This window comes from Somniosus microcephalus, chromosome 3, assembly GCF_052327205.1.
Source record: "Somniosus microcephalus isolate GS21.2 chromosome 3, FLI_Smic_1.0, whole genome shotgun sequence".
Classification (NCBI taxonomy): domain Eukaryota; kingdom Metazoa; phylum Chordata; class Chondrichthyes; order Squaliformes; family Somniosidae; genus Somniosus; species Somniosus microcephalus.
The window spans coordinates 68,197,594-68,341,772 of NC_140989.1; the positions used below are offsets into that span (position 1 = coordinate 68,197,594).

At 47.5% G+C, this 144,179-nt stretch overlaps 1 protein-coding gene across 1 annotated transcript; it reads left to right on the forward strand.

The window, feature by feature from the left end:
* The first annotated feature begins 25,302 nt into the window (after positions 1 to 25,302).
* On the forward strand, positions 25,303 to 87,554 carry LOC147121127 (calcium/manganese antiporter SLC30A10-like). Its single transcript, XM_085981005.1, has 4 exons — positions 25,303 to 25,792; positions 26,228 to 26,302; positions 39,963 to 40,202; positions 86,145 to 87,554. The coding sequence occupies exons 1-4, from the start codon at positions 25,351 to 25,353 to the stop codon at positions 86,636 to 86,638; spliced, it is 1,251 nt and encodes a 416-aa protein (XP_085837131.1). The 5' UTR covers positions 25,303 to 25,350; the 3' UTR covers positions 86,639 to 87,554.
* The last annotated feature ends 56,625 nt before the right edge of the window (positions 87,555 to 144,179 follow it).

A 144,179-nucleotide genomic window follows, 5' to 3' on the forward strand; every position in this document is an offset into this window, starting at 1 on the left:
GAGAGCACGAGAGAGAGATTGGGGGAGAGAGAGAGAGACTGGAGGAGAGAGAGACAGAGAGAGAGAGGGAAGGAGAGAGAGAGAGAGAGAGAGAGGGAAGGAGAGAGAGAGAGGAGAGAGGGAAGGAGAGAGAGAGAGAGAGGGAAGGAGCGAGAGACAGAGAGAGGGAAGGAGAGAGAGACAGAGAGAGGGAAGGAGAGAGAGAGAGAGAGGGAAGGAGAGAGAGACAGACAGAGACAGAGAGGGAAGGAGAGAGAGAGACTGGGGGGAGAGAGAGAGAGATGGGAGAGAGAGAAAGAGTAGAGAGACTGGGGGGAGAGAGGGAGAGAGAGACGGGGAGATAGAGAGAGAGAGAGACTGGGGAGATAGAGAGAGAGACTGAGGGGGGAGAGAGAGAGCGACTGAGGGGGAGAGAGAGAGACTGGGGTAGAGAGAGACGGGGAGAGAGAGAGAGTAGAGAAACTGGGGAGAGAGATACTGGGGGAGAGAGAGAGAGACAGACCAGGGGGGAGAGAGGGAGAGAGACTGGGGGAGAGAGAGAGAGACGGGGAGAGAGAGAGAGGGAGAGACTGGGGGGGAGAGAGAGAGAGACTGGGGAGATAGAGAGAGACTGAGGGGGAGAGAGAGAGCGACTGAGGGGGAGAGAGAGAGACTGGGGGAGAGAGAGAGAGACGGGGAGAGAGAGAGAGAGCATCAGGGAGCTTCAGCATAGCAGTGAATGCACTAAAAGAAAAAGCCCGAAGAGCCCTATATGCAATAAAAAGAAAATTCTACAACATCCAAATCCCAATCAAAATCTGGCTCAAAATATTTGACAGCATAATCCTGCCCATTGCACTGTACGGTAGTGAAGTATGGGGCCCGCTAAATCACCAAAGCTACACTAAATGGGAAAAACACACAATAGAAGCCCTACATGCAGAATTCTGCCGAAGCATCCTTCGCACCCAAAGAAAAACGCCAACAAATGCATGCAGAGCCGAACTAGGCAGATACCCACTGATAATAAACATCCAAAAACGAGCACTAAACTTCCTAAATCACCTCAAATCTAGCTCCCCAGACACCCTTCATTTCAAAGCCTTTCAGACCCAAGAGCTAAACCCAGAAAAGAGTCCCCTGAGTCAGCTGCTACTGAAACTAAGTACTCAGCCGGACCCTGACCAGCCCCAGACCAACACAGCCGTCCAAACACCAATCCGAGTGAACCAAATCATTAAACAATGCAAAGAAACCTACCTGGAACATTGGAACAAAATAACCGAAAGCCAAAGCAGATTAGAATGTTACCGGGCCCTAAAAAGAGATTATAAACTGGCAGACTACCTCACGACCATCAGAGACACAAAACAGAGACAGACCCTCACCAGGTACAGACTAAGCGACCACCAACTGGAAATTGAAAAAGGCAGATACAAGAAATCCTGGCAGCCTAGAGAGAATAGAATATGCGATCAATGTCTGGCCGGCGAGGTTGAAACAGAAATGCATTTCCTCCTAAAATGCGAAAAATTCAACACATCAAGAAACATATTATTCAACAAGCTAAGCCAAACAACTCCAGATTTCAAGGAATTGGATGACCTGTCAAAATTGAGATTAGTCCTGGGAGAAGGAGACAGACCATACCTTGGGGCCAAATATGTAACAACATGTCACAACCTGAGGACTGTTTAAAAGTAAGACTGTTTAAAATTAATATTGTTTAAAAGTAATATTGTATGTACCCAACAAATGTCAAATCGATTGACACCTACAGAATGTTGGAAAACTGTACCTTTTTGCTATGTAAGCTTTGGCAATATGGTTCTCTGTAAATTTTCATGCCAATAAAGCATTTGAATTGAATTGAATTGAATTGAGTAGAGAGACTGGGGGGAGAGAGAAGAGCGTTGCCAAGGCTTTTTTGTAAAACGGCAGTTTACAGGGCCGCGCGGTTTACGGCCGGCCGCTGCTGCTCCCCCGCTCTGTGTCTCGGGCCGAGCGGTTGTGAGGCCCGGCCCAAGTGACCCCAACTCACCTCCCGCTCCGGCGGGCCGGGAGCGGGATACTGTGCCGGAGCCGCACTGTGGGGGTATGTTGTGCTGGTGCTGTCGCTGTTGGTATTTTTAAAATGGCGGCGACGTTTCGGGAGGCTGCAGGATTAGGCCCGCCCACACATGGAATGAAACGCCCCCCGTGATGCAAGAGAGAGCGAGAGAGACTGGGGGCAGATGAGAGAGAGAGGGAAGGAGAGAGAGAGGGAAGGAGAGAGAGAGGGAAGGAGAGAGGGAAGGAGGGAGAGATAGAGAGAGAGAGGGAAGGAGAGAGAGACAGAGAGAGAGAGGGAAGGAGAGAGAGAGAGAGGAGAGAGAGACAGACAGAGACAGAGAGGGAAGGAGAGAGAGAGAGAGGGAAGGAGAGAGAGAGAGAGGGAAGGAGAGAGAGAGACAGACAGAGACAGAGAGGGAAGGAGAGAGAGACAGAGAGAGAGGGAAGGAGAGAGAGAGAGAGGGAAGGAGAGAGAGACAGACAGAGACAGAGAGGGAAGGAGAGACAGAGAGAGAGGGAAGTAGAGAGAGAGAGGGAAGGAGAGAGAGACAGACAGAGACAGAGAGGGAAGGAGAGAGAGAGACTGGGGGGAGAGAGAGAGAGACGGGGAGAGAGAAAGAGTAGAGAGAATGGGGGAGAGAGAGAGAGACGAGGAGATAGAGAGAGAGAGAGACTGGGTGATGTGCCTCAATAAATCCGAGACTCGATGTTAGCGAAACAAAACAAGGCTTTTATTGACTTAGAAGGTAACACACAGGAGATAGGTATCTTCCATCCAGAGCTCTGCCGTACTGGATGTGCTGCAGGCTGGGCCAGCTTACATAGGGGCCAGGTATGGGCGGAGCCCTACACATAGTACAATACAACGGTGAGGAAACGGAACAGAGGTAAGGGAAGTGAAACTGAAACCAACCACAGTCACAGGCAGTGATGAATGGAATATTTCATCACATTCACCCCTTCTATAGATTTAGTCTGTTCGGGGGTTTGATAGTCCTCTGCGGCCGACGTGGCTGTTGTGGTGCCGCGGGTGTCGGCTGGGTGTCCCCGGTGGCCTCCTGGGTCTCTGCCGGGGGTGCCGCCAGGGTTGTTAAAGGGGTAGTTGGTGGGGGTGCCGTTGGTTGATGTTCATCCGGGGGTGATGAAAGAGTAGTGGGTGGGTAAGAGTTGCTGTGATCGTCGTTGCTGCTATTGCCGTGGTTGTTGTCGTTACCGGCTGGGGCGACGTCTTTTATGGTCACGGTGTCCTCCCTTCTGTCGGCGTGCCGGACATACGCGTATTGGGGGTTGGCGTGGAGTAGGTGCACTGGCTCCACGAGAGGGTCCGTCTTGTGGCCCCTCACATGCCTTCGCACGAATACCGGACCTGGGGTGGAGAGCCACGACGGCATGGATACGCCCGAGGTGGATTTCCGGGGAAAGACAAACATTCGTTCATGAGGCGTGGCATTAGTGGCAGTACACAATAGCGACCGTATCGAATGGAGCACATCTGGGAGGACTTCCTGCCAGCGGGAGATAGGGAGGCCCTTGGTCCTTAGAGCTAGAGTGACTGCTTTCCATACTGTCCCGTTCTCTCGCTCCACTTGGCCGTTACCCCGGGGGTTGTAGCTGGTGGTACGGCTCGTGGCGATCCCCCTGGACAGCATGTACTGGCGTAGCTCTTCACTCATGAAGGACGCCCCCCTAACCGTATGGATGTAGCTCGGCATACCGAACAGGCAGAACAGGCTGTTGAGGCATTTAATGACCGTGGCGCTGGTCATGTCTGGGCAGGGGAAGGCGAATGGGAACCGGGAGTATTCGTCCACAATGTTCAGGAAGTAAACATTGCGGTCGACGGACGGGAGGGGGCCCTTGAAATCTAAGCTGAGCCGCTCAAAGGGCCGTGTAGCTTTGATTAAGTGGGCTCTATCTGGGCGGTAGAACCGAGGCTTGCACTCAGCGCAAGTGCGGCAGTTCCTGGTCAGAGACCGAACTTCCTCAATCGAGTAGGGTAAGTTGCGGGACTTTATGAAGTGGAACAGCCGCGTGACCCCTGGGTGGCAGAGGTCGTTGTGGAGGGTCTGTAGCCGATCCCCGGTGGCGCTGGCACACATCCCTCGTGAGAGGGTGTCAGGGGATTCGTTAAGGGCCCCTGGCCGGTAAATGATGTCATACTCGAAGGTGGAGAGCTCGATCCGCCACCTAAGAATCGTATCATTTTTGATCTTCCCCCTCTGTTTATTATTGAACATAAACGCTACCGACCGCTGGTCGGTAAGTAGGGTGAAGCGTTTGCCGGCTAGGTAGTGGCGCCAGTGGCGCACTGCCTCCACGATGGCTTGGGCCTCCTTTTCCACGGAGGAGTGTCTGATCTCGGGCCCTTGGAGGGTCCTCGAGAAGAAAGCTACGGGCCGCCCCGCCTGGTTGAGGGTGGCCGCCAAGGCGAAGTCAGACGCATCACTTTCCACTTGAAATGGAGTGTTCTCGTCCACTGCCTGTAGCGTGGCCCGCTCAATATCCTGCTTAATGCTTTTGAAGGCGGCGTGGGCCTCAGCAGAGAGCGTAAAAGAGGATGCTTTCAAGAGGGGGCGGGCTTTGTCGGAGTAGTTGGGGACCCATTGGGCATAATAAGAAAATAACTCCAGGCACCTTTTCAGGGCTTTGGGAGTGTTGGGCAGGGGCAGCTCCCGTAGGGGGCGCAATCGGTCGGGGTCTGGTCCGATTTCCCCATTCTCCACCACGTTGCCTAGTATGCAGAGGTGCGTGGTGTTGAAAATGCACTTGTCCTCGTTGTAGGTGAGGTTGAGTTTTTGTGCAGTTTTCAGGAACCTCTCGAGGTTCGAGTCGTGATCCTGCTGGTTGTGACCGCAGATGGTGACGTTGTCGAGGTAGGGGAAGGTTGCCTGCAAGTGGTGGTCATCGACCATGCGGTCTATCTCCCTCTGGAAGACCGAGACCCCATTCGTCACCCCAAAGGGGACTCTGAGGAATTGGTAGAGGCGTCCGTTCGCCTCGAAGGCGGTGTACGGGCGGTCCTCTGGTCTGATAGGGAGCTGGTGGTACGCTGACTTGAGGTCGATGGTGGAGAACACCCGGTATTGGGCGATTTGGTTCACCATTTCTGATATGCGGGGTAGCGGGTAGGCGTCTAGTTGGGTGTACCTGTTGATCGTTTGGCTATAGTCGATCACCATCCATTTCTTCTCGCTACCCCTTACCACTACCACTTGGGCGCGCCATGGGCTGTTGCTGCGTTCAATAATGCGCTCTTTCAGGAGCCTGTCTACCTCGGTCGCGATAAACCGCCTGTCCTCCCAGCTGTACCTCCTGCTTTTGGTCGCTATTGGCCGGCAGTTAGGGGTAAGGTTCGCGAATAGCGAAGGCGGCTTTACCTTCAGGGTAGCCAGACCGCACACTGTGAGGGGCGGCTGGGACCCACCGTACTTGAGCGTGATGCTTTGGTGGTTGCACTGGAAATCCAGGCCCAAGGTCACGCTCGCACATAGATTCTTCATGATTAATACTTTAAAATTATCGTATACAGTTCCGTTAACGGACAATTGTACCGTGCAGTAACCCATAATGGTCGACGTCTGGGTTTTATCAGCCATAGAGATGGTACCCCGAGTAGGGACCACCTTTAGGGAGAGTTGTTGTGCCAGTTCCGGGTGGATAAAACTCTCCGTGCTTCCACTGTCAATTAAACATTTAACCCCGCACCCGTTTACCTCGGTGTCCACCATTGATTTGGATAGCGGGTGCGGCCTGGTCTGGTCCACTGTGACCGATGCCACTGTAGGGCCCTGATCGAGACAAGATGGCGTCCACGCTGTCTGCTCATAAGATGGCGGACCCCACGAGGTCGGGCAAGATGGCGTCCAAGATGGCCGCTCCCACGGCGCACACGCGGCGGTGGCGGGTTTTCCGGCGGGGTTCCCTCTGCACACCTTCCCGAAGTGCCCCTTCTTACCGCACTTAAAGCAGGTGGTGCCTTTCGCCGGGCACAGGTTTCTGGTGTGCTTCGGCTGCCCGCAGAAGTAGCAGTTGGGTCCCCGACGCGTCGCGGCTGTCGTAGGGCTTCTGGGGGGAGAGCGGGGCCCCGACGGTGTCGGGCTGCCGGGCGGGGAAGATGCCTGCCAAGATGGCGGCGCCCTTGGTGCGCATGTGGCGGCGTGGACGGCGCAGGCTGAAGAGTAGGCGTCCGAGTTTCTCTGGGCCACATCCAGGGATCGCGCTGTGTCCGCAGCCTGTTTCAGGTCCAATCCCGTTTTTTCCAGCAGTCTCTGCCGGATGTAAGTGGAGCTGAGGCCTGTGATAAAGGCATCGTGAACAAGCTCGACAGTGTACTGATGTGCCTCAATAATTCCGAGACTCGATGTTAGCGAAACAAAACAAGGCTTTTATTAACTTAGAAGGTAACACGTAGTGGAGAGAGGTATCTTCCATCCGGAGGGCTGCAGTACTGTATATGAGGCCAGACTGAGCTTGCTTACATAGGGGCCAGGTATGGGCGGAGCCCTACACACAACACATTCCAATATACAGTACAATGGTGAGGAAACAGAACTGGGGGAAGGGAAATGAAACTGAAACCGACCACAGTCACAGGCAGTGATGAATGGAATATTTCATCACATTCACCCCTTCTATAGATTTAGTCTGTTCGGGGGTTTGATAGTCCTCTGCGACCGACGTGGCTGTTGCGGTGCCGTGGGTGTCGGCTGGGTGTCCCCGGTAGCCTCCTGGGTCTCTGCCGGGGGTGTCGCCAGGGTTGTTGAAGGGGTAGTTGGTGGGGGTGCCGTTGGTCGTTGTTCTTCCGGGGGTGATGAAAGAGTAGTGGGTGGGTAAGAGTCGCTGCGATCATTGCTGCTGCTATCGCCGTGGTTGTTGTCGTTACCGGCTGGGGCGACGTCTTTTATGGACACGGTGTCCTCCCTTCCGTCGGCATGCCGGACATATGCATATTGGGGGTTGGCGTGGAGTAGGTACACTGGCTCCACGAGAGGGTCCGTCTTGTGGCCCCTCACATGCCTTCGCACGAATACCGGACCTGGGGTGGAGAGCCATGACGGCATGGATACGCCTGAGGTGGATTTCCGGGGAAAGACAAACATTCGTTCATGAGGCATGGCATTAGTGGCAGTACACAATAGCGACCGTATCGAATGGAACACATCCGAGAGGACTTCCTGCCAGCGGGAGATAGGGAGGCCCTTGGTCCTTAGAGCTAGAGTGACTGCTTTCCATACTGTCCTGTTCTCTCGCTCCACTTGGCCGTTACCCTGGGGGTTGTAGCTGGTGGTACGGCTCGTGGCGATCCCCCTGGACAGCATGTACTGGCGTAGCTCTTCACTCATGAAGGACGCCCCCCTATCCGTATGGATGTAGCTCGGCATACCGAACAGGCAGAACAGGCTGTTGAGGCATTTAATGACCGTGGCGCTGGTCATGTCTGGGCAGGGGAAGGCGAATGGGAACCGAGAGTATTCGTCCACAATGTTCAGGAAGTAAACATTGCGGTCGACGGACGGGAGGGGGCCCTTGAAATCTAAGCTGAGCCGCTCAAAGGGCCGTGTGGCTTTGATTAAGTGGGCTCTATCTGGGCAGTAGAACCGAGGCTTGCACTCAGCGCAAGTGCGGCAGTTCCTGGTCAGAGACCGAACTTCCTCAATCGAGTAGGGTAAGTTACGGGACTTTATGAAGTGGAACAGCCGCGTGACCCCTGGGTGGCAGAGGTCGTTGTGGAGGGTCTGTAGCCGATCCCCGGTGGCGCTGGCACACATCCCTCGTGAGAGGGCATCAGGGGATTCGTTAAGGGCCCCCGGCCGGTAAATGATGTCATACTCGAAGGTGGAGAGCTCGATCCGCCACCTAAGAATATTATCATTTTTAATCTTCCCCCTCTGTTTATTATTGAACATAAACGCTACCGACCGCTGGTCGGTAAGTAGGGTGAAGCGTTTGCCGGCTAGGTAGTGGCGCACTGCCTCCACGATGGCTTGGGCCTCCTTTTCCACGGAGGAGTGTCTGATCTCGGGCCCTTGGAGGGTCCTCGAGAAGAAAGCTACGGGCCGCCCCGCCTGGTTGAGGGTGGCCGCCAAGGCGAAGTCAGACGCATCACTTTCCACTTGAAATGGAGTGTTCTCGTCCACTGCCTGTAGCGTGGCCCGCTCAATATCCTGCTTAATGCTTTTGAAGGCGGCGTGGGCCTCAGCAGAGAGCGGAAAAGAGGATGCTTTCAAGAGGGGGCGGGCTTTGTCGGAGTAGTTGGGGAACCATTGCGAATAATAGGAAAATAACCCCAGGCACCTTTTCAGGGCTTTGGGAGTGTTGGGCAGGGGCAGCTCCCGTAGGGGGCGCAATCGGTCGGGGTCTGGTCCGATTTCCCCATTCTCCACCACGCTGCCTAGTATGCAGAGGCGCGTGGTGTTGAAAACGCACTTGTCCTCGTTGTAGGTGAGGTTGCGTTTTTGTGCGGTTTCCAGGAACCTCTCGAGGTTCGAGTCGTGATCCTGCTGGTTGTGACCGCAGATGGTGACGTTGTCGAGGTAGGGGAAGGTTGCCTGCAAGTGGTGGTCATCGACCATGCGGTCCATCTCCCTCTGGAAGACCGAGACCCCATTCGTCACCCCAAAGGGGACTCTGAGGAATTGGTAGAGGCGTCCGTTCGCCTCGAAGGCGGCGTACGGGCGGTCCTCTGGTCTGATAGGGAGCTGGTGGTACGCTGACTTAAGGTCGATGGTGGAGAACACCCGGTATTGGGCGATTTGGTTCACCATTTCTGATATGCGGGGTAGCGGGTAGGCGTCTAGTTGGGTGTACCTGTTGATCGTTTGGCTATAGTCGATCACCATCCGTTTCTTCTCGCTACCCCTTACCACTACCACTTGGGCGCGCCACGGGCTGTTGCTGCGTTCAATAATGCGCTCTTTCAGGAGCCTGTCTACCTCGGTCGCGATAAACCGCCTGTCCTCCCAGCTGTACCTCCTGCTTTTGGTCGCTATTGGCCGGCAGTTAGGGGTAAGGTTCGCGAATAGCGAAGGCGGCTTTACCTTCAGGGTAGCCAGACCGCACACTGTGAGGGGCGGCTGGGACCCACCGTACTTGAGCGTGATGCTTTGGTGGTTGCACTGGAAATCCAGGCCCAAGATCACGATCGCACATAGATTCTTCATGATTAATACTTTAAAATTATCATATACAGTTCCGTTAACGGACAATTGTACCGTGCAGTAACCCAGAATGGTCGATGTCTGGGTTTTATCAGCCATAGAGATGGTACCCTGAGTAGGGACCACCTTTAGGGAGAGTTGTTGTGCCAGTTCAGGGTGGATAAAACTCTCCGTGCTTCCACTGTCAATTAAACATTTAACCCTGCACCCGTTTACCTCGATGTCCACCATTGATTTGGATAGCGGGTGCGGCCTGGTCTGGTCCACTGTGACCGATGCCACTGTAGGGCCCTGATCGAGACAAGATGGCGTCCACGCTGTCTGCTCATAAGATGGCGGACCCCACGAGGTCGGGCAAGATGGCGTCCAAGATGGCCGCTCCCACGGCGCGCACGCGGCGGTGGCGGGTTTTCCGGCGGTTGGTTTTCCGGCGGGGTTCCCTCTGCACACCTTCCCGAAGTGCCCCTTCTTACCGCACTTAAAGCAGGTGGTGCCTTTCGCCGGGCACAGGTTTCTGGTGTGCTTTGGCTGCCCGCAGAAGTAGCAGTTGGGTCCCCGACGTGTCGCGGCTGTCGTAGGGCTTCTGGGGGGAGAGCGGGGCCCCGACGGTGTCGGGCTGCCGGGCGGGGAAGATGCCTTCCAAGATGGCGGTGCCCTTGGTGCACACATGGCGGCGTGGACGGCGCGGGCTGAAGAGTAGGCGTCCGAGTTTCTCTGGGCCACATCCAGGGATCGCGCGGTGTCCGCAGCCTGTTTCAGGTCCAATCCCGTTTTTTCCAGCAGTCTTTGCCGGATGTAAGTGGAGCTGAGGCCTGTGATAAAGGCATCGCGAACAAGCTCGTCAGTGTACACTGCGGCTTTTACATCTCGGCACTTGCATACTTTGCCAAGCATTTTCAGGGTGCCTAGGAACTCCTCCACCGATTCCCCAGGTCGCTGTGCGCGAGTAGCGAGCAGATGCCTCGCATACACCTCATTCGTAGGCTGCTGGTAATGCGCCTTTAAGATGTCGCAGGCGGCCAGGTACGTGTCGGCGTCTTGGATGAGGGGGTAAACCCTGTGGCTTACCCAATTCCGCAGAATTCCGAGTTTCATACTCGCAGCGTCCGTAGCGTCTTTGACGGCTGCGGAATTGTCCAGGAAGAATTCCATACACATAAACCAGTGTCCGAAGCGTGCCGATGCGTCCGAAGCATGCTGGTCCAAATCCAAACATTCGGGTTTCAAGAGTTGATCCATTGTGTTGAAAATTAAGTCAATAAAATTGATGTGCCTCAATAAATCCGAGACTCGATGTTAGCGAAACAAAACAAGGCTTTTATTGACTTAGAAGGTAACACACAGGAGAGAGGTATCTTCCATCCAGAGCTCTGCCGTACTGGATGTGCTGCAGGCTGGGCCAGCTTACATAGGGGCCAGGTATGGGCGGAGCCCTACACATAGTACAATACAATGGGCCAGGTATGGGCGGAGCCCTACACATAGTACAATACAATGGTGAGGAAACGGAACAGAGGTAAGGGAAGTGAAACTGAAACCAACCACAGTCACAGGCAGTGATGAATGGAATATTTCATCACACTGGGGAGATAGAGAGAGAGACTGAGGGGGGAGAGAGAGAGCGACTGAGGGGGAGAGAGAGAGACTGGGGTAGAGAGGGAGAGACAGGGGAGAGAGAGAGAGTAGAGAGACTGGGGGGAGAGAGAAGAGAGAGACTGGGGAGAGAGAGAGAATGGGAAGATAGAGAGAGAGAGACTGAGGGGGGAGAGAGAGTGACTGAGGGGGGAGAGAGGGAGAGACTGGGGGAGACAGAGAGACTGGGGAGATAGGGAGAGGGAGACTGAGGGGGGAGAGAGAGAGTGACTGAGGGGGAGAGAGAGAGAGAGGAGAGAGACTGGGGAGAGAGAGAGAGAGAGCCTGGCGATCGAAAAAGGCAGACACAGGCAGACCAGGCTGCCAAGAGAGGACAGGATATGCTCTCACTGCAGTCAGGGAGTGGTGGAGACAGAGATGCACTTCCTCACAGCTTGTGAAAAATATCAGGGCATCAGGGAGAATTTCTACCAAAAATTCTCACAAATATGCCCTGAATTCAGAAATTTGAATGACGACCAAAAACTCCCATACCTACTAGGGGAAGAGAGAAACTGTGTAACACTAGCGGCACACTATGTTACAGCTTGCCATAAACAGAGGGACAACCAGTGAACCTAAGAAAAGAGTATATACAAATTATACGAATGTATATTTATACACTCAGGGATATATCTGTTTATACACTGTACGAATAGATCTGCGTTTATGTGTTCAACCATAAATGTATTTCGATGCTTTGGCAACATAAGATGTACCTTATCATGCCAATAAAGCGATTTGAATTGAAATTGAATTGAATTGAGAGAGAGAGAGAGACTGGGGGAGAGAGAGAGAGAGACGGAGGGAGAGAGAGATGGGGGAGAGAGAGGAGAGAGACTGGGGAGAGAGAGAGACAATGGGGAGATAGAGAGAGAGCGAGAGAGAGACTGGGGGAGAGAGAGAGAGAGACGGAGGAAGGGAGAGAGAGACTGGGGAGAGAGAGAGAGACTGGGGAGATAGAGAGAGAGAGAGCGAGAGAGAGACTGAGGGGAGAGAGAGAGAGAGATGGGGAGAGAGAAAGAGAGAGAGAGAGAGACTTGGGGGGAGAGGGATAGAGTGGGGGAGAGAGAAAGAGAGACGGGGGGAGAGGGAGAGAGTGGGGGAGAGAGAGAGAGAGAGACTGGAGGGAGGGTGGGGGAGAGGGAGAGAGTGGGGGAGAGAGAGAGAGAGACTGGGGGGAGAGAGAGACTGGGGGAGAGAGAGAGAGATAGAGAGACTGGGAGACAGAGAGAGAGAGATAGCGAGACGGGCAGCGAGAGAGAGATTGGGGGGAGAGAGAGACTGGAGGAGGGAGAGACTGGAGGAGAGAGAGAGATGGAGAGAGAGAGAGACGGAGAGAGAGAGAGACTGGGAGAGAGAGACTGGAGGAGGGAGAGTCTGGAGGAGAGAGAGAGACTGGGGGAGAGAGAGAGACTGGGAGATAGAGAGATAGAGAGAGAGAGACTGAGGGGGGAGAGAGAGAGAGACGGGGAGAGAGAGAAACTGGGGGGGGGAGAGAGAGAGAGAGAGAGAGAGACTGGGAGACAGAGAGAGAGATAAAGAGACGGGGAGAGAGAGAGAGATTGGGGGGAGAGAGAGGGAGAGGGCTAGAAATTCGGTATCGCCCCGTTTGGAGAGGGAAGGAGAGAGAGAGAGAGAGAGAAGGAGAGAGGGAAGGAGAGAGAGAGAGAGAGCGGGAAGGAGAGAGAGAGAGAGAGAGAGGGAAGGAGAGAGAGGGAAGGAGAGAGAGGGGGAAGGAGAGAGAGAGAGAGGGAAGGAGAGAGAGAGACTGGGGGGAGAGAGAGAGAGACGGGGAGATAGAGAGAGAGAGAGACGGGGAGATAGAGAGAGAGAGAGAGACGGGGAGATAGAGAGAGAGAGACTGGGGAGATAGAGAGAGAGACTGAGGGGGGAGAGAGAGAGCGACTGAGGGGGAGAGAGAGAGCGACTGGGGTAGAGAGAGAGAGACAGGGGAGAGAGAGAGAGTAGAGAGACTGGGGGGTAGAGAGGAGAGAGACTGGGGGAGAGAGAGAGAGAGAGAGTCCAGGGGGGAGAGAGAGAGAGACCAGGGGGAGAGAGAGAGAGAGAGACCAGGGGGGAGAGAGAGAGAGAGAGACCAGGGGGGAGAGAGAGAGAGACCAGGGAGATAGAGAGAGAGAGACTGAGGGGGAGAGAGAGAGACTGGGGGGAGAGAGAGAGACTGGGGGAGAGAGAGAGTAGAGAGACTGGGGGGAGAGAGAGGAGAGAGATTGGGGAGAGAGAGAGAATGGGGAGAGAGAGAGAGAGAGAGGCTGGGGGAGAGAGAGCGACTGAGGGGGGGAGAGAGAGAGAAAGACGGGGAGAGAGAGAGAGGGAGAGACTGGGGGAGAGAGAGAGACTGGGGAGATAGAGAGAGAGAGACTGAGGGGGGAGAGAGAGAGCGACTGAGCGGGAGAGAGAGAGACTGGGGTAGAGAGAGAGAGACGGGGGAGAGAGAGAGAGTAGAGAGACTGGAGGGAGAGAGGAGAGAGACTGGGGAGAGAGAGAGAGAATGGGGAGATAGAGAAAGAGAGAGAGACTGAGGGGGAGAGAGAGAGAGACTGGGGGAGAGAGAGACGGGGAGAGAGAGAGAGACTGGGGGAGAGAGAGAGAGAGTAGAGAGACTGGAGGGAGAGAGGAGAGAGACTGGGGGAGAGAGAGAGAATGGGGAGAGAGAGAGAGAGAGAGAGACTGAGGGGGAGAGAGAGAGAGAGACTGGGGGAGAGAGACGGGGAGAGAGAGAGAGACTGGGGGAGAGAGAGAGAGAGAGAGATGGGGAAGGGAGAGAGAGACTGGGGAGAGAGAGAGAGAGACTGGGGAGATAGAGAGAGAGAGAGACTGGGGGGGAGAGAGAGAGACCGGGGAGGGGTGGGGGGGAGAGAGAGAGAGAGAGAGGGAGAGAGGAGAGGGAGAGAGTGGAGGGAGAGGGAGAGTCTGCGATATCAACGCATTCACTGTCAGGCAGCAATCCCCCCTCTCAGACCATAACCAAATAAATGTGTACCTTAAACTTTCTGCCCAAACTACAGACACAAAAAAGGAACCCAGTAAGTTACATAAAATAAACCAGACATACAGATGGGCCCCAGACAGTGGAGATAAATTCATCACAGCACTAAATTCACCTAATCTCACAAGTAAAATTTCAAAATTTAAAGAAAATCTATATGAGATCACCAGAGATGGTGTAAACATGGCCATAGAGGATATAAATATGATCTTCCATGAGGCAGCTGTAAAAGCCGACCTCGTGAAACAGAAGAGGAAGCGTCACAAAAGACAAAATAAAAATAAGAAATGGTTTGACCACGAATGCAAAAATGCCAGAAAAGACCTGAGAAAAATATCAAACCAAAAGCATCGGCAACCAAACAATCCGGACCTACGTACTAGATACAATGAAACCCTCAAAAGATATAAACACACCATTAGGAACAAAACACAAAACTATACCCACAAAATACTCGAAGAAATTGAAAACTCCACCAATCCAAAACAATTCTGGGAAATGTGGAATAACCTGAGTACAACACAATTGCAAGCATTACCAATCCAAGATGGCGACATCTGGAGAACACATTTTGAAAACCTCTACAAAGACATCCCAATAAACGAAACAAACCCAAGTCAACATCAGGTCACAGAAAAACTCCACACATTAGAAGCAACAATTAAAGACAACCAAAACCCTCTAGACTCCCCAATCACATGGAAAGAACTGGCCACAAAAACAAAATCTCTCCACCTAAAGAAAGCCTGTGGCCCAGACAACATCAAAAATGAAATGCTCAAGTTCAGCAATATGGAGATGCAGGGTGCGGTACTCAAATTATTCAACATCATATTACGTTCAGGCTGTTTTCCCGATATCTGGTGCCAAGGACTAATCTCCCCCATATATAAAAGCGGAAACAAATCAGACCCAAATAACTACCGCGGCATCTGTGTCAACAGTTGTCTAGGGAAGTTATTCTGCAGTATTCTAAATAGTAGATTACTTGATTTTCTTAACAAACATAATATCCTCAGAAAAAACCAAATAGGCTTTCTTCCAAAACACCGCACCGCCGACCATATCTATACCCTTCACACCCTCATTGAAAAACATATACACCAAACAAAAAATGGGAAAATATTCGCCTGTTTCATCGACTTCAAGAAAGCCTTTGACTCTATATGGCACGAAGGGCTCTATTATAAACTTCTTCAGTGTGGAATAGGGGGCAAAGTCTATGACCTTATTAAATCAATGTATCTGAAAAACAAATGCGGGGTCAAAATTGGAGACAAACGCACCGATTTCTTCACCCAGAGAAGAGGCGTCCGGCAGGGCTGCAATTTGAGCCCGACCCTGTTCAACATATACATAAATGAATTAGCAGACATGCTGGAGCAAAGCGAGTCACCAGGTCTCCGTCTCCTTGATGGAGAAGTGAAATCCCTGTTCTATGCGGACGACCTGGTTCTGCTGTCTCCCACAGAACAGGGATTACAGCAACAACTAGACCTACTCGACAAATACTGCCAAAATTGGGCTCTAACAGTAAATCTAAAGAAAACCAACATCATGATTTTTCAAAAAAGGCCCAGATGTCAGGAAAACAAATACCAGTTTACCCTCAGTGATACCACTATAGGACACATTATGAGCTATACCTACCTTGGTCTAACTATTACAGCATCAGGGAGCTTCAGCATAGCAGTGAATGCACTAAAAGAAAAAGCCCGAAGAGCCCTATATGCAATAAAAAGGAAATTCTACAACATCCAAATCCCAATCAAAATCTGGCTCAAAATATTTGACAGCATAATCCTGCCCATTGCACTGTACGGTAGTGAAGTATGGGGCCCGCTAAATCACCAAAGCTACACTAAATGGGAAAAACACACAATAGAAGCCCTACATGCAGAATTCTGCCGAAGCATCCTTCGCACCCAAAGAAAAACGCCAACAAATGCATGCAGAGCCGAACTAGGCAGATACCCACTGATAATAAACATCCAAAAACGAGCACTAAACTTCCTAAATCACCTCAAATCTAGCTCCCCAGACACCCTTCATTTCAAAGCCTTTCAGACCCAAGAGCTAAACCCAGAAAAGAGTCCCCTGAGTCAGCTGCTACTGAAACTAAGTACTCAGCCGGACCCTGACCAGCCCCAGACCAACACAGCCGTCCAAACACCAATCCGAGTGAACCAAATCGTTAAACAATGCAAAGAAACCTACCTGGAACATTGGAACAAAATAACCGAAAGCCAAAGCAGATTAGAATGTTACCGGGCCCTAAAAAGAGAATATAAACTGGCAGACTACCTCACGACCATCAGAGACACAAAACAGAGACAGACCCTCACCAGGTACAGACTAAGCGACCACCAACTGGAAATTGAAAAAGGCAGATACAAGAAATCCTGGCAGCCTAGAGAGAATGGAATATGCGATCAATGTCTGGCCAGCGAGGTTGAAACAGAAATGCATTTCCTCCTAAAATGCGAAAAATTCAACACATCAAGAAACATATTATTCAACAAGCTAAGCCAAACAACCCCAGATTTCAAGGAATTGGATGACCTGTCAAAATTGAGATTAGTCCTGGGAGAAGGAGACAGACCATACCTTGGGGCCAAATATGTAACAACATGTCACAACCTGAGGACTGTTTAAAAGTAAGACTGTTTAAAATTAATATTGAACGTACCAAATGAAGTAGAAAGACTGTTTAAAATTAATATTGTTTAAAAGTAATACTGTATGTACCCAACAAATGTCAAATCGATTGACACCTACAGAATGTTGGAAAACTGTACCTTTTTGATATGTAAGCTTTGGCAATATGGTTCTCTGTAAACTTTCATGCCAATAAAGCATTTGAATTGGAATTGGAATTGGAGTGTGGGGGAGAGAGAGAGAGACTGAGGGGAGAGAGAGAGACTGGGGGGAGAGAGAGAGCGACTGAGGGGGGAGAGAGAGAGACTGGGGAGATAGAGAGAGAGACTGGGGAGATAGAGAGAGAGCGACTCGGGGAGAGAGAGAGACTGGGGGAGAGAGAGAGAGACGGGAGAGAGTAGAGAGACTGGGGGGAGAGAGAGAGAGACTGGGGGGGAGAGAGAGAGAGAGACTGGGGAGAGAGAGAGAGAAAGACTGGGGGGAGAGAGAGAGAGACTGGGGGAGAGAGAGGAGAGAGACTGGGGAGAGAGAGAGACTGGGGAGAGAGAGGAGAGAGGCTGGGGAGAGAGAGACTGGGGGAGAGAGACTGGGGGAGAGAGAGGAGAGAGGCTGGGGAGAGAGAGACTGGGGGAGAGAGACTGGGGGAGAGAGAGAGAGACTGGGGGAGAGAGAGAGAGACTGGGGAGGGAGAGAGACGGGGGAATGGAGAGAGAGACTGGGGAGAGAGAGAGATTGGGAGACTGGAGGAGAGAGAGAGAGAGACAGAGAGAGAGAGAGACTGGGAGAGAGAGACTGGAGGAGGGAGAGTCTGGAGGAGAGAGAGAGACTGGGGGGGAGAGAGAGAGAGACAGGGAGATAGAGAGAGAGAGAGAGAGAGAGAGAGAGAGAGACTGAGGGGGGAGAGAGAGAAACTGGGGGAGAGAGAGAGAGAGACTGGGGGAAGAGAGAGAGAGAGAGAGAGAGAGACTGGGAGACAGAGAGAGAGAGACTGGGAGACAAGAGAGAGAGAGATAAAGAGACGGGGGAGAGAGAGAGAGATTGGGGGGGAGAGAGAGGGAGAGGGCTAGAAATTCGTTATCGCCCCGTTTGGAGAGGGAAGGAGAGAGAGAGACAGAGAGTGAGAGAGGGAAGGAGAGAGAGAGAGGGAGGGAAGGGGAAGGAGAGAGAGAGAGAGAGAGAGAGAGAGAGGGAGTGAAGGGGAAGGAGAGAGAGAGAGAGAGAGAGAGGGAGAGACCCGGCCCGAGTCACCCCAGCTGAGTAGGCTGGGCACAGTGAAAGCATTGATTTCTTTATGACAGCACAAAAACTGCACTGACATCATAGCAGCTCTTTGACATCATAGTCACTCAATGCTAATGAGCGGATAATGAGCGGAATTTTGAAAGTTTTTTGGATACCGTGGGCACGATTCTTTTCTGACGGAAAAGTAAATATGCTTATGACCGGTCCGTAATCGTAAGCTTTCTTTTGATGTGACGCGCGTGTAGGTACGCTCTATAACTTTCGAACGTATAGAGAACGGACAGACAGACAGACAGACAGAAGAGGTCTTTTATAGATATAGATAGATAACCAATCAGTAAATGTGCACCGGGGCGAAACCCAATCACATTGCTAAGATGGATCGTGCACGAGGCTAATCATGTACCTATATTTTGTATAAAAGACTGCTTAAAACTTTGTATCATCGGAGAGAAGCCTGGTTAGACAGATAGCAGGTTGTCTCCCCACCGGTGCGAATAAAAACTGCTTGAATCTTCGAACGCAGACCTGGTGTCGAGTGTTTATTACAAATACTCCACTTCACCCTGGTGATACAGTGCGGAGGAAACTCCATAGCCAGAGTGCTTCGAGTGCTGGAACATGCACAAGTGCGGTGGGTCCTAGAAGTTAGGTGTACAAGCTGGAGACTCATCATACCGCAGGAATCGGCATCAGTTAATTAATACTAATGAGCCAGCTGTAAGCAGAGCTCCTGAGATTGAGGAGTTTTCTGAAGCACAGGTCCCCAGCAGTTTTCTGAACTGTCCAGTCTCCAAAACGAGTAACAACAACTACAACACCCGAAACATCTGGTAGTCAGACTCTAATCACCGATCGCAGATCTGGAAGATAGTGTCAGCCTCCATCGCGATTGAAGGACTATTTGTTTTTATAGTGCCAACATCCTTTTCTGGCTCCCATGTTAGCTGACATTATTAATGATTCTCTCTCCTCAGGTACTGTCCCCCTCTTCCTCAAACTTGCAGTCTCCTCAAAAAACCAAACCTTTACCCCTCTGCCATTTGCAAACTAACGCCCCATCTCCAACCTCCCTTTCCTCTCTAAAGTCCTTGAACTGTCGTTGTCGCCTCCCAAATCCGTGCCCATCTTTTCCGTACCTCTATGTTTGAATCACTCCAATCAGGTCTCTGCCCCTGCCACAGTACCGAAACAGCTCTCATCAAAGTTACAAATGACATCCTTTGTGACTGTGACAAAGGTAAACTATCCCTCCTTGTCCTCTTGACTTGTCTGCAGCCTTTGACACAGTTGACCACTCCTTCTTTCTCCAATGCCTTTCCACTGTTGTCCCGCTGGGTGGGACTGCACTCGCCTGGTTCCATTCTTATCTATTTATTCGTAGCCAGAGAATCACCTGCAAAGACTTCTCTTCCTGCTCCCGCATCATTACGTCTGGTGTCCCCCAAGGATCTATCCTTGGCCTCCTCCTATTTCTCATCTACATGCTATCCATCGGCGACATCATCTGAAAACACAGCGTCAGTTTTCACATGTATGCTGACGACACCCAGCTCTATCTCACCACCACTTCTCTCGACCCCCATCCACGGTCTCTAAATTGTCAGACTGCTTGTCCGACATCCAGTTCTGGATGAGCAGAAATTTTTTCCAATTAAATATTGGGAAAACCAAAGCCATTGTTTTCGGTCCCCACCACAAACCCCGTCCCCTCGCCACTGACTCCATCCCTCTCCCTAACATCTGTCTGAGGCTAAACCACACTGTTTGCAAACTTGGTGTCATATTTGACCCTGAAATGAGCTTCCGACCACATATCTGTGGCATAACTAAGACCGCCTACTTCCACCTCCGTAACATCACCAGTCTCTGCCCTTGCCTCAGCTCATCCGCTGCAGAAACCCTCATCCATGCCTTTGTTACCTCTAGACTTGACGATTCCAACGTACCCCTGGCTGGTCTCCCATGTTCTACTATACGTAAACTTGAGGTAATCCAAAACTCGGCTGCCCGTGTCCTAACTCGGACCAAGTCCCGTTCACTCATCACCCCTGTGCTCACTGACCTACATTGGTTCCCGGTTAAGCACACCTTGATTTCAGAATTCTCATCCTTATTTCCAAATCCCTCCATGGCCTCGCCCCTCTCTATCTCTGTAATTTCTTCCAGCCCTACAACCCCCCTGAGATATCTGCGCTCCTCTAATTCTGCCCTCTTGAGCATCCCTGATTATAATCGCTCAACTATTGGTGGCCGAGCCTTCTGTTGCCTAGGCCCTAAGCTCTGGAATTCCCTGTCTAAACCTCTCCACCTCTCTACCACTCTTTCCTCCTTTAAGACACTCCTTGAAACCTACCTCTTTGACCAAGTTTTTGGTCACCTGCCCTAATTTCTCCTTATGTGGCTCAGTGTCAAATTTTTTGTCTCATAATACTCCTGTGAAGAACCTTGGGATGTTTTACTACGTTAACAGGGGGAGGGTTTAAACTAAAATGGCAGGGGGTTGGGAACCTGAGCAGATAGACAGAGGAAAGGGAAACAAGGATAAAAGCAAAATATAGGAAGGAGAAAAACAAAAGTGGCAGTCAGAGAAATCAACGGTTTAAATCAAACGTGGCCACAGTAAATAATAATTCTAATAGGTCTAAGAGCATTAAAAAAACAAGCCTGAAGGCTTTGTGTCTTAATGCGAGGAGCATTTGTAATAAGGTGGATGAATTGGCTGCGCAAATAGAGGTAAACGAACACGATTTGGTTGGGATTACGGAAACGTGGCTCAAGGATGGCCAAGACTGGGAACTCAACATCCAGGGGTATTCGATATTCAGGAAAGATAGGCAAAAACGAAAGGGAGGTGGGGTAGCATTACTGGTTAAAGAAGGGATTAACACAATTGTAATGAAGGATATTAGCTCTGATGATGTGGAATCTGTATGGGTAGAATTGAGAAATACTAAGGGGAAAAAAACATTAGTGGGAGTGGTATATAGACCTCCAAACAGTAAGGCGGGTGTTGGGGATGGCATTAAAAGGGAAATTAAAGAAGCGTGCAATAAGGGCACAGCAGTCATCATGGGTGACTTTAATCTACATATAGATTGGGCCAACCAAATTAGTGTGGAGGAGGAATTCCTGGAGTGTTTACGGGATGGTTTCCTGGACCAATATGTCGAGGAACCAACCAGAGATCAGGCCATCTTAGACTGGGTATTATGTAATGAGAAAGGATTAATTAGCAATCTTGTTGTATGAGGCCCCTTGGGTCAGAGCGATCATAATATGATCGAATTCTTCATTAAGATGGAGAATGAAGTAGTTGACCCAGAGACTAGGGTCCTCAATTTAAATAAAGGAAACTACGATGGTCTGAGGAGCGAGTTGGGTAGGATTGATTGGGGAATGGCACTCAAAGGGTTGACGGTGGATAGGCAATGGCAAACATTCAAAGACAGAATGGATGAGCTACAGAATTTGTTCATCCCAGTTTGGCATAAAAATAAAACAAAAAAGGTGACTCAACCGTGGCTAACAAGGGAAATTAGGGATAGCATAAGATCTAAGGAGAGAACATATAAATTGGCCAGAAAAAGCAATAATCCTGAGGATTGGGAGCAGTTTAGGATTCAACAAAGGAGGACAAAGGGATTAATTAAGAAAGGGAAAATAGAATATGAGAGTAAGCTATCAGGGAACATAAAAACTGACTGTAAAAGCTTTTATAGATATGTGAAGAGAAAAAGATTGGTGAACTCAAGCGTAGGTCCCTTGCAGTCAGAATCAGGGGAATTTATAATGGGGAACAAAGAAATGGCAGACCAACTAAATACATATTTTGGTTCTGTCTGCACAAAGAAGGACACAAATAACCTCCCAGAGATGCCGGGGAACATAGGGTCTGATGAAAGGGTGGAACTGAAAGAAATCAGTATTTGTAGGGAAATGGTGTTAGGAAAATTGATGGGACTGAAGGCCGATAAATCCCCAGGGCCTGATAATCTACATCCCAGGGTACTTAAGGAAGTGGCCCTAGAAATAGTAGATGCATTACTGGTCATCTTCCAGAACTCGATAGACTCTGGAACGGTACCCATGGATTGGCGGGTAGCTAATGTTACCCCACTATTCAAAAAAGGTGGTAGGGAAAAAGCCGGGAATTATAGACCGGTAAGCCTGACATCGGTAGTGGGGAAAATGCTAGAGTCCATTATAAAAGATATAATAGCAGAGCACTTGGAAAGCAGTGACAGGATCGGACAAAGTCAACATGGATTTACAAAAGGTAAATCATGCTTGACTAATCTACTGGAATTTTTTGAGGATGTAACTGGTAAAATAGATAAGGGAGAACCAGTGGATTTGGTGTATTTGGACTTTCAGAAGGCTTTCGATAAGGTCCCACATAAGAGATTAGCGTGCAAAATTAAGGCACATGGGATTGGGGGCAAGGTATTGACTTGGATAGAGAACTGGTTGGCGGACAGAAAGCAAAGAGTTGGAATAAATGGGTCGTTTTCCGAGTGGCAGGCAGTGACTAGTGGGGTACCGCAAGGATCGGTCCTAGGACCCCAGCTGTTCACAATATATATTAATGATCTGGATGAGGGAATTGGATGTAATGTCTCCAAATCTGCAGACGACACAAAGCTGGGTGGGAGGGTATGCTGTGAGGAGGATGTCGTGAAACTCCAGTACGATTTGGACAGGTTGGGTGATTGGGCAGAAACATGACAAATGCACTATAATGTGGATAAATGTGAGGTTATCCACTTTGGTGGCAAAAACAGGAAGGCAGATTATTATTTGAATGGCAATAGATTGGGAGATGGGGAAGTGCAAAGAGACCTGGGTGTTCTTGTGCACCAGTCGCTGAAGGTAAGCATGCAGGTGCAGCAGGCAGTTAAGAAGGCAAATGGTATGTTGGCCTTCGTAGCAAGAGGGTTCGAATACAGAAACAAGGATGTCTTGCTACAGTTGTACAGGGCCTTGGTGAGACCGCACCTTGAGTATTGTGTGCAGTTTTGGTCGCCTTACCTGAGGAAGGACGTTCTTGCCATGGAAGGAGTGCAGCGAAGATTCACCAGGCTGATACCTGGGATGGCAGGAATGACGTATGAGGAGAGATTGTGTCGATTGGGCTTATACTCACTGGAGTTTAGAAGATTGAGAGGGGATCTCGTCGAAACCTATAAAATTCTGTCAGGCCTGGACAAACTAGATGCAGGAAGGATGTTTCTAATGGCTGGGGAGTCCAGAACCAGGAGTCATAGTCTAAGGATAAGGGGTAAGCCATTTAGGACTGAAATGAGGAGGAATTTCTTCACCCAGAGAGTGGTGAACCTGTGGAATTCTCTGCCACAGAGGGCGGTGGAGGCCAGTTCATTAAATATATTCAAGAGTTGGATATATTTCTTGAGGCTAAAGGGATCAAGGGATATGGGGAGAAGGCAGGGACAGGGTACTGAATTTGGATGATCAGCCATGATCTCATTGAATGGCGGAGCAGGCTCAAAGGGCCGAATGGCCTACTCCTGCTCCTATCCTATGTTTCTATGTTAAAGGTGCTATATAAATACAAGTTGCTGTTGTTGTTGTGATTGTGTGTTTGGTTTCAATTAAATTTCAGAGTTCTTCTATGTGTGTTTTTTTAACTCTGAAATAGTTAGATAGTATGGCCTAGAAATTAGGTATCGCCCCGCCAGGTCTTTAGCGCCCGAAATTTAGCGCTCGGCCGGATTCCCGTAGCGCCCGCCTGAAATTCAGTTGCACCGCCCCAACACGGAGGCGGGCGCTATTGGAGGGTTTGGCCGCCTCGTTTGGGGTGAAGAATGTCAGTTTCAGGCGTCCAGCTGCCGCTGCGGCACCCGATGCGGTGCGGCAGGCTGGGGTACTGCAGGCCTCCTCCTTCTCTTAAGGAGGAGCTGCCTGCAGCTGTGTGATCGCCGCTGGATTCCCCCGGCAAATGAGCCCGGCACCACGGAGAAGTGCCGGGCTCGCGGGAGTGACACACCAATGCCGCGGGGGGGTGGTGCAGGAGTCCGGGGAGGGAGGTGCGGCCAGGCAGCCGCCGGGAAAGCGGCCGGCCGCCCCTCCACCTTTATGCGCCGGCCTCTCAGAGCTGCAAGGCACCGTTTTGCAAACGCTGTTTGCGGCCGCCACGGGAGAGGCGGCCGCAACTGAATTTGGCGGTCGGACCGGAATTGCATTGGAACCGGGGCGCTGCGCACACCGATGACGTCATCGGTGCCGGCGCAGCGCTACCGGCTAACGTCGATGTTACGGACCAACTGAATTTCGGGTGCGAAAAAACTTCCGGCGCAAACCACTCTATAGCCCATAAGTGGGCGCAAACGCGACTGAATTTCTAGGCCTATATCTTTTTCTCTTTTTGAGGGGAAAAATGTGACACGGGGCGCACGTTTGCTATATGTGCATGACATCTGAGTCATGTGATTCATCAGGTGATTCCTTTATTTTCTCTCTCCTCTTAGTGTGGGCTGGTAAAGCAGCAAGCTCTGCAGCTCCTGAAACTACTGTAATTTATGTGCTTAAATAAAACATTGGTACTCTTTATATCAACTCAGGCTACGCCTAATACTGACAAAAGATCATCGACCTGAAACGTTAACTCTGTTTCTCTCTCCACAGATGCTGCCTGGCCTGCTGAGTATTTCCAGCATTTTCTGTTTTTATTTCACGGCTATGCCTACTATTTAAAGAGGCATCAACACAGTGGGCATCTCATGTAATCTCCAGTGGGTAATAGTATAATTAGGTCGATAGGGCTTATACTCGCTGGAGTTTAGAAGAATGAGAGGGGATCTCATTGAAACTTATAAAATTCTAACAGGACTAGACAGACTAGATGCAGGAAGGATGTTCCCGATGGCGGGGGAGTCCAGAGCCAGGGGTCACAGTCTAAGGATAAGGGGTGAGCCATTTAGGACCGAGATGAGGAGGAATTACTTCACCCAGACAGTGGTGAACCTGTGGAATTCTCTACCACAGAGGGCGGTGGAGGCCAATTCATTAAATATATTCAAGAAGGAGTTAGATATATTTCTTAAGGCTAAAGGGATATGGGGAGAAGGCAGGGACAGGGTACTGAGTTTGGATGATCAGCCATGATCTCATTGAATGGCGGAGCAGGCTCGAGGGGCCGAATGGCCTACTCCTGCTCCTATCTTCTATGTTTCTATGTGTCTAATTAGGTGTTATTCATTAATACTGGGCATGTTATTCCATTTATGGCATCTATAAGAGTGCAGGTTGATAGAAGATTCGGTTTTCTGATAGTCTTTTTTGCCAAAAAAGTTTGGGTAGAAAGCACAACTATAACTTGACAAATACAAAAAAATCACCGAAAGATTTGTTTTTTAACGAAAGAGCATTATGGCCTTGAGGAATGCTGTTTGAGGTAGATTTCCCCATACTCTGCACTATTTCAACCATGTATGAGATATGTTGCTCGACTGGATCAAGGCAGGGTGTCGATGAAATGCAAAATCCTAAACAGATACAAACACAATCAATAACCGAGTAACACTTGACTTGCCGTACAAGGGTGATGTTTGTTTTGGCTGCACAAGACGCCACATATCGCCGCCACTTGCAACCACCACCATGGGGAGATGCCTAGGCAAGAACTGCCGCTTGATCTTCATGTTGGTGATAACCGCCGGCTTCTTCGTGGTGGAACTGGTGTCGGGACACATGGGCAACTCCATTGCTCTGGTCTCTGATTCCTTCAACATGCTGTCTGATCTGATCTCCCTGGTCATCGGGCTGACGGCGGCCAACGTGTCGAAAATCCAGAGGCATCGCCGGAACACCTACGGCTTTGCCCGGGCTGAGGTGGTCGGCGCCCTGGCCAACGCCGTCTTCCTCGCAGCCCTGACTTTCACCATTTTCGCGGAGGCGATCATAAGGCTGATCAGACCGCAGAAAATCGACGATGTCGGGCTGGTGCTGATGGTGGGAGCTCTGGGACTGGCGGTGAACATCGTCGGTCTGATCCTCTTCCAGGACTGTTGCTTCAGGAGAAAAATCGGCAGCAGTCCGACAGGTGACTGTGGATTCTGGTTCAAATTAACGTCGCCTTATGTTTAGTGTCGAATTTAACATGTGTTTGTTGTGGTATCGTCAGTGTTTGGATCACGGTACAGTTAGCACTTCGCCCACGGTACAAATCACAGGCTCTAGGAACAATGACTGCGAAATAAAATACACTAGGAGGGAAAAGCCACCAATATCGACCGAAGTATAAGCATTTAATACCACCGACATTTCTAACATATACTTTGTATAGACATATATTGTATCGCTGTAATTTTGCAGTCATTTTGCAATATGTTTTTGCATAATTACGACCGGAGCACGTTATTTTATTTAGCGTGAGTAATGTTCAGTGTAATCGACCAGTCTGTCTGGAGAGCTGCCCTGCGTTCACCGAATTGCCTTCGAGGATGTCTGCTCATCGATTCTTGTGATTTTCTTTTAGGTAGCTTGGCAACCGGCACAAGAGAACAAAGAGAAAACATAGAGTCTGGAACTGCATCGGCTTTAAATATTCGAGGTAATACAATGGGATGGAAACGTGTTGCAATGTGCTGGTCGCAGTGAGGATGGCTGGAGGTCGTGCAGTCAACACGCCATCGCACATCTTTATTATTCCAATATTTAGTCTGTTCGTAGTTTACCTAAACTCAATGAGAATGCAGCTTCATATTTGGATATCCAGTTTGCTACCAATCCTCACGTGGCAATGTTTAGTTGACGAATAGTGTGAATTAAGAACAATGCCATGATTTCCCCACATTCTCCTAATCCTCTTTTAGGATATTTAATATTAGACATCTAGAACACAGCACCGTACATCTTTCAAAGTACAATACTGGCAGGGCATTCAGTATTATAAACAGGAGGGTTTGGATAGGAGACTCAGCCTTAGCAAAGTAAACAGCTTTTAAACAGTTTTACATGCCCGGTATTAAAAACAAAGGGCTCGATTTTCATTGGGCCGTTGAGGCGGGATTGGAGGCGTGTGGGGGGTTAAAATTGCAAAAACTGGCGGGCGGGCCCAACCCCGCCTCCAAGCAATTTTCGTTAAACTGTGTCTACTGCTCCCGTCTCCGTCCTGCCTCCAAGAGGCGGGATAGGCCGTTAAGGCCCTTAACAAGCACTAAATTGCCTCTATAATGCCATTTTGATAGGCCTTGGCGATAGTAACCCTTTTCCGACGTGAAGCACGCCTGTTCTGAAACACGACGGTGAAATCTGGCGGGAGCACAATTGGATTGCTGACTATTAGCTGCAGCTCCACCATTAAACAGGATATTTGATCAGCCATCATTTGCAGGTGGTAGGACTTTGTTGTCTCAGGTCTGGGGGAACTTTTAGAAGGCATAACCACAGCTGTGGAAGTTTGGAGCCTGACACCCATCTCCAGTGTGACCTCCTGGGAAACCCCTCTCGCCACCTTCACTGAGCGCTTCCTCAACTGAGGCATATACCAAGTATTCCTAAGCCCTCAATGTGGAAGTCCCATTCGTGAAATGACACACGCCATAACTACAGCAGTAGCCATCAGATTTTTTATTTACAGTAATCATCTGATGGCTTTTTAACATAAATCATCAAATTCACCCAAGTGACTACCCTTATGACTATTTGTGCAGTATCTTTCTCTTACACGTGATCCTACGTGGTGCTTCCTCTGTGGCTTCAGCAGATGTGGAGGCCCCTTGCTCACTTTCTTGCTGCTCCTGTCTCGACACCTTTGGTGGGCATCCTCTGGGGTTGCGAACCTGTGAGGGCTCATCAACAGTCTGCTGCTCCTGCGGCTGTGCAGGGGTTGAGACGGCGATCTCAGATGGGTGTGGACTCTGGTGGGGCTCTGACCGAGGGCTCTGCAGTGGCATGGAAGTGTGAGCGCTTGGAGAGGAGCCCCCACTTGATGTCTGCCACCAACTTCCCTCTCATGGGTCAGGTCCTCCTCAGCGCTTGCAAGTGGCTTGAGAGCACCTTGCTGCACATCAGGGGGGCCATGGGGATCCGCATCTGCACTGGCAGTCCTACTCAGAAGGACTTCCATGAAGGTCTGGTTTCTCTGTTCAATAGATGACCATCGCTCCTCCAGAGATGTCATTCTATTCAGAACACTCACCATGTTTTCTGCACTCTGGCGACTTATCACCTCCGTGGAGGTTGCCATCCTTTCCATGGTGACGCGTTCATGCGCCAATGACTCCACAAAGGCTCTGCTCATGTTCGCAATGGACTCCTCCATTTGCTCCACATTCGCAGCGACCCTGGAGACAAAACCTGCCAGGGACTCCTGCATCTGTTCCTGGAGTTCCAGCACCGCTGATCTTATGGATGGACCCAGAGGCAGAGGGTCGACGTGCAGCTGAGCCGAGCTGGCAGAGTCCTGCGCCCTCTGACTAGGACTCTCCACTGCTGTCCCTGTCTCCACAATCTGCTGATGCTCACTTGTAAGCTGTGATACACCAGGTGACAACACTACTCTATCTCGCGATGGTCCCACCGAGGTGTGAGTGTCTGCGCTGGTGCTGGGTGCGCTGAATTCTGCTGGTGCTGCGCCCTCAGAGGTTGCAGCTTCCTCTGAGGAGTCTGGATGCTCAGGCTCTTCCTCCTGGCTAGTGGGGATGGGTGCTTGTGATGGTCCTGTGGGGGAGTAAAGGAAAGAGTCAGAGATGTGATGCCAAGGTTACACGCACATTGCATATTGCAGATGATCATAAGTCCATCTGTTAGAGCTTCAGAATCATTATCAGCGACTCATGCAATGTCATTGAGAGAGATGGAAAACTATTCTTTCTCCAGCTTGCTGTGATGCACCCATCTGTCCGTCCCTCACTTGCGCGTCGTCCTCCACTCCCACGATCTCCAGGACTGCATCCTCTCAGGGGGTGAGGTGGGCTACTGAGGGTGGCCCTCCTCCTGTCCTCGCTCTTTCTCTCTTATTGTGAGGTCTTTTTTCCTGCTATGAGGGAGACAAGTGGAGGTTGAGTGAGAATGAAGGAGTGAGTGTAGAGAATCCATAGCATAGATGCTTAGAAGGAGACAAAGATGGAGTGTGTTGTCAGTTGCTTTCATAGCATCACAGTGATAGGGAGTGTGAGGGCTGCATATTTGAATAGTTAGGTGAATGTGACCATAGAGAGAGAGGAAATGGGTAAGGGTGCATGGATGTCAGTGTCAAGTGGAATGTGGAGGAAGAGATTGCTAAAGCTGAGTGCTGGTGAGGAAAGGCAATGGGGATCAGATTGAGGGTGATGGGAAATTCATACTCACTTTTCCAGTGTGCAGAAGGTCATGAAATCTCTTTCTGCACTGAAGCCAGGTTCTGCGGGTTACTGACAATGAGTTAATCTCCTCTGCCACCTGGATTCGCACAGCCTTGGTTTGCTGGGAGGCTTCTTCCTCCCTGAAGAAGGGAAGAGCACCTCTTTATGTGCTCTTGCTCCCTGCACTAAAGCCTGCAGGGCAACGTCATTGAAGCGGGGTGCAGACCTAGGTCTCTGGCTGGCCATTCTTCCTGCAGGTGTCTCTCACTGCAAAGGCCAAAAAGTTGGCAGTCTGCAGAAGAAGCAAGGCTTGTTGCAGACCTTAAATGCAGCAGCAATGATGACATCATCGGAGGCAACTTTCAGACTGGAAAAACTCATTGGCCATGGGTTCCCACACGTTGGAACTCAATTGGCCAATTAAGTTAAAATCGCATCATTGTCCCACATCGATTTAGAATCGGGTGGCTAACATGAAATGCGGATTACACGACCCCAGCCCGCCCCAGTATCAAAATCCAGCCCAAAGCCTCCAATTTCGCACCGCTTTTTACACAGCATTTAAAAATACTAGTGAATCTCCTGTGGCATTGCTCACAGTGAGTGGGATAATACACTGTTTTATAGCACTAGGAGCTTTAGCGCATATAACAATTTATTCTACTGCTAAAATGCAGTTTTAACTGGCCACAAAGTTTAATTATTATAAGTCCTGAGGTCAGTTAGAGCTTAAGGACAGGATTTTCATTGGGCCGTGGAGGCAGGATTGGAGGCGTGTGGGGGGTTAAATCCCGAAATCGGGGGGCATGAACTGATCCCGCCCCCAACCCGCCTCCATACCAGTTTCAAAGGAAGTGGGTACCCGACCCGCATTGGGACCCGCCTCCCCGAGGCGGGAAGGGGATTAGTGCCAATTAACTGCCTGTTAACAGGTAGTTAACAGGCAGTTTTTAGCCTAATCCCTATTTTCATTGGTGAAATGTGGGATTCTTGACGACTCCAAACCACGCCAAGATAGCAAGGCGGGCCGTCGGGCTTGGAGGGGTCGAGATGTCCGGTGCTCAGGTGAGTGATGGGTGCATGAGTTGTAGTCCCGCCTCCTACCTGCCTCCTCAATGAAAATCCAGCCCTTCTTCTTCTTAGGCAGTCCCTCGGAACCGAGGATGACTTGCTTCCACACTAAAAATGAGTTTGCAGGTGACTGATGAGTCCAGTGAGGGACCTACAGTCTCTGTCATAGGTGGGGCAGACGGTGGTTGAAGGGGCGGGTGGGTGGGATGCTTGGGTTGATGTGCGCTCCTTGCGCTGCCTGCGCTTGGCTTCCGCTTGCTCCCGGCGAAGAGACTCGAGGTGTTCGGCGCCTTCCCGGATGCTTCTCCTCCACTTTGTGCGGTCTTGGGCCAGGGATTACCAGGTGTCGGTGGGGATGTTACACTTTTTCAAGGAGGCTTTGAGGGTGTCCTTGAAGCGTTTCCTCTGCCCACCTGGGGCTCTCTTGCCGTGCCAGAGCTCCGAGTAGAGCGCTTGTTTTGGGAGTCTCGTATCGGGCATGCGGACAATGTGACCCGTCCATCGGAGCTGATTGAGCGTGGTCAAAGCTTCGATGCTGGGGATATTGGTCTGAGCAAGAACACTGACATTGGTGCGCCTATCCTGCCAATGGATTTGCAGGATCTTGCAGAAGCAGCGTTGGTGGTACCTCTCCAGTGCTTTGAGGTGCCTGCTGTACATGGTCCATGTCTCTGAGGCATACAACAGGGCGGGTATCACTGCTGCTCTGTAGACCATGAGCTTAGTGCCAGGTTTGAGGTCCTGGTCTTCAAACACTCTCTTCCTCAGGCGACCGAAGGCTGCACTGGCACACTGAAGGTGGTGTTGGACTTCGTCGTCGACGTCTGCCCTTGTTGACAGTAGGCTCCCGAGGTATGGAAAGTGGTCCACGTTGTCCAAGGCCTTGTCATGGATTTTGATAATCGGGGGGCAGTACTGTGTGGCGGGGGCAGGTTGGTAGAGGACCTTTGTCTTACGGATGTTTAGTGTAAGGCCCATGCTCTTGTACGCTGCGGTGAAGGTGTTGACGATGGTTTGGAGTTCGACCTCCGAGTGAGCGCAGACGCAAGCGTTGTCTGCATACTGTAATTCGACAGCCCTAATTGTCTAACAGCTGGCTCACTGTGAACCACACCATGGGGAATTTGCTAGTAAGTTCTTAAGTATACTAAACCAAATTAATTTCTTACAGAGTTCTACCATTACATGGTTACACATTTGATACTGTACAAATTCCTGATGCTGTATTAGCAAAGCTTAATTTCGGTCCCAATTTGTATCCAATTTGATAATAATTTTGTGATTATTCATTATCTATGCAAGGGTACTTTTAATGAATTCATTCATACAATTATAGAACATTTACTAATATTGTATAATTAATCTGTGCAGTCAGATATGATAGTGTTAAAGAATACATTTTTACCCAGTTTGCAACCAATGACATTCCATAGTTAAGTTTGATACGCACCTATTGCAATACTGGTTTGCCTACAGTAATCCAGAAATGTAGCTCAGCCACATTCTCAGTAAACTAACAGCTGCACTGCCAGTATTACAATGAAATCACTGAGTTTCCATAAATATAAAACAATTTCATTTTTAATACATTTCACAAGTTTTGTGCTCAATTTTGAGCTGTCAGTGTAAGGAGTGACCATGTTTGGATGTTTTTCTCTATGTGCTCACTGTAAGCATCAAGAAGCTCCTAGATTAGATGTAGAGCAGATGTCTCACTGCCAAATAATGTGCCTCAACCCAATCTTGGAGAAGACCCCCTTACTGCAAAACAACTACATTTCCATTTCTCTCAAAATATTGGGGTACAATCATTCAATTGTGGATTCTGTCCAACTTTTCTTTTTATCTAAGCATTATATTTTATTGATTTCTCTGCTAATGTTTCTCCCCTTCCAACCTCTCTTGAAGTCAGTAACTTCTCACTGGAATATGTTTCTACAAGTATCAGTTAGTTTCCAATACCTCATCCAGGCGGCCTTTATTCATATCTGAACATTGACAGTGAGTATCAGTCGGTTAATTTACCATAGGGCCCTATGATAGGGGCATCACAGTTGAGCCTGATTCTGTCTCTAGCGGATAGCCATGTTTTCCAGCAGGAATCACTGGATAACAATCAGGAGTTAGAATCCTGGGTAGTTTTTTCAGGGGCAGAGACCAATTGTAGCACCTCTACCACTGTCCCAGGTGAGATCAGCTAACTTAGCACAGACTAAGGATTGTATCCTGGATCCTCCTGGTCTGTAAGGGTCAGCTACTCACTGGATTAAACTCACGGAGCAATGGGGGTGCATTTATTGCTTTTCTCTGCAATGTTACAGAGAAGTATTTGTTTTAAGTTTGGAGAACAAGAAGAACCAGAAAAGCAATTATCAGTTTCATCATGATCATACAACGTGTATTTCTTGCATGATGGTTTCAATACATCTCACATTATTGTGTTAGATGTTCGTAAAGAAGCAAGTAAAGATTTTTCAAATTCCTTTCAAAGACGTGATGACACTTTAAGATTAAAATAACAAGAAATCTTAGCATTTTTGGCTTAAGAAAACAAAGAAAAAGTTAACTGGCAGACTGAACTATTGAACTTCCCAACGAGGTTGCCATTGTGCTTCCTTGTAAGCTCTCATTTTAAAAGTGAGCTGTGAAACTCTGAGGGGAGTTTTCATATGGGCTCCCTTGTGTACTATCAATTTAATTCATTTGTCTTAGACTGAATGGAGGTACTTCCGGTGTCTCCATGTGTCTTCACCAGTGACACTAGTGAGATAAATAAGGTCAAGTGAAAGTGAGTTGATGATAGTGTTAAAAGAAAAGAATCAGAGAAAGTCTGTTGATATTGTTGTAATAATGTGCTGAGAGAGGGCAGTTTTTCTTCCAGACTGCTAAGGTACTAAAAGTTAAACAGTTTTTATAGAGTACAGGAAACTTTGGTTTATCTGGAGGTTGTATGGCCAGAAACCTCGATCTAACGGCAGAAATCAGCAGCCATTTTGTTAGTTTTTTTTTCTTCTCCTAGCATTTTTTTAAACAGTCAGTCTCTGGAAAGCCTCTCTGAAGCTGTTGCTAAGCTGCAGAGACACTTCCAAGGTACGGGCCGACTGTTTACAAGCTGTTGCTAAGCAACAGTGTTTGTTGTCAGATATGGAGATGAAAACCTCCGTATCCTTCAACATTAGCGCTGATCTGTCCGGAAGTTTTCATAGATCGGCATCACGCTGGTCCCGTCGGTGCCGGATATCGCGAAGTTTCCTGTATTATGATGTTATGCAACTTTAAGCCATGTTCAGCTGATACTAATGAACAAGTTGATGTTTTGAAATAGCTATTTGAAACATTTATTATTTGTGAAATGTAACTTGCACTATATTTTATTATAAATGGAGAAGGGGAAAATTAGTAGGTTTGGATTTCATATACTAATTTAAGGTATATGAAATCCAAACCTACTTATTTTCTCCTTCTCCATTTTTTCTCAGTATCGTTAAATCATAAAACATACAGCACAGAAGGAGGCCATTCAGCTTATTGTGCCTGTGCCGGCTCTTTGAAAGAGTTATCCGATTAGTCCCACTCCCCTGCTCTTTCCCCATTGCCCTGTGCATGTTTCTTTTCAAGTATTTATCCAATTCCCTTTTGAAAGTTACTGTTGAATCTGTTTCAACCACCCTTTCAGGTAGTGCATTTCAGACCATAACAACTCTGCGTAAAAAAATTCTCATCTCCCCTCTGGTTCTTTTGCCAATTATCTTAAATCTGTGTCTTCTGGTTACCGACCCTCCTGCCACTGGAAACAGTTTCTCCCTATTTACTATATCAAACCCTTCATAATTTTGAACACCTCTATTTAATCTCTCATTAACCCTCTCAGCTCTAAGGAGAAAAACCCCAGCTTCTCTAGTCTCTCTGCACAACTGAAGTCCCTCATCCCCGAGACCTTTCCAATGTCACCCTTATATACATAAAAAATGAATCCCTTTAGAGAGGAAACTGGCAAAGGTAAAACACACACTTACTGCTACCACTTTGCTGGGTAGTTCAATTGATTGAGCATTTGGCAGGTGGTAGAAAGTTCTAGGTTAAAATCCCAGGATCAATTAATGTGATATTTTAGCCTTTTGAGTGATTAAGATTAATACCACATCTGAAGATGTGTACCTACTGTAGCATTTGGGTGCAATGCTTTCTCTGCTATCTTCAGTTCTTCCTAAATGTCAGTAATAGTTACAATCTGGTGGGAATGAGAAAACAGCCTCTCTTCTCTATATTTCCATCTATGTGGAATTTGTATTGTTTTTATTGCGCATTTCATATTTATTAGGGTAAGGGATAACATTGATGGGAGGATTTCTTCTTTGCAGGAAAAAAAAGTACATGTGTTCCCCGTCAATATAATACTCCAGAGACTTGAGCACATAATCTAGGCTAACACTTCAGTGTAATACTGAGGGAGTGCTGCACTGCTGGTGGTGCCATTTTTCAGATATTACGTTAAACCAAAGCTTCGTCTGCTGCTTACAGATGGGCATAAAAATCCCATGGCACTGTTTGAAGAAGAGCAGGAGAATTTTCCCTGTGTCATGGCCAACTTTTATCCCTTAACCAACATCACTACAACAAATTATTTGATGATTGATCTCATTGCTGTTTGTGGGACCTTGTGTGCAAATTAGCTGCCGCATTATAGTACAACAGTGATTACACTTCAAAAGTACTTCATTGGCTATAAAGCACTTTGGGATTTCCTGAGCTTATGAGAGGCACCAGATAAATGCAAGTTCTTTTCTTTTAAAATTGCAACCCTAGAATAACACCCCCTGTTGAGCCAGTGTGATATTTCCATTTCATGATTTGTTCTTGTGATGTCTCATTGAGAGCACTAGGTAACCTCAAAAGAGACATACATGCATGGAAGAGGGCACAGAGAAGAGCAACAAGAATGATCCCAAGTATAAAAGAGGGTCAACTATAAGATGTTGGCTATGTTTGAGCTCTATTGTCCAGAGAGCAGTTGTTTAAGAGAAGACCTCATTGAGGTTTATAAAATATTTAATGGCCTAGAGGTGTGGATCCATAATATTATTTCAAGGCAAGATAGGCAATAGAACAAGAGAACATAAATTTAAATGAGTGAAAGGTAACTTTAAAACTTAACTTAAAAAAAACTTTACTCAAGAATGAGAGGGGATCTCATTGAAACTTATAAAATTCTAACAGGACTAGACAGACTAGATGCAGGAAGGATGTTCCTGATGGCCGGGGAGTCCAGAACCAGGGGTCACAGTCTAAGGATAAGGGGTAAGCCATTTAGGACAGAGATGAGGAGGAATTTCTTCACCCAGACAGTGGTGAACCTGTGGAATTCTCTACCACAGAAGGCAGTAGAGGCCAATTCATTCTTAAACATATTCAAGAAGGAGTTAGATATATTTCTTAAGGCTAAAGGGATCAAGGGATATGGAGAGAAGGCAGGGACAGGCTCCTGAATTTGGATGATCAGCCATGATCTCATTGAATGGCGGAGCAGGCTTGAGGGGCCGAATGGCCTACTCCTGCTCCTATCTTCTATGTTTCTATGTTTCTATGTTTCAAAGGGTGAATAATCTGCCAGGTGAAGTATTGGAGTCATATGACTTTGGGCTGGATTTTAAATTCAGGACGTGCTGGGAGCGGGGGTGGGTGCAGAGTCCGGTAGCGCACAGGAAACCCAGGAGTCCCTGCAGCGCGTCTGTCAATTAGTGTTAGCAGGCGTGAAGTGTAATCGCTGTTGTACTATAATGCGGGCGTGTGATCACCCTCAGTATTTAAAGGGACACTCTAAACATGCGATTTGAAGGAGTTTGTAGTTAGGAGCCAAAGAGAAAGAAGTGGGAGAATGGAGTCCAGAAAGTCAAAGGCTGCGCCTCGGTTCAATGACGCCTCCCTTGATGTGCTGCTGGGGTTGCGAGGACCCGGAGGGATGGACTGTTCTCTAGAGATAGGTGGAAGAAGCCAGCTGGGGACACCAAGAAGGTGTGGTTGGGGGCGACACAAGAGGTCAGCTGCAGGAGTGTGGTGCCACGCTTATGGATACAGTGTAGGAAGCGGTTCAATGACACAAGAAGGGCTGGAAAGATAAAAGAAATCGTACATTCACCTACATCCTGATGTGTGTATCACCCCAACCCACTCACTCTGCCTTCTCAAGCCTACTCCAGCACATCAATGCTCACATCAACTTACCTTGCAGGTGCACCCATCCCTCTCTGTCTATGCACTTCCTCACATCCCTATCTATCCATCCACCACTGACACCCTCATCCTTAGGCAGTGCCACCCCTCTCCCTCATATTCACCCTCAACAAATGCTTTCCATCCATCCATTCAATGCATGCCATAACTCTCACTCATAGGTCCTTTCTTTCCCTCCTTACAGAGAAAGAGAGTACAGAACACCAGGGAGAGGTAGAGGACCAGCGGTGGCCCTCCACAGATCTCAGCTAACAAGCGCAGAGGAGGATGTGCTGGAGATCAGTGGAGTCTCGGCGTACCTGGTCATCGGAGATGGGAGCCTCCCAGCTACCTGGTGACAGAACTAAATATCAGACAGCCACAAGGCATACAACACTCACTTATGTTAAGTTGATGTCAACAGCGAGTGAAATGTGATCATGTGCATAATGATAACGTCAAACTTTCTTATCTTGACAGTACTCATTCATGTCTTTTATCTCCCACAGGGCCTTGCATGTCCCACAGGAGGTGGTCTAGATGGTCGATGATTATGACGACTCCTCAGAGAAGCTCACTCCCTCTGAGGGTGCACCGTCACAGGACTCATGCTTACCATGCACCAGCTCAGATACTCACACTTCGGTGGGACCAATAAGGCAGATAGTTGGGTTTTCACCTGGTGACTCACACATCACAAGTGAGCAAGACCAGATGGTGGGGACAGGGACAGCAGTGGAGAGTCCGCGTTGGAGGGCGCAGGGCGCTCCAAGCTCTGCTCAGCTGGATGCAGGTGCTGTACCTCAGGGCCCGTCAACGAACAGGATACTTCTGGAGCAGGTGTTCCAGCCACACTGTGCGTGCTTGCAGAGAGATTGGAGGAGTCCATCTCAAGCATGAGTGGCATGATGTTGCAGGCCTTTGCAGTGATGTCTTCGTCCATAGAAAGAGTGGCCACCTGCTCGGAGCAACAAACGCAGCAATAATACGAGCGCATGCAGACATTCACCAATGCACACTGCGAATGCCACCTCAAATTGGATGACTTGATACCCTAGCCTTGGCCGTTCACCGCCCCACTGATCTGCAGCAAAGTGATCTCCAGCTCATTGCTCGCAGGGAAGTGCAGCTGGGCCATGAGAGGGATGATGATGAAAGGGGACATGGATGTGGGGACTCGGCTCAAAGCGTTTCCACTTCTCACCTGTTGCCCACCATTCCTCCACCCCCGGTCAGGACCCGACATGCTGCCTCGATGGCCGAGCCTGCCCCTGCACAGGTACAGGTGGAGCAGCCTTTGGCGGGGCCCTCATGGGCTCCAGGACGTTAGCCAAGCGCATCTCAGCTGGCAGGGCAGGGATCTGAGCAGCGTGCCTCTACCTCAACTGAAGCGACAGGGGTTGCATCTTGTGGTAGGAAAAGGAAGAGTAAAAATTTGTAGTTGCACAAGAGTATGCACATGGGTGTGTTTTCTATGTGATCCACATAAATCTTATTGTTCAGTACCACTTTCACGTCTTGCCTATTCTTGGTTGCTGACTGGCAAGTGGCCTTTTCAGCTGTGTGATGATGAATGGGAAGACATGAGTTGATGCCAAGCAATGGGGTCTGTGAAAGGGAGGCTAGGTTGTTTGCAGGACTATTTTGTTGGGGGTTGGAGGGGGGTGCAAAAGTGGCTTTTGCATGTGGTTGTTAGATGGATGCACTGGTGGAACCTAAGTGAACCTTGCAATAATGTGCACCGCTGGTGGTGCATTGCCCACATCACCTTCTGCCTCCTCCTCCTCCTCCTCCTCCTCCTCGGAATCATCTGATGAGGCTCTGTGCTCTGCGCCTTGTTCCTCCTGCAGGTCCAAACCTCGCTGCTGCGCAGTGTTGTGCAGAGTGCAGCACACCACGACCATTCTGGACACCCTGGCTGGTACGCACTGAAGGGCGCCTCCAGATCTGTCCAGGCACCTGAAGCGTGTCTTCAGCATGCCAATGGCTTGTTCGATGATACATCTGGTAGTCATATGACATTCATTATATCGCTCCTGTGCCGCATTCCTTGGGTTTCTGAGAGGTTATCAGCCACGTTTCAAATGGGTATCCCTTGTCTCTGAGCAGCCAGCCAGTAACTCTGCTTACAGGTGCAAATTCAACTGGGATGGTGGACTGGCGCAGGATGAAAGCATCATGGCAGCTGTCCAGGAATCTTGCGCACACTTGCATAAAGATCTTTTTGTGGTTGCACACCAGCTGCACATTGATGGAGTGGAAGCCCTTGCGGTTGACAAACATTCCTGGGTGATCAATGGGTGCCTTAATTGCCACGTGTGCAGTCGATGACGCCCTGCACCTGTGGGAAGCCAGCCAGAGCCACAAACCCGAGAGCCCGCTCACTCTGACTGGCATCATCGCAGGCAAAGTTGACATGCGTGGCGACCCTGGCAAACAAGCCATCAGTCACCTGTCTTATGCATTTGTGTGCCGCTGACTGAGATCCTGAAAATGTTTCTGGTAGAGCCCTGGAAGGATCCAGAGGCAGAAAAGTTGAGGGTGGTGGTGACTTTGACTGCCACTGGTAAAGCATGGCCACCAGGTCCGGTTGGCAGCAGATCTTGTTCCAGCAGGCTGCAATTGTCTGCCACCAACTGACTCGACAGCCTGAGCCTCCTGAGACACTGATATTCCGACATGTCAAGGAAGTTTATCCTCTGCCTGTAGACCCTGTGTGCCGGGTATGGCCTCCTGCGAGCGGCACCTTTCTGCTGATCACCTTTCTCCTGTGGAGTTGCAGGTCTGTGAGTAGCAGGCTGTTGCTGGTGCAGCTCCTGCTGCTCCTCCTGGGCCATCTTGGCCCTCATCTGAAATCCAAAGTAACACAGCATAAGCGGCACCCTTGCTGATATGATAGATCAGAGCTCCAAAGTGCAGATCAGACTTCCGAACCTCCAAAGTATGTAAAGTAGCCTCCAAAGTGTGTAAAGTAATCTCCCAGCAGAAATACTGTGAACAAACCCTTTCACACAAGCAGGTAAGAAAGCAGCTGTGAGTACTCACTACTTATTGCCATATTTCCCTGTCATGGCTTCAGTCCCCTCAATTGCCACTTTCTTCTCACCTTGCTTTCACTGGTGAGTTCCAGGAAGCCCGGGAAACCTGTGGAGCCAAAGTTAAACTCCAAAACCCATGTTAATATCACTGTAATTGAGCGATTAACATATTGAAATTGTCAACCCGCCTCTCCCAAAGGGGTTGCCCGCACGCAGCCTGACATGCTGCAGTTAAATATGGAAGTCGGCGGGTTGGAGCCTGCTCCCCGATGCGCTCGCATTTTTCCGGGATTACACCCCCACCCAAACCCACGCGCTCACCCACGTTAAAACTTCCTCCTTTTAGTGAGTTCAACATGAAATTGGATGCTGGACTGGGTGATTTGGTGTATTAGAGGGACAAGCTTCAATGAGTCAAATAGCCTTTCCTTATCCTTGACTTTTTCTTATGTACAGTATTAGTGCGAAACTGTTCCAGACCACAGTTACATTACTTATAAGGGGAGGGAGCCAGTTTAGATTCACAGTGGTCACTGGCTAGTATTGTACACTGACTTTTTTTTGCATTTTATAAGAGTTAAATCACTAATAAATATTTATTTTCTAGGTGTCCTTCTACATGTAATGGGCGATGCATTGGGATCTGTGGTGGTGGTAGCTTCTGCTACTATATTCTACGTATTTCCACTTGATAAAGATGAAATCTGTAACTGGGAATGCTATGTTGATCCAGGCCTGACAATCATCATGGTTATAATAGTTCTAACGTCTGCTTTCCCACTCGTAAAAGAAACAGCAATTATTCTGCTCCAGATGGTACCCAAAGGGATCAAACTGCATGATTTGGGTAAGCTAATTTGTTTACTGAGTAAGATTAATTAACGTGTGCCATGGACTAGAGCTCTTGTTAAAATTGGAAATCCATATCCCAAACATGAGGAAAAAATTGAAATTCCCCTTTGTGTGCCTAGGGTTTAATATTTCATGCCATATTTAGCCTGCTGCAAGTTGCCTGACATTAAACCAGCTCAAAAAACATTAAGAAAATATTCTGCCAGTATTCTGAGTAAAATGCAGCATTGATTGAAAACTATTTGGGCTAAAAATTCAAGAATGCTGGAAACCAGCCGGTTAACAGTGCCGGCCAAAGCTTATGGCCGCCCGCCGAGAGAGCACAGGTAGCACCGGTATTTTGGTGCTGCCTGCTAATTAACATCAGCGGTGCATTGATTTTGTGGTGTAACGAGCTCTTTCCAGCGCTTAGCTCAGCAGGAGGCCGAAGGTCGCTTCTGTCTCTTACCTGCAGTGAAGGGGAATGGGGAAGAAAGGAGCGAACCTGTAGGTCATGTACGGAACAGTTGCCGTACTTGCCTGATGTTTGTTGATTTTTTAATATATCATGAAATGAATGCATCTGCGTTCTCTATAACACTAATCTTTCTCCAATGTTTACTCTTGAAAGTGTATATAAATATGTAGTAATCGTGCCAACTTTTAGTGGGTCTTGCATATGCGACACAAAATAATTATTTGATAAATAATTAGTTATGGAATTTTGAATAAATTAATTATAATTCCTTAAAATCTTAAGCAGTTGAGTCCAGATTTGCTGCCGGGGGTGGCGGGGTGGGGGTGGCGTGGTGACGTTCTGGTGACCCCATCATAAAGATCAAAGAGATCTTATCAGAGATGATCTTCAAACATTGCAATGGAGTTCCAGGAAATCTGATGTTCTTTAGGAATTCAGTTTTTTTATTTGCTGGGAATCCGCTGAGGGATTTGCAGTTTTGTGCAGGTGTTCAGTTCTGAACTAAAAGCTTGTTCCACAAGGTTTCACTCATTGATTTACTGACTCACAAACACTGTAGGCCTCCTGGAAAGCTGCCAGAAAATGCCTCCCCCCCCCCCCCCGCCCCCCCTGCCATTGATGGGCAAAAAATGTAAGTATAAAAGAAGAACCTTAGCAAAGGAGGTGTTTGAAGTTCCGGCAACCATCTGAGGTGTTTTCCACTTGTCAGCCTCCATCCTCGTATACAATCTGCTAAGTCCTGCCAGACTCCTCATGGCCCTTAATGCCACTGAAGCACTTTCACTGGCTGCACACACGTGCGTGTTTTGGAGAGAGCAGCAATAGTAACGGCGAACTCCAAAATGGATGAGCGGGCATCAACTCGATGTTGCACGCCGATTGACTTCACGCTCCGACTCATTACAATACTTTCGGCGAGCACAGGCAACAGCAGCACTGCTGACCTGCCGAAAATGGCGGCTGCTGCGGGACCCGCCGACAGCGGGCAATAGTGTGGCAGCTGCCATTTTTTCCCCCCCGAATCTGGCGGTAATGGGTGGCGCTAAACCCCTGAATTTTTTGCCCTTTGATTCTTGTCTCACCAGAGATGAATAAATGAACAGGAACATAAAGCCGTATGCCTAACAGCTTTATTTTCCTAATTCTCTGCATGCAAAACTAACATGGTTATCAAAGTGATCACCATAAATAGTACAATAATTTTGTTTCTGAATTACAAGAATACAGCCTAACTGGATTCACATTAATGTAACATGTTTCAGTTCATCAGTCGCTTTAGAGGAGTACATTATATCTAGTCTTTTGTGGTCTGCATAACAGCATAATCAATTGCAATTATATTGTCTCCATTTAAATCCAAACTATTAATAAATAGGCATCCTACATCTGCATTTCAGAAGTGGTCGTGCTGTTGGGTCAAAATTGAATTCTCCATTGCAGTGAGCTGGTTTAGCCTCTTTCTGCAGCGTGCTTGTTGTGGCATCTAGGTTATCACAATTGCTAATGTAACCCCTTCACTGTTCTCTAGATATATGTGAGATGTGGTCTCTGTTGTAGACAGTATTCTATAGTCCAGTAAGGAGATCACTACTACAATGGCTTAATTCTAATTATCTTACTTTATAGTTTTAACGTCAGACAGTATAAGAAGATTATGGGTCAATGACCTAAATTAGACATTTGCATACATTAGAATGAATCTAGACATAATAAACATACATTCTCCACTTATATGGATTCAAAGGAGAATCTGTCCCTGTGTCCAAATTCGAGTGCACTCTTTCGTTGGCGCGCTTAAGTTGGAGCTCATGGTATGTATAATGTCTGCAAGACTTACGACTCTGAACCCCTTCGTTGAATTCTCTTCACGATCACTGAATCCCACTTTGAGTTCTGGATGCAGAGCTACTAATACGAAGGGCGGCGGCCGAGTTTGGAAACCCGGGACGGGATGCGGCAGCCATTTGCCTCCTGAGCCCTCTTTTCAGAGCTCCTGCCCTCTTTTCTTCCAGTCGCTCCTTTCTTCCCGCTCGAAAAACCCGACTCCACCCCTTCCTCCTGGGGTTTCTGCCTGGAGACTGCGCAGCCTCACTGTCTGCAACAGTTGATACTGGTGCAGAATTATGGAAAGTCTGCTCTTAGGCACATTGTGTCCTTAAAAGTTCTTGCCGTACCTTCACATGGGCAACTTTAACCCAGGGATTTATAACAATGATAATACAGTGTCTAAGTTAAAGATTGATAACCATACTTAGCGTACATAACATTTCCAGTGGGTATTACACTCCCCCCTACCAAATATAGGCATGTCCCCATGACTAATGAACTTTACACATAAGGGGTTGCATGCTTCCCAACCATGTATAAAGGGAGGTAACATATCGAACCGTAGGGGCTATCATTACACTTGGCACTCCTAGTGTACTGTATGTCAATCTTTCAGGAACCTTCTTAACTCGCTGTGAGCTCCTTATTTCGGATACCCGGTCTTCAATTCCTTCAACTACGTTGTTATCATGCTTTTCAGTCTCTTTTATCTCCTTCTCGGAAGCATCTGGTTCTTCCCAGACCATGTCCAAGTCTGAGCTAAATGGTTCAGACAATTCATCCAGATTCTGTCTTATGTGTCTTTCTGGGAGGTCGTACCATAGATCCCATCCTTCATCTTCCGACTCATCAGGTTCCTCATGATCCACACACTGTGTCATGGGTTTTCTGTCTTCTGGAACAAAGTTTTCCTGGTTTCTCGTTTTTTTCCTTCTTCTTCTCTGCAGGGTTCTCCTACTAGGTGTCGGCTCATTATCCGCTGGCGGATCCAGACGCACTTGCTGTCCCAATGGCAGGATATGATTCTGGTGCAGTATTTTTATGGGTCCATTCCCACCTGCAGGTTTTAGCCGAAACACAGGTAGTTGTGACATTTGGCTTTCAACAATGTAAGGTGTAGAAGCCCAGCGGTCTGCTAACTTATGTTTCCCTTGAAGTCCTAGGTTCCGTATGAGAACTCGGTCACCAGGCATGAGTTGGGAAAAACGGATCTTCTGTTCATACCTCTGCTTATTTCCTTTATTCTGTTTGGCAGAAACAGACTCAGCAAGTTCATAAGCAGCTTGCAATTCCTTTCTCATGTCAGATACATACTTGAGGTAAGTTCTCTGTGATGTGCCATCACTGGATACTCCGAAACACAAATCCACCGGCATCCTCGCTTCACGCCCAAACATGAGGTAGTACGGTGAAAAACCAGTAGCGTCATTTCGGGTACAATTATAAGAATGAACAAGATGTCCAATGTGCCGACTCCACTTGTTCTTTCGCTTTGAATCCAGCGTTCCAAGCATGTCTAACAAAGTACGGTTAAACCGCTCAGGTTGAGGATCTCCCTGAGGATGGTATGGAGTTGTTCTTGACTTCTCAATCCCGAGCATGGACAACAACTCATGTATAAGTCTACTTTCAAAGTCTCTACCTTGATCACTGTGTATTCGCTTTGGCAGTCCATAGTGGATGAAGTATTTCTCCCACAACACTTTGGCAACGGTGGATGCTTTCTGATCCTTTGTGGGAAAAGCTTGGGCGTAGCGAGTATAATGATCTGTAATGACCAAGACATTTGCGGTATTGCTGGAATCGGGTTCGATGGACAGAAAATCCATACAGACAAGGTCTAAAGGTCCATCACTTTGCATGTGAAACAGAGGAGCAACTCTTTTAGGTAAAGTCTTTCTCTGGACACAACGTGCACAGGACTTGCAGAACTCCTCAACCGCAGACTTCATACGCGGCCAATAGAATCTGTCCTTGACCAACCCATAGGTCTTATCTACTCCCAGATGACCTGCGTCATCATGCAAAGACTTCATCACTATTTCCCTGTACTTTTCAGGCAGGGCCAACTGTGAATGACATGGTTTAGTGGGTGGGTGAGTGATTCTACACAACACTCCCTCTTTAATTTCCAAGTGGTCCCATTCTTCTAGGAGCAGACGACAGTCAGGATGTTTTGATTTGTCGATCTGTGTAATATCACCCAGACGGAGAGCTGAAAACACCTCATGAATACAGGGATCCTCCTGTTGTGCTTTGGATATTTCAGATGAACACAACATGGGTAAGTTTTGTACATCCAAACTGGAAAGGTTGCAAAATGCCTGGGGAACAGCATGCATTGACACTCCCAAGTGGTCAATCTCTCGGGCATGAAATGAATTCTTTGGTCCAGATACCACGGACATCTGACACATTACTTTCACATCTGCTGAAGCAACATCTTTCCACTCTGGTTTCTGGTAGTGTGGGCGACGAGACAGAGCATCTGCGTCAATGTTCTGGTTCCCAGGTCTGTACCTGAGACTAAAGTTGTAAGCAGATAGTGCAGCAAGCCAGCGGTGGCCGGTGGCATCGAGTTTTGCCGAAGTCAACACATAGGTTAATGGATTATTGTCTGTCCTCACTTCAAACTTCGCTCCATACAGATAATCCTGCAGCTTATCCACCACCCCCCACTTCAACGCCAAGAATTCTAGCTTATGAGCTGGGTAGTTACGCTCTGATGGCGTAAGACTGCGACTGATGAACGCTACAGGTCTCAGTCTTGCTCCTTGGTCCTGATACAACACACCACCCAACCCTTCTTGACTGGCATCCACGTGTAGCACATATGGCAGCTGTGGGTTTGCAAAAGCCAACACGGGGGCTTGAGTAAGACTCTGCTTTAAGGTGTGGAAGGCCTCTTCGCATTTCTCATCCCATCTAACACCAAAAGGCTCAGTGGGTTTGAAGTAGTCCTTGTTCTCTTTACCTTTAGCCTTTTTCTTCCTCTTGGCTGGTGGGAGGTAACCAGCCAGCAGCTGATTCAGAGGATGGGCCACTTTGGAGTAATCCTGCACAAAGCACCTGTAATATCCGCAGAACCCAAGAAATGACCGCAAGGCAGTCACTGTGTTCGGTTTGGGCCATGTGGTAACAGCTTCGATCTTGGATGGATCTGTGGCTACTCCATCCTGTGATACAATATGCCCCACATAGGACACGGATGTTTGGCAAAACTGACACTTGTCCAATGATAGCTTGAGACCTTCATCCTCCAGGCGACCAAGCACTTTCAGCAACCGAGCTTCGTGTTCTTCAAGGGTTGCCCCAAACACAATGATATCATCCAAGTACACCAATACTTCGAGCAAGTTCATGTCCCCAACTGTTTGTTCCATTATTCTTTGAAAAGTTGCTGGAGTGCCTGAAACTCCCTGTGGCATCCTTTCAAATTGATAGAACCCAACTGGACATATAAAGGCTGTCTTTTCTTTGTCCGATTCACTCATCGGTATTTGGTAGTATCCACTTCTGAGATCCAACACACTGAACCACTTGCTTCCATTAAGACAAGTCAGTGCATCCTCAATTCTTGGAATGGTGTATTGGTCGGGAATAGTACGTCTGTTAAGCATCCTAAAGTCCACACACATCCGAATCTTTCCGTTCTCTTTCCTCACCACCACTATAGGAGATGCATAAGGACTCCTGGACTCGGTAATGATCTCAGCTTCTTTTAACTGCGACAGGTGCTGTCTCACTGCTTCGATGTCAGCTGGTGCCAGCCGTCGAGACCTCTCCCGAAAGGGTTTATCCTCGGTAATTCTGATAGAATGGCGAGTACTCTTACTACAACCAACATCAAACTCATGAGTAGAGAAAACTCCTCTCCACTCCATCATCTTCCTGACTAATCGGTCCTTCCATTCTTTAGGAACGAATGAATCTCCAAAGTTGAAGGAGGAGGGTGTCAGATCTCCGGTTGAGTTAACTTTGGACTCTTCCTTCACATGTGACGACAGTACATTTACAGGAAACAGATGCGCAATCGGCATTCCTTTCCTCAATGTGATTCCTTTGCCTGACATATTCCTCATGGTCACTGTAACTCTCCTTGACATCACAGCTGTCGGGGTCTGCAACTCTGGTCTCACCAGAAGCTCATTTGGAAACCGTGACTCTTCTGCAGGATCATCAGGTGACTCTATCAGAATGGCTTCAGTACCTGGCGTTCCAGGGAATTTTGGTATCCCAGGGATTCTAGCCACTCCTCCAGGACACAGGGTGATAGGTTTGGCTCGAACGTACCACACAGTTCCTCTTTTGCTATCATCTACGTCGGAAGAAAGTTCAGGCAGTTTCTCAACAGCCTTTTTGAAAACAGGGTGAATGTGTCTGGTGCTCAAGAAGTTTTCACCTCCCTGCTCTTTGCAGCTTGTCAGGAGTCGTCTCACTATGGGTGTATTACTGCCAACCAGTATGGAAACCTCACCTTTCACCATGGGGTCAGGGCAAACCAACACAAGTGCATCAATGGTCTCAGTGGTCCCTACATCAGCTTCCAAGAACTCCAACCTCAGCGACAAATAGCCATCATATGGGTAATCAGCAGGACTAAGGCCCCAGATCTGCAGAAGACTGATTGGGGTTAACGGCAAATGCGTCAGGTATCGGTCATAGAAGGATCTGTACAGTATGGTAACCTGAGAACCCGTGTCGAGGATAGCTTTAGTATAAATGCCTTCAATCTGTATTGATACAGCAGAACTCGGCCCTACTAAACCTTCAGGTATGATGTCTTTCATATCCCCTCATCTATTATTGCACTTAGCGGAACGTGGCTTAACTACAGGGACAGCAGGCCATTCCGTTACTGTGCCCCTTTGTAGTTTCCCGACTTCTTGGTAAGTTTTATGAGACGGTCATTTACTTTTTTTTAGATTTTCCTCACCTCTACATTCTCGCTTGAAATGTCCATCCTTTCCACAGTTATAACAAAAGACTCCAGGTCTATCTCCTTCATGGGGATATCCTTTAGAGGAATCATTCATTTTGCTGTTAGACTTCGCAGGGTGTTCAACCTTTTTCACCCATGCGTCATCCCTTTCTGTGTTGGGCTTAGACCGAAAATATGCCATCTCGGCTCTCATGACATTTATTTCCTTCTTCAGCTGTTCCATCTCAGGGTTGACATCACCCTTAGGAGTAGGAACTGTAACAGGAGTCACAAGCTTGGACATCACAGCACTCTTTGCTACATTCCGGGCCTGAAGCATATCATCCTCCTCTCTGACTTCCCTTAGCAGCTCAGTGAAGGTAGGTGGATCTCGCAACTTATGGGTCATGCGTATGCGAAGAGCAGTCACGTCTTCGAGCAATGCACCTCGCACAACCTGTTCAATGCGGAACTGATTCATTTCAGGCAACTCAATCCCTCTTTTCCGTAACATACAATGCAGCAGTTTGTCTATTCTCAGCAGATAACTGGACAGCTTCTCTCCCTCACACTGGAATGTGCTTCTGAATCTGACCATCAAATCTGAAATGGTTTCAGTAGTTCCAAAGGCAGTTTCTAGAGCCTGCGTGTAGTCAAAGGAAGTAGCAGAGGTGTTCTGCGCCTTTAAGAATCTTACAATGTCAGCAGCAGGACCCTTAAGGCTTTAGTGGTTAGCACTGTTGCCTCACAGCGCCAGGGACCCGGGTTCAAATCCGGCCTCGGGTGACTGTGCAAACTCCACACAGACATTCTCCCCGTGTTTGCGTGGGTTTCCTCCAGGTGCTCCAGTTTCCTCCCACAGTCCAAAGATGTGCGGGTTAGGTTGATTGGCCATGATAAAAAAAAAAATTTAAAAAAATTGACCCTTAGTGTTAGGGGGGATTAAATACGTGGGGTTACGGGGTTACTGGGATAGGGCTTGGGTGGGATGGCTGTCGGTGTAGGGACCGGGTGCTAGGGTTTGGATGATCAGCCATGATCTCGTTGAATGGCGGAGCAGGCTCGAAGGGCCGAATGGCCTACTCCTGCTCCTATCTTCTATGTTTCTACTATTCTCTGCCTCTTCACATTGTCACTGCACTGCCATTCCTCTAGCAGAGGCAGGGTCTGCTCAGCCCAGGCGTCGTACTCCTCTTCCCCACTGGGAGTTGGTCTCACTCCTGAGAACATACGGAGCTTATGGTATCCCTGAGCCTCGAAGGGCAGATTGGTGCATTTATCCACCAGAGAACTAATGGCACTGACCAACTGAGTGTTCATATCCAGGGCCGAAGGACCTATCAAACCTTTGACATCAGCAACAGTCTTTCCTTCTTGTCTCAAGAATGACAACAACTTGGTCTGAAACCCTTCTTCTTCCTTAGTAGTAATAGGGACAAACTGAACTGGCCAGGGACCAGCCTCTTCAGAAAGCCCAACTGCCTCAGGTAAACCATGACCTCTCAGGTTCTCTGATGTCTGGATCAACACAAACTGCTTCTTGGTAGCTGTATCCAAGCAGCACTCAACTATCCTAACCTTTCCAAAGGCTTTGACACAATTCAGAGCCCTTAGCAAGACATCATCAGGGTCATCGTTAGCAACACCATTCAGCACAATGGCATGGGTAGTAGCTATCTGCTTCCGTTTGCACCAAGCTTCAACCTCAATAACATCCATCTTTTATGCTCAAACAGCCCAGTAGAAACCACAAACCACTCTCTTAGCAATGAGCATTCAATACTGTTAGTTTACTGACATAAATAGACCACAATCCCGGACGAGCCCCCAAAATGTAACCCCTTCACGGTTCTCTAGATATATGTGAGATGTGGTCTCTGTTGTAGACAGTATTCTATAGTCCAGTAAGGAGATCACTACTACAATGGCTTAATTCTAATTATCTTACTTTATACTTTTAACGTCAGACAGTATAAGAAGATTACGGGTCAATGACCTAAATTAGACATTTGCATACATTAGAATGAATCTAGACATAATAAACATACATTCTCCATTTATATGGATTCAAAGGAGAATCTGTCCCTGTGTCCAAATTCGAGTGCACTCTTTCGTTGGCGCGCTTAAGTTGGAGCTCATGGTATGTATAATGTCTGCAAGACTTACGACTCCGAACCCCTTCGTTGAATTCTCTTCACGATCACTGAATCCCACTTTGAGTTCTGGATGCAGAGCTACTAATACGAAGGGCGGCAGCCGAGTTTGGAAGCCCGGGACGGGATGCGGCAGCCATTTGCCTCCTGAGCCCTCTTTTCAGAGCTCCTGCCCTCTTCTTCCAGTCGCTCCTTTCTTCCCGCTCGAAAAACCCGACTCCACCCCTTCCTCCTGGGGTTTCTGCCTGGAGACTGCGCAGCCTCACTGTCTGCAACAGTTGATACTGGTGCAGAATTATGGAAAGTCTGCTCTTAGGCACATTGTGTCCTTAAAAGTTCTTGCCGTACCTTCACATGGGCAACTTTAACCCAGGGATTTATAACAATGATAATACAGTGTTTAAGTTAAAGATTGATAACCATACTTAGCGTACATAACATTTCCAGTGGGTATTACACTAAATTTCTTTCTGAGCCAACTTGACTTCGTCTAGCATCTTTTTCTCCTGCTTTTTATTAGTCTTTCTTAGTCTTCCAGTCTGTTTCTTGACTTATTCTCTACTTGGTCTATCTTTTTCCTCCAATCCCTCTATCTGGGAAAACTGGGCTAAGGCTGTTTTCTTTCATACCTGAACATCAAAGCAAGCCAAAGAAAAGTGGTTTATCTTGTAGCTCTGCTTCAACATCTGGGCTTTACTTTTTAATCTTCACTTGGTAAAACTCTTTTAGGTCTTCGACATGATATTGATCATTTTCATGGTATCAAACATCTGGACCAGTGTTGACTATGCACAAATTACAGTTGGGTGGTTCCATCCTGAAAATGTGTCAATCCTAAGGGCTTTTGGAGCCTAAACGTTTGTCTCATGCTTTGATTATCAGCTGTCAAAAGGTTTTATTAGGAACTGACATCAAAATTAGATGCTATAATGGCATAAAGAGTCGTAAACGCAGGAAATGTGATGTACTGCCACAGCCTCTCTGGTTTAAGCCAACTGGCTTTTCATCATTAGCATTTTAAATATAGAAACAATATTCTGCTCATCAAATCCAAAGCACTATGTTATCTTGTTGGATATGGTCCTATTTTACCTATAACTGTTTCAGTATAATAATGCCTTTTATCCCTTTTTTTGCTGGCGAACCTTGCTAGCATGCATGACTTAATATCACAGTGAACCATGTATTTATCTGATTAAGGTATCAAGAGCATCAATGATCCATTGAAAGTACTCCTTATTCACCATCAAAAATCACTCTAGGGGGGAAAAATTCGGTTGATTTGCGGGAGGTTATCGGCGTGCGCAGCGCCCCGGCCGCGATCTTCGGTAGCGTCCCCTGACTTACCGCCGGACGCTATGTCTGACTGGGTCAAGGGGGCCTACCAGCGGCCGGGGCGGCACAAATTAAAGGGGAGGTGCCGGGCGGCCATTTTTGTTGCTGGCCACCTGCCAGCACCTGCCCCCGTTGCTGTCCCCGGCCTCCTGTGAAGCCCCCCCGCGGGGTGCTGGCTGCGCTCCGTGAGCCTGGCACTTCTCTTGAGGGCTGGGCACTTTTGCTGGCACACCGATCCCTGGTGGCCCAGCTGGGCACCGGGTCATGCTGCGCTAGGCCCCTCCCCTTTAATCAGGTGAGGAAGGCCTGCAGTACCGCGGCGTGATGTGCCGGCGCGTGTGGCGCTGCGGCACATAGTGTTGCGAAAATCACTCGCAGCGCCCCAAGAGGGAGGCGGGGCGCTTCCAGCAGTACCCACCTCCCTCTTGGGGTGCTACTAGTGAATTTTGGACACGGGGGTGCTAATCATTTTGGGGCGCTAAAAGTAGCGCCCCGGCAAAGTTAGTACCCCAACGGCTGTGCGACCCAATTTTGCCCCCTAGGTGTTCTGTGGTTGGTCTTACTATGCAGATGATGAATTACATGCAGATTTCACTCTCCAAGATGAGGTCAGAACATAAGAACATAAGAAATAGGAGCAGGAGTAGGCCATTCGGCCCTTCGAGCCTGCTCCGCCATTCAATGAGATCATGGCTGATCTTCTGCCTCAACTCCATTCAACCGCCCTATAGCCATATCCCTTGATGCCTTTACTAGTCAGAAATCTATTGACTTCTGTTTTGAATATACCCAATGACTGAGCCTCCACAGCCCTCTGGGGTAGAGAATTCCAAAGATTCACCACCATCTGTGTGAAGAAATTTCTTCTAATTTCTGTCCTGAATGGCCTACCCTTTATCCTGAAGCTGTGGCCCCTGGTTCTAGACTCCCCCGCCAAGGGAAACATTCTCCCAGCATCCATCATATCAAGCCCTGTAATAATTTTGTATGCTTCAATGAGATCCCCTCTCATTCTTCTGAATTCAAGAGAATACAGGCCTAGTTTACTCAATCTCTTCTCATATGACAGTCCCGCCATCCCAGGAATCAATCTCGTGAACCTTCGTTGCACTCCCTCTATGGCAAGTATATCCTTCCTTAGGTAAGGAGACCAAAATTGTACACAGTACTCCAGGCGTGGTCTCACCAAGGCCCTATATAATTGGAGTAAGACTTCTTTACTCCTGTACTCAAATTCTCTTGTAATGAAGGCCAGCATACCATTTGCCTTCCTAATGGCTTGCTGTACCTGCACATTCACTTTCATTGACTCCTGTACAAGGACACCCTAAGTGTGGTCTTAAGTGTGACAGCAAGGGTGATGATATTAGCATTTCCTGTAAGAACTACATGTAGGCATTTCAGGGGTGATACTTCTCTTTTAACAAATAATGCCTATTTTTCTATAATTGACAAAATTATGGGAGCATAGAGCTTTAAGGTGAATGATTTCTCAGAACACAATTTTGTTAGTGTTCTGTTTAGTACAGAGAAAAACAGTCATTCATTTTTTTTTATAGAAAAAAGGAATTTCGCTCCTTTGTTCAGAAGTTTAATAACATTTTAAGCCACCAGCATGCCTGAGAAAGGTTGTTAAAGTGTTGGCATGAAATGTCACAGGGAGGTTTATACATAATTCCTATGGGGATTAAAAACTCTTGAAAATGTACCATTGAGCAGCAGTCTATTTGAGTGAGACTAAACAGGGAAATTCACCATTGGCTTATTAATAGCTGTAAGAGTTGGATGTGTGAGAAGTGGTAAAGTGCTTTTCTTCTTTCCGATCTTCCAGTGTCAATTTGACTCAGTTGGTAGCACTTTTGCCTCCGAGTGAAAAGCTTGTGTTTTAAGGCCCACCCTAGGAGTTGAACACGTAAACTTGGGTGGCACTTTAGTGCAGGACTGAAGGAGTGCCACATCCTTGAAGGTGCCGTTTTTTGGATGAGACATTAAATGGAGACCTCGCCTGTCCTTCTAGGTGGATATACGTGATTTCATGCTACTATTTGAAGAGCAGGAAAGTCTTCAGATGGCCTAACTGATATTCTTCCCCAACCAACCATAATAGATTAACTGGTCATTCATCTCATTTGCTCTATGTAGTACTTTGGTGTACACAAATGGACTGGCATGTTTGCCTAGATATTGGCCTGCAATTTGCAGTTGTAATGATGGCAAAACTGTCAGCTTTCGTTGTCATTACTGCGCAAAACTGACCGCATCTTCTGGTGTCCGCACAGGCGCAGTTAAAGGTGGAAATCCGGAAGTTGCTGTCAGTCATTCCCTGCTCTTCTACAGGGTGCGCTGTTGTAGTCTTCGCAGATGCAATCAACACAGAATCAGTGATTTGACGTGAACTTCAACTTTTTACCCACTATTCTCGCTGTAAAAACCATTGAAAAAGTTAAACCTTGTTGAATGAGGTGTAACTGAGCTTTTAACGGCATACTAAGTCATAATTACTGCCGAACAACCTCTCTGGCCCTGAAAAACTAATTTTATAAGTGTGGAGTGTCATTCCCTCCATTCCATGATAAAAATTCTATAGATTTTTAAAATAATAAAAATTATTATTTTAGTTTGTTTATGATATTTCAGCTTCTACCTTATTCCCTGTGTATGTCCCAATCTTTATTTCTCTCTCTGTAAAGTGACTAAAAAGTGAATGATAATCAGTGATTTTTACTTCCTCGTTTGCTATCTGTGAGAATTCTTCAGTCTGATTGGCTGCTCAGCCTGCTTGATGACCTCACTATTCCTGGATGCTACGGATCCCCTATAGATGGCGCCAGATTTAATGTGACATTGGAATAGGGGAAATCAATGCCACTGAGCCCGCTAAATCTTTGTGGGCAGCTTTCTTCGAGGTCAGCGGTGAGCGCCGTCCATTCGCCGCTGACTGCAAAATCCGGGCCAATAAGAGTGATTGGACTTGAAAAGTAATTCATTGCCTGTAACGTGATTTAGGACATCCTGAAGATGTGATGTAAGACTGGGTTAATCCCCTGTATTATTAATGTGAATTTTGTTTAGAATGTTCTTGTTTACATTTTAGCAGGACATTGTATTAATGTTAGAATTTCAAGCTGTTAAGGCAGGAGCAGTGTGTTCCCTAACGTGTTGGATTGTTTTGAAACAATATTATTTGCTGTGCATAGGAAGGCTAGTAAACTGGTTCCAGTTGTAACTTCTGTTGACTGGTGGGCATCTCAGGACATCCACTGCCTAATTAACCCTAATTGGAAAATTGTGATATAAAATTGGTTATATAAGCTTTAGATTTCAAAAGCCGTCTATTAGTGGTACCCTCCCAAATTTAGGAGGGTGCTTCTGAATGTCCTGATGGGATTTGACATGCCTTTGCCGCCAGACGGCCTAAACAAAATAGGATTCCAGCTGCAACCAGCTCCATGGTTAGGGCAGTAGAATTGCTCCATCGACTTAGACTGGCAGTGAGGGAGGGATATGCTGAGCTCTCCCTTGTAGCTGGAGCGACTGCTGACAGGGATGGGGCAAAAGGGTATTAAAAACCCCTTCCATAAATTTTTAGGTGGGAAAATCCATACTGTGTTTGTCATGCACACTGAAGCAAGTCTGTGAGACAGCTTAATAATTGGACTTGTTGAAGGAGAAGCCTCCCTCTCCTCTCCCCGCCCTCAGTTATGCGACTGAGTTGCATTCTTGCCTATACAGTTAATTGAACTATTTTAGGGAGAATGCTGCTTATGTAGTTGTTCAATTTTTTTTAATATATCAACATCTTAGTGTTGCTGTTTGCTTTGCATCATTTTAATTCAGCACCTTGGGAGAATCTGGCCCTAACAGTATTCTTTATCAATAGACATCTTGCCCCTGCATTAAAGTGCTATATAAATTTAAGACTTAATTACTTTTTCTTCTCTTTCTTTCCTTTCCATATCATCTGAAGACTCTGACTCATACTGGGGTACTGATTCACTGACTTGTCCTTCATCATTTTTCATCTTAAAAAAAAATCCATGGCAGCAGGTTACAAAGTCAACATGTTCTGTGTCCCTGGTGAGTGTGGGAATGCTGTGGCTGACACACACCTGCAGCCGTCACATCATTATCCTACAATAAACATTAGAATTATTCCACAAGGACATCTGAGTTCTTTTGCAGTCTGTGCTGTGATGACCTAAATTGACTCCTGTCTTCAGTACCAATTAACTTACATTAATAAGGTAATTAGATCTAGCTGAGGATCTGCCTGAAGTTTTGTCTAAGGAGTCACCGCTTGTATCCGCAAAACAATAAAAGTACATAAATATTGTCAAATCCTTTTTAAGAATAAGTACAATTTTTCAACAGAAAATTTCTTCTTAACTGAAATTGCTCCCATTAGATATTTAATATTGTATTATTAATGTATTCCCACATGGATACTTTGTGTGACATTTAATGATATTAAGTACTTGTTTTTTTCATAGTCAACCATTTACAATGTGGTAGTAAAGGTAAGAATATAGAAATAGGAGCAGGAGTAGGCCGTTCAGCTCCTCGAGCCTGTTCCGCCATTCAATTAGATGATGGCTAATCTGTACCTTAACTCCATTTACCCACCTTGGTTGCATATCTCTTAATACCCTTGCCTAATCAAAATCTATCAATCTCAGTTTTTAAATTTTCATTTGAGATCGATAGATTTTTGGGCACTAAGGAAATATGGGCATAAGGTGGGAAAGTAGAGTTGATTTAAAAGTTCAGCCATGATCTCACTGAATGGCAGAGCAGACTTGAGGGGCCATATGGCCCAATCCTGCTCCTAGTTCTTTTGTTCTTATTACTGACCTACACATTTATGCAGGTGGGTCTTCTCAGCACCTACTGACGACATGTCATGTGTCAGCTGCTTTACCATATATTATTCCATCAGGACATAACTGAAACTTTGGCCGGAATTTTTTGGGGGTCAGGCGGGTTGGCTGGGAAAATGTTTTTTTTTGACAGCGGGTAGGGAACCCGCTGTCAACCTGCCTCCACGCTAGTCTCCCAGATATTGGGTCTGTCACTGCAGAACAGATCTGACACCAAGCAGCGGGGGAGGCAATTTACATCATTAGAGAGATTGTTAAGAGGCAAGTAAATAGTATTTTAAGCTCACCTTTAGATTTTTAGAGTTCGCCAATGACTTCCCCGCTGCTCGGGGATCACGTCAGGTAAGGGGGTCGGGTGGTGTGTCAGCATGGGATGATTTCTTTACTTGACAGCTGTAAATGGTCCATAAAAACTCCCATTTCATAGATCTTCACTTTGCAAGGTTAGAAGCTGTTGCTTACTGCATTTGGAAGACAGATTGAGCTTTATGCAGCTTGCAAGTGTTTGGAACAAACTCACTATCCAGTGTCACCTCATTGGAACAACCTCTCTCACCATTGACAGATCGCTTCTGTCATCGCAACCTCACCTCTCATCTATTCCATTAGCATCGTTGCCCTTGAAAAAAATCACACCTTGGTCCTCAAAATCCTTCCACGAACAGCCCCAACACCACCAGCACCAAGCACACCAGCAGCACCAACAACAACACCAACCTTCTCCGCAATCAACTGGTGCTGCACAGGACACAGGGCATCAGCACCCGAGCACATTGCTGCCCAGGAGGCCAGGGATGGCCTCACCATAGCCAGATTTACTTCACTTGACAGTATACACCCTGGCTGCCACATGATGCATCAGGTTGGCACCACCCCACACCAACACCATAAAGCATCCCTACACCCAAGCCATTCCTTTCACACTCATCAGCATTGCGGGTGGGGGGGGGGGGATCGTTATGTCTCTCCATTCACTGCAACTCACTAAGCCACTTCCAAAGGTGCACACAAACCTGTCCAAGAACACAAAGTGCTGAAAATAAAGATTTCAATGTTTGACAGCACATTAACAGAAACATTACATGAACATTGCATAAAACACCCAAGTGTCTACCCTTGTGTGTTGTTAGTTGGTATGATTGGACTAGGATGAGGGTGAGTGTGAGGGGTGGCTAGTGAGATGGGGAAGTGATAATGTAGATAGAGAGGGATGGGTGGAGGTGCAAGGTAAGTTGGTGTGAGTAAGGATGTGCAGGAGTAGGGTGGGGATGGCAGGGTGATGGGGATATGATGAGTGGCACAGCAGGATGTGGTTGAGTGTGGCTTTGCATTAATGTTTTGTGATCTACTAAGATCATTGAAAGGTTTGCGTCACTGGGACTCCTGACAACATTCCTGCTTGTGTGCTCCTGTGCAATGTGCAACCAGGCTGTGTTGATCTCCTGGGGAGGTCTCTTCTGCCCATGGGAAGGGAAGAGAACCTCCCTGCGTGCTGTGAGTCTCTCCATAAGCATGTGGAGGGAGTCATGGGAGAGCCTGGGTGCAGCCGTGCACCTCTGTGCAGTGATTGTCAGTGTTTGGAGCACCTCAATGCTGTAGAACACTGACCGCAGAACTGTCAAACTAAATTTGGGCATGGTCCCTTTAAGGAAACCGGCTGATGACGCCTCATCAAGTGACATCATCAGACCCGCTTCCTTCAATTGGCTGGGAATCATGCTGGGCGGGCTTAACAAGTCCAATCAGTGTAAAATTCTTTTCAGAGTGGGGTGGAGCCAGCAGTGGGGTCGGGAGCCGCCACCGACTCCGTTCGCCCTGGACGCACGTCGGTAGGCGAAATCGCGACCTTTGTTACACCATACACCTCATCAAGAAACATCAGCAGACCAACTGCTGCAGGCAGGGAGTCATGTGCACCAGGGCCTCATTTCCCAGTTCTTCAAGTGAGCTCTGCAAAAGGTATTATTTTCTTTTGGACTTACAATCACAGAATTACTATTTCCTATCTGTCTATTATTTTATTATTGCCTTCTGCATGTGTTTGGCTTTGGAAAGCTGATACTTTATTTTCTGCACTGTGGGGAAAAAAATGACTGATTGAAAAATATGTTCTTTTGATAATCGCATTCAAGTGATAGATTTAACACTGAAAAGCATGTCATCGCCACTTCACACTAGTTAACCTTACTATGTCTGTACTGCTGTTACGTGTTAGTTTGGATCAGCTAGTAGCACTCTTGCCTTTGGGTCAGAAGATTATAGGTTTGAGCTCATATTTTAGACTGACACTTCTGTGCAGTGCTAAGAGAGTGCTGACTTGTTGGAACTGTCATACTTTGGATGGGATGGTACCCAATGATTTGGTTGATTTTCATGATCCTGTGGCACAATTTTAAAAGCGGAGCAGGGGGTTCTCCCACTGCGCTGACCAACATTTCTCCCTCAACCAGTGAAACTAAAAAAAATCAATGAGCTAATCATTCATCTTGTTTGTGAGATGCGCAAGCAAATGGTTGCTGTGTTTGTCTGTATATCAAGTCCAAGAGTAATTAATTGCATTGTGCTTTGAGGCACTTCAACATGATAAGGTGCAGTATAAACACAAGTATTAGTGAATTCATTTTAAGTTGTGTATTGCTAATGATGTACATGTTAAATGTACTTTTCTGCCATGTTTTCCCCTTGTGTGTTGTGAGCTTCTCCATGATTTGCCCTACACGTGGATGACTACAAAGCTTACCACAGAGCTATGGCAGATACAGAAGACTTGCTACCTGTATTTATGATTAACCCTGAAGGATCTGCATCAGTAACGGGGGGAGGGGGGGGTGGAATTTTCAACTTCAGTGAGGGTGTAAAATGGGCAATATTGGATCAGATGCCTGTTATACGTCCTGTCCGATTTTCCTTTCCATTGCCTTGCCCTTTCCGCTACTCGGCCTCCCCAAATATTCACTTTCCGTGCTGCTAATGGCACTTCCTTGCTGCAATCTTTAGAGAATTATTAAAAATAGGAATAGTGCCTAAAAGTTGGAAAGTAGCTAGCATAACACCAATCTTTAAAAAGGGGCATAGGGATGACCCAGGACACTATGGGCCAATGAGCCTAAGATCCATTGTAGGTAAAGTATTAGAAAGCATCCTGAATGAGGGGATAATGGAATACCTAGGTAGGAATGGTATAGTAAGAGGGAGTCAGCATAGATTTGTGGAAAGAGCATTGTTGACAAAGGAACTTCTGTGGATGTGATATATTTAGATTTCATAAAGGCGTTAATACTGTGCCACACAAGTGATTAGTCCACAAGCTAAGAAGGCATGTAATAGAAGGCAAGCTTCTGAAGTGTATTGAAAATTGGCTAAACAGTGAAAATGAAGGTGGTTGCAAATAGAGCTGCATTGAAATTGCAAGGGGTGACAAACTGGATGCTACAGGGATCAGTGCTGAGGCATTTGCTGTTTGAGAATATAAGAAATAAGAGGAGTCTAAGATCATGGCTGATTTTCTACCTCAACTCCACTTTCCTGTCCTATCCCTATATCCCTTGATTCCAAAAATCTATCGATCTCAGTCTTGAATATACTCTGTCATCGAATTACAGTATGCAGACAATGCTTGCGTCTGCGCACACTCTGAGGCTGAACTCCAAACCATCGTCAACACCTTCACCGAAGCATACGAGAGCATGGGCCTTACACTAAACATCCGTAAGACAAAGGTCTTCTACCAACCTGCCCCCGCCACACAGTACTGCCCCCCGATTATCAAAATCCACGACAAGGCCTTGGACAACGTGGACCACTTTCCATACCTCGGGAGCCTACTGTCAACAAGGGCAGACGTCGATGACGAAGTCCAACACCGCCTTCAGTGTGCCAGTGCAGCCTTCGGTCACCTGAGGAAGAGAGTGTTTGAAGACCAGGACCTCAAACCCAGCACCAATCTCATGGTCTACAGAGCAGTAGTAATACCCGCCCTCCTGTATGAACCTGTGGAATTCTCTACTACACAAGGCAGTTGAGGCCAATTCATTAAATATATTCAAGAAGGAGTTAGATATATTTCTTAAGGCTAAAGGGATCAAGGGATATGGGGAGAAAACAGGGACAGGGTACTGAATTTGGATGATCAGCTATGATCTCATTAAATGGCGGAACAGGCTCGAGGGGCCGAATGGTCTACTCCTGCTCCTATCTTCTATGTTTCTATGTATGCTTCAGACACATGGACCATGTACAGCAGGCACCTCAAAGCACTGGAGAGGTACCACCAACGCTGCCTCCGCAAGATCCTGCAAATTCAATGACAGGATAGGCGCACCAACGTCAGTGTTCTCGCTCAGGCCAACATCCCCAGCATCGAAGCTTTGACCACGCTCGATCAGCTCCGATGGACGGGTCACATTGTCCGCATGCCCGATACGAGACTCCCAAAACAAGCACTCTACTCGGAGCTCCGACACGGCAAGAGAGCCCCAGGTGGGCAGAGGAAATGCTTCAAGGACACCCTCAAAGCCTCCTTGAAAAAGTGCAACATCCCTGACGTAATAAAACTCACTACGCACTTGGTTTGAGTATAAAGCAAGGCTTTAATCAACTTGTTTCAGAACATGGAAGTCTAGTTGTACTTCACTAGTTCCTTGTCTTACAATATATCCCTGGAAAGCTGGGCCCACGCCCGAGTATTTATACTCCATGGACGGCGCCACCAGCTGGCCGTCCAGCATTATTTCATGAGTAGTTTCTTGATGAATGATGAGATTTATAACATTCTTCCTGCCTAAAAGATTTGGAAGTCCGACGACTTCCTCTTAATGGATTAGGCGGACCACGAATAGCCGCAGTCTTTTAGATTTTTGTTTATGGCTAGAAGGCACGTCTCCCCGGACCGTGTCTTGGTCCCTGGGCCGCTTGATCCGTACCGGTGGATCGACAGGGCCCGTGTTGCTCTGATCGACCCGAGGGAGGCTGGGGAGATTGTGACTCTGGGTGCGGGTCCCCACAGGCGCAGAACTGGCTTCATCCTGTTGGATAGCCGGGGATTGACCGGTGTCCTGGCTTCGGGTGGCCATCCCACGGGGAGCGCTCGGCTCCCCGAGTGGATCCGGTGGGGCAGCTGGCAGATCTCTCGATGTCCCAGGTAGGGCGTCATCTTCGGGGGAGCGCAGAGTGTTGGCATCATCCCCGTGGGTCCCTCTATCGGTTGGGTCCGTGGAACCGGCTGGACAGGGAGCCAGGTCCTGGAGCGACACGGTGGACTCCTGGCCATCAGGGTACCGCACGTGCACGTACGTGGGGTTGACGTCCGTGAGTTCTACCTCGTCAACGAGAGGATCGTTTTTAGATGATCGGACGAATCTTCGGAGCAGCACGGGGCCGGGAGCTGCCAACCATGATGGTAGAGACGTCCCATGGGTGGAGCGACGCTGGAAGCTGAAGAATCGCTCGTGAGGTGTGACATTGGTAGACGTAGAAAGGAGAGACCCGATGGAATGCAACATGTCGGGGAGCATAGTTTCCCACTGCTGGTCTGGTAGGTTGTGTGACCTCAGCGCAAGACGAACAGTGTTCCAAATGATAGCGTTGTATCTCTCAACCTGTCCGTTACCGATGGGATGGGATGGTGTCGTTTTACTTGTGGTGATTCCCCGTTAGGAGAGAGAACGTTTGAGTTCGCTTGACAATGGGAAAAGACTTGATCAAGGCATTTGATCACTGTGGAAGTAAGCATATTGGGACAGGGGAAAGCAAAGGGAAAGCGTGAATATTCGTCCACCATAGTCAGTAAGTAGGTGTTTCGCGTTGAGGAAGGCAATGGCCCTTTAAAGTCAATGTTGAGTCGCTGCATAGGCTGCATAGCATGTATGAGCGAGCCATCCGATGGACGGAAGAATTGCGGTTTTAATTCCGCACAAATTCTACAGGAGACGCACGTTCTTTTCACATCTTCCGTAGAAAATGGGAGATTTTTAGATCGCACAAAGTGCAACATATGGGTAACGCCAGGATGGCATAAGTCAGTATGAAGATCCGCAAGAGTCGAAGTTGACATAGAAGAGCAGAATGCCCGCGTGAGGGTATCCGGGGCCACATTCTCTTTGCTGGGTCGATAATGTGTGGTGTATCCAAAGGTGGCCAATTCCATCCTCCAGAGCTGTATTTTGTTATTCTTGATCTTAGTGCATTTCCGGTTATCCAGCATAAAGGCCACGGAGCGCTGATCGGTTATAAGTGTGAAATGGCGACGAGCGAGAAAATGACTCCATTTACGTACTGCTTCGATGATGGCCGTAGCCTCCTTCTCGACAGGAGGATAATGGAGCTCGCTACCCTGCAAAGTTCTGGACAGAAATGCAACGGGTCGACCACCTTGATTCAAGGTAGCCGAGATCGCCACATCCGATGCATCGCACTCGACCACAAAAGGAAGATTTTCATCAATGGAACGAAGCGTGGCTTTTTCCAGTTGTCGCTTGAGGAGGTTGAAAGCTGAAATAGCCGTTGCCTCCAATGGAAATGACTTTGCGTGAAGCAGGGGCTGGATCTTGTCGGAGAAGTGGGGTATCCATTTCGCATAATAGGCGAACATGCCGAGTGCCCGACGAAGAGAGCCAAGATTCATAGGGGAGGGGGCTCCTGAAGTGGACGAATTCGCTCCGGATCCAGTTTGATGACACCGTTGCCTACCCAGTAGCCAAGGATGTTGACTGATGGTACTGATTTCACAGATTTGGACTCATTTAAGGTTAAGTTGCGACGACGGAGAACATCAAAAAACTTCTGGAGGTTGGCATCATGCTCCTTCTGGTCATGACCAGCAATGGTGATATTATCCAGATATGGAAAAGTGTCTGTTAAGTTCTCCTGTTTGACTAGGCTATCCATTGCCCGTTGAAAGACAGCCACCCCATTGGTGACCCCAAATGGAAGGCGACAAAACTGGTAAAGCTGACCATTGGCCTCAAAGGCCGTATACTTTTTGTCAGAGTCCTTTAATGGTACTTTGTGGTAAAACCACCGATGAACTCCTGTACAAATGAATAACTGTCTTTAAAGCAATGTTACAGCACCTATGTCCGTTTGCTGAGTGTAAACAAGCTTTCTGTAAAAACCCTGAAACAACACGATGACGTCATCACGTTGGTCACGTGGTGCCCCGAGTGGCGGGAAACGTGATGACGTCATGACATCAGAGGTGGGAGGTTCTGAGTTCAGACCTCGTGGAACAAGCTACTGTATAGACCTGTTTGCTGTTGCTCCTGCATGTTATTGTTTTGTTCACCAGTTTAATTAAATTCGGTTAATTTACTGAACTGACTCGACCTCAAATAGGAATCCGTTGATTCCTACATTGGTGACCCCGAAGCTTCGCGGACGATTTTCGCGGAGGCAAGCTCGAGAACAAGATGGATGTAAATGCAGCGAGTTCGAAGCTCCCTCAATTTTGGGAACAACAGGCAGCCTCCTGGTTCGTTCAAGCGGAGGCTCAGTTCCAACTGCGAAACATAGTGCTGAATCTGACCCGTTACCTTTATGTGGTCTCTGCACTGGACAGCTCGACGGCTTCCCGCATTATCAGCCTGCTGGAGACCCCGCCCATGGAGAACAAGTACGAAACGCTCAAGGCGCGCCTCATGCAAGTATTCGTTCTCACAAAGGCGGAGCGCGCACGACGCTTGCTCGCACTCCCCGGGTTAGGCGATGCTAAGCCTTCCGAGTTGATGAGCCACATGCTCACCCTCCTCGGGTCTGAGCCGCAGTGTTTTATATTTCGTGAACTGTTCCTGAGCCAGCTCCCTGAGCAGGTACAAGCAGCCCTGGCCATGTCGACGGCTACGGACGGTGTGGCGCTCGCGGCCGAAGCCGACACCATTTACGCGGTGATGCAACAGTATTGCGCCACCTCGACGCGCCCCGCCTCCAAGAACCCCGCCTCGGCACCTCCACAGACCGGCCTTTGCTACTACCACGCCCGTTTCGGTCAGAAAGCCAGATGCTGCCGACCCCCATGTAAATTTGTGCCGCCGGCACCGAGAAAGCAGCAACACCGATTGCGCGACCAGAAGGGAAGCCCAGGGTCGGTTTCGCCTCCACAATGACAGTTGGTGATTCCGGGAAATTGTTGTACATCACCGACTCCATTTCAGGCCGGCGTTTCTTATGCGACACGGGCGCTCAGTGTAGCATCCTCCCCGCTTCGGTTCTCGACGTCCGATCTGGGCGGCGCGGTCCTACGCTACAGGCCGCCAATGGCAGCGCCATCCGTACGTACGGGAAGCGGCGTATCCAATTGTGTCTCGGCGGCCAACTCTTCCACTGGGAGTTTATCACCGCCACGATACCACTGGCAATCCTCGGTGCCAATTTTTTCAGCACGCATGACCTACTGGTCGACGTACGTAATCGCCGCCTGATCCATGCCGCCTCACGAGCCCCCATCCCCTGTTTTCGGGGCTCCAGCACGACCCACGCGGTTGCCCGCACCGAGTCGCCGCCCGACGAGTTCGCCCGCCTGCTCAAGGAATTTCCGGAGCTCGCTCGACCCACTTTCTCTGCGACGACCGCCAAACACGGTGTTGAACACCACATCGCGACGACCGGCCCCCGGTTTACGCCCGGGCTCGGCGATTAGAGGCCAGTAAACTCGAGGCCGCGAAGGCGGAATTCGCCACTATGGAGCGGTTGGGCATCGTTCGCCGATCTGATAGTCCCTGGTCGTCTCCGCTACACATCGTGCCAAAGCCCGGCGGTGGGTGGCGGCCCTGTGGTGATTATCGGCGCCTCAACGAGGTCACAACTCCAGACCGGTACCCGATACCGTATATTCAAGATTTTTCCGCCCATTTGGCCGGCACGTCGTGGTTCTCCAAGATCGACCTCGTCCGTGGATACCACCAGGTGCCCGTCCACCCTCAGGACGTCCAGAAAACGGCGGTCATTACCCCATTTGGCCTTTTTGAATTTTTACGGATGCCTTTCGGGCTTAAAAATGCGGCGCAGGCGTTCCAACGCCTCATGGATTCGGTGCTCCGGGATCTCAAATTCCTTTTCGTATACCTCGATGACAGCCTCGTCGCCAGCGCGTCAAAGGAAGAACACCTACGTCACCTGCGCGTCCTTTTCCGCCGTCTCCAGGAGCATGGCCTTATAGTTAACCCAAACAAGTGCCAATTTGGACTGAGGCAGATCGATTTTCTGGGCTACCGCATCACCGCGGAAGGGGCACTGCCACTCAGGGCGAAAGTGGCAGCCGTCACGGCGTTCCCACGGCCGCAATCCGTCAAGGCGCTCCAGGAATTCCTTGGCATGGTAAACTTTTACCATCACTTTGTCCCCCGGGCCGCCCAGCTCATGCGGCTGCTCTACAAGGCACTCCGAGGGAAACCGGGAAAAGAACCGGTGATCTGGTCGTCGGTCATGGACCGCGCATTTGGGGACACGAAGGAGGCCCTCGCCAATGCGACGATGTTAGCGCACCCACTGCCCGGCGCCACCATCGTGCTCATGACAGATGCGTCGGACTACGCCGTCGGCGCCGTGCAAGAGCAATGGGTCGACGGGGCATGGCAACCGCTGGTGTTTTTTAGCCGCCAGTTACGTAGTAACGAACGTAGCTATAGCACATTTGACCGAGAGCCGTTGGCATTGTTCCTGGCCATCTGCCACTTTCGTTTTTTATTGGAAGGATGCCAATTCGTCGCTTTCATGGATCACAAGCCCCTGACATTTGCCATGGCCAAGACGACTGAGCCGTGGTCGGCCCGACAGCAACGGCAACTCACTTTCATCTCCGAGTTTACCACCGACATCCGTCATGTGGCCGGCAACGACAACGCGGTTGCTGACTGCCTTTCGCGTGCGGCCGTCCAGGCCGTCCAACTGGGTCTCGACTATTCACTAATGGCGGTCGACCAAGCGGCTGACCCGGAGACGCACGCTTTCTGTTCCGATTCGTCCGGCCTGCGGCCAGTGGACGTACTTTTACACTCAGACGGCACATCCTTGTTCTGCGATGTCTCCCTGGGAGACCCACGCCCGATCATTCCGTCATCCTGGCACAGGAAAGTCTTCGATATCATGCACAACCTCGCCCACCCGGGTGTGTGGGCTTCACAGAAGTTGTTAGCATCCAAGTTTGTCTGGAGGGGAATGCGAAAAGATGTGCACGACTGGGCCAACACCTGTGTCGTGTGCCAGAGAGCGAAGGTGCAGCACCACGTTAAAGCTCCTGTCGCCGTTTTCGAGGTACCGGAGCGGCGATTCGATGATGTTCATATCGACCTCGTGGGCCCACTACCACCATCACAAGAGTTCACGCATCTGCTGACGATCGTCGACCGTACCACCAGTTGGCCGGAGGCCATTCCATTGACGTCCACCACCTCCACGGACGTCGCCCGGGCTTTTCTTTCGTCCTGGGTTGCCCGTTTCGGCGTGCCATCAGACATTTCATCGGACCGTGGGCCGCAGTTCTCCTCTGCTTTGTGGAACGCCGTGGCTTCAGAATTGGGCACCAAGCTCCATCGCACCACGGCTTACCACCCGCAGGCCAATGGGTTATGCGAACGCTTCCATCGTTCTCTGAAGGCATCGCTGCGGGCTACCCTCCAAGGGACCGTGTGGATGGATAAGTTGCCATGGGTAATGCTTGGGTTGCGCACGGCGCCTAAAGAGGACCTGCAGGCGTCGGCCGCCGAACTGGTCTACGGCCAGCCGCTCAGGGTCCCCGGCGAGTTTCTCCCGTCGCCGATGCGTCCGTGGTCCGCCACTGAACAACTGGAGGCTCACCGAGCCGCGGCGCACGCTTTCCGGCCCATTCCGACTTCATAGCATGGACTGCCTGTGTCACATGTTCCGCCAACGCTCATGAGGGCTAAATTCACTTTTGTACGGCACGATGCCCACCGTAGTCCCCTAATGCCTCCATACACGGGCCCCTTCCGGGTACTGAAGGCGGGTGCCAAGAGTTTTCTGGTAGACGTCGGCGGGACGCCCAACTACATTTCCGTGGACCGCCTCAAGGCTGCACACCTGGACCTCAGCCAGCCAGTCGAAACAGCGCAGCCGCCGCGTCGTGTGCGACCACCCGCGGCCGCTATGCCTGGCCCATCGGCCCCGTGGCCCAGCTCCTCTCCTGCACCATCCATTCCTCTCCGGGAATATCGGAGTCGCTCCGACAGGATTGTCCGACCTCCTCTGCGATTGACTTTGATGATTAAAGACACTTCTGGGGGGGTGCATGTGGTAAAACCACCAATGAACTCCTGTACAAATGAATAACTGTCTTTAAAGCAATGTTACAGCACCTATGTCCGTTTGCTGAGTGTAAACAAGCTTTCTGTAAAAACCCTGAAACAACGCGATGACATCATCACGTTGGTCACGTGGTGCCCCGAGTGGCGGGAAACGTGATGACGTCAGAGGTGGGAGGTTCTAAGTTCAGACCTCGTGGAACAAGCTACTGTATCGACCTGTTTGCTGTTGCTCCTGCATGTTTTTGTTTTGTTCACCAGTTTAATTAAATTCGGTTAATTTAATGAACTGACTCGACCTCAGTGATTTAGATAGGAATCTGTTGATTCCTACAACTTGATGATATGCGCTCTTAAAATCAAAAGTTGAAAATACCTTGTAGTTGGCAAGGTTATTGACCATGTCATCGATGCGTGGTAGTGGGTAGGCATCCAGGTCGGTATACTGGTTAATAGTTTGCGAGTAATCGATGCAAAGACATTTCTTGTGTTGCTTCAGAGGATTTTTAACAATGAATACTTGAGCCCGCCAGGAAGATGAACATGGCTCAATGATACCGTCTGCTAGAAGGCGAGAGATTTCTGCCGAGATAAAGGATCGATCATCTTGGCTGAAACGTCGTGATTTAGTGACTATGGGCTTACATCGGGGGGAAAGATTGGCAAACAAGAAGGGCTCGTCGAGCGAAGCCGGCGAAAGCGCACAAAACGGTACTTTGGAAATAGTAAGTTCCGGCTTTGACCCTCCAAACTCAAAAGTGAGTCTTTTGTGTTGTTTCTGGAAATCCTGTCCCAGGAGCACATCACTGCATAGGTTCTTGAGCACCCCGAGCCGGGTGGAGAAATAAGTGCGGCCATTGAGAATAAGGTCGACAAGACAAAAGCCGGAAGAATTGGTGGTCAGTGTCGTCAGAGCCATTGCAATTTCCCTGTCCGAGGGGTAAGTACACAGTTTTAACTTACTGACAGCCTGCTCACTAATGAAGCTGTCAGAGCTGCATGAGTCGATTAGTGCACTCAAAATGTGTCCATTTACTGAAACCTTCGTGGCTGCATGGGACAGACTTTGGGGAAATACAGCTGTGATGGGAGGAGGGGCAGTTTTACCCTTGACAGCTGTAACCTTAGTAGTGGTTCTTGGGGGAGGGGCAGTTTTATAGATTGCAGCTGTAACCTTAGTAGTGGCTCTTGGGGGAGGAGCAGTTTTATAGATAGTAGCTGCAAAACTATCAGGAGCTCTCGACCGGTATACCTTAGAAAAGTGTCCTTTTTCACTAACAGCGGCTCTTGATTGGCATACCTTAGAAAAGTGACCTTGCTGCAATGATTGCAGGTTGCGTTACGAGCAGGACAGAATTTCCTATAATGGAACGCACCTCCACAGAAGAAACACTTCCTTCCTGATTGCCAATTTGCCGCTAGGGCGGGGTTGTCATCAGTGAAGGCTTCTAGGATAGGGTTGTCATCCGCTAAGTTAGAGTCATCATCGGTGAGGGCTTCTGCCCGAGACCTATCGAAGGAGTCATTAAAAGTGATAGCAGCAGCCCGTGCACGAGGTAAAAGATAGGTATCTGCATTCCTCTTTGCTAAGTCCAGGGAATACGCCTGGTCATAGGCAGCCTGTAACTCGAGGGTTTTATTCTCCAACAGACGCTGGTGTATGAAGGGAGACGTAATTCCATTAATAAAGGAATCGCGAATTAGCTCCTTCTGGTACTGCTCAGCTGTGACAGCTTTAAGGTTACAATCCATGCTGAGCCTGCGAAGCTTTTGAAGGAATTTGTCAAGTGATTCCCTGGGTTGTTGTCGAGTTGTGGCCAATAGATGCCGAGCAAAAATTTCGTTTGGGGCCTTAACATACAGTCGCTGTAATATTAGGATAGCGGAGTCATAGGGCTAGATTTTCCTGGAGCCGTCAGGCGGGGTTTCAGGCGTGTGGGGGGGGGGGAAATCCCGAATTCGGGGGTCCCGACACCATCCTGCCCAAAACCCCGCCCCACGCAACTTTCAGGGGCGGCGGGTGCCCGCCCCGCACTGGGACCCGCCGAAACCAGGCGGGAAGGGATTAGTGCCAATTAACTGCCTGTTAACAGGTAATTAACAGGCAGTTTTTAGCCTAATCCCTATTTTGAGGGGTGTCGTGTGGGATTCCCGACGGCTCCAAACCACGCTAGGTTAGAGCAGGCGGGCCGTCGGGTTGAAGGAGTTGGAGGGGTCGCGATGTCGGTGCTCAGGTGAGTGATGGGTGCATGAGTGCAAAGGTAAGTGTGTTTGGTGTGTCTAAAGTGTATAAAGAACTTTTACTTACCTGTACTTACCTTTACAGCCTTTCTTCCTGTAGCCGTTGGGAGCTCATCACTCAGCCGGCACTTAAAGCTGAACGGCTGCGATCTGTGAAAAGTGACAGCCTTCAGCTTTGAGTGCTGCTGAGAGTTCTAACTGAGTCTGTGCAGAAGGACTCAGCTTAGAACTCAGACTGACAAACAGCTGTGAAACACTGATATTTCATCTGTCAAGAACTCTTGACAGATGAAATTGCAGTCTGTGACGTCACCTGTTGCCGGGTGGCCCTTAATTGGCCTGCTGAGCCCGCTGGGCGGGCTCAACAAGGTCAATCAAGGGAAAATCACGCGGTTTGGCCGGATGTTGATGTAGGTGGGTCAAAAACCCGAAAGTTGTAGTCCTGCCTTCTTCCCGACAGCTTCGGGAAAATCTACCCCATAGTCTACACAGTCTTCGATATAGTCAAACACATGAGGAGATACATAATTGGCAAGTATCTCTAATTTATCAGGAACATTCTCACCACACACCCTGAGGAAGTTGCTGAAGGTACGATACCAGTGTTTCCATACCTTAGCAGTTGTAGGTGAATTTGGGTCCAGGTCAAGACGGGCGGGTCTGAGTAGTTTATCCATGATGGATTGATTTCCATGCCGGAGTTCCCTTCTGCAGTTGAAGTCGAAGCTGGCTGTTCCCGAAATCACTCAGAGCATGGAGTCGATATCAAGTTGATTAAATTGATGTAATAAAACTCACTACGCACTTGGTTTGAGCATAAAGCAAGGCTTTAATCAACTTGTTTCAGAACATGGAGGTCTAGTTGTACTTCACTAGTTCCTTGTCTTACAAAATGTCCCTGGAAAGCTGGGCCCACGCCCGAGTATTTATACTCCTTGGACGGCGCCACCAGCTGGCCGTCCAGCGTTCTTTCATGAGTAGTTTCTTGATGAATGATGAGATTTTTAACAATCCCCACTGACACCTGGGAATCCCAGGCCCAGGACCGCACAAAGTGGAGGAGAAGCATCCGGGAAGGCGCCGAACACCTCAAGTCTCTTTGCCGAGAGCAAGCGGAAGCCAAACGCAAACAGCGGAAGGAGCGCACGTCAACCCAAGCACCCCACCCACCCGCCCCTTCAACCACCGTCTGTCCCACCTGTGACAGAGACTGTAAGTCCCGTATTGGACTCATCGGTCACCTGAGAACTCATTTTTAGTGTGGAAGCAAGTCATCCTTGGTTCCGAGGGATTGCTTAAGAAGACTGAGCATCCACAGCTCTCTGGGTAGAGAATACCAAAGCTTCACCACCGTTTGAGTGAAGAAATTTCTCCCCATCTCAGTCCTAAATGGCCGACCCCTTATCCTGAGAGTATAACCACTAGTTCTAGGCTCTCTAGCCAGGGGAAACAGCCTCTCAGCATCTATCTTGTCAAGCCCTCTCTAACTCTTATCAGCATAACCTTCTATTCCCTTCGCCCTCATTTGCTTATCTAGCTTCCCCTTAAATGCATCTATACTACTCACCTCAACTATTTCCTGTGGTAGCGAGTTCCACATTCTCACCACTCTCTGGATAATGAAGTTTCTTCTGAATTCCCTATTTGATTTCTTGCCAGACTGATAGAGGATAAATCTTTTTCTCATGGTCAGTGATAGCTTTTTCTCATCATTGCCTTTTACTTATATTATGTAGTTTAATTTGTGTAGACTCAATTGCTTTCAGACACTCCCGGCCAAAGGAATTAATTTTTTTCTCATATGGTGTGAGTGTTTTCAGGTGTGGGAGACACACCTGTTGCACACTGCATCCTCTTACAATGTGACAGTTCTGACATTAAATACAAAAGAAGCAATGTTTGAGATTTGGTCCATGGACATACCTTGCTGCAGCCCATTAATTCTCCCATTGTGGCATGTATAATGTATTTTGCATAACCCTGCTATTTTCACTTCCATTCCATTATGTGCTGCATTCTTACTAACGTTCTGTGTGCCAGTACAATGTTTTTGTGTACTATATATCTTTGGACATAATGGGCTGAATCTTGGGGCTGCATAGGTGGGGGGTCGGAGTTTCTGTCAGGAAACCCGGAAGTTCGGGTTTCCCCACATGCTGCTGAGTTTTGACTCCATCGAGTGTGTAGTTTTGCTTTGACAGATTTCCTGCTCGGAAGTCCCTTAAAGGGGAACTGCCTTCTAAAATTAAAAAAATTAAAATCATTTTAAAATAGGCAGTTTTTAGCCCTTAGAACTCAACTGCCTTCTGAAAAAAAATAAACATAAAACAAAATTCCCAAATGGCAGCTCTTGAAGCTGAACTGCCTTCTGCACCAAAAAAAGGGTAAAAATGCTTCAGCACTAACACAGATGGCTTAACAAGGCAGGGAAAGGGCACCCAGGGTCTCGCATGCAGCACTCCAGCTTTGTGCAGGGGTCAACACTGCAAGAGAGGTCCTCTGCCCACAGGGGCCAGGAGGCCCTCCAGAAAGAAGGATGCGAGACCAGATCGCCGAGGCCGTCACTGCCAGCAGTGTCAACCCCATGACCTGGCTCCAGTGCCCAAAGAAATTTCATGACCTCAGACCACTGGTCAAGGTCACTGAATGCAGCTTCAAAAGTTGTCTCCTACCAACTGCACCACTAGCCTCACACACTGCTCATTGCATGACCCCCATCATTCACCTACCAACAATCATTACCAAACACGAAGCATACCTCCCATTCCTAGCGTCTCCTCACCCCCTTAGAGGAGACGGTGCTGGACATTTTTGGCAGGGGCATGGCTGAGCCCTTGGCCAGTGGCAGGGCAGAAAGGATACAAGATGCTGGTATCCTCATACATTATCCTCCTTTTCACACCCCACTTCCACCTCATCCCACAATATCTTCTGATTTACAACGCGCGTATGGTGTAAGCATGCAGCTCTTGCTTTCCTGCCCTCCCCTCACTACAACTCTACCCTTGTGCCTTCTTTTTTTCACACACCCAAGAAATCCAGCCTGCCAAGCCAGTGGTTGACCAAGAAGAGGGAGAGGAGAGTGAAGAAGAAGAAGAAGAAGAAACACTATCACTCGATTTCACATTCCCAGCCACCAGCTCCTCAAGGTCGTCCTGCAAGGTCATCTGCAGTGTCCCCCACTGAAAGTCAGTAGCCTTCCACCAGCCATGCTGGATCCATTGGGTAGCACTGTGCGACATCAGTAGGATAGGCAATGGCACATACAAGACAGTCACTAAGGGAATGCACGAGGGCGATGAGTTGATTTCTTGATGTCATATTGGATGGATAGATGTATAAAGTTGGATTGGAAAGTTTGCTTTGTAGTGGCTTTTATTTCAGCATCATGGCCAAGAGGACACTGTGATGGTCAGTAACAGAGGGAAGGTAAGGTGTGGGACTAATGTTGAAAGGGGAATTGGGGTTGTGGTCACTGGTACTGCAGGCGGATGATTCCATCCCGGATATCCCGGCCAGAAAGGGACTGTCTAGGTTGCATGCTTTAGAAATTCACGTATCTCTGGTAAACAGGATCAAGTGCAAACCAATATGGTGGGTATATTGGGGGAAAAATTCAGTTGCTTGCGCCACCCGTTAGCGCCTTAAGAGGGCGCCAATTGGGGCGCAAAGCAACTAGAGGCCGAGCGCGGCGATGCTTGTGCCGCTCGCGAAATTAACTAGACATTTTGCGGCGGCACTAAACACTTGCGCCACGATCTCCTGCGCCGGCAAATTGTGACGTCATTTGAGTGCGCAACGCCCCGTTAGCGCCCCGGACCGGATATTGAGTGGCGCCCCCTGCCTTACCGCCTGCCGCTAGCAACGACGGGTTGAGGGGCGCGTTATGCTGTCAGAAAGGGACTAGGGGAGTGCTATGTAAAGGCGACCACTTCCTGCCTTTTTTTGTCAGTGACATTTTTGCACCACGCAGTCTGAGAGAGAGAGAGAGAGAGAGACTTCTGGAGTGATTCAACGCTGTGTGAAGGAGTTTTGAGTACTGAGCAGCACTTTGCAGGTTTATTTTGATTTGCCTTTCCTTGCTTCGCCAGCACTCTGAGGTAGCGCCTCACTCCTCAGTGTTTGCGCCTTAAGACAGGTGTGAAGCGCCTGATTTAGCTCTCCAATCACCTCCAGGGGTGATAAAAGCCAAGTTTGCTGTTGGAGGCGATAATTAGCGCCAGACGCTAAACTTTGCGCACGGCCGACAACGGCGCCCCAAATGGGGCGATACCGAATTTTTCCCCCATTGTGTTTAATCAGAGTTTAGGACGGAATATAACACACTAGTAATACAGCAAAAACATACAACCGTGACAAGCAGCTTGTACCAGACCCAATCAGACAGACGGCTGGCATGCGTGAACAGTTCTCTGGCTTCTGGCCTCTCTCTCTCTCTCCCTCTCTCTAGGGCCTTCGATGTGAGCATGGGATCACTCTTAAAAGAGCATTCGACCAGCTGTTCGGCTCTCCCTTCCACCGTCTGTGTGCAAGCCCTTGGGATGTCACTTTTTATTCTCTTTTTAGGGGTGGGCCTGAGGCCAAGTTATTGACAAGACCATTTAATCTATAGAGGTTCCTCCATAACTTCATCAACCAATGACAGCTTAAGTTCTTTGTCTTGGTGCTTGGATGAAAGCCCTCCCTAAAAGCGGGTCTCATTACTTCATCCTTGTTTTTACATTTTGAAGGTTCCTCCATTGGAATCCATCTTATCTCTTTTTACTCTCTCCCCCTTTTTCCCAGCAAGTACAAGACCCCAGTCAGAGCGGTCACACATTAACCAGTCGCTATCTCCCCATTCTGACCTTCACAAGTAAGGTCTATGATTTACTCTCTTTTTCAGCTGTGAACTTTTCTCTCAGAACTTTTACATTCCCATGAATTATGGTTTCGTGCTGCTTTCAGGGTTCAATAGCTGTTGCTTTATAGTTTTTTTTCCCTTTCAAAAATACATAGCAACTTGCAGCTGCTTGGGCTATCTCACCTTCATCTAACAAATCTGTGGAGATTATAATATGGTTATTAGTAATAATGGAAGAAACATAGGTTGGGCCTTTACTGGCCAAATTAAAGATACATTAACAAAGTCAAAACCCTAACTTACAAGCAACAGATAACTAGCCTGGCAGGACCATCCTACAGGCCCCCGTGTGGAATGTTTATGTTTCACCTAATCTAACTGATTAAAAATAACAACAGAAAATGCTTGAAAAACTCAGCAGGCCAGGCAACATCCGTGGAGAGAAATTAGAGTTGACGTTTCGGGTCGAAACCCTTTTTCAAAACTGGAAAGGAAATAAAATAGATCGAAGGCAGGGCTGCAATAGAACAAAAGAAGTAAAAGAGACATTAAGAGGTATTCAAAACCAGACGAGATGGTAATAGGACAGTGGAGACAAAAGACGGCTGAGATTAGATGTGAAGTGTATTGGCAGGATGAGAAACAGCTGCCATGTGGGAGAGAGAAATAAAAAAGGTGGGGGGGGGGTGAAGGGAAGACCCAAAACAAAGGGGTGGAAAAAAATATAAGTAAAAATGTAATAGGGGCCGAGGTTATGATCTGAAATTGTTGAACTCGATATTGAGTCCGGAAGGCTGCAAAGTGCCTAATCGGAAGATGAGGTGCTGTTCCTCGAGTTTACGTTGAGCTTCCGTGGAACAATGCAAGAGGCCAAGGACGGTGAGGTCCGAGTGGGAATGGAGCGGTGAATTAAAATGACAGGCGACCGGAAGCTTGGGGTCACCCTTACGGACTGAACGGAGGTGTTCCGCAAAGCGGTCACCCAATCTGCGTTTGGTCTCCCCAACTGATTAAAAAGACTGTCTCAAATTCTAATGCAAGCTTTCCAGGAAAACAAAACTTATCATTTAAAAACAGTATTATTCATGTAGCCCTATACATTTTTAGGCACCCCTAGTTTCTAACAATACTTCCTTCCACTTCCTCCTCTTCTGCGTCTTCCTCTTCTGTGTCTTCCTCTTCTGCATCTTCCTGCTTTTCCCTTTGTGAGCGGATGCTGGAAATCTGAAATAAAAGCAGAAAATGCTGGAAATACTCAGCAGGTCAGGCAGTATCTTAACCTGAGATGTGTACTCTGTTTCTCCATGGATGCTGCCTGACCTGCTGAGTATTTCCAGTATTTTCTGTCTTCTCAGAGGCCTTCCTTTACCATCCAAAGCCTTGCAAGCATTAAGCTGCACTCCCTGCACACTTTAAAAACTTTTAACATCTATTGCACCAAGCCACTACTTCAATAAAATATTTTTTTAAAGTTCAAAAGCTTAAATCCAAACTTACCTGAAAGATGTGTCTGTCCCTTTAAGAAGCACTGACAACGCCTCTGCAGGTTGATTCATGCATGCTTGTCTGAGCATGCTTAGGACCCTGGCAGCGCTATGGCCCTTACTAAAATGCCGGCCGCGAGTCCTGCGCTGGAGGTGGCCGGAAGTGAGGCGGCCGCCATTTTTTATCCAAAACGGGCCTTAATGGCCAGCGCAAACTGTGCGAATTTCTAGGCCAAGGTCTTTTAAAGTGCTAGTAGTGTATAACCAGTTGTCAAAGTCAGCTTGGAATATACAATTATCTCAAACCAGTTCGAAATGGTTATCCAAGTTGGTTGAGTTCCTTCGAATTGCTTTTCACACATTTCGGCCGCGATTTCTCCATCGGAGGTGGGACAGCGGTGGGAGAGGTTGTTGGCATGTCCCAGTCCTGGTCCCGTTCCAGCCGCTCTGTGAAAAGAATTTTCCCCTGATTGGGCTTGTTAAGCCCACCCTGCAAGGTTCCCGGCCAATTAAAAGGAAGCAGGTCTGATGACATCATTTGATGACGCGTCATCAGCCGGTTTCCTTAAAGGGACCATGTCCACATTCATTTTGACAGTTGTTCTGTCAGTGTTCTGCAGGATTGAGGTGCTGCAAACACTGACAAGCACTGCAAAAAGGTGTGCGGCTGCACCCAGGCTCCCATATGCTTATGGAGGGAGTCACAGCATGCAGTGAGGTTCTCTTCCCTTCCAAGGGCAGAAGACCAACGCAAGAGACCAACGCAGCCTGGTTGCACATTGCACAGGAGGGCACAAGCAGGGATGTGGTCAGGAGGACCAGGCTGCAGTGGCGCAAACCTTTCATTGATCTCAGTAGATCATGAAACGTTATTGCAAATCCACACCCAACCATACCCTGCTGTGCCACTCATCACATCCCCATCACTCTGCCTTCCCTACCCTACTCCTGCACATCCTTACACCAACTTACCTTGCACCTCCACCCATCCCTCTCTATCTACATTAACACTTACCCATCTCAGTTGCCACCCCTCACACTCACCCTCATCCTAGTGCAAACATACCACTAACAACACACAAGGGTAAGCACTTGGGTGTTTTATGCAATGTTCATGTAAATTTTCTGTTAATGTGTTGTCGAACATTGAAATCTATATTTTCAACACTTTACCTTATTGGAAGGACCTGTGCTCACCTTTGGAAGTGTCTTAGTGAGTTCCAGTGAATGTTGAGACATAACTTCCCCCCACCCCCCACTTGTGAGGAGTGTGAAATGAATGGTTTGGACATTGTAGGGGTGCTTTATGGTGCTGGTGTTGGATGGTGTCAACCTGGCATATCATGTGGCAGCCAGGGTGTACAGTGTCAAGTGAAGTAAATCTGGCCATGGTGATGCCATCGCAGGCCTCCCGGGCAGCAATGTTGTCAGGTGCTGATACCCTCTGTCCTGTGCAGCATGAGGTGATTGCGGAGAAGGTAGGTGTTGTTGGTGATGCTGGTGTGCCTGGTGATGTTGGTGGAGGGATTCAGAGGACCAAGGTGAGATTTTTTCAAGGGCACTGATGTTGCTGGAATAGATGGCAGCTGAAGTTGAGATGACAGAAGCGGTCTGTCAATGGTGACAGAGTTTGCTCCAAGGAGGTGACAGTGGATAGAGAGTTTACTCCAAACACTTCCAAACTGCATACAGCTCAAAAGTGTCTTCCAAGTCCTGAAGGCTCAAGCTTCTAACATTGGAAAGTGAACAGCTGTGAAATGGTAGCTTTTATACCACTTTTGCAGCTGTCACCTATTCACAGCAATGGGGAGACATAGAGAACCCGACCTACTTACCTGACGTGATCTTCGAACTATGTGAACCTCGTTAAAAAAGTGGGAAAATAGACTGGCAAAGTAGTAGTTAACAAGCATTTAACAAGTATATAACTATCTTAAATGCCTCCCCCGCCGCTTGGTATCGGGTCTGTTCTGAAATCACAGACCCAACAATTTGGAAACTTACATGGAGACGGGTTTGGAGTGGGCTCCCAACCTGCTGTCAATTATTTCAATTTTGACAGCGAACCCGCCTCCAAACCCGCACTTTGAGCACCGGCAAAATTTAGCCGTTAAAGTAATAGAATGTGGGCTATCCGTGACTAGCTTTGTAACACCCTAATTCTAACCAGTTGTAATTGTATTCGGAAAAATATATGTGTTCCCACTTAATGGAGTTTGCATCATGTCTACGTGTCTGTTGTGGCTCAGTCAAAATTGTAATTAACTAGAAAATCTGAAATGCCCAAACCTTATACTTCTCGGACTATTTAAAATACAACCTTGCAGTGAGAAATCAATCTGCAAGACTAAGGGAATTACTTGAACAATGAATGGCTATCTACCTTAGCATATACACAAAGATCTTTCCAAGACATCTGTAATATTAATGCCAGTGACATTTTCTGCATGTGTTTGTGTGTATCCATCCAGTTCTAGTAAGTAATATTCCTGCCTTACCTTTGTCCAACTTCTTCTGGATTTCCTGCTAAATCTTTCAAGTGGAGAAGATGGCATTAGCGCTATTAATGACAATTGAGGTAAATTGCTGAGCAAATGGTATGAAGTAGAATCAAAGGGACATTAACCCTGAATTGCTCTTAAGCACATCGTAATGGCCTGCCTGCTGTCCCACTTTAGTGGAGATGATGTAGGATTATCATAGAAAGAGGAAGAAAAAGATCAAAATGTTTATTAGTTTTTCAACATTACTTTAAATGTCTGAAAAGTAATTCGAAGGAACTCAACCAACTTGGGTAACTATTAAATCTTATGAACTGATTTGAATGCTGCATTTGGCATCTTTCCACAATGGGGGACCATCCTTCCCCCTCCAAAAAAAAGTGTGATCCAATCTCTCGCCATAAAGTGTCCACCAACATTTGCAGATCCTCCTTGTTGAAACTGCATGATATGCATTAATTCTAGTATCTGTATATGATATACTATATGATAATCCTGCATTACACTTCATCTCCACTAAAGTGGGAGAGCAGGCAGGCCATTAGGATGTGTCTAAGAGTAACTCAGGGTTGATATACCTTTGATTGCACTTCACACCATTGGGGAATTGCTTGTCCTTTGTGCAGCAGTTTACCTCAATTGTCATTGTGGGGTTGATTTTAACCCGTCACCCCCCCCCCCCCAATCAGCGGGAACGGTGTGGTGGGTGGTGGGGGGGGTGGTTGAGATGGCAGTGGGTCGCACTACATTCCCAACATGGCTCTGCTTCTCTCCCACGCCTCCTCCTGCTATCGTAACTTACCTCAAAACAGGCACAGGGCCAACCCCGACAGCTACACCATGGCGGGATTCATTGAAGAGGCCAAGGTAAGTATAGATTACATTTACCACAAATTGCTTGTGTGCCAGAAGGAGGAGCAGTGTTTCCCTGGGCCCAGCATGGAGTCCTTGGTGCTCCCCAGCCAAGGCATTACCTCTCCCTCCCAGCACCGGCACCCGGGGTCACTCCTCCCCTCTCAGCATTAATTACGCCAGGGATTGTTCCTTTGGGTCTCCAATGTCCTTGAGCTCTTGACACGATTTGTGCTCCCACCCACCGGCCCTAATGTGAAACCTGTTGGTTTCGAGTGGGAGACAGTAATGGATTATTCAAATAAGGCCCGGGAGTTAAAATGGCCTGTGCTTCATGTTGAGCTCTCCATGGGTGTTTCCCTCTCGCCCCTAGTTAACATCGACCCATATAATTCGAAAGTGATTCCATCACAGGAGCCTGCTTACTCTTCAACTTAAGTCATTTGAGCTCTTCTTTAATTGCTGCTAGGATTATTTCATTGTAGTAAGTTATAGTATGCATGTATATATATATTCTAATATTAATAATCAATATTAGAGGGTGAGCATCAATGTTCCCTCTAATCTTTTTTTTGGCTTGCTCGGTCCCTTTAACGGGCTGCACGGTCCATTCAAAAATCTGCGCATGCGCGGTTTTTGCATTTAAAAGCCAGTGAGCCATCTGCGCTGGAGCTCCAGACCGCTTAAAGGGAACATTGGTGAGTAGAATATTGCTTAATCTCAGCGTTCAAGTTACATCAATAAACCATGCAAGCCTCTCCATCTCTGTGGGTACCCATATCTAGTCTTCCATATGAAGTATTGCCACTAGGGCAAGGTACTGGAGGGCTAACATAGAAACATAGAAGATAGGAGCAGCAGTAGGCCATTCGGCCCCTCGAGCCTGCTCCGCCATTGAATGAGATCATGGCTGATTGTCCAAATTCAGTACCCTGTTCCTGCCTTCTCTCCATATCCCTTGATCCCTTTAGTCTTACGAAATATATCTAACTCCTTCTTGAATATATTTAATGAATTGGCCTCCACTGCCTTCTGTGGTAGAGAATTCCACAGGTTCACCACTCTCTGGGTGAAGAGATTCCTCCTCATATCTGTCCTAAATGGCTTACCCCTTATCCTTAGACTGTGACCCCTGGTTCTTGACTCCCCGACCATCGGGAACATCCTTCCAGCATCTAGTCTGTCTAGTCCTGTTAGAATTTTATAAGTTTCGATGAGATCTCCTCTCAATCTTCTAAACTCCAGCGAGTATAAGCCCAGTCGACCCAATCTCTCCTCATACGTCATTCCTGCCATCCCAGGTATCAGCCTGGTGAATCTTCGCTGCACTCCTTCCATGGCAAGAACATCCTTCCTCAGATAAGGTGACCAAAACTGCGAGTTGGGTAGGATTGATTGGGGAATGACACGCAAAGGGTTGACGGTGGATAGGCAATGGCAAACATTCAAAGATCGCATGGATGAACTACAGAATTTGTTCATCCCAATTTGGCATAAAAATAAAACAAAAAGGGTGACTCAACCGTGGCTAACAAGGGAAATTAGGGATAGCATAAGATCCAAGGTGAGGACATATAAATTGGCCAGAAAAAGCACTAAACCTGAGGATTGGGAGCAGTTTAGGATTCAACAAAGGAGGACAAAGGGATTAATTAAGAAAGGGAAAATAGAGTATGAGAGTAAGCTTTCAGGGAACATAAAAACTGACTGTAAAGCTTTTATAGATATGTGAAGAGAAAAAGATTGGTGAAGTCAAGTGTATTTGTCGGGAAATGGTGTTAGGGAAATTGATGGGATTGAGGGCCGACAAATCCCCAGGGCCTGATAATCTACATCCTAGGGTACTTAAGGAAGTGGCCCTAGAAATAGTAGATGCATTGCGGGTCATCTTCCAAAATTCGATAGACTCTGGAACAGTACCCATGGATTGGCGGGAAGCTAATGTTACCCCACTGTTCAAAAAGGGTGGTAGAGAGAAAACGGGGAATTACAGACCTGACATCGGTAGTGGGGAAAATGCTAGAGTCCATTATAAAGGATGTAATAGCAGAGCACTTGGAAAAAAGTGACCGGATCGGACAAAGTCAACATGGATTTACAAAAGGTAAATCGTGCTTGACTAATCTACTGGAATTTTTTGAGGATGTAACTGGTAAAATAGATAAGGGAGAACCAGTGGATGTGGTGTATTTGGATTTTCAAAAGGCTTTCGATAAGGTCCCGCATAAGAGATTAGCGTGTAAAATTAAGGCACATGGGATTGGGGGCAAGGTATTGACTTGGATAGAGAACTGGTTGGCAGATAGAAAGCAAAGAGTTGGAATAAACGGCTCTTTTTCCGAGTGGGAAGCAGTGACTAGTGGGGTACCGCAGGGATCGGTCCTTGGACCCCAGCTATTTACAATATATATTAATGATCTGGATGAGGGAACTAGATGTAATATCTCCAAGTTTGCAGATGACACAAAGCTGAGTGGGCGTGTGTGTTGTGAGGAGGATACCGATAAACTCCAGTATGATCTGGACAGGTTGGATGATTGGGCAGAAGCATGGCAGATGCAATATAACGTGGATAAATGCGAGGTTATCCACTTTGGTGTCAAAATGAAGAAGACAGATTATTATCTGAACGGCAATAGATTGGGAGATGGGGAAGTGCAATGAGACCTGGGCGTCCTTGTGCACCAGTCGCTGAAAGTAAGCATGCAGGTGCAGCAGGCGGTTAAGAAGGCAAATGGTATGTTGGCCTTCATAGCGAGAGGGTTTGAGTACAGGAACAAGGATGTCTTGCTGCAGTTGTACAGGGCCTTGGTGAGACCACATCTTGAGTATTGTGTGCAGTTTTGGTCGCCTTATCTGAGGAAGGATATTCTTGCCATGGAAGGAGTTCAGAGAAGATTCACCAGGCTGATACCTGGGATGGCAGGAATGACGTATGAGGAGAGATTGGGTCGATTGTGCTAGTACTCGCTGGAGTTTAGAAGAATGAGAGGGGATTTCATTGAAACTTATAAAATACTGGCAGGACTGGACAGACTAGATGCAGGAAGGATGTTCCCGATGGTCGGGGAATCCAGAACCAGGGGTCACAGTCTAAGGATAAGGGGTAGGCCTTTTAGGACAGAAATGAGGAGGAATTTCTTCACCCAGAAAGTGGTGAACCTGTGGAATTCTCTACCACAGAAGGCAGTAGAGGCCAATTTATTAAATAATGTTTCTATGTTTTTATATTCAAGAAGGAGTTGGATATATTTCTTAAGGCTAAATTGATCAAGGGGTATGGGGAGAAAGCAGGGACCGGGTACTGAACTTGGATGATCAGCCACGGTCGCATTGAATGGCAGAGCAGGCTCGAGGGGCCGAATGGCCTACTCCTGCTCCTATCTTCTATGTTTCTATGTTTGCCCTCGCGCACAATCACATCCATTTCACCAAGGATCGAGCAAGTGTCACGGCGCGAGCGGTTGGATTAGCTCATTTGGCAGGCTTTCCAATGGTGCAGGGCATCGTTGACTGCACACATGTGGTCCTTAAGGCACCCCATTGCAATCCAGGTATTTTTGTCAACTGCAAGGGCTTCCACTCCCTTAACGTTCAGCTGGTGTGTGACCACAAGAAGGAAATTTTGCATGTTTGTGCCAAGTACCCTGGCAGTTGCCATGACTCCTTCATACTGCGCCAGTTTAGTGTGCCTCTGCTATTCAGTCCGCCAGACCAACTTAACGGATGGCTACTTGGAGACAAGGGCTATCCCCTGAGGACATGGCTGATGATGCCGTTGAGGAGACTATCCAATGAAGCTGAGGAGAGCTACAACTCCAGCCACATTTCCACCAGAGCCATAATCGAGCAAACCATCGGTATGCTGAAGATGTGCTTCAGATGCCTGGATAGACCAGGTGGAGCCCTGCAGTATTCAGCAGCCAGGGTCTCCAGAATCGTCGTGGTTTGCTGTGCACTTCACAACATGGCACAGCGTTGTGGCTTGCAGATTCCTGAGGACCAAGTGGCTCCTCACATATCCTCCTCAGATCAGGAGGAGGAGGGCGAAAACGAACATCCTGCAGAGGCCCATCAACCAGCGGCAGCATTACGTGAGAACATTGCTGCCCGGGATGCAAGGAACGCACTCATCTTGGCCAGATTTGCTTAGCCTAGTCAATCAAACACTTTTGCCTCACAGCTTCTTACCAGAGCATTGACAGTGGCCAAGAACCAGAGGATTCCTAGCACTCCGACCACCATACTGACAGTTGCAAGTATTCCTAAGGCCTCAATGTGGAAGTCCCAATAGCGAAATGACAGACACCACAACTGCAACATTTGCCATCAGAATTTTTATGTACAATTACGACGTGATGGCATTTTTACACTAAACACAAAATTCCACCCAAGTGACTACCCTTGTGACTACTTGTGCTTTATCTTCCTCTTATTCGTGCTCCTACGTAGTGCTTCCCCTGTGGCTTCAGCAGATGTGGCGGCCCCTTGCTCACTTTCCTGCTGCTCCTGTCTCAACACCTTTGGTGGGCGTCCTCTGGGGTTGCGAGCCTGTGAGGGCTCATCAGCAGTCTGCTGCTCCTGTGGCTGTGCAGGGGTTGAGACGTCTATCTCACTTGGGTGTGGACTCTGGTGGGGCTCTGACCGAGGGTTCTGCAGTGGCATGGAAGTGTGAGCGCTTGGAGCGGAGCCCCCACTTCCTTGAGGTATGCCACCAACCTCCCTCTCATGGGTCAGGTCCCCCTCAATGCCTGCAAGTGGCTGGAGAGCACCTTGCTGCACATCAGGGGGGGCCATGGGGACCCGTATCTGCAATGGCAGTCCTACTCAGAAGGACTTCCATGAAGGTCTGGTTTCTCTGTTCAATAGATGCCCATCACTCCTCAAGAGATGTCATTCTATTCTGAACAATGACCATGTTTTCCATACCCTGGCGACTAAGCTCCTCCATGGCCGTAGCCCTCCTCTCCTCTACCGTAGCCATCCTCTCCTGTACGATAGCCAGCCTTACCACGGAGGTAGCAATCGTTTCCACGGAGGTAGCCATCCTTTCCATGGTGATGCATTCATGTGCCAATGACTCCACAAAGGCTCTGCTCATGTTCGCTATGGACTCCTCCATTCGCTCCACACTCGCAGCGACCCTAGAGACAAAACCTGCCAGAGACTCCTGCATCTGTGCCTGGAGTTCCATCACCTCTGATCTTATGGATGGACCCAGAGGCAGAGGGTCGACATGCTGCTGAGCCGAGCTGGCAGAGACCTGCGCCCTCCGACTAGGACGCTCCACTGCTGTCCCTGTCTCCACAATCTGCTGATGCTCACTTGTGAGCTGTGATACACCAGGTGACAACACTACTCTATGTCCCGAAGGTCCCACCGAGGTGTGAGTGTCTGTGCTGGTACTGGGTGTGCTGAATTCTGCTGACGCTGCGCCCTCAGAGGTTGCAGCTTCCTCTGAGGAGTCTGGCTGCTCAGCCTCTTCTTCCTGGCTAGGGGGGACGGATGCTTGTCATGGTCCTGTGGGGGAGTAAAGGAAAGAGTCAGAGATGTGATGCAAAGGCTACATGCACATAGCTTTTTGCAGATGCTCATAAGTCCATCTGTTACAGCTTCACAATCATTATCAGCGACTCATGCAATGTCAAAGAGAGAGATGGGAAACTTTTCTGTCACCAGCTTGCTGTGTTGCACCCGTCTGTCCGTCCCCCACATGCAAATCGTCCTCAATGCCCATGATTTCCAGGACGGCCTCCTCCCAGGGGGTCAGGTGGGCTAATGAGGCTGTCCCTCCTTCTGTCCTGGCTCGCTCTCTTTTGTTGTGAGCTCTCTTTTCCTGCAATGAGGGAGACAAGTGGAGGTTGAGTGAGAATGAAGGAGTGTAGAGATTGCATAGCATAGATACTTAGAAGGAGACAAATATGGAGTGAGGTGACAAGACCAAGGGCCCTCCCTGTGTGTTGTCAGTTGTGTTCAAAGCATCAGAGTGATAGGGAGTGTGAGGGCTGCATGGTGGAATAGTTATGTGAATGTGAGCATAGAGAGAGAGAGGGAATGGGTAAGGGTGCATGTATGTCAGTGTCAAGTGGGATGTGGAGGAAGAGATTGCTAAAGCTGAGTGCTGGTGAGGAAAGGCAATGGGGATCAGATTGAGGGTGATGGGAAATTCATACTCACTTTTCCAGTGCGCAGAAAGTCATGAAATCTTTTCCTGCACTGTATCCCGGTTCTGCGGGTGACTCCCAAGGAGTTGACCTCCTCAGCCACCTGCATCCACACAGCCTTGGTCTGAGTGGGAGGCCTCTTCCTCCCTGATGAAGGGAACAGGACCTCCCTGTTGGCCCTAGCCCCATCGACTAATGCCTGCAGTGCCGCCTCGTCAAAGTGAGGAGCTGATATTGCCCTCCCGCTTGTCATCTTTCCTGCAGGTCCCTCTGACACCAAATGGAGAAAGCTTGGAAGCCTGCAGAAGAAGCAAGGCTTGCTGTGGACCTTAAATGCAGCAGCAATGATGACGTCATCGGAGGGGACTTTCAGTCACGAAAAACCCATTTGCAAAGGCTTCCCACACGTTAGAAATCAATTGGCCAATTGAGTTAAAATTGCATCAATCTCCCACATCCATTTAGATTCTTGTGGGAAACACAAAATTCAGATAACACGACAACAGCCCGCACCTGAGTTAAAATCCAGCCCAATATGTTTATTACAATGAATCTTTTCATAATACAGGATCCCATGAGCTAATTTCCACTTGCATGTTTCAGGCCCTCCACTCACTGCTTTTCTCCGTGTACACATTCCTTCCATCAGGAGGGTACACAGTCTGAGCTTTACCATTGCCGTTAATGATGTCCCTCCAGGTTGACCCAACAGGATATGCCCAACTAGTTTTATTCCTTTCTAAGAGACTCAGATGTTCTTTTGAGCAAACTGGTGAAAACGTAACTCACCCAGTGCAGACAGGTGAATTGAAATATCTGTCATGAATATTAAAATTGGAGCTTGCTTCTCCCTCTTCTTCTGGATATCCAGGATTCTGGCACTATAACTACCAGGCCAGCCAATAACCAGGCACAATATATCTCTAAACATTAAGTTCAGAAGTGTAAAGTTCCAATAATCTTATTTTGAATGATATGCTATTTTTGTTAATTGAACAAATTCTCAAGTGCCATTTCCTATGCTCCACAGAGGAAAAATTGTGCAGAATTGACGGAGTGCACGGGATTCATGAACTCCATATATGGGAGCTGGCCGGAGGGAAGAATATTGCTTCACTTCATGTGAAATGCCTGGATCCTTCCACCTACAAAACAGCAGCTTTACAAATACGCGAGATCTTCCACCATGCAGGAGTTCACTCTGTCACCATTCAGGCCGAGTTTTTTGATAGAGTGACTGACTCCGTTTCAATGTGCAACTCCCCCTGTATTTTAAGGGAATGCGAGAATAAAATGTGCTGCATCCCACAAAAAGATCATGACCTTGACGTAGAGGGTTACATAGAGATGAGTAACAATCCTCCAGGGACCTCGTGTAACGGCCATACGAGTAGCAGGGTAGAGGAAGATAATGCAGAAGTTTCCACTCTTCCATCTTACAATCTGCCAACAACAAAGGACATGAGTGAAGGAAAGCAGGAAGACACAAATGGACTATTGAGTTTGCACAGTACATCACTATAATAAGTTTATTTTATTTTATATGCAAAAAAACCAGATTTCACACTGAAGTTGAATGTAGGACTGGTAATCCTTGTTATAAAAAGCAAAAGCCTGCTACAGAAGAGTACAGATCAATAAGGTCCCCCTCCGTTAATGTGTTTGAGATGTGCTTAGCTAAAGTTCAACTTCCTCATTATAACCAGTCTGAAATGAGCTTGCAGAACTAACTACAGTTCACAGAAAGTGATGTTATTTGTGTTCTTGTAAGATTAAGTGGCAAATTGCCATTTGAATGCTAAATTGACTAAAGATGATGAGCTAAGTTTTATCTCTTGCAAAATATCTAAATTGTACATCAAACCTGAAGGAAATCCTCAATTTCAATTGCATGAAGCATCTAGCTTAGACACTTGTGTCAGATGTCCTGCAATTGACCGTTGCTTTCAAAAACAGGGAAAAAATCATTTGCATTGTTCCAGGTTGATCAAACCACAGTAATTTAATTAATTTTTTTTTACGTAATACTGTATCGTGGGATGATCAAGTACAAGGTTATTGCTTTTTGGCACAATTGTTCAACAGCGTTATTTTTATATGAGCCACTGGTTCAAATGCATTTGTCTGGAGTGCAACAATCTGTGTTCTTCATTATTTTAAAAAAAGTGTAGTGCAAAATTGCACTTTTCGTTGCAGAATATGTTTCATTATTTACAATCTGTTACAGTGGTGTCATTGAATGGTGGGACTCGGGTTCGTACATTACCATGATTCTTATCCAGTGAATTCCTGACATTGAGCTGGTATCGATTAGGTACTGAGTAGACCCTAAGGGATCAAAATCCCTGGGTTGCGGGAGGGCAGGAAAGGAGTTTCCATCTGGAGGCATGGAACACAGGTCCACCAGGTTTCTACTCTGACCAAAGTATGCCTTTAAATTCCAGTGGTGGTTGTGGGAGTTGTGGTGGTGGTGGTGGGGGGTGGGGCGGTAATGAGGGGAAGGGGACAAATTATTCATCCATGTCAAGGGGGCATGTCTTGAGAGTCGAGGTCAACCAGGGAATTCTGCCTAGTACATTCTTATATAGCCTGAAGGTAACTCTTGCTAGCTGAGGGCTGATGTGAGTCCCACAAAAGGGCTTACAAATCTCCAGAGAGGCCTGCTTCCTCGATTGATGCCACTCTGACATTCCTGCCAGTGGTTCGAGGCAGGCACTGTTGAAGTGTCCTTACAGATGCGGGCAGCCTGCCCCAATCATTTAAATGACTCTACCCTTGAGATTTGGGTATGGGTCAGCGACCATGGATTTGTGTGGATGGGGATTCCATACTGACAGATTTGTGGTGGCAAAACAGAATCCCCGGAATTTCAGGAAGCAAGTGTTTTATATAACATAAAGGGAGCAGAAAATCAGTAGATTACCATAGGCTGCTCTCGTCCTTGTGTTCATGGCCAACTGAAGAATACTATCAACAGAGCCCTACACAGTTTGTCTGCCTGCCCTCTCAGATTGTATATAGGAAAGTGGTTTGATGGTTTTAGCATCATTTACTTATATCTTAATCATGTGGTTTCAAGGTTGTAAATTGATAAAGGACTTTTGATGTGTGAAGGTATTTCAGTTATTTAAGTTTGAGTTTGGACCAAAGAGGGAGATTGCAAATGTGTGGCCTAGAAATTCGGTAGGCTTAGCGCCGCTTTTGAGGCGCTAGAGGGCCTAGCGCCGGAGTTATGGCCAGTTTGGAAATTGAGTGGGTCCCTAAATCGGCGTTAGGCCGTTAGCGCTGCGCCGGCACCGATGACGTCATCGGTGTGCGCAGCGTCCCGGTTGCCATGGTAACCCACCCGAACTCCGAAATTGACTTGCGGCCGCCTCGCCCGTGGCAGCCGCAAGCAACGTTCTGGCAGAGGTGCCTTACTGGACTTTGCGCCGGCGCATTAAAGGCCCCGCGGCGGCCGGCCGCTTTCCCGCCGGCCGCCTGGCCGCAGCTCCCTCCCCGGACTTCTCCACACCCCCCCCCCCCCCGGGACAGATGCAAGCCCGGCACTTGTCCGAGGTGCCGGGCTCATTTTTACAATGATTTTCGCGGGCCGCGGCCGGGTGCAGGCAGCTCCTCCTTAAGGGAAGGAGGAGGCCTGCACTTCCCGAACCTGCCGCACCGCAGCGGGCGCCGCAGCGCCGGAATAGCGCCGCAATTCAGCGCGTAGCGCCAGTTTTCAGGCGCAAACAGCTTTCAGCAGCGCCGGCAGCCGTTTGGGCGCAGAACTAGTGAATTTTTGGCCCGCCCAGCGCGACTTAGCTCCGGCACTAACTTCCGGCGCTAAAGCCGTCGCTGCGCCAAAACCCAATTTCTAGGCCTGTGTGTTTTTGCATGTCTGTGCATGTGCATAAAACAGATGATTGGGGCAAAGGTGTCACAGTGGTTAATTATTACATCCAGAAATGTTCTCCATGTAATACTCAGGATTTTAGACTTGCTGTGATCACTATAAGGAGTGTTGGACTTCTTTAGTTTTTACCCAGTAATGATTATATAGCATAGCCTTGATATTTGGTGTAGATTATCCGGTAATGCAATGCTTTTTAATAATTTCCTACTAATATTGGCCAGTCTAAATTATTGCTCTATGATACAAAGCTATGTCCCCTACAGCATCTGGATTTATAATATTATTTATCCACAATGAGCTTCAAATTCAGTTACTTTTGTATAAGGGTAGTAAGGAACAATATGAACGCAGATGGAGGTATATACTCTGCAATGTGTCTTGCTGTCACGTTGGGGAATATTGAAAGGAACTTTTTTCCATATTTAAATCTGCCAAGAATATTTAATAAAGTGCAGTAGCTCTAATACTTACATAATGTTTCATTAATGTTTCAAAATTGACTTTATTTAGTAATTTCTGATTTATTTTTACCTGTAATTATGAAAAGAGCACAGGAAGCAATATTTACTCCAGTGCTTGTGAATCCTTTTTATATGTGTTGAATATGATGGCTTTGGCACTGGAAACGTACGTCAGGAAATCACGTCTGCGATTTCCTAATATATGCTCCTACTGGGCGAGACTCCATACCAGGAGCACGCGGTTGGAAAATTTTCCTTATAAGAGTCATAGATTCAGTTCCTGTGCTAAGATTTTTTTTTATCCTGCGAAAACAAAACTAGAGGGAACTATTATAAAGTGAACAAGCCTAAAGCGAGACTGGAGATTGGAGTTTTTCCTCCTGAAAGTAATGCATATTTGTAACAGATTCCAGCAAAAGCATTTAATATATCAACAAACTTCTTCAAAAGAGAGTTGAGTTGTAAGTTTAAATAGATGTTATGAAATTTTGCCTGATTACCTATTTGGGAGAAAGATAGAGAGAGAGATTTGCACAATCTTCACTCAAGTGATTACATACGTCAGGTATAGTCTGTATTAGGGTAAATTATATATGGAAGGAACAGGTTTAATGGGCTGAATGCTATTTTTATCTCATTCTGTGCTTTGCTTTATATTTTAGCTTTGTTTGGAAATGTAATCTGGCTTAAAATGACTTTTTTTCAGTTCTGGAAACAAGACGCAATTCTTAAAATCTTACTGCAATTTTTCCTTTTCTCCTCCTCTGTTAATAGTACTTGGTTTTACTCTGCTAAGAAATCATTTGTTACCTGCTGCCAAAGTGTAAAGTACAAAGAGATTAGGAAAACAAATGTAGGAAAGACCACTTTATCTCCCCTGAAATTTAACTGGAGGCTCGGATTGTGTTCTTGGCTTTTTCAACAACTTTAAACATGAAAGAATGTGGTAGAAATATATTTGTTTCAGTCTACATACGCACGTATAATACATACAGTATCCAGTCAGAAAACGGTAACTTAATTTGCTGGTGATTTAGAAATGCTTGTAGGGATACAGTTCCTTTTAATGGGCAAAAACGTAATCAAATTTCAAATTACTGTTTTGAGCTGCCTTTCGACAAATGTGATTTGTAGCTATTCTCAAAACTAAGCATACTGTCAAATCTAGTTTACAATTCTTGTGATGGAAATGTATTCTTTCTGTTTTCTGTGACTTCTGTTTGTAGTTAATATCCTACAATAAAACATGGTCTGTACTGTACACTGTGAAAATGGTCATCCTCCATAACTGCTAATGGTAGCGATATGCCTTAACTGTTGTTACAACACTGCTAAATGAAAAAACGATCCTCAAGAATGTAAACAAGTTTGGGTCTGTTTAAAAGTGATATTTGAAATGTATAATTATTTACAAATATATGTACTTATTTTGAAATGTTGCTCTCATTGGGAGAATAAAGCTATCTGTTGTAAAATGTTGTGAGTTCTTTACCTAGGCAATAAAACAATTAAAAAATATATCTTTGTTGGAGGCAATGTTATTGTTGAAAGAACTTAACAATATGCGTGCGGAGTGGGAGGGGAGTGAGTGGAGGAGGATCTGGGAAGGAAGAACGGAAGCAACATTTCCTGCAAAGGTAGGCAGGGATCATTTTTGTAGCATGTATTTCAATGATCACAGTCAAGTAATTGTGCTACCCAAATGGCCTCCTTGACATTTTTGGATGTGTGTCTCTCTATCTTGTGTTTTATGTATGTAAGACTCTTGTTTCTCTACCTCGTCTGTATGTGCCTCACATGATTGCGTGTGTTTGTACATGTTTCTTTTGTACTGCTCTTTATCTGTTTCCCAGTTTGTGTATGCCTTTCTCTCAATTTGTCAGCCCACCTCTTGTGGTTTCTCACTGTCTCACTCTGTGTCAAGATTTCTATCTTCCCCACTGCCAGACAAACTGCACATTCATGTGTGTCGCTCATGGTTTCTCCCTCAATCTGGATTTCAATGTCTTTATGTCTGTGTATCCATTTCTTTATCTTCCATTTGGGACAATATTGTCATGGGCAGACCATTTGAAACTAGGAGGTAGAGTTTTTTTTTAAGTAAAATGGAAACATTGCTTGCAAATCCTTTGAAGTGAAAAGCTAGTAAGATGATTTTTTGTTACAAGAGTCTGCATGTCACTAAATATGTTGACAAGTTTGCTGAAGGCTTTCTTAAGTATTTTGATCCTCTTCACATTTCTTCAGCAACTCCTCACGCAGTGAGCAAAGCAATTTGTGAACATACCACAGCGTGAGGTGACTGAGCAGCAACAGATGGGAAGCCAGCAGCCAGATGTTTCTGAACCTGCACATAGACTAAACCAAGGTGGGTTTGAAGACAGAAAGAAGGTGAAAACAAACCTAAGTATATGGATATGGACTTGTACATGCATAGTCATTCAAAAAAATTAAAACCCTAATAAAGAGAATAATTTTTTTCTGTTCGGTGAAGGATTGTACACGTGAAATGTTAACTTATCTGTTCCCACCACAGATGTTGACCTAAACTTTTATAACTTCAGATGATAACCAGCTGCATAACATCATTTGGCGACATACAAGGTGTCGACAAATCTCACTGAAGAAAGAAGTAGGGCCTTCTCTGGAGCTGCGTGAATCCCGTGGCCAGGCAGGGAAATTTAAAAAGTAAATGAAAAAAGGTTCTCAAGTGCCTGATAATGATTTCAATTGGGTCGCCCGCTGCTGCCGGTTGGGTCGGTTCCGCGATGACACGCCTGGAGGAAAGGTGCGGGATGACAGTGGGTTCCCGACCCGCTGTCAAAAATAACAACTTTCCCACCCAACCCGCCGCCACCGATCACGCCTGCTACCACCCCGGAAAATTCCGGCCTTGTAAGTTTCCATTGGTCATTGCTGTAATAGTTCTGAACACTACTGATCAATGTTTACATAACGACACAGTGGAACTTGAGTTCTGTTATTTCACATTTTACTTGTACCTGCTCAACCAGTTTCATTAACTTGGTTAGAAGGCAAATATGATTCAACACATTTCTTTCCCTTTACTTCTCTTCACCCTTCCCCTGAATACAATTTTGCAGATGCCAGTAGATCTCTGGTACCTTGTTCAAATGTCACTCATGTGAACCAGCATAATGAAATTGGCAAGTTACTGAAATGTGGGGGAATATCACTGCAGAACGAGTACTGTTGCCTAACATCCACACACATGCACTTTCAGCAGAAAGTTCCAGCAGTGATCACTGGAGAGCGACCAGGAACGGGGACCTTCACTGATTTTTTTTCCCTGCTAGCCCAGCCCCACCCTCTCCCAGAATGTTGAGTACAGTTTTATCACTTCTACCATAAGCCTGGCTCATGTCAAGGATTTAACTTGGAGCCTTCATTTTCGGTATGACTGAACCACACCAGAGGGTGTAATGCATCCACTGAGCTAATGCAGCACCCAGTTTCAGTACATTTTAACCTTTCAGAATGCTACACTTCATAAAGTGTTCTTATTAAAAGTGTTAATGGAAACTATAGTGTCAAATGATTCATATCTATTGTACATCGAATGTACATATACTGGTTTATTGTATTATAAAGTACATCAAATGTAGTAAAAAGATTTAAACACGAATTCAAACTTTTAAGTAGTGTATATAATGTGCATGAACTACATTAAATTAGTCTAAAAGGATTGGACTCAGGCTAATCTTATTAAGAAAACAGAGCTAGTACAGAATTAAATTTAAGATCTGTCACCTGACAACTTTGCCACACAGAGTGCAAAGACGAAAAGGGTTTTCCTGTGCTGAGGACAGGGGGACTGAAAATCATTCTGCACAAAACTCCAGGCACTTTTGCTGATAGATAAATCTGAGTTTCAAAGTTTTCCCCCCAACTATGACAAGCTTGTCTATTTTTTTTGAAACTTTGAAAATTTGTACTGATGTTTAGCATGTTTACATTTACAAGTGTTGTTAATAATTGTATGAGAAGTCATTTGAAACTTTTTAATACTTCGAAAAAGTTTACAACTTTTGAACCAATCTACATTTGCAACTGTTGTCACAGGAGAAATCTAGCACTACTTTTCAAACAAACCACTACTTTTCAACAGACTACATCAATATAGTATTACTACTGCTGCTCAGTTCTCTCTCTCTCTCTCTCTTAGGCAGTCCCTCGGAACCGAGGATGACTTACTTCCACATTAAAAATGAGCTCGCAGGTGACTGATGAGTCCAATGCGGGACCTACAGTCTCTGTCACAGGTGGGGCAGACGGTGGTTGAAGGGGCGGGTAGGTGGGGTGCTTGGGTTGACGTGCGCTCCTTGCGCTGCCTGCACTTGGCTTCCGCTTGCTCCCAGCAAAGAGACTCGAGGTGTTCGGCGACTTCCCAGATGCTTCTCCTTCACTTTGTGCGGACTTGGGCCAGGGATTCCCAGGTGTTGGTGGGGATGTTACACTTTTTCAAGGAGGCTTTGAGGGTGTCCTTGAAGCGTTTCCTCTGCCCACCTGGGGCTCTCTTGCTGTGCCGGAGCTCTGAGTAGAGCGCTTGTTTTGGGAGTCTCGTATCAGGCATGTGGACAATGTGACCCGTCCACTGCTCAGTTCACAGGCAGTGATGCATACACGTTCACTGTGGAATGACGATTGCCACTGTTAATAAAGTCCAGTGAATTATAATTTTTTTGCAGTATTTGTAGTGTATGTAATCTGTACCACCTTAAGAGGATACCTTAAGGTGATGGACTACTTTTTGATGGCTCCTGTACATTGTAGTACCGGTGGTGACCACACCGGTATATAAACCCTGTGGAGCAAAGTGTATTCCAGTTCAGCCCTGACCCTCAATTACTAAAGACCTGTTTAAGTATTTCTGTAGTCTGTGTCCAGTTATTCAGCATAACTACATTTGGAAACACAGACCCAACAGTGGCGACGAGTCTGATCTTACCTAGTGGCAGTTGCATCAAAGGAAGCTTCGCCTCTGAAACGGGCGTCGAACAAGGACATCCACCCTCAACATCCTGCTGGGCACTGCATAGCATGGGAGGCAATCGGGAACCCGGGTTGGGTTCTGGCCACGAAGTCTAACATCAGTGAACATCCCTTCGACGACAGCGGCGGGTAAGCCCGATCGAGCGGCACGGGGGGGAAGTCGGCCGAGTTGTCAGTAAGAGAAGGGGAGGGAAACGACGAAAAGGGCGGAGAACATGACCGCAACCAGTGTCAGGGGCCGGACTGCAATCGGGGCAGAGACGCGCAGCAGCCAGAAAAGCGTTTATGTCCACAAGGACCGCGGGAGCGGCGGGGAACAACAGCAGCAGCGTCGGGGAAAATAAAGGACCGCTGGGAGGCGAGAACAGCAACAGCGCAGTAATCGCCATTTTTAGTCGGCGGGGGAAGAAGACAAGCGCGGGAAAAGCCGCCAAGCGCGGGAAGCTGCCATTTTGAAAAATAAAATAAATAATAATCATAATCTGAAGGAAAGGAAACTCAACAAGGATGCCAAAAACGGGTAACATCACTGCTTTTGATAGCGATGTGGAAGATTGGGCCACTTATGTGGAACGCGTTGAAGTTTACTGTACAGCGAATGAGGTACCGGTGGATAAGAAAGCACTAACCCTATTAAACTCGATGGGTGCAAAGATGTACGGGTTATTAAGGAACCTTGTAACACCAGATAAACCGGTAGGAAAGAGTTTCGTGGATATTGTTACTATCCTGCAAGAGCATTTAAACCCCACGCCGCTGCTGATAGCGGAACGATTTAAATTCTACAAAAGAATTCAACTTAAAGAGGAAAGCAACGCTGAATTCTTAATCGAACTGCGCAAGTTATCAAAGTACTGTCAGTTCGGTACAGGACTAGCAGACGCACTGAGAGATAAGTTTGTGTGTGGGCTCCTAAGGGAAGGAACCCAGAAGCGACTGCTAGAGGAAAAGGATCTTACGCTGGACAAAGCTTTCAGCATTGCAGCATCGCACGAGGCAGCAGCACGAGGCACTGCAGAAATGCAGCAAAGGCCATTGGAATTCAGCACCAATGAAATGGCATTGGGCGCAGTAAAGTGCTATTGTTGCGGAAGGACAACGCATGACCAGAACCAGTGCTGGTTCAAAGATAAAGAATGCAGGCAATGTGGCAAACTTGGTCACATAGCGAGAGTATGCCGGTCAGGAAAGAAGACCAGCAGCAAAAAGTCGCCGCAGGAGAAGTACAAAAAAGTACACAAGGTGACAGAGAACAGTTCGGATGAACAGAAGACGGATTCAGACTCCAGCAGTAAGGAACTGGGTTGTCTAAAAATACATAATGTGGGTAACACAGCAGACCACCAAACTATCTGGGTCATGCTTCGGATAGCAGGAGTCCAAGTGAAGATGGAATTGGACACTGGATCGGCATTGACGGTCATGAATAAGCAAGATTACAAAAGGTTATTCTCACACATTCCCCTGAGGGATACGGAGATTGTATTGAAAACATACACGGGGCAAAGAGTATACCCCATCGGAAAGATAAAGGTAAATGTGGTCTACAATGGTAAAGAAAGTCAGGAAATGGACTTGTATGTGTTACCTGATGGAGGTCCGCCACTACTGGGACGGGAATGGATCCGGAGAATAAATGTGGACTGGCATTCCATACAAGCACTAACTGTAGATTCCTGTAAAGAGGACGACGTCAAACCTAAACAACTGTCCAAAATATTGGATGATGCTAAGGAGGTGTTCCAACAGGGACTGGGAACACTGAAAGGAATTACAGCAAACATCAAGGTTGAAGAACATGCAAACCCAAAATTTTTCAAAGCCAGACCTTATGCGATACGACCTGCTGTGGAAGCAGAGCTGGAAGGGCTAGAATGTTCAGGAGTACTGTCAAAGGTGGACTGGAGCGAATGGGCCACACCCATTGTTCCCGTCATGAAGCGTTCGTTGAGCAACAAGCCGGGGGAACCTGGGAAGGTTCGCATCTGTGGCGATTTCAAGATCACTGTTAATCCGGTTCTTCACACGGTGCAATATCCGCTTCCGCGGATTGAGGATATCTTCGCTTCGCTGTCTGGCGGGAAACACTTCACCAAGATAGACCTGGCGCAGGCGTACCTACAGATGGAAGTTGATGAAGCGTCACGCCAGTATCTCACGATCAACACACATAAGGGCTTATATCGGTATAATAGACTGGTTTTTGGAGTGGCATCGGCTCCAGCGATTTGGCAAAGGGCCATGGAGCAGGTATTGCAGGGAATTCCAGGCACACAATGCTACCTGGACGACATTCTGATTACAGGAGATGATGATAAGGAGCACCTCGCGAATTTGGAGCAGGTGCTCACCAGATTGAAAGAATATGGACTCAGAGTTAATCGCCAGAAATGTGAGTTCTTTCAAAAGCGAATCTCGTACTGCGGCCACATCATTGACCAGGAGGGGCTCCATAAGTCACCTGACAAGATCGAAGCTGTTGTGAAAGCTCCCGCTCCGGAAAATGTATCCCAGTTGAGGTCGTTCCTTGGGTTGGTTAACTATTACCACAAGTTTCTTCCAAATTTATCCACAGTGTTACACCCGCTGAACACTCTTTTGCAAATGGGAGTACCATGGAAGTGGAGCGAGGATTGTAAGCGGGCTTTTCAAAAAAGCAAGGCACTGATCACCTCTAAGGAAGTGTTAGCTCACTTTAACCCAACGCTGCCTATTCGCTTAGCTTGTGATGCTTCTCCATATGGTATCGGGGCAGTGCTCTCACATAAGTTGCCAAATGGCTTGGAAAGGCCAGTCGCGTTCGCATCCAGATCATTGACCTCCGCAGAGCGCAACTATGCTCAGATAGATAGGGAGGCTCTCAGCCTCGTGTGGGGAGTTAAGAAATTTAACCATTACCTGCAAGGCCAAAAGTTTATGCTGCTGACAGATCACCAGCCGTTGGTTTCCATTTTTAACCCTAAGAAGGGTGTTCCGGTTATGACGGCGCAGAGGCTTCAGAGATGGTCCCTTTTCCTAGGGGCACATCAATATGATATCGAATTCAAAGGTACAAAGCAACATGGTAATGCTGATGGGCTGTTGCGCCTGCCACTACCTACAGCGGAAGAGGCACCGGCAGTTGACCCTGTCGAGATATTTCACTCGACCATCATCGAATGCTTACCAGTCACCAATGCGAGTATTGAGAGAAAGACCCGAAACGACCCGACACTGTCTCGGGTCTACGATTTGACAGTGAATGGATGGCCAGCACATGGCGACCCACTGTTACCAGCATTCTCAGCCAGACGAGAACAGCCGTCCGTCTGTCAAGGAACATTGATGTATGGAACAAGGGTGATTATTCCTCCTAAATTAAGGGAGAGAGTTCTGAAGGAACTGCATGAAGGTCATCTGGGGGGAGTCAAGATGAAAAGTCTTGCTAGGGCTTATGTGTGGTGGCCAGGTATCGACAGACAAATAGAGGATCTGACTAAAAGCTGCTCAGGGTGCCAAAAAGTTCAAAACGCACCTCCAATTGCACCGCTGCATCCGTGGGAATGGCCTTCAACCCCATGGCAACGTGTGCATATCGACTTTGCAGGTCCATTCATGGATTCCATGTTTTTGATAGCGGTAGATGCACATTCTAAATGTCCAGAAGTGATTAAGATGTCGACCACTACCTCTGAAAAGACGATCGCAGTTCTAAGAACCATATTTGCAAGGAATGGGTTGCCGGAACAAATATGTTCAGACAACGGACCACAGTTCGTGTCAGAAGAATTCCAGAAATTCATGAAAAAGAATGGGGTGAAACACTATACATCTGCCCCATATCATCCGGCTACCAATGGGTTGGCCGAGAGATTTGTACAAACGTTCAAAAAGGCGATAAAGGCCATGAGCGAAGACCATATTCCACTACAACACAAGGTGGACAATTTCCTGATGGCATATCGAAACGCCACGCATGCAGTGACAAATCAAAGCCCTGCCATAATGTTCTATAACAGGAGGTTGCGGTCCCGGTTGGATTTGTTAAAACCCAATGTGCGTAGGGAAGTCGAAAACAAGCAATTCCAGCACGTAAATAACAAGGCCACTCGGAGTTTCGAAATAGGACAACCAGTGTTGGCCAGGGACTATAGGAATGATAAATGGCAATCCGGAACAATTCGTGCCCGACAAGGACCCTTGATGTACACGGTAGACGTTGGAGAGAACGTAATACGACGTCATGCTGACCAACTTGTGGAATCGAGAACAAGGGTCGACCCCATGTCTACGGCAGAGACACCAGTTGAAGAAGTTAGTGAGCCTGTAGCATCTACCTCAGACTCGAACGTACATGATGATGTTCAATCCATAGGAGATCAAATGGATGAGTCACCCCAGCAACGAGAACCAGAGACCCCTGAAAGGCGTTATCCGGCCCGGATCAGGAGGCCTCCTCAGAGACTGAATCTTTGAACAGTTTTGTGTGAAAGTTGTATATATGTTATCCATGTAATGTTTAAATTGGGGTGTACACTGTTAAGCTAAAAGGGGAGGAATTGTAGTGTATGTAACCTGTACCACCTTAAGAGGATACTTTAAGGTGATGGATTACTTTTTGATGGCTCCTGTACATTGTAGTACCGGTGGTGACCACACTGGTATATAAACCCTGTGGAGCAAAGTGTATTCCAGTTCAGCCCTGACCCTCAGTTACTAACGACCTGTTTAAGTATTTCTGTAGTCTGTGTCCAGTTATTCAGCATAACTACATTTGAAAGCACAGACTCAACAGTATTTATAAAAAATATGCACTACTTCTTTGTTAATTCTTCCTGATGAGAATGCAGTTTCTTGTTCTCATCTGTGTTAATTTGTTGACTGTTGTTTAAACTGTTGCACATTTAAAAGTTTGATTGTTTCACTTTAAACCTCGCCTGTCCTTCCTTATGTTTGCGTCACAATCTGGAATCATTCCATGGACACATTCAGGACTTCCTTGTCCAGCTCAATTCAACTGGTGGCTGTCATCGTACAAATACCTGAGCCACTAGCTGCTCTATAGCTGTCCTGTCTGGGGGGTGCGGTGTGTGTGGCACCACCTATGGGCCCAGGAACACGTGGGTCAGGATCCTTCAGATCCACTGGCATCTTGTCTTCCAGGTTATGGGTCAGCAGAGCAAAATTGTGCAGCAAATGTCCACAATCTTCACCGCTATACTAGGCAAATACTGTAAAACACCCCATAACCTGTCCACTGAAAGCGTGATTTGAGCATCCTGATTGTCTTCTCCACCACTTGCTGTGTGGACACACGGGCACAGTTGTAGCTTTCCTGTGCTGCGCTGTTAGTGATGTGGAAGGGTGTCATCAGCCGTGGCTTCAGAGAGTTACCTCGTCCCCTAAAACCCATTTACCTCCTTGTCCCTGCCTGCTGAACAAATCGTGGATGTTGGAGTGACGAAGAACAAAGGCATCATGAGCACTTCCCCGATGTCCTGCATTAACATGTAGAATGCGCAGTTGAGCATCGCAGACTATCATAACATTCAATGAATGTTAACCTTTATTATTTATGAACGTGACAGGTTCATCAGGTGGTGCCTTCAGCGGGACGTGTGTCCCTTCAATGGCCCCCTGCACTCTCTATCAAATCATCCCTCAACCTTCTCAGCACTAAAGGAAAAAACCCTAACTTCTAAAGTCTCTTCATTTCTGAAACCCACCCTTGGTAACATTCTATTTAATCTATGCTGCACCTTTGCTTTTATGTCCGTCATATAATGTGGTGCCCATAACTGTACATAATGCTCTTATTATACCCTTGTACAAGTTCACCAATACCTCCTTCCTTTTATATTTTGTGCCCCTAGATTCAAAAGCAAAGGGCTAAATTTTGCCGGTGCTCAGGGTGCGGGTTTGGAGGCGGGTCCGCTGTCAAAATTGAAATGATTGACAGCGGGTTGGGAAACTGCTTTGAACCCGCCTCCATGTCAGTTTCCAAAGTGACACCAAGCAGTGGGGGAGGCATTTAAGATACGTAACTGCTTGTTAAGTGCTTGTTTACTGCTATTTTGCCAGCCTTTTTCCATTTTACCACATTTTTAACAGGGTTCACGTCGTTCGAAGATCACGTCAGGTAAGTAGGTCGGGTTTTCTATGTCTCCCCATTGCTGTGAATAGGTGACAGCTGCAAATGTGGTATGAAAGCTACCATTTCACAGCCGTTCACTTTCCAATGTCAGAAGCTTGAGCTTTCAGGACTTGGAAGACACTTTTGAGCTGTATGCAGTTTGGAAGTGTTTGGAGTAAACTCTCTATCCAGTGTCACCTCCTTGGAGCAAGCTCTCTCACTATTGACAGATCGCTTCTGTCATCTCAACTTCAGCTGCCATCTATTCCAGCAACATCGGTGCCCTTGATAAAATCTCACCTTGGTCCTCAGAATCTCACCACAATCAGCCCCAACACCAACATCACCAGGCACACCAACATCACCAACAACAACACCAACCTTCTCCGCAATCACCTGATGCTGCACAGGACACAAAGCATCAGCACCTAACAACATTGCTGCCCGGGAGGCCAGGGATGGCCTCACCATGGCCAGATTTACTTAACTTGATGCTGTACACCTTGGATGATGCGTCAGGTTGACACCACCCCACACCAGCACCATAAAGCATCCCTACAATGTCCAAGCCATTCCTTTCACACTCATCACAATTGGGAGGGGGGGGGGGGAGTTATGTCTGAACATTAACTGGAACTCACTAAGACACTTTTAAAGGTGCGCACAGATCTGTCCAATAAGTTAAAGTGTTGAAAATATAGATTTCAATGTTTGACAACACATTAACACAAACTTCACATGAATATTGGATAAAACACCCAAGTGGCTACCCTTGTGTGTTGTTAGTTGGTATGATTTCATTAGGGTGAGGGTGAGTGTGAGGGGTGGCTAGTGAGATAGGGATGTGATAATGTAGCTAGATAGAGAGAGATGGGTGGAGGTGCAAGGTAAGTTGGTGTGAGTAAGGATGTGCAGGAGTAGGGTAGGGAAGGCAGAGTGATGGGGATGTGATGAGAGGCACAGCAGGATGAGTTTGAGTGTGGCTTTGTACTAACGTTTCATGATCTACTGAGATAATTGAAAGGTTTGCACCACTGCAGCCTGGTCATCCTGACGACATCCCTGCTTGTGTCCTCCTGTGCAATGTACAACCAGGCTGTGTTGATCTCCTGGGGAGGTCTCTTCCGCCCATTGGAAGGGAAGAGAAGCTCCCTGTGTGCTGTGACTCCCTCCGTAAGCATAGAGAGGGAGTCATGCGAGAGCCTAGGTGCAGCTGTGCACCTCTGTGCAGTGCTTGTCGGTGCTGCAGAACACTGAGAGAACAGCTGTGAAAATGAATGTGGACATGTCCCCTTTAAGGAAACCGGCTGATGACACGTCATCAAATTACGTCATCAGACCCGCTTCCATTTAATTGGCCGCCAAACGCGCAGGGTGGGCTTAACAAGCCCAATCAAGGGAAAATCCTTTTCACAGAGCGGCTGGAGCCAGGATCAGGACCAGAACCCACCAAACAGCTCTCCCGCCGCGATCCCGCCTCCAATGGTGAAATCGCGGCCATAGATCCTATTTGCATTTTTATGCCCCCTCACCACCCGCCACCCACCCCCCCCCCACCACCCCACCAGGTGTAAATACAATTGAAGCCCGCTCCAGCGACAGGGATTTCAGGACCTGTGTTTCTTACTCGAAGAAGAATTAAAATGTTGGGGTAACTTTCACATTCATTACTTGGGCGGTAAACTGCTGAAGCACTCGCCCATTATAGAAGCCGCCCAATTTTCATTCCATTGATGGACCACTCCAAAACTGCACCAAGGGCAACCCCAATTTGAATTCAGACCAAAGTCTGAGCTGAATGAGTTTGGGCATGCATTAGCTGATCCCTACTGACCATATGTCCAAACCACAAAACTTGCTGCAATTCATCACTGATTATTATAAGAAATAAAAATTTCACACGGGTGTTTAAGACTTATCCAGGTAAATCTGATCAGGGTGCAGACCGGGAGAGAAGTGGGTGCAGTGGGCTTCACACCTGGTGATTTGATCCCTGTCTCATTGATATTAAGCAAGCGAGCTTCCTGCATGTTTAGTACCCCATATTGGAAACTCACAACATAGTGAGCTGCAGACACTACATGCTGCAGGATTTATAAGCTTGCAGCTGGGTCTTAAAGCCTGTTGGGTTTATGGAGGCAAGTTTTGTTTCATCTTATAGTAGACACTTAGGACTATAGACGCAGCAATGGAGCAGTAAGGAGAGCCCAACGATTTTGGATACTAGTCTTGAGGTGCTACTGGAGCAGATTTGGCTCAGCAATATTATGGAACATTGGACACTGACCTCACAGAATGCCTGGTAGGTGTTGCTGTAATATATGTGGGTAGAACAAATGAAGGACAGACACCATGAGTTGCTAGTTCATGTGCTTGTTTATTAGGCCAGAGCGAACTGAGCATGCTCATACTAAACCATATGACAAATTATGTGATAATACATTACACTGCCTTCCCCTTAAAAAAAATGTATGAATTCCGCTCTCAAATACAGCATATCTATGGTCCCATCTTTCCCAGCATTACATGTACCACATAACAAAAACTCCTGGCTTATTTTTAAATTAACTACAAATCCAGTTTTATAACAGGTTTGCGGAGCCTTCCTGATCTCCTTACAAAAGGTTTTGGTGTTGAACCAACTTTCAGGATGTTTTGTTTGGGTTCCGAACTCAAAGAAGTAGGTACCACCACTATTACCCCACTTGATACAATCTTGCTCAAAAGACAATTCAGTACGACGGTTATGGAATGGTTTCAACTCTGTGTCCAGACACTGATCAGTCCATCCATTCAAGGTGTTTTCATACACTCTTTTCAGTACTGAGTCCTTTTGAGTTTAATTTGCAATCTCAATTGCATTCACGGGAAAGTCTTTGTCAACTGTATTAAATCCGTGTGTTAATGGAGACACAGAATGCAGGAGTTGGTTTAACAAGTCTTTACTGAATGGAGACACTCTGGAAACTGAAACTACAGAAGGCTGCTAGCGCCTTTTATACAGGGGTGGTCACTGCCGGTACTGCAGTCTGAGACCAGTTATTCCCTTAAAGGGACATACACAACAATTCCTCCCCTTTTAGATAAACAGTACATAACATTCATTTAACAACGAAATGATTACTAATTACAATTACAATTACGGTTGCTAGATACATTGGTTGAGGTTAAGCAATTATAAGTTCACTCTTTGAGGAGGCTTCCTGATTCTGTCTGGATAACGCCTCTTTCGGGTATCAGGTTCTTCTGGTAAAGTTGAGTCGGGATCAATGTCGTTGTTTGGTTCATCTGCTTCCAATATCACCGATTCTGCGGTAGATGCAATTGGTACGTCGGTTTCATCGCCAGGTGTATCAGATCGTGGTGTGGAGCTGACGTTTTCCAGTGACTCTAGAATCTGGTCAGCATGGCGTCTTACAATGCTCTCTCCAACGTCCACGGTATACATGAGAGGTCCTTGCCGTGTACAGATCGTTCCTGGCTGCCATTTCTCTGTGCGGTAGTCCCGGGCCAAAACTGGTTGACCTATCTTAAAACTCCTGGTCGGCCTTTCATTCATATTCTGAAACTGCCTGTTCTCCACATCTCTTCTGATGTTCGGCTTAACCAAATCCAAGCGGCATCGTAGTCTTCGATTGAAGAACATCATGGCAGGAGTTTGGTTGGTAACCGCATGTGTCGCATTCCGGTAGGCAAACAAGAAGTTGTCCACCTTGTGTTGTAGGGGTATATCTTCATTACACATTGCCTTGATAGCCTTCTTGAATGTTTGAACAAACCTCTCGGCCAATCCATTAGTGGCTGGATGATATGGGGCGGATGTGTAATGCTTAACACCATTGTTCTTTAAGAACCTCCGGAACTCTTCAGACACAAACTGTGGTCCATTGTCAGAGCAAATCTGTTCAGGCAGCCCATTCCTGGCGAATATGGTTCGTAAGACTGTGATAGTTTTTTCTGTGGTGGTTGAGGACATTTTTATTACCTCTGGCCACTTTGAATGTGCATCCACCGCAATTAAAAACATCGAGTCCATGAAGGGACCAGCAAAATCAATGTGCACCCTTTGCCATGGAGATGAGGGCCACTCCCATGGATGTAGAGGGACTTGTGGTGGGGCATTTTGGACCTTCTGGCATCCTGTACAGCTCTTGGTCATCTCTTCGATTTCTCTATCGATTCCCGGCCACCACACAAACGCTCTAGCTAGGTTCTTCATTTTTACCCCTCCCAGATGACCCTCATGAAACTCATTGAGCACTCTATCCTTCAATTTGGGTGGAATCACTACTCTGGATTCACACATCAAGGTTCCTCTGCACACTGACAGCTGTTCTCTTCTCGGCGAGAATGCTGGCAGCAGTGGTTCACCATGTGCTGGCCATCCCTTCACCGTTAAATCATAGACACGGGATAGTGTCTGGTCATTTCGTGTTTCCTTTTCTATGTTTGCATTTGTCACAGGGAGACATTCGACTATGGTCGAGTGGAATATCTCCATTGGATCCAATGCAAGTTCTTCTTCCACCATTGGCAACGGTAGGCGCGACAATCCATCAGCATTCCCATGCTGTTTAGTTCCTTTGTACTTGATGTCATATTGGTGTGCCCCTAGGAAAAGGGACCACCTCTGTAGCTGTTGTGCTGTCATTATCGGTACGCCCTTCTGAGGGTTGAAAATGGAGACAAGAGGTTGATGATCAGTTATTAGAGTAAATTTTTGACCGTGCAGGTAGTGATTGAACTTCTTCACCCCCCACACTAGGCTGAGGGCCTCTCTGTCAATCTGGGCGTAGTTACGCTCGGCTGAAGTTAACGAGCGTGACGCAAAAGCTATCGGCCTCTCTAAACCATCAAGGAATTTATGTGACAGTACCGCCCCAATGCCGTAGGGAGACGCATCACACGCCAGTCTTATCGGTAGTGATGGGTTGTAGTGAGCCAATACTTCTCTTGAAGTGATTAAGTCCTTACTCTTCTGAAAGGCCCGCTTACAGTCATTGCTCCATTTCCATGCTACTCCCGTTCATAGTAGGGCATTCAGTGGGTGCAGGATTGTGGACAAATTCGGTAAAAACTTATGGTAGTAATTCACCAATCCGAGGAATGACCTCAGTTGCGACACATTTTCAGGCACTGGGGCCTTAACAACCGCTTCAATTTTGTCAGGGGACTTATGTAACCCCTCTTCGTCAATCACGTGGCCACAATACGATATCTGTTTCTTTAAAAACTCACACTTGGGGCGGTTGGCTCGTAGCCCATGTTCACGTAGTCTAGTGAGCACCTGTTCTAGGTTGTTAAGGTGTTCACTGTCATCTTCACCTGTCACTAGGATGTCGTCCAAGTAACACTGAGTCCCCGGAATCCCTTGCAGGACTTGTTCCATTGCTCGTTGCCATATCGCCGGAGCCGATGCTATTCCAAATACCAATCGATGATACTGGTAAAGACCTTTGTGAGTGTTTATCGTGAGATACTTCCGAGAGGATTCTTCAACCTCCATCTGTAAATATGCTTGTGCTAGGTCAATTTTTGTAAAACGCTTCCCTCCAGATAGTGAGGCGAAGATGTCTTCTATCCTTGGAAGAGGATATTGTACTGTGTGAAGGACTGGGTTCACCATCACCTTGAAGTCCCCACAGATGCAAACCTTCCTTGGCTCCTCAGACTTACTGTTTAACGTTTTCTTCATGACAGGAACGATGGGTGTCACCCACTCGCTCCAGTCTACCTTAGACAATACGCCTGCATTCTCCAGATCTGCCTCGACGGCTGGGCGAATTGCATATGGTACCGGTCTTGCTTTGAAAAACTTGGGAATTGCATTCTCTTCTATTTTTATCGAGGCGGTTACGCCTTTAAGAGTGTCCAGTTCTTGTTGAAATACCTCTTTGGCGTCAGCTAAGATTGTTGACAATCGTCCAGGAGTGACGTCGTCATCCTTTTTACCAGCCACCATCAGTGCCTGAATGGAGTGCCAGTCTAAACTTATCTTTCTGATCCATTCACGTCCCAATAACGGTGGTCCACCATCTTGCAGAATGTAGAGATACAATTTCCGTATTTTCTTGCCGTTGTAATTGACAGGCACCCTTATTTTTCCTCTGGGGTATACTTTTTGCCCCGTATACGTCCTCAAGACAATGGATGTCTCTCTCAAGGGTATGTGTGAGAATAGCCGCTCGTAGTCTCGTCGATTCATGACGGTTAGAGCTGATCCTGTATCCAATTCCATTTTGACTTGGGACCCTGCTATCGTGAGGGTGACCCAAATGGTTCGGTGATCCTCTTTTGCGATTACGTTGTGAAGTTTGAGACAGCTTAGTCTCTTGTTCCCGGATTCACTATCGCTCATCTGGTCTTCGGAACTACTGTCCGTCATCTTTTGTACTTTCCTGTACGGTTCCTTAGTAGCCTTTTTGTTGTCGTTAGTCTTCTTCTCAGACCTGCAAACTCGTGCAATGTGTCCCATCTTTCCGCATTGCCTGCATATTTTGCCCTTGGACCAGCAGTCCTTCTGGTCATGGTTTGTTCTGCCGCAGCGATAACATTTTGCAAATCCCCATGTCATTTCATGGGTGCCGTATTCCTGTGTCTTTTGTTGTATTTCCGCAGCTCCCCTTGCTGCTGCTTCGTACGATACTGCCACGCTGAAAGCCTTATCTAGCGTCAGCTCTTTCTCTGAGAGTAACCTCTTCTGGGTTCCTTCACTCAGGAGTCCACAGACAAATTTGTCCCGTAAGGTATCTGCCAGTCCTGCTCCGAACTGGCAGTGCTTTGATAGCTTGCGTAGTTCCGTAAGGTAATCAGCATTGCTCTCATTTTTATGCTGATTTCTCCTGTGGAATTTAAATCTTTGTTATCAGCAGCGGTGTAGGATTTAAGTGTTCCTGTAGGATAGCAACAATTTCGTTAAAACTCTTCGCCTTCGGTTTGGCTGGAGTAATCAGGTCCCGCAATAGGCCGTACGTTCTTGCGGCCATTAAATTTAGCAATACCGATGCCTTTTTCTCCTCGGCTATTTCGTTTGCCTCGCAATATACCTCGACTCTTTCCACATACGTGGTCCAGTCTTCTATTGCATTATCGAAGGCAGTGATATCGCCAGTCTTTGGCATCTTGAAAATCTAAGATGGCGTCTCCCGCGCTTTTCCTTCGTCCCCGATGGATCAAAATAGCGCCTCCCGCGCTTTTCCTTCTTCCCCGCCGAGTTAAGATGGCGCCTCCCGCGCTTTCCCGCCGCTGCTGTCAACGCCGTTCTCCGCGGTATTTTTATTTTTAACCGTTCCCGTCGTGGAGCAGACCCTCTGGGACACTTCCCTCCCTCTTCTTAGGTCCTAACGCTGCCTGGCTGCGAAGCACCGGCCGCGCCCTGTGTGCTCCACCCTCTCTCTCTCTCTTTGCTTCCCGACTTGCTGCCCGGCCCCGTTGCAGAGCCACCCGATCGAGCTCTAGCCCGCCGCAGCCCAGGAAGGATCAGTGCACTACCTGCCACCAGCCCGATTAGCTGGGAAACCACAGACTGGAGAACCAAGCCTGGCTCTTGACAGTCTCTCCTGCAAGTTTTCAATCCGATGATTTGGAGGGCGGTTGCCCACGGTCGACGCCCGTTTCTCGAGTTTCTTTAGATGATATTTTTTTTTCTTTCTTCTGGCTTCGACCTTCAACAACGTCGTCCGAGGTGCTGCCAAGTTGCAGGTAAGTTCGTTTCTTACTCGTCGCCAGTATTAAATCCGTGTGTTAATGGAGACACAGAATGCAGGAGTTGGTTTAACAAGTCTTTACTGAATGGAGACACTCTGGAAACTGAAACTACAGAAGGCTGTTAGCGCCTTTTATACAGAGGTGGTCACTGCCGGTACTGCAGTCTGAGACCAGTTATTCCCTTAAAGGGACATACACAACAAACTGCACCTAGCGTGAAAATCTCACCTTCACTCCCAACACATGAGTCTTCATGTGGCAACCTGGACAAAGCATCTGCGATTGCGTTTTGCTTTGAAGTGCGATATTCAATCGTGTAGTCATATTTTGACAACAACACTGCCCAACGTTGCATTCTTGATGCGGCCATTGCAGGGATGGTAGATTTGGGCCCCGATATTGCTAGGAGCGGTTTGTGATCGGTTATCAGGGTAAACTTTCTGCCGATCAGGAACTGTTGGAATTTCTTGATTCCAAGCACTATGGTGAGTGCTTCCTTTTCAATTTGCATGTAGTTTCTTTCTCTCTTTGTGAGGGTTCGCAATGTGAACGTGATTGGTTTCTCTTGGCCATCATCCATTATGTGGCTTATGACAGCTCCCACACCATAGCTGGAAGCATCACATGCTAACTTAAGCTCACGCTCTGTGTCGTAGTGCACAAGTAGAGCATTGCTAGAGAGACTGCTCTTAAAAGTGTTGTAAGCTTCCTGTTGCGCTTTTGTCCACTTCCATTGGACATCCTTCTTGAGGAGCTCGTGCAGCTAACATGGTCGCTAACTCAGGTAAGAAACGTACAGAGTACTGGACCATTCCAAGGAAAGATCTTAACTCAAACACATTCTATGGCTTTGGAGCATTGATGACAGCATCAACCTTTTTCTTCACTGGTTGCAAGCCATTTGCATCAACTTTCAGTCCAAGGTACACAATCTCGGGCTGCACAAAAGCACATTTACTCCTTTTCAATTTGACGTTATGGGAATTCAACCTTTGAAGCACTAAATCTAACACTTCTAGATTTTCTTCCTCACTGCTTGTTGTGATCAGCACATCGTCTTGGTTGCATAAGCAATTTGGAACTCTTTGCAAAATCTTATCCATCGTAGACTGGAAGATTTTAGGGGAGGACTTTACACCATACGGCAGCTTGGTGTATGAGTAGTCCCTTGTGTGTGTTGATGGTGAGATATTGTTGACTCTCTTTGTCAACATTCAGCTGAGCGTAAGCATGTGACAGGTCAAGATTGGAGAAAACCTTTGACCCAGAGAGCGCTGCATACAAATCTTGTGATGTAGGTAATGGGTACTGTTCATCGTCAACTGCTTGGTTGATAGTAATTTTGTAGTCACCGCACAAGCGTACAGTTTTGTCTGCCCTGGGCACTACCACGATCGGGGTAGCCCATTCACTTTTGTCAGTTTTTACTAGCACTCCGTTGTCTCTGAGTTTCTCTAGTTCTTCCTCCACCTGACTTTTCAACGCATAGGGGACTGACCTTGCCTTACAATAGACAGGCTTCGTATTGGACTTGATGCAGATAGACGCATCATACCCAGTGATGCCCTCATAACTGTCTGTGAACCTGCTTTCCTACTTGTTCAGCATTGTGTCGAGTCACTTCTTTGAAGCATCTACACTGAAGATGTTTTTTCAGTCTAGTTTTAACTTTCTCAACCAGTCTTTGCCCATGAGGGTTGGCCTGTTGTTGTAGCTCGTTACCATAATAGGCAGCTTTACTGACTGGCCATTGTGCTGAACTGTACGTTCCATTTGTCCACATGTCTCTAGGATTTCTCCAGAATAGGTTTTTAACTCTACGGTACTCTTTGTAAGTGGTATGTGATTAAACTTACTCTCATATGTGTCCTTACTCATGATAGAGCAGTCCACCACTGTGTTGATTCACATATCAGTACATTAGTCATTGATCAAAAGTTTTGTACAGAAGTCTATCTCACAACTGCTAGCATTGCCACTAGTGGCATAGATACAGGTTGAGCGTCCCGAATCCGGCAACCTCGGGATCGAGGCCAAGCTGGTTTTCGGGTTTTTCCGGACTTCGGGACGTGTTTCTGATGTCCGAAGTCCAGAAACGCCCGAGCCCAGGTTGCGATATTTCCGGACTTCGGACATCAGAAACACATTCCGAGTCCGGAAATGCCTGGGCCCAGGTTGCGATATTTCCGGTTTTTGGTAAGCCTCCCTCAGGGTGTCCGGATTCCGGAATATTTTCCGGATTCCGGACGACCCTGCCACCAATCGTCCCAGAGTCTGGATTCTGGAACATTCTGGATTCCAGAACCCCGGATTTTGGACACTCAACCTGTACTGTAGATGCCTAGTTCTTCAACATCAGGTGTGTTCACTTCAATATTGTGAACTCCCCCCTTTTGTTGTCACTGCTTTGCATTGCCACTGGAATGGTTCTTACCTCCTGCTTTAGATCTAGCTCTGCAAGCTGTTGAAATATGGCCTTGCTTCTGGCAGTGAAAACACGTCACATTTCTGTATTGGCAGGACTGTGGTGAGTGATTTCCATTGCAGCGATAACAATTCACTGAACTGGTTTCACCGATATGCTTTTGACTTGGTCTCAGAGCTTTAGGTTTGGCGGTGGCTTTGTGACTGTAGACCTCAGCTGCACTAGTCACTTGAGTTGGACGGAGCTCCCTAGCATTCTTAGACGCCATCTCCATAGATAGGGCAATTTTGCATGCTATGTCAAACGTTCGGTTCAGAGTGTTCAGTAACTTGGACTGTGTGCGCTCATCCACCAGTCCACACACAAACTTATCTCACAACGCACGATCCAAAAATGTGCCGAAGTTACAATGCAAAGACAGGTTTTTAAGAGCTACAATGTTCTCACTGATGGTTTCACTTTGTTTTTGGTTTCTGGTACCAAACTTATAGCTCTCTGCTATTTCTAATGGCTTTGGGTTGAAATGGTCCTCGAGTTTCTCGACAACGTCTTCAAACTACACATCCTTCACTTTCCCTGGCACAAGTAGGTTTGTCAACATTCTGTAGACATCTGACCCGATCTCCATTAGAAAAATTGCTTTTTCACATTCACGAATTACTTTATTTTGAGCTTGAACATTCTCATCTGCACCTTCGGTCTCAATAATGTTATTGGCCCTAAAAAACATCTCCATCCATTTAATGTAAGAACTGAATGGTTTGCGAGCTCGGTCATACATGCCGAGTCTTCCGATGAATCACGTAGGCGCGGCCATGATTGTCCCGATCTGGTTGAACAGTGGCTCAGCACTCTACCTGTGTACCTGTGAGAATCAGCGCTGCTGTTGCTGTGTATACATACACACAAAGGCAAAGAACAGATAATTCTGCATCAGCATTAACAGTAAAACATCGCAAAAATTCAGTTTAGGTGTCACAAATTCACCTTAAACTTGTCCACTTGAAGGTTGAACACTGTGTCCTTCCATGATCCCTAAAAATGGCTTTGGGATCCCATTCTCATCGCCAAAAATGTAATATATGTGGATAGAACAAATGAAGGACAGAGACATGTGCTTGTTTATTAGGCCATAGCGAACTGAGCATGCTCATACTAACCATGTGACAAACCATGCCAACTCTGAGCAACACTCACAGAACATGGGTGCAAGTCAAAGAAGTTTAGCGACCTCACAAAGTCTGTAAATAAATGCCCAAGAAGTGTGACATTCTCTTAAGTGTGTATGACACGTTGCACTCTTTAAACCCCTCACTCTATCCGCTTACACACGTGTCCATTTAGTCTTCACTCACAACTTCTATTTTCTGTCCTTGCCGATGTAGCTGCATAATGCATGCCCATGTGATCTCATCTAATTTTGACTTATTCTTGTAGCTCTTCCTAACAATGTGAATTTCTGCCTTCAATTTTCTCCTTGTAGGTAAAGTGGTACATTACCACAGAGAACTTACCCATTTTAGAGTAGGGCCATTTAATTACAAGTCCATTGTTGTTTTGAAGAGGTGACACTCGGGTTACTTGGCATGGAGGCTGTAGATGGGGTGGTAGATCGAGAAGCTGGAGCCTCTCCCCCCCACTCCAATATATTGACTAGTACCAGTTTCATCTTCCCCTTTATTAATCTGCCAACTTACTGACTGCCACCGATGCATGTACTCAAGCAGAAGAAGGTGTGCAAAATTCTGATGAAAGTCATTATGCATGTGATTCAACTGTTGTAAGATGTCTTCCTTCCTCTCGGAACAATTAGGTCGCGATTTTCTCATCGGTGTCAGGATGGGGGCGGGTCAGCTGGTTTCCGGGTTCCAGTCCCACCCCCAGCTGCCTCCGCTCTACAGACGTGATTTTCCCTTGATTGGCTTTGTTAAGCCTGTCCTGTGGGCTTACCGGCCAATTAACAGAAAGCGGGTCTGATGACGTCATTTGATGACGTGTCATCTGCTGATTTCCTTAAAGGGACCATGCACAATTTTATTTTGACAGTTGATTTTTCAGTGTTTGACAGCATTGAGGTGTTGAAAACACTGACAATCACTGCACAAAGGTGAACTCTTGCACCCAGGCTCTTCAATGACTCCCTCCATATGCTTATGGAGAGAGTCACAGTACGCAGGGAGGTTCTCTTCCCTTCCAAGGGCGGAAGAGACCTCCCCAGGACACCAACTTACCTTGCACCTCCACCAATCCTCTCTATCTACTTTATCACTTCCCCATCTCACTAGCCACCCCTCACATTCACTCTCATCCTACTGCAAGCATACCAACTAACAACACACAAGGGTGGGCACTTGAGAGGTTTAGCCAATGCCCATGTGAAGTTTCTGGTAATGTGCTGTCATACAGTGAAATCTCTTTTTCAAAAAGTGCTCCTTTTTGGACAGATCTGAGCGCAGATTGAGAAGTGTCTTACTGAGTTCCAGTGATTGTTCAGTCAAACTCCCGCCACCCCCCACACTGCTATAGTGATGTGTGTGCATGGAATGCCTTGGATATTAAAGGGATGCCTCATGGTGCTGGTGTGGGATGGTGTCAACCTGGTGCATCATGTGGCACCCAGGGTTTACAGCATCAAGTGAAGAAAGTCTGGCTATGGTGATGCCATCGCTGGCCTCCCGGCCAGCAATGTTATCAGGGGCTGATGCCCTGTGTCCAGTGCAGCATCAGGTGATGGCGGAGAAGGTTGGTGATGTTGGTGTTGGGGATGATTGTGGAAGGGTTTAGAGGACCAAGGTCTGATTGTTTCATTGGCTCTGATGTTGCTGGAATAGATGGCAGCTGCAGGTGAGATGACAGAAGCGATCTGTCACTGGTGAGAGAGATTCTCCCAATGAGGTGCCACTGGACATACAGTTGGATTTAAAAACTTGTAAGCTAAAGAAATCTGTATATGTATTAAAAATGCAGTAACCGACATTTTCTTTGCTCTGAAACTCACCATGTGCAACATGGCATCCTTGACACCTCTTCTGCAGCTGTCATCTTTTCACAAACATCAGACCAGACTCACAACACACCACACTTACCTGGCGTGTTGTCTGGATGTCGTAAAACCTGACTCAGAAGCTGGAAAATCGAAAAAGACCCTGAAAACTGCTCACAGGTACCTGTTAATAGGCAGTTCATTGCCTTTAATCCGTTTCCTGCCGCTTGGTGTCGGGTCCATTCGCAAATCGGGGACCCGACACTTGGGAAGGTTGTCTGGAGGCGGGATGACGGCAGCTACGGAACCCGCCGTCAATCAAAACAACTTTAACCTCTGACCCGCCTCCAAACCTGCCCTCTGAGCGCCGGTAAAATCGCGGCCTTAGAAAGCAGGCCACTCCCCCAAACACTGCCCAGCAGCCAGCATCACACCTTGCTACCCACCCAAGGAGCATCTCAGATCCATCCACCCCAGGGATTTCTTTAGTGACAGCAACAAGGATGCACAAGGTTACTCAGAAAGCACAGGTTGAGTAGGAAAGGTGGTGGTGGAGGCAGAGAAGGAGCAGGAACCCACTGCCTGAAGGGCCAGGTTGGGTCCTTACTCAGCAGAAGAGCTATGTGACGCAGACTTCACATGGATTGCTTTAAAAGAATCATTTCTGAGCATAGAAGCACAATGAAATCGGATGACACTATCAGCATCTATCTATAACAGCCAAAGGGCACCAGCCACATCTGTACAGCGATAATGGACAAGTTCAGTGCATTTCAGCCCACTCTGGAGCGTATGGCAGCTCCAGGGACATTTTCAGCAGAGGCGTTGGCCTTCACTATGCAACCTACTCTCTCCTCTGCTTTCCAAATGTTGGCAGATTGGATCGATCAAAGTCTCACCCAGGGCTTCACAGTTCTCTGGTTCCATCAGGTCGTTGTGATGCGGATCAGTGGGGACGTTGAGCCAGGGCCCAGCAACAAAAGCACGGCTGGACTTGGCACGGATGCAGGTGCTATTTCTCTGGACAGTTCCACATTTGGATCATCATTGCCAACACTGCCCACTGACTATACAAGTGCAAGTAATTATGCAGGATTATGCAGGACCATGCAGCCGGTAGTTGGGTATTAAGAAGATACAACTCCATGAGGTAGAGATATACTTCAGTCCCAAAAGACACTCAGCAGGCTGCCACCTCACTGGGGTGTGCATTGCACTTAAATCATATAATTACATTAAAGGGAAGCACAGTGGTCCCCAACAGTAGGGCTACACAGACAAAACACATCTATATAGGGAATAAATACTTCAGGGCTCCTAGATCTTTGGTGGATGAGTCATGAAACCCTGGAGAAATTACGTAAATACTATTGATGCTATTTCCCGGATCTTGCACCAAAATACTGGCGGACGGTCAGCAGAACCCTGCAGAAATTCATCCCTTGTATGGCTAGTTTTATATGCTAGCAGAGTCTGTCAATGTCCTTAATGTGTACAAGGGCATTAATGGTCCATAACAACATATGGTAGAAATTCCAATCGACAAAGTTCACATATGAATGCATTACGCACTCACAATACATTCCTCTGTGTGCCGTTATTCTGCAGGTGTTAACATGTTTACAGCACACACAGGAAGGTAGAACGAGCACGTTGAGCATTCATGCATGACCTTTATTGACTGGAAATTCTTTCCTCATTACTACACATTTATTGAGAAATAATCTGCAGTTGATCAGTAAAAAAAAATATATATAATGTTATACTAGATTTTTGATTTTTGTTTATTTCTATCTATGACCTATCTCTAATATAGACAATTCCTGAGGGTTAGCATGAGCAGGAGACCTGTTCCAAGGTCCACTCAAATGCTAGTGTGTAACTGGCCACAATAGTGGTTCAAAGTGATTGTCACTCTGACTTTTCTTTCCTCCCTTTGGGAAAGTAGCTGACCAGCACTTGACGCCTACCCACAATAGTATAGCTAACATCGAGAACTGGCCATATAGATTGTTCCCCATGCATGTGAATAGCTAGAATTCTACCTTGCTGGGGTAAGACTCCAGTTGTTTCCAAGCATTTAAAAGTAAACGATTTAATTACTCTGAGTGGTATTAAAACCATCTTTGAGTTGGCTTTAGCATTGCTTCTTGAAAACCACCAAAAGAAAATGTTTTGTCCTCCAGAAATTCAGCTGTGGTACATATTCCAGTGACTGTCAAAATTGCATGTCCTAAAGTAAGCAAAATAAGTTCTACTCTGAACACTGAGAAAAACACAGAAAAATGTGCATTTATATAGTGCCTTTCATGTCCTAAGGCTGTCCCAAAGCACTTCACAGCCAATGAAGTGCTTTCTTAAGTGTAGTCACTGAGGTCTTAATTATGGACTGAAAGTGAAGAAATCTTTCCTGATTGAACTCACTGAATGGTGTCAATTGCTCCTTATTGGTGACTGGAATATGCCAGTGCTGGAGCTTCAAAGGTGATGTAAATCATTCTGGCTGCTGTGCTTCCTTTCCAAGGTTCACCAATGATGTGGCTTGGGATTCAAAGTGGCACAGCAATTGATTATTTAATTATGGCATATTCTTTGCTTTCCAAATGCAGTATTCAACATCACTGGGACACTTCAGATCACTGGCCTTATTCATCAAGAGGCCTTGGGCAAGATGCTGGCTTCATGACAAAGAATGACTGCCAAGTCAGATTTGGCTGATTGCCTTTGTGCTATGAATGATTGGGCCAAAACACACAGCCACAGGAAGGATACTGCTCACCTCAAAGGCTGGGGGTCATGTCTTGCTTGACTGCCAAAAGGGTGGACCTGAAGCAGATGACATGGCCAATAACATCCCCACCTCTGCAGATGAAGTCATAAACAAACTGAAGCTAGAGCCTGCTGGCTGCTCGTCCACTAAGCAACACCCTGTTAGGATAACTACAAAGGGAAGGAGAACTCTTAGGTAGAAGCAAAGGGGTGATAAAGTGATACTCAAATCCTCTTCAGATCAATCAAGAGCAGCACTTGTGAAGTCCAATGACCATTAGGGATTTGGAGCAGGATCAGTTGGTTGTGGTTATCTGTGAAGGGGCTGTTACAGTTTTATTCTAGATATTTTTCTCAGTTTCAGATCTCAGTCCACATTGAGCATGTAAAGGCACATCCAGGTCATAGACTATGAGAGTGTACCTTTACTTGGACAGTATCTAGAAAATTTGTAGTGAATCAAGGGGATGAATAGAAAACTCTATATCACTGTATTTTGGCTTACTGGTTATATCACCTGCCCTCATGTAAAAGCGGTAGAATAAATACTTCACTACACCGTGGCTTAGGCTATAAACTAACACACAGTTTTATTAAACAGTAAATGGATAAATGAACAGAAGCAATGTCACACTGTAGATTTACAGTAGTTATAAATATAAAAATAAACAGTCACATCTGCTGCACTGAACTGTAATTTAAAGTGGATCAGACACAAGGTCCCTGATTATTAACCTTTACGTGGCAATTTCTTGCTTACTGTACACAGAATCTCTCTAGCCCAGCTATCTCTCTCACAACTTCAAATGGACTACACAATTTGAACAAGACAGGCTGAGAAATATTTTTAAAAAATGATTGCAACAAAGGGAATTTAAATAGGAGTCTCTTCAACTCAAAAAGACCTGCTAATCAAACATATATACTAACCGAATGCAGATGCTTGCATTTAAATAGAAGGACTTAGGCCCTTCCTCAAATACCTGATCAGACATCATGGCCGGAATGTTCTGCTATTACAGAAGCCCAGCACATCTTTGGTGGGACAGGAATTCTGTCAGCCACAAGGATCTGCCTCTGACCACAGCTGGTTTTCTCGGGACAGACTATTTTCCATGATTGAAGTGGACTCCCTGACCTCTATCAGGGAATTCCTCCGAAGGGGGAGGATAATGTCTGTGTTAGGTCTCGAAGGCCCTGCAAATTGTTTAAAGTTTAAATTCTACACCTGCCACTCATAGCAACACCCAATGTAATTTCCAGAAGTAAATCTGGAAGTGGTGAAGATGAGCAGGGAGCCAGCAGAATGGCTCCCAAACACTTTTCCACCAAAATCAGTTTCAGTTACACTGGAGAGTTGGCATCACTCGAATGGTATGGGACTTTGTTTATCTGTGACTGAACTTGTTTCTTTTACTTTATTTTTGTCACAGGCATGCAATTACACAAAAACAAACCTAATTTTACTGTTGAAGTTGTTTTCCACAAATATTATAAATAATAAACAATTTGTTAGTCTGTTTTGGTAATCAGTAAACACCTCTTACCCATTGTGTTAGGAAGTCTCTGGTCTCAAGCACAAAGCATGGATTGTCAGGTAGGCCTTCACTCACTGACAGGAGGTTCTCTGGACTTAGGTAAGTGCGTTGTATTCCAATGTGAAGCCTATGTACTTCATATCGGGCAAACAGGAACTGCTACCTCTATGGAGTTTTCTGTAGTTTTGTTCATAGACTCTTAAATGTGATGATGAGCTTCTGCATGTCAGACATCTGGCTGACCAATAAAAAAGGGGCAACTTGGGTCAGGCACCAGAGTTCTGCGAACATCATAGAACTGTACCCCAACAAAAATACAGAGCCTTCAGGAAACGAGGAAAGCTGGCAAAAAAACTTGAGTTGCACAAGGAACAATAGTCTGTGGAGTTGTTCTGTGTAGCTGAATTATTTCAGCAGTGTTTGTGTAATATTTCACTCAATGGAAAATGGTTTCATAAATAAATCTACACTGGGCATTATTATACTCTGTTGCATTTTGCTCTGTAAATTAATAACAGATGTTAAACATTACTATCTAAGTAGAAAATTAGCAATTAAGCTAATTTAAGGGACAGGATAGACTAAATTAAGCTCAAGTAATGATTTTGCATTACTTTTTGGAAATGTATTTTTGTGGGCTATTAAGTCCTACTTGAACTAGGGCCTAATACCTTACCTCTGTAAGAGGACTCTTTAGTCACATATCTGTCATCTTTTCTTTTCTACTGCAGATGAAATCACTGTGATTTATAGAACTAATGGAGATCATTAGCAATGATTATGCAGCAATCATAGAGCGGCTTACGATATATATGTGTAAGGGGCCTTGATGTTGCTGCTGGAACCAGGGATCAGGAAATTGAAGTTGCAATTTCCAAATTGGTTATATAGCACAATGTCTCGTGACCAAATTGGTATATGTTGCAGGAGTTGTGGTTGTTGCTTTCGTAGCTTCACTCTTCCCCTGTAAGCATTCACAGAGCCCTGCCCTGGATGGATTATTTTTAATGGCAGAGAGTTCTGGCAGGACCATCTACTATATTCTAACATTAAAAAGAGAGAAAAATACATTTATAAATTTCCCAAGAGCTCCGATGTGCCATGCATGTTTAAAACGTAGCTCTGCACTGGCTATAGTTAAAATCTGCAGCCAGTGCAAACTCCAACTGGTGTGAGTCTCTCTGTACACTTGGGAGTCAGGTTGCCGACCTGGCGTCTGAGCGGAATGGCCACTTGTGCATCAATGCACATGTGAAATTGTTTTACATTGACCTGAAAGTGTAGCATAACTGTGCTCTAATAAAAGTATGAATTCTATCGGGAAAGAAATTATGGATTGTGGCTACAAGTAACACGTCAGAAAATATTGGAACATATTAAATGAGGCTGCACTCCCACTGCACAGAGCAACGCCAACAGCGAACATGGTTTGGCGGTAGGACTGTTACACTACAACCCCGATTCTCCATCCCACACATGTTGGGAGCACAGCCTCACTGAATTTGCCTCATTACGTGTGGATCAAGAATTTTATAAACTACAGATGAGAACAGTCAACATGTTTTGGTAGATTGAATTGTCTCAGTCAGAATTATGCCTGGACCATGTTATCTGAAATCAGCTGTAATACAGACTCTCCTGCCAGGAGTCCTTCTTTTGATAAGTCGTTAAACTGAGGCCCTGTCTGCCCTCTCAGGTGGACATAAAAGATCCCATGGCATTGTTCCAGGAGAAGCAGGGGCGTTCTCCCAGTGTCCCGGCCAATATTTATCTCTCAATCAACAACACTAAAAAACAGATTATCTTATTGCTGTGTGGGGACTTGCTGTGTGCAAATTGGCTGTTGTGTTTCCCCACATTACTGCAGTGACTACATTTTAAAAGGACTTTGTTGGTAATAAAGCATTTAGGACATGCTGAGATCATGAAAATTGCGATATGAATATAAGCTCTTTCTTTTCTTTATTTGGTTGACTGCCATAAATGTAACAGATGTTGGAAATAATATGGAGAAATTAACTCTTTTGTTTTGGAAAAAAATGGACTCTTCAAAAATTTGTGGAAAAAAAACTCCTGTTGTTGCTGCTGGAACCAGGGAGCTGTTGTGTAAGTAACATTGGCAGCTGTAATCCCACCTTCCTGTCTCACTGTTGGTTCGTCTACTTACATGTGCTCTGTAATGACCTGAAACACACATAAAGCTTTCACATACACTATACAAGTGTCACCCTCCCAAAATAAAAAGAATCTACGGACAGCATGGTAATGTAACAAATATCCACAAGGCATGATAAGAGCAACAAAAAGTCTGAGAGGATAGCTATAACTATAAAGTAATACGTTGGTAATAAAGTGTTAAACTACAGAAAAGGTTAAGGAAGGTAAAGGTGAGGACCAGGCTGCAACCCTGTAATGAAATGATAAGAAACTTATATAAGGGCCAATCTTATGAGTCTATGCTTCTGCCGGGAAGTCTCATCCACTGGCAACACATAGCAGAAATTCGGGTGCACACTGCTCAGGATTTCCCACTAAAATGAGCAGACCTATAAAATTACTTGCATACTCTCAACCTGATGGAAGTTTTCAGATTGTTGAATGTTTCAAATATTGCAGTGTTATATGAACCATGAAATTATACACTGTTGGCAATGACTATTCTTTTAGATATAGTCACAATGTGGCTATATCTAAAAGAACAGTCATTAATAATTTATGATTGGTTAATGTAAAGGAAGTTATAAAGGTTATTTGTGTGCGTGTGGCAGGTTAAGTAAGATTTACTAATTTACTTGTTTTTTTTTACCAGTACCATTTAAGTCAATGGAATGATTGCAGACAACTTGACTACTGAATGCTAAATAACAGGCATCTCCACAGATATCATCCATCTAACTTTAGCTCTTATACTTTTGGCTGTCAGATCAAATTTTCTTCCCATTGACGCTGAGAAGCATGCTGGCAATATAAAGTTTGGAAAAACTACTGGGCTTTGGTTATGTGGTCATGTTTTGGCCTGTGGCCAATAGCAGAATGTTGTGATGGAGATGCCTAAATTTATAAAATGTGGAACAGTTGTAGTTTCTCAGAATTTTGTGCTTGGTTCTTTTCTGCTTTAGGGTGACCACCAGGAGTCTATGCTGATAATGTTCAGATTAATTTGCTGAACACCTGAATTTTACCTAATGCATGTTGGTCTGACACGCTAAAATAATGTTTTCTTAAAACAAAACAAAACAAAACAAAGCTAAGTAACTGCTACCTATATGCTGAAAGTGGGAGAAGGGCTCCAATTCCTTATGATAATGTGTATCCATTCGATTACTAGTAATCTAACAGGGAAGGTGGGTTGGATGCCTTTGCAGTAGGCATGCATTGAACCTATTCTTGGCAGTCAAAGGACAAAGGAATATGTGATATGTAGTAGGAAAAACAGTAGTTTGCTTATGGTAATGATGTGTCCATGTTCATCAATGAAGGAGCCCATGCCGGCCTACAGAAGGGTTTGGACAAAATCCAATCTTGGGCTGACAAGTGGCAGGTAACATTAGCATCACATAAGTGCCAGATAATAACCACCTCCAACAAGAAAAGGCAAAACTACATTGCCCTGACCTTCAATGCCATCAGCATTTCCTAGTCTCCCACTATCAACATCATGGGGGTCACCATTGACCTTCAGCTTAACTGGACCGGCCATATCAGCAATGTGACTACAGGAGCAGGGCAGAGGCTGGGTACTCTGCAATGAGTGGCTCACCTCCTGACCCCTGAAAGCCTTTCCACCGTCTAGAGACTCAAGTCAAGAGTGTGTGGAATACTTACCAGCTACAACAATACTCAAGAGGCAGGACAGAGCAGTCTGCTTGATTGGCACCAGTGACACTGAATTCAATATCCACCCCTCCACCACTGGCACACTGGCTGCAGTATATATTATCTATAGGATGCACTGTAGCAATTCACCAAGCTTACCTCAACAGCACCACCCAACCCCACAACCGCTACCACTAAGAGGGTCGAGCAGTAAGATCATGGGACTCAACCCTGCAGGTTTCTCTCCAAGTCACACACCATCGTTAGTTGGTCATATATTGCTGCTCCTTCATTGACACTGTGTCAAAATCCTTGAGTTCCCTACTTGACACCATCATGGGAGCACCATCAGTACAATCACTGCAGTGGTTCAAGAAGACGGCTAGCCACCAGCTTCTCAGAGCAACTAGGAATGGGCCTTTGCCATCTTGTCGCCATCGCAAGACCAAATAAAAATAAAACGGTGGCATAGTGGTTAGCACTGTTGTCTCACAGCGCCAGAGACCCGGGTTCGAATCCGGCCTCGGGCGACTGTCTGTGTGGAGTTTGCACATTCTCCCCGTGTTTGCGTGGGTTTTCTCCGGGTGCTCCGGTTTCCTCCCACAGTCCAAAGATGTGTGGGTTAGGTTGATTGGCTATGATAAATTGACCCTTAGTGTTAGGGGGATTAAATGCGTGGGGTTACAGGGATAGGGTGGGATATGTGTTGGTGTGGGGGTTACGGGGATCGGGTGGGATATGTGTCGGTGCAGGCTTGATGGGCCGAAATGGCCTCTATCTGCACTGTGGGGTTTCTGTGATTCTGTGATTCTGTGATTGCCCATTGCACCTTACAATAGGTGCAACATTATATAGTAGTTTCATTTATAATATACAGAATCACTAAGAACTGTCTTCATTTTGTGTAACTGATTTGACAAACTGTCCATTTGGAGGAGCCAGAAAATGTGAATATACTTTCTTTTTTTCCCACATGAAATCCAATAAATGGTGACAATGTACCAATGCCACACTGTCTCTGAAGTGTGGAACTAGTAGTGCAGGGAAGTCTTAAAATAATTTAATTTCCAGGTTATAACAACAGGACTATTCTGTCTGCACCACTCTATAGCAATGCAGCAAAACAATCTGCTGCTGCCAATGATACTAATGGCATTTTGCAGAAGCACTACAAGCAATAAAGCAGAGCCCTGTAAATGCTATATAATAAATAGATAATATGGTAGCAGTGATAATCTAATCTTTGTCTGGAGTCTCTTTGACATATATGGCTCCTGTGGTTGGATGGCATGCCTTGGCCTGAGGCCTTTACATTTAATCAGCAACTGTTTACTGCTTCTTACATTTCTGACAAATAAAAGTTATCTCTTAACTACAATACCCATCAGTTATGAGACCCTGTATTGCTGAAGGTCTGTAATTACATCATAAAGAACTTACAGTTTGGTAGAGGCCCAGGCCAGGCTTGAGTGAGGCTCAAGCTAATTATCCGGTTCTGGCTGGGCTCAGTATCAAGAAAAGAATAGTCAAAGGTGAACTGGGCCGGGATTCAAATCTGCTAGAGCATGAATGCAACATGGTAACATTGTAAATAATACCTCTTACAGACAGTAAGTTTTTTTAATACCAACTGCAGTGCACTCACAGTTTTACTTTGCTGCACCAGTTGATTTTAAATGAATCCTGGCCTGTTTATATTGATCAATTCAACAGTGATTAAGGTGGCTATAGTTGAAACGTTGTCCATTGTTGGTGTGTGGTGTTGGATCCAGAGAGTAGGAACAGCATGTGGACAGTTTGAGTTACAGTTTTACTGATAACGCATGCGTTCCAAGAACCATGTGGGAACTTCAACATAAAGGTAGTAGGTGAGAATAAATCAAGTAACTAGTATTTAATAAATAAGAAACTGATTTTACAGGATGCAAAAATGGATTACAGGAAGTTGTGTAATTATTATGGGGCTTGCTGACAGATAGAGACAAAATGGAAGAGACAGTGACAAAGAAACAAAGACAGAGATAAAAGCAAAAAAGACAGAGACTGAGAAATAAAATGAGGAAGAGACAGAGCACCAGAGGTAAGGAAAGTAAGGAAGAGATTGGCTGGATTATTATTACAGAAAGACAAAACAAAATGAACTGGTAGCCCAGTGATTGCATAGTTGTCAATAATGAGGGAAAATACACAATTGAGTTCTCGGAAGTTATTTTTTTAGATTTCTTTATTGAAAGACAAGACATATAAAAATGGTAAAGTTACAGTGGCACAGTCACAGAAAGTCCAATGAAATTCAGGCCCAATATTGCTTCACATGGTACGAGAGTAATGGATACCATGTGTACCCAGGAGCTTCAACAATAGTTTACCTTGGCTTTGTTGAAAAGAATGCCACTAATGCAAGTGGACTTCTTCTTTCCCAATGTGTAAAGTTATTTTTGGCCTTAAAATCCACGATGCTCTTTAATTCAATTGCTATGATTAGCATAGAGGAAAGAGATACCTAGAAATAGTTGAAGAGCTGACCCAGAGACAAATGGACATTGTCAGACTATATAGAAATAGGAAACTCCTTTTTAACCTTCACTTCAATAATGATTATTGGATATCACAGTGGCTTTTCACAGTAATGTTTTGAAGCCATGGGTGGATTCAGTAGAGGGAGGAGAAGCTTGCACTGCCGATTTTGGTGGTCAATGTATGGATATTTCTAAGTTTTAAGAATGACATTTTCTCTATTCTCAAATGATAAATTACCATTGACTAAGTAAAGCTTAAAGTTTAATTGAAAGCTGAAAATTTTACATTTTGACAACCAGGAATGAACTGCATGGTTTTTGTTAACAAGTCTGGCTTATTGTAAACTGGAAATATGCCTCTAAAATGGAATGCAGACCGACCGTAACTCAACAGCTATGGTTTAGATGAAAGGACCTTCATACATTATTGAAACCTACTTGCTAAAATATGAGAAATTGTGGGCATGAACATATGTCCTGCTCCTTCATAACACCTACCGACCCATATGTAAAACACTTGGATGAAACAGATTTATATCTTAGAACATGCAGTCCCACTAAAAGAAACCTGTGCGTTTAGATATTGCTTGATCACATCTCTCAGAAACACCTTGAAGTGACTTCATCCACAATGAACCTTGAGCTGCAGTACCATTGTTATGTAAGCAAATATGACAGCCATTTTGCACACAACAAGATCCCACAAACAGCTCTGAGATGAATGACAAAATACAAATATACCAAAATGATGGGCAGGTAAAGAGCAGCTGGTCCATCAAGCCTGCTTCACACTCATCATGGCTGAAAATAATTATTTTGTTTTTAGTGGTGTTAATTATAAGAGGAATATTGCGTAAGACACCAGGAGAAGTTCCTGCTCTTCCAGAACAGGCGCACTGGGGTTCATTTGAAGGATGGTTGTGAATCTTTGTAATTCTCTGCCCCAGAGGGCTGTGGATGCTGAGTCTTTGAGTATATTCAAGGCCGAGAGAGATAGATTTTTGGACTCCAGGGGAATCAAGGGATATGGAGATCGGGCAGGAAAGTGGAGTTGAGGTCGATGATCAGCCATGATCTTACTGAATGGCGGAGCAGGCTTGAGGGGCCGTATGGCCCACTCCTGCTCTTATTTCTTATGTTCTTATGTTGTTATGACATCACCAACAATGCAGTAATCGCTCAGTATTGCACTGCAGTGTAATTAGTAAATTAGGTACTCATGTCCTGAACTAGGACTTGAACCTAAAACTTTCTGACTCAGACAAGAGTGCTACCAAATGAGCCAAGCTGACATATATCCCACATAAAAATCCAACATTAAACCAGTATGAAGTCAATATAAAGAGCCTCCATTGTGGGGAATGAAGGTTGAAAGTAGGAATATCATCCATTATACAAAAGCAAAATACTGCGGATGCTGGAAATCTCTGCCCCAAATGTTGGAAATACTCAGCAGGTCAGTCAGCCTCTCGACCCACTGAGATTTTCCAGCATTTTCTGTTTTTATATCATCCATTATGTTGGAGACTCATCTTTTTTTAAGACAGCCATGTGTTTTGCCACTGCAAATTCTACCGTGAAGTACTGTACCTCAGTAGCTATGGTGACAGGAGCTCCACACTTAATGAATTATTTAAATCAACTGATTGATCCGTGAAAATTATTTTCAAATCACTTTCTAATCATCTCTTTAGTATCAGCAAACTAGTTAGGAAGAATGCTCCTCTGAATTTCAAACTATGAGGCTCTATTTTCCGCTGTGCGGGAAGGATTGGCGTGAAGTGGGTGAGCGGGGGCCAGGAAATTGTGAGTTTATAAACGTGCCAGGTCCCCACTCTATTAGCCACTTCACACCTGATTGTCTGCCAGCATTCATTGCTTTTGTACAGAACACACAAGAGCTTCATTTCAAAGCTCCATTTCATGCAAATAGCTGCATAATGAGGCTATGTGCAAAAGCCTGTTTTTTTTACACAGACGCATGCAGTGCTCAGCTCACCTAATTATGATGTGTGTTAAAGGACATTCACAGTGGGGCCTTTCAGGGATTGTTTCTTTCGCGTTCCACTGCTCCATTTATAGTTGCTGCAATTTAATTTAAAATAATGGGTATTGCTTTCAACACTCACTTGTGTATTTGTTGAAAGATGAAGAATGGGTGTCAGGGAGATCTGTTTGCAGCAGGAGCGGTTGTCCGCAGCTACCATTACCTCAGGAAATGTCAGGACCAGGCACAGCTACCTGGAAATGTCAGCGGAAAAGTGACTCTGCAGCCTCAGGATCAGCAGGGAAGCACTTTCAGAGATGTGCCAACAAACAGGCCTGTAGACAGCTTCCACCAAAGGGCTGGCACTGCTCATGGTAGGCAAAGCCATAAACGTTTATACCTCCAGCTCCTTCCAGGCTACCACAAGGGACATCTGTAATATAAGGTGATTTGTAGTTCACAGATGCATCAAACAGGTATTGCTGCACGCTTCTGCAGGGTGAACACCCTCATCACTTGAGGTCAACCAAAACTCGGCTGCCCGTGTCCTAACTCGCCCCAAGTCCTGTTCACCCATCACCCCTGTGCTCGCTGACCTACATTGGCTCCCGGTTAAGCAACGCCTCGATTTTAAAATTCTCATCCTTGTTTTCAAATCCCTCCATGGCCTCTCCTCTCCCTATCTCAGTAATCTCCTTCAGCCCCACAACCCCACGAGATATCTGCGCTCCTCTAATTCTGGCCTGTTGCGCATCCCCGATTTTAATCGCTCCAACATTGGTGGCCGTGCCTTCAGCTGCCAAGGCCCTAAGCTCTGGAATTCCCTGCCTAAACCTCTCCACCTCTCTACCTCTCTTTCCTCCTTTAAGATGCTCCTTAAAACCTACCTTTTTGACCAAGCTTTTGGTCATCTGCCCTAACATCTCCTTATGTGGCACGGTGTCAGATTTTGTTTTATAATATTCCTGTGAAGTGCCTTGGGACCAACGTTCACTATAAGTTGTAGGTCTTGTGGCCACGCAGTTCTGTGCCGGTCCTATTGGCTATTACAATGTTAAAGTTCCCACATGCGTGAAGCTGTCGACGGGCCGTACGGCCCCTCACCCCCAAAAAAATTAGGGGAACATTGCTTGAGACATTTTACTACGTTAAAGGTGCTATTTGAAAACAAGTTGTTGTTGTTGTTGTTGTTTTCACAGGGAAAAACAACAGCACCATGATAGACGAATGCGATTCCATCATATTGCTGGATTCCCTACAGTACAGGGCGATTACTGATGGCATGCATATGGCCACCTAGACTTCGCAGAACAGTGCTATAGTTCAAATAAATCAAAGGGATTTCTCTCCATCAATACACAACTGGTCAGTGATCAGAAACACTGGATCATGCAGCTGAATTATCACATTCGAGATAGCAGTCACAATGCTTTCATTTTAATACAATTCTCTGTGCCAGTTTCATTTGAAGGCAAGGCAGATTTGAAGGAAGGTCTCTCCTCTTCAGCCATTGCGCCAGCCACATACAGAACCTGACTATAGCTACCATGGTCATTGTTAGAGTATGCCATAGGAATACTGAAGCAGTGCTTCAGATGCCTGGAGAAATTAGGGAGCATCTTGAAGAACAACCCTGCCAGGATGCCCAAGATCAATATGTCTACTGCATAACTTTGCTCTACAATGTGACCTAACCATGTTGGAGGAAGAGGAAGTGCCCCAGCCGCAGGCAAGGGCAGATCAGGACACAGACAATGAACGATCCCCAATATTATCCTTTGTCCTACCTCAACTACCATGGATGCCCATCCTTTACTATTACCTTATGCGGCACCATCGGAAGTAAACTCTCTGAATAAAGGTGAAATAAGACATAGCCAATTTGTTGCTCCATTTGTGGTACGTGTATGTGAGTTCAGTGTTTATTTCCCCATAACTTCCTCCTACTACATCTCTGAAGTGATTCTGCAGTCTGGTAGCTGGTGCCTGGGTTTCAGTGGGAGTCACTTGTATTTCAAGTGGCCTTGTATCTCTGTAAGAGTCATGAAAGTTTAAGAAAGAAAATACTTTAAAATATTGGTTAAATAGTATAATACAGTTAATTTACCTGACTGACTTATTGTCTTGAGAAACCCCCTATTTTCTTGTTCCAGTAGTATAGTCTGAGATACCCCCTTTATTCTTGCTACAATGGTACAGTCCTTAAGCTTGTCACATGGTATCCAGCCATTTTACAGTTCAAGCGCCACGAGGCTAGAGAGAAGGTAAAAGCCTTGATGGCTGGAGCAATACAGTTTTTGACCGTGTTCGTTTAAACGTGTTTTGCTTTGTAATTCTGTTTGTAAGGTGTCACAGTAAACAGTTTAAAGACAAAGTTACGTTTTGGAACATTTTATTTCGACACGCGTCTACTCGTTGTTAAGAGCCTCAAAGCTCAGTGGCTGCATGTTTGGAAATTACGAAGCGCCACTACAATCTCAACAACAACAACTTGTATTTATATAGTGCCTTTAATGTAGTAAAACATCCCAAAGCACTTCACAGGAGAATTATAAGGCAAAAAATTTGACACCGAGCCACATAAGGAGAAATTAGGGCAGGTGACCAAAAGCTTGGTCAAAGAGGTAGGTTTTAAGGAGCGTCTTAAAGGAGGAAAGAGAGGTAGAGAGGTGGAGAGGTTTAGGCAGGGAATTCCAGAGCTTAGGGCCTAGGCAACAGAAGGCACGGCCACCAATGGTTGAGCAATTTTAATCAGGGATGCTCAGAGGGCAGAATTAGAGGAGCGTAGATATCTCGTGGGGTTGTGGGGCTGGAGGATATTACAGAGATAGGGAGGGGTGAGGCTATGGTGGGATTTGAAAACAAGGTTGAGAATTTTGAAATCGAGGCGTTGCTTAACCTTGTGTTGTCAATGAAATGGCTGTGCATCTGGTACTACCACATCTGCTGTTGTGGTTGGTTGGTTTTGCCTGTCTTGTGGCATACCTACTGTCATTAGAGTGTAGGGGTGGGGGGAAGTAGAGAGGTTGGATGGATGATAGCCTCATCTCTGCAAATTCTAGCTATATCCATGCTGTTGGGCATTTCTTCAGCATGTCCAGTGATCTGTGTCAAAGCAAATCTCTGGGCAGCGAATGATTATCAGTAAAACTTTTAATCATAGCTCTCTCCATCCAATCTACCAGCATTCTGAAGCTAGATAACAGCATCTCTTGAAATTGGAACTTATGGGTAAAAAAATTCAGTTTGTTAGCGCCTCACGTTAGCGTCTGGTGGGGTCGTCATTGGACGCTGATGCAGTAGCGCCGGGACGAAGTGAATCCAGTGTCACACGGCAATTTTGGCCCCCCTGTAGCGCCGCCGCTAACAGTTGCCGCCGGGGACTTCAATGCCAGGCAGATTGTGACGTCAGTGAGCATGCAATGCGCATTGGTTACTGATATACCTATCAATTCATTCCATGAAAAGCGACGAGTTAAGATAGTAACTATAGGTTTTTATTGGCTAAATAACAGAGCCCACCCTCGTGGGCGATCGGTTCCAACAAGGGAGAATACTAGCCAAGCGGTCACCTTTATACCTGGGCAAGCAGGCGGAGCCATGGGCGGAGTCAGCTGAGGTAAGCCCAGGTATAGCAGTGTGCGTGGCAAGAGGTAACCTTGTGTAGCGATAACAACAGTGTAAACAGTGATAACAACAGTGTAACAATAGTGAACGGTTGTGAACGGTAACAGTGGTTTACCACATTCACCCCTTGTTTAAAATTGAGTCCGGCGGGGTGAAGTGTACTACCAGTTCGTGTATGTCAGTCTCTCAGGAGGCCTCGTAAGCCTTTCTGATCGGCGCAGCAGCGGCGGCGGTGGTGCAGTATCCGATGGTAATGCTGGTGTCTGCGTGGTCGACGAAGGCTCCTGGGGTTCCGGCATGCCGTCTACAGGAGCTGGATTTGGGGGAGTGGTGGGGGGTAACGGTGGTATCTCGGGGGTGCCCGAGGGTGCGAGGTCTCGCAAGGAGACAGTGTCCTCCCGCCCGTCTGGGTATGCCACATAGGCGTACTGGGGGTTGGCGTGCAGGAGGTCCACCCTCTCGACCAGGGGGTCCGTTTTATGGGCCCTCACGTGCTTCCGCAGCAAGACGGGCCCCGGAGAAGTCAGCCATGTTGGTAGCGAGGTGCCCGTAGTCGACTTACTGGGGAAAACAAACATTCGTTCATGGGGGGTGGCGTTAATGGCAGTGCAAAGCAGTGACCGGATGGAATGGAGTGCTGCCGGGAGGACTTCCTGCCAGCGAGAGATTGGGAGGCCCTTAGACTTTAGGGCTAAGAGGACGGCCTTCCAAACTGTCGCGTTTTCTCTTTCCACCTGGCCGTTCCCCCGGGGGTTGTAGCTGGTGGTCCTGCTCGCAGCAATACCTCTCGCGAGCAGGAACTGGCGAAGTTCCTCGCTCATGAAGGATGCGCCCCGGTCGCTATGTATATAGTTCGGGAACCCGAACAAGGCGAACAGGTCGTTCAGGCATTTGATGACCGTGGTACTGGTCATGCCTGGGCAGGGGATGGCAAAGGGGAAACAGGAGTACTCGTCAATAATGTTGAGGAAGTGTGGTAAACCACTGTTCTACCTGTCTGTGTCTGTATGTGTATTCCAATAGGTACAGGTCTGGACATGCCTCGGCTGACTCCTCCCACTATTCCAGGTATATAAGTGACTACCTCCCAGTCCCTTAGTATTCTGGACGGGTCGACCACTCGAGACAAGACCTTCATTCTTTAGTTAATAAAAGCCTGATTGTTACTCGCTCAACCTCAGTCTTTTGAGTAATTGATGGCGCATCAATTTTATTAACTAAATTTTTTATAATGGAGAAGATCCTCACACCAGCATGCCTGGACCTGGACAGTCGGGAAGCGGACGCTTCCACGAAGTTTGCTCACTGGCTCATGTGCTTCGAGACATTCCTGACTGCCTCCACTGCGGTCGAAACGGATGCGGACAAACTGTCTGTCCTGATCTCCAAGGTGAACCACCGAGTGTACTCAGTCATCCGGGACGCGACCTCGTACACAGCCGCCCTCCAGCTCCTCAAGACCCAGTACACGCGCCCTGTGAACGAAGTATACGCTAGGCACCTTCTGGGGAGTCGCAAGCAACAACCTGGGGAATCGACTGAGGAATACCTCCAAGCACTGTCCGTGCTTGGCCGGGCCTGTGGGTGTAAGGCGGTAACGCCCACTAAGTACACGGAGGAACTGATCCGGGATGCCTTCGTAGCGGGCCACAGGTCCAACTACACCCGACAGCGACTGCTGGAGCAGAGTGACCTCACCCTTGACAAAGCCTCCGAAATCGCAATAACGCTGGACGCAGCCTTCCGGGGCATGGATGCCTACTCCTCTGCACCGTGGACGCCGCGGGGAACGACAACCTGGGACACGGTAGGACAGCCCCATAGCACCGTGCCACCCCAGCCACAGCCCAACAACGGCCCAACTACCGCAGCAGTGTCCCAAAGCCAGACAGCAGTATCCCAAGGCCAGAAATGCTACTTCTGTGGCCAGGCCAAACACCCCAGAGCGCGCTGCCCGGCGAAGAATGCGACCTGCTCGGGCTGCGGAAAAAAGGGACACTACGCCAGCGTCTGCAAGGCCAAAGCCACCCCGAACGCCAGCAGCGCCGCGTGTGGGCCGTGCGAGCCGCCATCTTGGGCCCCCAACAGCGCCGCGTGGGGGCCGTGCGGGCCGCCATCTTGGGCCTCCCCAGCCATGTGCGGACCACCGCAGCAGCAGCCATCTTGGACGACTCCAGCCACATGGGAATCATGGACGCCGCCATCTTGGACACCAGCCGGGACGCAGCAGACCGCCAACCCCCCCCATCTGATACCCGCAGCGACACACCGACCCCTACGCTGGCCTCTGTGATGCTGGACCAAACGAGACCGCACCAGCTAGCTCGGTCCAAAATGGACGTTAAGGTAAACGGCCATGCAATAAACTGCCTTTTTGACTCCGGGAGCACAGAGAGCTTCATCCACCCCGACACGGTGCGGCGTTGCTCTCTCCCAGTCCTGCCTGCGCACCAGCGGATTTCTATGGCCTCCGAGTCCCAGTCAGCGGACATTGGCGGCTACTGCATGGTGACACTAGTAGTAGACGGGACTGTGTTCAATAATTTTAAACTCCTGGTCCTGCCGGACCTCTGCGCTGCCGTTCTACTGGGGTTGGATTTCCAGTGCCACCTCAAAAGTGTTACGATGGCGTACGGTGGCCCCCTCCCCCCACTCACAGTCCGCAGCCAGCAGCCTCCAAATTGCCCGCCGCGCACCAGATGCAACCTCTTCACACTCAGAGTCCCACCCCCTCCACTGTTTGCTAACCTCACCCCCGACTGTAAGCCCATCGCCACAAAGAGCAGGCGATACAGTGCCGGGGACAGGGTTTTCATCAAAACCGAAGTGGAGCGGCTCCTGAAGGAGGGGATTATTGAGGGCAGCTCCAGCCCCTGGCGAGCCCAGGTTGTGGTCGTTAAGACCGGTGAGAAACAACGCCTGGTCATCGACTACAGCCAAACAATAAACCGCTACACCCTGCTGGACGCCTACCCACTCCCCCGCATAGCTGACATGGTCAACCAGATCGCGCAGTACCGCGTCTTTTCGACCATTGACCTGAAATCAGCGTACCACCAGCTCCCCATCCGCCCTGAAGACCGCCAGTATACTGCTTTCGAGGCAAACGGCCGCCTCTATCACTTCCTTAGGATTCCCTTCGGCGTTACCAACGGGGTCTCCGTCTTCCAAAGGGAGATGGACCGGATGGTCGATCAAAACGCGCTGCAGGCCACTTTCCCTTACCTAGACAATGTGACCATCTGCGGCCATGACTTGCAGGACCATGACGCAAACCTCGAGAAATTCCTCCGCACCGCCCAACTCCTGAACCTGACATATAACAAGGAGAAGTGCATATTCCGCACAGACCGCCTCGCCATCCTTGGCTGTGTTGTGGAACACGGGGTCATCGGTCCCGACCCGGACCGGATGCGTCCCCTTGTGGAACTCCCACTGCCCCACTGCCTAAAAGCTCTGAAGAGGTGCCTAGGGTTTTTTTCCTACTACGCTCAGTGGGTCCCCTACTATGCAGACAAAGCCCGTCCACTGATCAAATCCACCTCTTTTCCCCTGATGGCAGAGGCCCGCTTGGCCTTCCACCGTATCAAGGAGGACATTGCCAAAGCCACCATGCACGCAGTGGACGAATCCATCCCCTTCCAGGTGGAAAGCGATGCGTCCGACTTCGCTCTGGCCGCCACCCTTAATCAGGCGGGGAGACCTGTGGCATTCTTCTCACGAACCCTCCAGGGCCCGGAGACCAGTCACTCCGCGGTCGAGAAGGAGGCCCAGGCTATCGTGGAGGCTGTGCGTCATTGGAGGCACTACCTGGCCAGAAAACGATTTACCCTGCTCACTGACCAGCGTTCAGTTGCTTTTATGTTCAACAACAAGCAGAGGGGCAAAATCAAAAATGACAAGATCTTGAGGTGGAGAATCGAACTTTCCACCTACAATTACGAGATCTTGTACCGGCCTGGGAAGCTCAATGAACCCCCAGATGCCCTATCGCGTGGCACCTGTGCCAGCGCGCAGATCGATAGGCTGAGGGCCCTCCACAATGACCTCTGCCACCCGGGGGTCACCAGGTTCTTCCACTTCATCAAGGCCCGCAACCTGCCTTACTCCATCGAGGAGGGCAGGACCATGACCAAGAACTGCCAAGTCTGCGCTGAGTGCAAACCGCACTTTTATAGACCAGACAGAGCCCACCTGATAAAAGCCACTCGCCCTTTCGAACGCCTGAGCGTCGATTTCAAAGGGCCTCTCCCCTCCTCCGACCGCAATGTGTACTTCCTCAACATCATTGACGAGTACTCCCGGTTCCCGTTCGCTATCCCCTGCCCGGACATGAACAGTGCCACGGTCATTAAATCTCTGAACAGCCTCTTCACCCTGTTCGGTTTCCCCAGCTATATCCATAGCGACCGGGGCTCGTTTATGAGCGACGTACTCCGCCAGTACCTGCTCGCTAGGGGTATAGCCACAAGCAGGACCACCAGTCACAACCCCCGGGGGAACGGACAGGTGGAAAGAGAGAATGCAACAGTTTGGAAGGCCGCCCTACTAGCCTTTAAGTCTAGGGGCCTTCCGACCTCCCGCTGGCAGGAGGTGCTCCCCGATGCGCTCCACTCGATTCGGTCACTGCTCTGCACTGCCACCAATGCCACCCCTCACGAGAAAATGTTTGTCTTCCCAAGGAAGTCCACATCGGGGACATCATTACCACCATGGCTGACGTCCCCAGGGCCGGTACTACTGAGAAGACACGTGAGGGCCAATAAAATGGACCCCCTGGTCGAGAGGGTCGACCTCCTCCACGCCAACCCCCAGTACGCTTACATTGCGTACCCGGACGGGCGGGAGGACACAGTCTCCATACGAGACCTCGCACCCTCGGGGACCGCTGTAACCCACTACCCATTACCACCCCCCCCCACGACCCGATATCCAACCCCAGCAGCCGGCTCACCTTGGACCGTCACCCACGAGGACTATACTCCAGGGCCCCAGCCTACACGGGACGCGACGCCGGAAGCTCCACCACCCCTGCCGTCGCCACGTCAATCACAGCGGCAGACAAGACCTCCGGAGAGACTCCAATACACGAACTTTTAAATACACTTCACCCCGCCGGACTCATTTTTAAACAAGGGGTGAATGTGGTAAACCACTGTTCTACCTGTCTGTGTCTGTATGTGTATTCCAATAGGTACAGGTCTGGACATGCCTCGGCTGACTCCTCCCACTATTCCAGGTATATAAGTGACTACCTCCCAGTCCCTTAGTATTCTGGACGGGTCGACCACTCGAGACAAGACCTTCATTCTTTAGTTAATAAAAGCCTGATTGTTACTCGCTCAACCTCAGTCTTTTGAGTAATTGATGGCGCATCAGGAAGTACACATTACGGTCAGAGGACGGGAGGGGCCCCTTAAAATCGATGCTCAAGGGCTCGAAGGGGCGGGTGGCCTTGATCAGGCTTGCTCTGTCCGGCCTATAGAAATGCGGTTTGCATTCAGCACAGGTTTGGCAGTTCCTGGTCATGGTCCTGACCTCCTCGATGGAGTAGGGCAGGTTGCGGGCCTTAATGAAGTGGTAAAGTCTGGTGACCCCGGGGTGGCAGAGGTCGTTGTGGAGGGTCCGTAGTCTATCAACTTGTGCGTTTGCGCAAGTACTTCGTGATAGAGCATCCGGGGGGTCGTTGAGTTTACCAGGCCGGTACAAGATATCGTAATCGTAGGTGGAGAGCTCAATTCTCCACCTCAAGATCTTGTCGTTCTTGATTTTGCCCTTCAGCTTGTTATTAAACATAAAAGCAACCGAACGCTGGTCGGTGAGGAGGGTAAATCGTTTGCCTGCCAGGTAATGCCCCCAGCGTCGTACCGCCTCCACAATTGCCTGGGCCTCCTTCTCGACAGACGAGTGTCGGATCTCAGGGCCCTGGAGGGTCCTTGAGAAAAAGGCCACAGGTCTCCCCGCCTGGTTAAGGGTTGCCGCTAGGGCGAAGTCGGAGGCATTGCTCTCCACTTGGAAAGGGATGGACTCATCCACAGCGTGCATTGTGGCCTTCGCAATGTCTCCTTTTATGAGGGAGAAGGCTGCGCCTGCTTCTGCTGTCAGGGGGAAGGAGGTGGACTTCATGAGGGGTCTGGCTTTGTCTGCATAATTCGGCACCCATTGGGCATAGTAAGCGAAGAGCCCCAGGGTTCTCTTCAGCGCCTTTGGACAGTGGGGGAGGGGAAGCTCCATGAGGGGGCGCATTCTTTTGGGGTCGGGGCCGATGACTCCGTTCTCTACTACGCAGCCGAGGATGGCCAGGCGCGAGGTATTAAACACACATTTATCCTTATTGTAAGTGAGATTCAGCCGTTGGGCCGTACGGAGGAATTTCTCCAGATTAACATCATGGTCCTGCTGGTCGCGGCCGCAGATGGTGACGTTATCTAGATAAGGGAACGTGGCCTGAAGCGCGTTCTGGTCGACCATCCGGTCCATCTCCCTTTGGAAGACCGAGACTCCGTTGGTGACGCCGAAGGGAACCCTAAGGAAGTGGTAGAGGCGGCCGTTCGCCTCGAAGGCGGTATACTGGCGGTCCTCAGGGCGGATAGGGAGCTGGTGATAGGCTGACTTGAGGTCGATGGTGGAGAATACCCGGTACTGTGCAATCTGGTTGACCATATCAGATATGCGGGGAAGGGGGTATGCGTCCAGCTGGGTGTACCGGTTTATGGTTTGGCTGTAGTCGATGACCAGGCGGTGTTTATCGCCGGTCTTAACGACTACGACCTGGGCACACCAGGGGCTGGTGCTCCCCTCGATGATGCCTTCCTTCAGGAGTCGCTGCACCTCAGAGCTGATAAAAGCTCTGTCCCCGGCGCTGTACCGCCTGCTCTTGGTAGCGACGGGTTTACAGTCACGGGTGAGGTTAGCGAACAAGGAGGGGGGCGGGACTTTGAGGGTGGAGAGGCCTCAGGTGGTACGCGGTGGGCGGTTTAAAATTTGCTGGTTGTAGACTGTGAGTGGGGGGAGGGGTCCACTGTAAGCCAAAGTGACACTTTGAAGGTGGCATTGGAAATCCAGCCCTAGTAGGACGGCAGCGCAGAGCTGGGGCAGGACGAGAAGTTTAAAATTTTTATATTCTGTGCCCCTAACCAACAGGGTCACTACACAGTAGCCGCTAATGTCTGTTGAATGGGACTTCGCCGCCATCGAGATCCGATGGCGCGCTGGCCGGACAGTGAGGGAGTAGCAGCTCACCGTGTCTGGATGAATAAAACTCTCCGTGCTTCCGCTGTCGAACAGGCAGGACGTGGCGTGGCCGTTTACTTCGATGTCCATCATGGACTTGGACAGATGATGCGGGAGAGCTTGGTCAAGCGTGACAGAGGCCAGTGTATGGCTGAGCGAGCTGCTGTAGTCTGCAGGCGAGGCGGTGGTCGGGTCTGGAGACAGAACGGTGGCCGAGTGCGGCGAACAAAATGGCGGCGCCCATGACGCGGGTCCCCACGAAGTTGGACAAAATGGCGGAGAAGATGGCCGCCCCCACAACTCACATGAGGCACTGCTGGCGTCTGTGGCCTTGATCAAAGATGGCTGCCCCCACGACCCACCTGAGGCAATGCTGGCGTCTGTGGCCTTGATCAAAGATGGCCGCCCCCACAACTCACATGAGGCAATGCTGGCGTCTGTGGCTTTCCCCCTGCAGGCGTTTACAAAGTGGCCTTTCTTTTTACATCCGGAGCAGGTCGCGTTCCTTGCAGGGCAGCGCGCCCTTTGATGTCTCGCCTGGCCACAGAAGAAGCAGCTGGCGGCCCGATCGCGGAGGTCCGCTGCCACAGCGGGTCCCGGGGGTGGCGGTCCCGATCGATTCCAGGACACCGACGCCGTGGTGGGTCCCAGGGGTGGCGGTGCGAGGGGAATTGCGGCCGGAGTCGGGCCCGAGTCCCAGGGTCGCGCAGCACAGTACCTGGAATACGCCTCGAGGTCCCGATGGACCACTTCCAGAGAGCGAGCAAGGGCTGCAGTTGTATTCAAGTCGAGGTCCTTTGATTCGAGCAGTCTTTGCCGTGAGTAGTCGGACCGAAGCCTTTCACGAAGGCATCGCGGATATTCCCTTCAGTATTTTCTGCAGCCGTTACAGCTTTAAAGTCACAGTCCCTGCCGAGTGTTTGTAGTGCCCGTAAAAATTCATCTACAGACTCTCCTGGCTGTTGCGAGCGGGATCTTAGGAGATGTCTGGCATACATGGAATTTACAGGGCTCCGGTACTGCTCTTTCAGCAGGTTGAGGGCGTCCTCGTATGTAGCAAGGTCCCGGATGAATGCAAATACTTTAGGGCTCACCTGGGTGGTCAGAACTCTTAGTTTGGATCCCGGAGGCACGCCGGATTCTCCCAGGTAGGATTCGAAACAGCTCAGCCAGTGTTCGAAGTCGAGGGCTGAGTTCGCTGCCTGTGGGTTTAGATCCAGGTACGGCGGTCGGAGGGCTCGCAGCCAGGCCGGCTGCTGTGGCTGTTGTAGCTGGCCGTTTGGCTGGTCGTTTGGCTGCTCCGATCCACTCATTTCAAAATTTAGCCAATAAAATTGATATACCTATCAATTCATTCCATGAAAAGCGACGAGTTAAGATAGTAACTATAGGTTTTTATTGGCTAAATAACAGAGCCCACCCTCGTGGGCGATCTGTTCCAACAAGGGAGAATACTAGCCAAGCGGTCACCTTTATACCTGGGCAAGCAGGCGGAGCCATGGGCGGAGTCAGCTGAGGTAAGCCCAGGTATAGCAGTGTGCGTGGCAAGAGGTAACCTTGTGTAGCGATAACAACAGTGTAAACAGTGATAACAACAGTGTAATAATAGTGAACGGTTGTGAACGGTAACAGTGGTTTACCACAGTTACATTAATGGGGGCTGTACTGGCAGTCGAACTCGCCCTCCAGGATATACGGCGGAGGGAGCAAAGGCAGCGAGAAAGATTGGAATATGTGGTCATAGGGAGGAGAAGGGCCATGAGGGCTGCTTGAGTCATCCGGCTCCTTCTCCTTGACCTGCTGCTGCTGGCTGAGATGGCTGCACAGCCAGCAATGATAAGAATGAGGTTCTGCAGCATCAATGAACCTCCCCTTTAAGAACTGGAAAGAGCCTCTGACAATGATGACTTGTGATTAGACTGCACCTGATATTGGTCAGCGCTTCGAGTTTAACTCCACTGAGCTAGGCCATTAGCACTTGATTTAGCGCTCCAATCCTTTCTTTGTGCAATGAGACTGAATTTTGCGTGCAGTCTGAAGCATTAGCGCCTGGCACTAATTTTCAAACTTTTCATATATTACCGCCCATTCCTGGGCTATAATGAATTTCTCCCACAAGGTCTCTATAGGAGCATTCTCAATATTCACAAGAGATACTGTCAGGGTCATTTTAATTATCTCCTATCGGCAGGAAAGGAGCGGGGATGGGGAACCGTTATAATGGAGCAGATCCATTTTCCACTCCGTTTCCAGAGATTCCACATTTTAATGTCGTCGGTTTTGGTGATGGACCTTCATTAATAAATGTAAATCGGGGTTCGATGACATAAGTGGCATCCCAATGCCATTTTAACTCATTCCTGATCGTGGCACCTGCTGCGGCTGCCCTGCCAGGTAAAGTTCCTTCATAGTCGCTCGGTCAAAATCCTGGAACTCCCTACCTAACAGCACTGTGGGAGTACCTTCACCACACGGCCTGCAGCAGTTTAAAAAGGCGGCCCATCACTGTAATGTATGTACCTTTAAGGGGGAGAACTACTTTTTACAGCTCATGTATACTGTAGTACCGGCAGTGACCACACCTGTATATAACGCTGAGTAGTAATCTGTTGTTTCAGTTGCAGTTTGAACCACGTTGAGTAAACACCTGTTGTACCGTTCTCTGCAGTCCTTTTCTTATTATTACACGGAGGTAACAGTGGCGACGAGCAAGTTCGAACCTACCTGCAACTCTGCATCACCTCCCAGGGATTCACTCCTGGAGAACAGTGGAAGAAGGTCGAGTCCAGAAGCACGGGCGTCGACCACGGGCAACCGCCCAGTCATCCAGCGGAGATTTGAGCATCGCAGGGGAGGCTGTCGAGAGCCAGGCTTGGCTTTCCAGTCACGGTGGTCCAGCGAAACGGGCTGACAACAGGTACTGCGCAGACCCTTCCCGGACAACGACGGGCTAGAGCCCGACCGAGCGGCACAGAAAAAGGCCGAGCAGCGTCGATGGGGGAGAGAGAGAGGGCAGAGCGCACAGGGCGCAGCCGGTGTTCAGGACCGAGCGACGTCAACGGGGGAGAGAGGCGAGAGAGAGCAGAGCGCAGCCGGTGGTCAAGGGCCGAGCAGGGTCAACAGGGGAGAGAGGCACGCAGGAAAACGCGAGGCACTGCCATTGCCACGAGGACCGCAGAGAGCGGCGTTGGCAGCAGCGCAGGAGCAGCGCACGAAACCCACAGGGCGTCGCCATTTGCCACGAGGACCGCCGAGAGCGGCGTCGGCAGCAGCGTGGGAGACGCCATTTTAAGCCGCAGCGGGGAAGAAAGGAAAGCGCGGGAGATGCCATTTTAAGCCAGTCTAACCACACCCAAAAATGCTGAAGAGTGGCAGTATCACAGCGTTCGACAATGAAGTCGAAGATTGGACGACATATGTCGAATGCATAGAAGTATACTGCAAGGCGAATGAAGTGCCAGATGACAAGAAAGCGCTGGTATTGTTGAATTCAATGGGTGCAAAAACATATGGCTTACTACGAAACCTAGTAACCCCAGAGAAGCCAGTAGAAAAGGATTTTGAAAACATAGTGTCAATCCTACAGGACCACTTAAACCCCACACCGCTGCTGATAGCAGAAAGATTTAAGTTTCACAAAAGGAACCAGCATAAAGATGAAAGTAATGCTGAGTATTTAACGGAACTGCGCAAACTATCGAAACACTGCCAGTTTGGAACGGGACTAGCAGATAATTTAAGGGACAAGTTTGGGTGTGGGCTTCAAAGTGAAGGAACCCAGAAACGGCTTCTATCAGAAAAGGATCTTACGCTGGACAAGGCTTTCAGCATTGCAGTATCACACGAAGCAGCAGCATGGGGCGCTGCAGAGATACAACGGAGACCGCAAGAATATGGCACAAATGAAATGTCATACGGAACAGTGAAGTGCTATCGCTGCGGCAGAACAACACACGACCAGAATGATTGCTGGTTCAAAGACAAAGTGTGCGGACTGTGTGGAAAAGTAGGACACATAGCACGAGTCTGCAGGTCGGGAAAGAAAACCAACAATAAGAAACCGACCAAAGGGAAGTACAAGAAGGTACATAAGATAACGAAGAATAGTTCAGACGAACAAAAGAGTGATAACGACTCCGAAAGCAGGGAACTGAGTTGTCTGAAACTACATAATGTGATCACAATGGAGGATCACCGAACCAGTTGGGTCACTCTCAAGATAGCAGGAGTCCAGGTAAAGATGGAATTGGACACAGGATCAGCTCTAACAGTCATAAACCGACGGGACTACGAGCGGCTATTCTCACACATACCCTTGAGAGACACAAAAATTATTTTGAAGACGTACACGGGGCAAAAAGTCTACCCCAAAGGAAAAATAAGGGTGACCGTTATATATAACGGTAAGGAAACACCAAAACTAGACCTGTATGTATTGCAAGATGGAGGACCACCATTACTGGGACCTGAATGGATCCAGAAAATACAACTGGATTGGCATTCCATACAGGCACTGACTGTGGCTGACAAAAAGGATGATGACGTCACACCTGGGCGACTGTCAAAGACCCTAACTGACGCGAAAGTAGTGTTCCAGCAAGGACTCGGAACACTAAAAGGCATGACAGCGACGATTAAAATTGAAGAAAACGCAAGCCCAAAATTTTTTAAGGCCAGACCGGTACCTTATGCGATCCGCCCAGCCGTCGAAGCAGAGCTGGAGAGCCTGGAACATTCAGGTGTACTGTCCAAGGTAGACTGGAGCGAGTGGGCTACACCCAGCGTCCCTGTGATGAAAAAGTCGTTGAGCAGCACGCCTGGGGAACCAAGGAAGGTTCGCATCTGTGGGGACTTTAAGGTAACAGTGAACCCGGTCCTTCACACCGTACAATATCCACTTCCGCGGATTGAAGATATTTTCGCCTCGCTATCGGGAGGGAAACGCTTCACTAAGATTGATCTGGCCCAGGCGTATCTGCAAATGGAGGTCGAAGAAGCATCAAAAAAATACCTCACAATCAACACCCATAAAGTTCTCTACCAATACAACCGGCTGGTATTCGGGGTAGCATCAGCTCCGGCTATTTGGCAGAGGGCAATGGAACAAGTCCTGCAAGGGATCCCAGAGACCCAGTGTTATTTGGACGACATCCTGGTCACGGGCGAAAATGACAGTGATCACCTTGCCAACCTGGAGCAGGTGCTCACTAGATTGCAGGAATATGGGCTCCGAGCTAACCGCCCCAAATGCGAGTTTTTTAGAAAACAGATCTCATATTGTGGCCACATTATCGATAAAGAGGGGTTACATAAGTCCCCAGAGAAGATTGAGGCAGTAGTCAAGGCTCGAGCACCGGAAAATGTGTCACAACTGAAGTCGTTCCTCGGGCTGGTAAACTACTAGCATAAGTTCTTGCCAAATTTATCTACAATACTACACCCACTGAACACCCTACTGCAAACTGGGGTACCATGGAAGTGGAATGACGAATGTAGACGAGCTTTCCAGAAGAGCAAAACACTAATCACATCGAAAGAGGTATTGGCCCATTACAACACAGCGTTACCAATTCGGTTGGCTTGTGATGCATCACCCTACGGAATTGGAGCGGTGCTGTCGCACAAATTCTCAGATGGCTCAGAGAGGCCAATAGCCTTTGCGTCACGATCACTAACCTCAGCCGAGCGTAACTACGCCCAGATTGACAGGGAGGCACTCAGCCTAGTGCGGGGAGTGAAAAAGTTCAATCACTATCTGGACGGGCACAAATTCACCTTGCTGACTGATCACCAGCCTCTTGTCTCCATTTTTAATCCGAAGAAGGGCGTTTCGGTGATGACTGCGCAACGACTACAAAGATGGTCACTTTTTCTAGGGGCGCACCACTATGAGATTGAATATAAGGGCACGAAACAGCATGGAAATGCTGATGGGCTATCACGCCTGCCACTGCCTACTGCGGAGGAAGCACCAGCAGTGGATCCTGTCGAAATATTCCATTCGACTATAGTTGAATACCTACCGGTAACTAACGCTTGAATCGAAAAGGAAACCCGAAATGACCCGACACTATCTCGGGTATATGATTTGACGGTGAAGGGATGGCCAGCATATGGCGACTCACTGTTGCCAGCATTCTCGACAAGGAGAGAACAGCTGTCAGTGTGCCGGGGGACCTTGATGTGTGGATCCCGAGTGGTAATTCCACCCAAGTTAAGGGAGAGAGTGCTCAATGAGCTTCATGAGGGTCATCTAGGAGGGGTAAAAATGAAAAGCCTAGCCAGGGCTTATGTGTGGTGGCTGGGAATCGATAAACAAATCGAGGACCTGTCCCAGAGCTGCTCAGGATGCCAGAAAGTCCAAAATGCACCACCACAGGCCCCTCTACACCCATGGGAGTGGCCCTCATCTCCATGGCAACGGGTGCATGTTGCTTTTGCTGGTCCATTCATGGACTCAATGTTTTTAATAGCCGTGGATGCGCACTCGAAATGGCCTGAGGTCATCAAAATGTCCTCCACCACCACGGAGAAAACTATTGCAGTCCTACGGACCATTTTTGCCAGGAATGGCTTGCCAGAACAGATTTGCTCCGACAACAGACCACAGTTTGTGTCCGAAGAGTTCCGGAGGTTCTTGAAAAAGAATGGGGTAAGGCATTACACATCCGCCCCGTATCATCCAGCCACAAATGGATTGGCTGAGAGGTTCATACAAACCTTTAAGAAGGCAATAAAGGCTATGTACAATGACAACATTCCGCTGCAGCACAAGGTGGACAATTTCCTGTTCGCCTACCGGAATGCGACACATGCAGTCACCAACCAGGCCCCAGCCATGATGTTCTTTAACCGAAGGTTAAGATCTCGCCTGGATTTGCTCAGACCAAACGTACGAAGAGATGTTGAGAGTAAGCAATTCCAGCACATCCATGAGAAGCCAACAAGGAGCTTCAATGTAGGGCAACCAGTCTTGGCCCGCG

Coding starts and splice junctions, on each gene's coding strand:
- LOC147121127 (XM_085981005.1), top strand. CDS start 25,351: ATGGGGAGATGCCTAGGCAAGAACTGCCGCTTGATCTTCATGTTGGTG. Junction 26,303..39,962: donor ATCGGCTTTAAATATTCGAG/GTAATACAATGG, acceptor TTTATTTTCTAG/GTGTCCTTCTACATGTAATG. Junction 40,203..86,144: donor GATCAAACTGCATGATTTGG/GTAAGCTAATTT, acceptor TATGCTCCACAG/AGGAAAAATTGTGCAGAATT.